This window comes from Anabrus simplex, chromosome 3, assembly GCF_040414725.1.
Source record: "Anabrus simplex isolate iqAnaSimp1 chromosome 3, ASM4041472v1, whole genome shotgun sequence".
Taxonomy (NCBI): Eukaryota; Metazoa; Arthropoda; class Insecta; order Orthoptera; family Tettigoniidae; genus Anabrus; species Anabrus simplex.
The window spans coordinates 434,429,813-434,573,991 of NC_090267.1; the positions used below are offsets into that span (position 1 = coordinate 434,429,813).

General features: G+C 39.2%; 2 protein-coding genes across 3 annotated transcripts; one reads left to right on the forward strand and one right to left on the reverse strand.

Annotated features, from left to right (window-relative positions):
* The first annotated feature begins 21,645 nt into the window (after positions 1-21,645).
* LOC136866472 (uncharacterized) lies at positions 21,646-91,610 on the forward strand. 2 transcript variants are annotated; one of them, XM_068226741.1, is made up of 6 exons: positions 21,646-21,746; positions 40,857-40,956; positions 51,234-51,363; positions 53,354-53,536; positions 57,093-58,515; positions 86,547-91,610. In XM_068226741.1, exons 2-6 carry the CDS (start codon positions 40,931-40,933, stop codon positions 86,648-86,650), a joined length of 1,866 nt encoding a protein of 621 aa, XP_068082842.1. In that variant the 5' UTR covers positions 21,646-21,746; positions 40,857-40,930; the 3' UTR covers positions 86,651-91,610. The 2 variants fall into 2 exon arrangements, with proteins under 2 accessions (XP_068082842.1, XP_066999565.2); XM_067143464.2 differs by lacking the exon at positions 21,646-21,746 and adding an exon at positions 21,747-21,876.
* A 37,143-nt stretch (positions 91,611-128,753) lies between these two features.
* On the reverse strand, positions 128,754-133,416 carry LOC136866473 (ribonuclease kappa-B). Its single transcript, XM_067143465.2, has one exon. It carries the CDS (start codon positions 133,326-133,328, stop codon positions 133,029-133,031), a length of 300 nt encoding a protein of 99 aa, XP_066999566.1. The 5' UTR covers positions 133,329-133,416; the 3' UTR covers positions 128,754-133,028.
* Between the last annotated feature and the right edge of the window lie 10,763 nt (positions 133,417-144,179).

Sequence of the window (144,179 nt, forward strand, 5' to 3'; positions counted from 1 at the left end):
TTCAGTAACATCTCTCTTAGTGTGTGAATATGTAGCAGGGGGCGGGAAGTGCCTCTTTCTTCAAGCAGCAGTTCATCTACAAGGTAATGGCCTGTTAACATCTTCATTTCTTGCTAGCTCAGCAGTTTAACTCTCGGGGAGGGTTCGAAACCTTTAGTATGTAACCTAGCTTTTTAAAATGTAAATTCTTTTCTGTATATCTATAAATTACAAATCTGTAAAGCGGGGATAGAGAGTGCTTCACCCTCTCGAACTCCCCTTCATTTTTGAAAAAGGAGGTGACTACGTTTTCATAACCGTTCTTCTCTTCTTTAATATAGTAAAGGTTTCTCAAACGTGTCACCTTCCTAGCTTGGGATTAGCCCCTGTATGATCGGCCTAGCGCCACATAGGTTTTAGACAAAACTTGGTGTAGGAGTGCAAGTTATCGCCTCCATTCATTTTGTATTTTGGGCCATTTTCTTAACCTGTTTTGTTTTCTTCATGCGAAGGCCCCGTAGGTTGGGTATTAATTACCCCTGTTTCCTTGTGTGCCTTAAGGGCAGATAGAAATGAAGTTTGTTGTAGCCTTTGATAGGCTTGTAAAATTGAGAGCGGGTCTGCTCTTTTCCTTAACATTGTAATTAGGAGCAAGTGCTCCTTGTACTTAGGTTTTTTTTGACCTTTTGCAATTGTGGTTGTGAGCTGAGAGCTCAGAAATTAGACTTGGGGCTCGAAGCCCAAATCTTGTAACTAACTGTAATTTGTTAATTTGTTGATCTGCTACTTGGTACCTGTTATACGTTGTTAATTGTTGATTTTGAAAAGAAAATATAACCTTTGTTAAAGTTTTAAATTAACTTTAATTTTGTAGTTGAGACCTATTCCAGCCCGCACCTTCTTTCACCTCTAATTACCACGGATATCTCCGTAACAAGTGGTAGCAGAGCGTTGTTGAATGGGTCTCAATTTAGCCCCTTTTGATGGCTAAACATTGTTTTCGATTCGAACTCTAACAATTTTCTCAGTTGCTGGAATTTCTTTTATTTTTATTTTTCTAAAATTTTTCTGTTATAATGTCCGGCCCTCGCGACGTCCTCCATCCCGGCTATTTGCGCAAGGAGGAATTGATCTATGAATTAACGATTATTAATGTTCAATCTGGAGGCACGGTTGCGATAGACACCAATAAGTTAAAAGATTCCCTCGATTTGTCTATTACCATCACGACTTTGGGAGAAAAAGAGATTGACGACGCTCTCTCCACGATCACTGATAATACTGCTGTGCTAGCATCTGTAGTTAGTTTTTTTGTGGAAAATGATCCTTCTCCAAATCAACTTAAACGTGTGCAAGCTAGATTGTTCCATTTTTACAATAGGGTCACTGATCTATTGTCTCTAAAGTTGAATGACATTCAAAAGAAGGAAGCTAGTGTCGTTCTCGAAAATCTTTCTGATTTGTCCAGTAAGGTTAGCCTTTTGTTAACTGGGGAAGCCCCCCCCCAAAACCGACCAACCCACTCTGGTAAACGTTGTCAGCGAGGAGAATTCTCCCCCGGGGGAGGAAAGTACAAAATCTGTAGAAGCCCAACAAACTTCTGTTCCATTATGAACGGAGTCCGTTCGTCGCACATCCATTCCACCCTTTGTGTTGACTAATGCACCCTCTGAAACAGCTTCTCCGCCCCTTATAACCTTACCTACTATGTCACCCGGGTTCAGTAGTTTGCCTCATCCGTTAGCAATGTTGCTCAAGGGTATTTCTAAGTTTTCTGTTAATTCCACCAGTGATGTTATTGCCTTTCTAAGATTTTTTTGTCTAATTTCAGGATCATGCTCTCGTTTTTTCTCTTTCTCCGAGTCAAATCCTTCAAATTATTTACCCTTATTCCATCGGTGTTCTATCTGACAAAATAGTAAGAGTAATAGTAATTGCTGACCAATCATCTATAGAAGACTTCCACGCCCATTTATTAGCGAACTTCATTCCGGTTAGGGCAAGGTCATCTCTAATTCAAAAGCACTACTACCGAGTACAACGGTTGGATGAAAATTTGGTAGACTTCATCCAAGATATTAAATTAAGGGTGTTTGCCCATCACTTTCCTGAAGATCAGATTGTACAGGCCATTGTGGAAGGCATTTCTCCATCATACCGATCATACTTGTGCTTTGCGTCGCGCCCGCAAACTTTTGCCGAGTTAGAGGCTATGGCTGTCTCAGCGGAAGGAGTTAGATACGCCGATACCTTGCGTGTCGCGAAAGAACCCCCTCCATCCTCTAGTAATTTTCGGCCTCAACCTCGCCGAACCGTCACTGCCCGTAAATGTTATGCATGTGGGTCGCCTGACCATCTTCGGAACAAGTGTCCATTAATTAAATCTAGTGGGACAAGGAATGGACCAGGGTCATCCCAAGGTTGTTTTAAATGCGGCGCGATTTCGCATATTGCCAAGAACTGCCCTAAATGCTAACCGGACTCCCTCCTGCTCAACTTCGGGTGCAATTTCCACCAACAATCAAAAATGACTAGTGGCTCCGGCTGAGTCGGTAGAGTCATCCTTTCAAGGCTCAGCACAAGTTAAATCTGACGAAAATTCAGGAAAAAGGCAGAACTATTCTACAGTCCCATTTGAATGTCCCAGAGAATGTCTTAGGATTGCGGCGGATTCACCCGCACCTGTTCCCTTCCTCAAAATTGAATTAAGTAATGAACCTGTAACAGCTCTATTAGATTCAGGCAGTGTTTGTTCCATTATTTCGGCTGAATGGTATTCCAAATTAAAATCTATTTGTAGACTTCCTGATTTTTGTTCGACTTCGGTACAATATGTTTCGGCAAATTCCTCTCCGTTAGAAATTTTAGGTTTTCTGTATGCCAAACTTCGTATATCTAAATTTACTTGGAAATTTAAACTGTTCGTGGCCAAGCACTTGTCTTACCCCATTATATTGGGAGCTGATTTCATGTCTCACACCGGTCTAGTTCTCGACCTTCAGAGCAAGTCGTGCACTTTCAAATTTGATAGTAATTCCAAAATCCCTTTGTTAAAATGTAGTTCTGTAACATGTTCATCTATTTCGCCTACCCAGGATGAGATGTTGTTAGATCTTAGACATCTACCTGAGGAGCAGGCTGATAGTATTCGTAAGTTGTGTCAGTCGTTTCCAGAGGTTTTCGCTGATACTCTTGGTGTCACTGACCTTATCGAATACAAGATCGAGTTTACGGATTCGATTCCTGTCCGTTTTCCACCTTATAGGCTATCTCAACCTAAAATGAAGGCATTGAAAGAAATCATGGATCAGATGCTAAAAGATTGCACTATTCGCCCCTCTAAGTCGGCGTATTCTTCGCCTCTTTTTCTAGTCCCGAAACCCCAAGGTGGCTTCAAGCCTGTGATTGATTATAGGGCTCTCAATCGGAAGGTGGTGTTACAATCCGTGCCCCTTCCAGACCTTCACTCTTGTTTTTCGTGGTTTCGTAAAGCTAAGTTCTTCACCATCTTTGATCTTAATCAGGCGTATAATCAGATACCGCTTGCAGAGGAATCTAAACACCTGACAGCGTTTGCCACGGAATGGAACTTGTATGAGTACAACCGCGTGCCTTTCGGGCTCCCCACGGGGCAGCCGTGCTTACTGGACTGCTAGACAGGGTCTTCTCCGACATCAAATTTGAATACTTGTATCATTATCTTGATGATGTCGTCGTGTTTTCTGAGACCTTTGAAGAACATCTTGATCATCTGAAAGAGGTCCTAAATCGTCTTCGTAAGGCAGGGTTAACAGTTAAGTTGTCCAAAGTCGCTTTTGCTAAGCTTTCTATGTCATTTCTAGGGCATATTGTGTCGCCCGATGGTGTCGCTGTAGATCATTCTAGAACACAGGCCATCCGTGATTTCAAACCTCCCAAAGACATCAAAGTTATTGCCAGGTTCATTGGTATGGTGAATTTCTTCAGGAAGTTTATTCCAAATTTCGCCAATAGAGCGGCGCCCTTGAACTTACTTCGTAGGAAAGGCGTCAAATTTGAGTGGGGACCTTCTCAACAAGCCGCTTTTGAAGATCTCAAATTAGCTCTGTGTAATACCCCTGTTCTTGCAATTCCGGATTTCTCGAAGAAATTCATCGTCCAAACCGACGCGTCGTCGTCGGCAGTGGCTGCCGTCCTTCTTAAAGAGACCGAACTAGGGAGGCGAACCATCGCATATGCATCTAGGACTCTTTCGGCTCAAGAAGCCAAGTATTCCATCTATGAACTTGAGGGTTTGGCTGTCTTGTTTGCGCTAGAAAAGTTCTGCCTTTATCTGGAACATGTCAAGTTCGACTTGGAGACTGATAACCAAGCCTTAAGTTGGGTCTTAGGTAGGCCGCGTCGTACTGGTCGTATAGCCCGGTGGGCCATCCGAATATCTGCCTTCCAATTTGACGTTAGGCATATAAGAGGTACTGAAAATGTTGTGGCAGACGGACTAAGCCGTATGTTTTCTAATGAGGTAGAGACCCCTGAACAGGTTGATCGTTCTTCACCTCCCGAGTCCATAATACCTGAGGTTAATGCCATTCTAACAGATGCTCCCATGCTCTTTAGGGATATTGAAAAATATCAACGTGAAGATCCGACGCTGGCTCCTATAATGGAAACCCTTTCTTCTGGGGAACACGTCGTCCCTTATGTATTGAGGAATGGTGTTTTATGTTGCCCGTCGAGGCATTATCAAAAGATGAAAGTCGTAGTTCCAGCTGTTCTTGTACCAATGATCTTCAAGTACTACCATGAGACCGCATTGGGGGGGTGCATTTAGGCATCTTCAAAACTCGAGAAAAGATTCGTGAAATGTTAATCTGGAAGGGTATGGACGGAGAAATCCGTGAATTGGTAAAATTTTGTAAATCATGTTGGCTTAGTAAACCCACCATGTCCACTAAGCAAGGGCTTTTGTCTTCTCATCAAGCGTCGCGCCCCATGGAACGACTCTATATCGACTACGTCGGACCCTTTCCCCAGTCAAAGGGGAATGCCAATAAATTCATCCTTGTGTGTGTAGACGGCTTCACTAGATTTTCTTGGTTATTTCCGACTAAGCTGGCTACCGCTCAGTCCACCATTTCTTGTTTAAATTCCATCTTCGCTCCTTTTTGGTCCGTGTCAAAATATTGTTTCAGATAATGCAAAGGCTTTCACATCTAATCTCTTTCGTAAACTCTGTTTTGATCTGTCCATCTCTCATGTGACTACTTCTGCTTACTATCCTCAACCATCTCTAGCCGAACGGGTAAATCGTAACTTGAGGTCGTCTCTTATTGCCTATCATCATGAAGATCATTCTAGGTGGGACACGTCCTTGCATTGGTTAGCTTTTGCTTTGAATTCGGCGGTTCATGAATCTCATAAGTTTACTCCAGCTTCGTTGATGTTCAAGTTTGTTCCCAACACGCCGCTCTCTAACCTTTGGTCTCTTAATGATATTCTACCCGAGACAATAGATCCAGATAATATTAGAGATCTTTGGAAGAAGGCCAAGGCCAATCTTAAAATTTCTCATGAAAAATTTAGGGAAAGATATGAGCGTGGACGGAGGATACCAACTTAAAGGTTGGAGACCAACTTATGGTCAAGAATTTTGTTCCCGCGGGCAAGCTTGCCCCCAGATTTCATGGGCCGTGCATCATTTTAGATTTCCTTACCCCGGTGACGTTGTTACTAAGCAATCCAGCCACCGAGAGGATATTTAGGGTTCACCTGTCGCAGGTTAACCCTGTATAATTTCCGTGCTAACCTTGCCTTTATAACTTTGTAAGAATCCTGAAGGTTATATTTTTAGTTTCATTTTAAGGCCTTCTGCCCCTTATAGTTTTACATTTGGTTGAATCTGCTTTGTATAAATTTTGTGAAACCTTCCTTGAAGTTACTCTGCTGTCCCCTCCATATGGCCATTACCACGCTCCCGTCTCCTGCTAAATCACACCAGTGGCATTAAAATAAAAGTAATGACGCCGCTGGTCCCTCAGCCTCAACCACAAAGACAGTCCCCTAAAACATTTCTGTCCAACAAGAATTCTGCCGCCGAGATCTTACTGTTTCAGTGCCCCCGCAGCCGTGCGGCGCCGTACCGCCACTGAGGTGGGGTACGGGCCCACTCCACTCCAGCGAGTGCAACCTGTGTACGGCGCGCCGGAGCCCTCCTTCCGGCCAAGGCTGATGTGCGGCGCACCACCCGCAAGCTACTTGTGGCCTGTAAACGAACGTCGCATCTGCGGCGTGCAGCACGACTACCCCTCTCATAGTGCGGGAGAGCGGTATCTCAGGATACTTAAGGGGTCCGAGCGGCCTCCTCTGGACACAGGTAGCGGCGGCAGGTCTTGTCGTCAAAATTAAGCGACAGATAATGTTTTTCTTCAGCTACATGGACACTCTATTTCTGCTATTAATACGGCTTTGCTTCAAATCAACATTTGGAGGACTTAGAAAAAAACAATTCTTTCAAGAATTAAAGTTGGTTTTTTTTTTTTTGGAATTCAACTACTGCAACCATAGAGACCTTTCATCAAAAGCTACTACAAAGAAATTCCAAAACTGGATTTTATTTAATCCCACTTATATCAAACAACTTCTGAGACCTTCGACTATTAAAAAGTTATATTTTTTCTCCTCTAAATTCTTCAACTCCTCAGGAAAAACTTGGACTTTTTTTAAAACAAATTTTTTGTTTTCTTCTGTGTCACCCCTTGGAAGGACTTTTGGGGGGGAGGTCTGTACCGGGCGGTACACCTCCACGCCGCAAATTCAAATATTGCGCCAGTTGAAACTTCTCTACAGCAGAAAGCCTGAACTTTAACAAACTGCATTAACTCAACGGTTTCTCGGAAGATGTCACTACTGTAAATTTGGTAATTTTGAAGTGTTCTGAACTGTGTCTATTTTGATTTGTGTTTGTTTGCTCCGTATCAAGAAGTTTGGACATTCTCTAACAGATGTCTCTACCAAAACTTTGATAACGCACTCTGGTGTAAAGGAATGACCTTTCATGAAGAAATTTAGCATTCATAAGTTTTGTTTTTACACAATTTTGTTTTGTGGTTTGGGGGTTGGCAACGGTTATCCTTTCTTTCCGCCTGTTTTGAATTTAACCAATAACTCATTTTTGTAATTAATTTCTGACCAATAGTGTCTTTCTTTCTCGATGTTGATGTGTAACTTTTAGCGACCCAATAAAAATGAGGGGTGTGTCTACTCATTATTGAAAGGTCTCGAATTCTCCACGAGTTTATATAAACTGCTGATCTTTTGTCTCGGTGCCACTTCAGTAACATCCCTCTTAGTGTGTGAATATGTAGCAGGGGGCGGGAAGCGCCTCTTTCTTCAAGCAGCAGTTCATCTACAAGGTAATGGCCTGTTAACATCTTCATTTCTTGCTAGCTCAGCAGTTTAACTCTCGGGGAGGGTTCGAAACCTTTAGTATGTAACCTACCTTTTTAAATGTAAATTCTTTTCTGTATATCTATAAAGTACAAATCTGTAAAGCGGGGATAGAGAGTACTTCACCCTCTCGAACTCCCCTTCATTTTTGAAAAAGGAGGTGACTACGTTTTCATAACCGTTCTTCTCTTCTTTAATATAGTAAAGGTTTCTCATACGTGTCACCTTCCTAGCTTGGGATTAGCCCCTGTATGATCGGCCTAGCGCCACTTAGGTTTTAGACAAAACTTGGTGTAGGAGTGCAAGTTATCGCCTCCATTCATTTTGTATTTTGGGCCATTTTCTTAACCTGTTTTGTTTTCTTCATGCGAAGGCCCCGTAGGTTGGGTATTAATTACCCCTGTTTCCTTGTGTGCCTTAAGGGCAGATAGAAATGAAGTTTGTTGTAGCCTTTGATAGGCTTGTAAAATTGAGAGTGGGTCTGCTCTTTTCCTTAACATTGTAATTAGGAGCAAGTGCTCCTTGTACTTAGGGGTTTTCTGCCCTTTTGTAATTGTGGTTGTGAGCTGAGAGCTCAGAAATTAGACTTGGGGCTCGAAGCCCAAATCTTGTAACTAACTGTAATTTGTTAATTTGTTGATCTGCTACTTGGTACCTGTTATACGTTGTTAATTGTTGATTTTGAAAAGAAAATATAACCTTTGTTAAAGTTTTAAATTAACTTTAAATTTGTAGTTGAGACCTATTCCAGCCCGCACCTTCTTTCACCTCTAACTACCACGGATATCTCCGTAACAACAACAACAATAATAATAATAATAATAATAATAATAATAATAATAACTTTGAAAACATCCCTTTCTGTGCAAGATATGTAGATGACACCATAGTAATTATGGATGAGGGTATCTTAGATCCTGCTACCACCAACATTAATCTAAATAACATTGGCCCGCATATAAAAATCACACTTGAATACGAAATTGAACGGAAATTAACTTTTTAGACTTAACTATTATCAGGACCCAAGCTATTTAAGATATACAGTATGTTTTCAAAATTTATCTTCGTTTCTCATCTATTTTCACCCGTCATGTCCCTTATTTCTCTTCACATTCTCTTTTAATTTTTTAAATATTATCTGGTTTGGTTTCCACTGCGCTATCTGCTGTTACTCTGGAATGCTTATTGGAGATCTTTTTTTTTACCACGGCCTCCATTCTCAATTTGGCGTTTAACTCGCTGCGTAATATTACTACCTACCGATTGAAATTACTCGGTGTCACCGATACTTTGTGATTTTCCTCGGCAGTAATATTATTATATAGGTATATATGCATATAACCCCCATTGACGGGTTACACATGGTAGCAGAGTACAAAGTCGCAGTTAATATATAACTTGTGCAGTTCACTACCACTCTAAATCTTCACCCTCTCACTGCCGTAGTTCTCTTCTTTCTTTCTTGTGAATCTTAGTGTTTCTCCTCGCTAGACTTTGCTTTTTTCTTTGTCATCTCTTTCAACATGGCTTATTTTTCTGACAATTTTTCTCCTTATACTTCGGACACTTCTGACATTTCGTTTGATCCCCATTTCAATTTTTCTGATCTAAATCCTTTTACTAATATGTCTTATAATCCTTTTGTTACTTGTAATTCTGATCTTACTTCCACGTCTAGTACTCTTACTACTACTGTTTCTTCTAGTTCAGCCTCTGAACCTTTACCACCCCCGCCTCAACCTAACTCCCCTCTCTATCCTGATCTTTCTCTTTTATCTGCTGAATCTAAACTTCCACTTAATCAGGCACCTCCGCCTTCTGACAATAAAACTCAGTCAGCACAGCATTACTCTCCCGATTTGCGAACTCCACCACCATCCCCTTCTCAGCAATATTTTTATGAATCTCCATATCATCACACCCCTTCTTCACATCAACCACTTAATTTCCATGTTTTGACTAAGTGTCTTGACCAGGTACCCCTCATTCAGTCGTCTGATCCTGATACTTTGACACAATGGCTTTTTTAGTTCGCAAATTTCTACAGACTGACTTGGCTCCATTTTCCCAATTGCTTTCGTTGCTTTACCCAAAAAACCTCTGGTCATCTTAGTAATTTTTGGCTATAATATATGAAGTTTTCTCATGATGGGGCTCATTTTCGCTCAGTTTTACACACTTATTTTCTGCCTTATGAAATTCGACAACAGCTGATTAAAAAATATATTAGACGTCATCAACGTCCAGATGAATCGGCTTATGATTATCTTGACTCTATTATCGGCTATTCTGATGTGTTAGCTATTGCTCAACATCCCCAGGAAATTATTTCTCTTATTCGATTTTATGCCTCTCCAGCTTTCCGTCAAATCATCAATCCCTTTACGCCACCCACTACTATTCCTCAGCTATACCACATTGCTCAACTAGATATTCTAAATACCCGTAGTAATTTTTCTGATTATTCTTCCACTCCACCTCCCCAGTTTAACACTTCAACAACTCGCACGCTTCCTACCACTCGTCCACCTTCTCAGAGTGATATCTCTCGTCTTCGCTGTTATCGGTGTCAGGCTATGGGGCACTTAGCACGAAATTGTACCAATTCTACCTTGGGAAACTTTAATTCCCGTCGTCAGTAGGCAGCTCACGACCTCTTGGGCAAAATCTGCCTTATGTTTCCTCAACATTCCCTTATGCTACTAAATCACAGTCGTATACTCTTGTACAGTTACATAACACTCCCTCCTTAGCCTTATTAGATTCAGGTTCTGCAATTTCTCTAATCAGTTTCTCCTTTTTTCAGCAACTTTTACATACGCATCCGCATCTTCAATTGCGCCCTTCTACCCTCAGACGTCTTTTCATATCTCAACACTCTCTTGAAATCGTGGGTCAACTAAAACTTAATGTTAAAATTTCCCAATTTTCTTGCCATTTGAATTTCAAGTGGTTAATAATTGCTTACTTCCTGTTATACTGGGGTATGATTTTTTTGCTCATACTGGCCTTATTTATAATACTGCCATGGCCTCTATCTCCTTTTTTCTCAGTCCACACGTTCAAATTCCTTTCGTAGACCCCCTCGATTTCCCTATGAACCACGTATTCAGTCATCAGCATATTTATACCACTGCTCCCCAACTAGATGCAATTGAGGCCTTGAAATCTGAATTTGCCGATGTTATCACAGATACTTTAGGCTCTGTTGTTAATTATCAGGCTCACATTGATTTACTTGATGAAACACCTGTTCGTTCGCCTCCTTACCATCTTAGCCCTCCTCGGATGGCCAAAATGGATGACATTATTCACAAAATGCTTCTGGATGGTACCATTGTCCCGTCTTCTTCCAATTACGCATCTCCGGCATTTTTAGTCGATAAGCCTGATGGTTCTTCGCGACTGGTCATTGATTATAGAAAATTGAACTCCAAAATACTCTATGATTCTTACCCCATTCCTAAAATGCAAAACGCCTTTCACTTTTTTCTAAAGCTAAATATTCTCCTCTCTTGCATCTTAATTCTGCTTACTACCAAATCCCCTTGGACTCTCGTAGTAGCAGGCTTACTGCATTTATCACTCCAAATGTCCTTTTTAGTTTACAAAAGTTCCTTTCGGATTAAACTTGGGCTCGCAAATTATGCAGAGATTAGTTGATTCTCTATTTTCAGATTTTAAGTATAAATTTCTCTATCCTTATATCGATGATCTTTTAATATTTAGCCCAGATTTTGAGTCCCACATGTCTCATCTACACCAAGTTCTTTCCAGATTACGTTCTATTGGTCTGACAGTTAACCCCTCTAAAATTTCCCTAGCTCAAACTTCTATAAAGTTCTTAGGTCACATTGTGTCATCTCAGGGAGTAGCTGTCGATCCCGAACGTACTTCTGCTATTTCTAACATTCCAACCCCCAAAAATCTCAAGCAAACGCGCACCTTTTTAGGCATGGTTTCTTTCTACCACCGGTTCATTCCTAACTTTTCTCACATTGCTGAGCCTCTCAATTATCTGAAACGCAAAAACGTTCCTTTCATTTGGACTCAATCTCAACAGGACGCCTTTCTTCAGCTTAAGTCTCTTTTGATGCATGCTCCCATTCTTCAATTTCCTGATTTCTTCCTACCTTTTGAAATACATACTGATGCTTCCAATCTTGCTGTTGCTGGTGTTCTAACTCAGGTTGTTAATGATGTTCCTCTACCTATCGCCTATTTCAGTGGACTTCTTTCTCCTACTGAGAGGAAATATTCTATCTTTGAGCGTGAAGCCCTGGCCTTATTAAATACCATTGAACGCTTTGCTGAATATTTGGAGCATAAAGAATTCCTTGTCAAGACAGATAATCAGGCTTTCTCATGGTTATTACATAATTCACCTAAGATTGGTAGAACTGGCCGATGGCTCATGCGATTGTCCAGATTCAAGTTTTCCCTTAAGTTCATTTCTAGCACTGAGAATTCTGTAGCTGACGTTCTTAGTCGCTTATTTGACACTTCCGCTCCTCAGTCAAGTACAACTAACGATTTACCCCCGGGTGTCTCTATGATACCTTCATCTTCCTCCATTAATGCTGTTTTTTCGCTAACAGACTTTCCTCTTTCATTTCAATCCTGTCAATCGCATCAGCTCACCGATCAGTTCTGCATCCAACTCAAACGATCCATCTCTAACCCCTCTTATCAGGGTCCCTTTACCATTTTTAAAGATCTCTTGGTCTACAAACCCACTAAGAAAGCTTCTCCTAAAGTGGTGCTTCCACAGGCTCTTCAACCCATGATCTTGCAATATTATCATTCCTCCCCTGTGGGCGGGCATCTAGGCATCACGAAAACGTACAACCGTATAAAGTCTGCTGGTCTTCATTCTGCCCTTCCACCCACTCACCCTGCCCAAACCTCTTTCATTGATCTAGTTGGATCCATAGCAACTTGTATATTTTTACCTTGTTGGATGCCTTCTCAAAATTTCTAGTCCTTCGACCCTTACGGAAAATTTCTACTAAGATCATCATTAATTTACTCATTGAACAAATCTTTCCTATTACCGGTTTGCCTGCTAATATTGTTTCTGATAATGCTTCTATTTTTACTTCAAGTGTTTTTTTAATATGTGCTTTTAACTGGTTATTAAACGTATTTTGACTTCTCCCTACCACCCTCAGTCCAACACCGTGGAAGGGTATCACCGCAATCTCAAAGTTGCTTTATCTATATTTCATAGTTCTTTCCAGAAAGACTGGGATTCTCATCTATCCTCTTTGACGTTAGCCTTTAATTCCATTATCAATAGTTCTACTGCTCAAACTCCGGCTAAGCTTTTTCTTGGTCGTGATCTTCAAACTCCTCTTTCCCTAACCTGGGATCTACACAACCTCCTTGAATCTTCTGATCAGCCATACTCTTCATCACTCTGGAAAGACGCCTTTGATCAATTGCTAAAAGCTCAACAGGTGCACAAAAAAGCTTATAATACTCGTCATAAGCCATCCAACTTTAAAATTGGCGATTTAGTCCTCGTTGCTAATCATCCACACAACTCGGCAATTAATGCCACCTCTGCTAAACTTGCTCCTCGATGGCTTGGACCATACCGTATTTTGTCTTTCCCTACTCCTGTCACTGTATATTTGCAATCTACTACTGATTTGTTTGACACTAAAAAACTTCATCTGAATCAGCTCAAGCGATTTCATCCTTAAAAACTTTCATATCTTGATTTTTTCTTTTGCCCTGTGTTTTCCTCTTCTTGTTATTACCTCCTCTTCTTTCTGATTTTTTCTCTCTCTTCTCCATCTGGTCTGGAAATGTCTATTGCTCCCGGTATTATTTACTTTTTGTTATTTTCCTTTTCTTTGTTGTTTGTCTACCTCATCCCACCTTTCTTTTCTCTCCCTTTATGGAATTTCTTTTTTTCCATTTTCTCCCTCCACACAGGTTTCTCCAGTCTCCCTCCCAGACCAATTGGCACAGGTTGTAATGGGAGTGTAAATATATCTTCCCAACCATTTTCTTTTTCTCTTTTGTAATTGTTCTTAGTTTTTATTGTCGTTTGTGATATATATATATATATATCTATGTTAATTTATAACTACCCTTCTCTCCTTACCTTTTCCCTTTGCTAACGCGTTAGCCCTTTTCTTTTTCCCTTTCTCCTCTACCTTTTTGTATTTTCTATTTCTCAATTTAGGCATGTTTTTTGTGTTTGGACATTTTTCTGCCGCCTTTTGTTTTGTTTTGTTTTGGACCCCCGCTCCAGCTCTTGGAAGGGCCCTCCATCGCTGTTCCTGGGGCCGCCTCGCCGTCGCCACTCAACTGTATCTTCCGTTTTTTGTCTCCTACCAGCAGTCTTCATTTAACACCAACTACTTCAACTACAACAACTACAGCAACGTCAAAAAAATCCTTTGGACTTTTTTGCTGGTGCCCGGCGGATAGTGTAACGGACTCCTCACTTCACCGGTAACTACTGTTATGAACTTCGCCACGCACATAACCTTTTCCTTCTATTAATATGGACTTACCCTCATCATGATATAAACCGCATTTTCCCTCCAACTGGATCTTACATACTTATGTGAATTTGAACACATCATACCTTGCATGAACGCTGCTCTATCCACCTTTACGATCTACGATAAACTAACTTCCTTTTCGCCGCCTGACGTCATGTGACATCACCTGGTTTGTCACGCATGCTCCACTAACCTCTGGAATATTCCAGACATATTTCTCATTATTCCACACTATAAATACCCGGCCTTCCTCTGAATGTACTGAGATGGACTTTGGCCTGTGTGGAGGGAGCAACATCCAACGTCAACTCCGTCCTTAGGGACATGTGCCCAGAAGTCTACATTTTCTGGCAGTTGGTGCAATTTGGTTCATGATGAGGTATGACAAACTGATTTCTTTACTGTAAATACCTTTAGTTGCATTGGGAGATACTTTCCTTGCAAATTCTGACTGGGAGCATGGCATTTCCAGACCGAAATTTCACTTGTCCTTTTTGTGTTTAAACTTTTCATTGACGAACCTAGTAACGACTTTCTTTCTAAATGTGCGTGTGGTGTATTGGCAACTGTGCGACGCCTGCTGTTCACACACTTCTACCCGTTCAGTGCTTCGCCATTTGAGTTTCTGAATGTTGTAAAACTGGTTCACTTGAAGTATATTGTGATTGTTCTCCAGTAGAACGACGTTACTTTGTGTCAATTGAGTGATAACGGAAGTGGTTGTGACTTGCATATAGCATTTAGATTTTGCTCAGAAGATTTCCTGCTGGCATACTCGAATTTGGTAACTGTAAACATCCCCTTTTTCTCGTTGTTCTGGGTTTCTCCTTTTACAGTTATATTTATCCTTTCCTTGTTCGTCCCTTTCCATTACTGCGCTATTCTCTCTCATTTACTTTCTTTCTCTTGGATATCTTATTTTACTATAATGAATTTGTATTTTGTATATGTGGTTGGGAAAATTTCATATTTGTACAGTTCTCCTTTCATGTAAATTGTTAGAGTTTTGATTTATTATTCTAATATACACTGACTGACAGAGCAAATGCAACACCAAGAAGGAGTGGTCAGAACTTTATGCCAATTGCAGGGTAGACTGACGTCACTGAGGTATGCTCATGATGTGAAATGCGCCTCTGTGCTGCGCACGTAGCGAACGATAAATGGGACACGGCGTTGGCGAATGGCCCACTTCGTACCGTGATTTCTCAGCCGACAGTCATTGTAGAACGTGTTGTCGTGTGTCACAGGACACGTGTATAGCTAAGAATGCCAGGCCGCCGTCAACGGAGGCATTTCCAGCAGACAGACGACTTTACGAGGGGTACGGTGATCGGGCTGAGAAGGGCAGGTTGGTCGCTTCGTCAAATCGCAGCCGATACCCATAGGGATGTGTCCACGGTGCAGCGCCTGTGGCGAAGATGGTTGGCGCAGGGACATGTGGCACGTGCGAGGGGTCCAAGCGCAGCCCGAGTGACGTCAGCACGCGAGGATCGGCGCATCCGCCGCCAAGCGGTGGCAGCTCCGCTCCCCACGTCAACCGCCATTCTTCAGCATGTGCAAGACACCCTGGCTGTTCCAATATCGACCAGAACAATTTCCCGTCGATTGGTTGAAGGAGGCCTGCACTCCCGGCGTCCGCTCAGAAGACTACCATTGACTCCACAGCATAGACGTGCACGCCTGGCATGGTGCCGGGCTAGAGCGACTTGGATGAGGGAATGGCGGAACGTCGTGTTCTCCGATGAGTCACGCTTCTGTTCTGTCAGTGATAGTCACCGCAGACGAGTGTGGCGTCGGCGTGGAGAAAGGTCAAATCCGGCAGTAACTGTGGAGCGCCCTACCACTAGACAACGCGGCATTATGGTTTGGGGCGCTATTGCGTATGATTCCACGTCACCTCTAGTGCATATTCAAGGCACGTTAAATGCCCACCGCTACGTGCAGCATGTGCTGCGGCCGGTGGCACTCCCGTACCTTCAGGGGCTGCCCAATGCTCTGTTTCAGCAGGATAATGCCCGCCCACACACTGCTCGCATCTCCCAACAGGCTCTACGAGGTGTACAGATGCTTCCGTGGCCAGCGTACTCTCCGGATCTCTCACCAATCGAACACGTGTGGGATCTCATTGGACGCCGTTTGCAAACTCTGCCCCAGCCTCGTACGGACGACCAACTGTGGCAAATGGTTGACAGAGAATGGAGAACCATCCCTCAGGACACCATCCGCACTCTTATTGACTCTGTACCTCGACGTGTTTCTGCGTGCATCGCCGCTCGCGGTGGTCCTACATCGTACTGAGTCGATGCCGTGCGCATTGTGTAACCTGCATATCGGTTTGAAATAAACATCAATTATTCGTCCGTGCCGTCTCTGTTTTTTCCCCAACTTTCATCCCTTTCGAACCACTCCTCCTTGGTGTTGCATTGTCACTGTAAGTCAGTGTATGTTTTCAAATTTTATCTTCGTTTCTCATCTATTCTCACCCGTCATGTCCCTTATTTCTCCTCACATTCTCTTTTAATTATTTAAATATTATCTGGCATGGTTTCCACTGCGCTATCTGCTGTTACTCTGGAATGCTTATTGGAGTTCTTTTTGTTTACCACGGCCTCCATTCTCAATTTGGCGTTTTACTCGCTGCGTAATATTACTACCTACCGATTGAAATTACTCGGTGTCACCGATACTTTTTGATTTCCTTCGGCAGTATTATTATTATATAGGTATATATGCATATAGCCCCCATCGACGGGTTACATACCCTAGGAATGGAATGAATTCCATCTGGCCCCTATTTTGAAACGTGGGAAAAATCCCTTACTTCCAGTTAGTTATAGGGGAATTTACCTTGGAATATGTTTTCGAATTTTTTTTTCAAAAATAATCCTATAGAGATTAAAATGTAATTTGGTATACTACAATTTGTTCCCTAAATACCAATTTGCGTTCATCCCTGGAAGATCCGCTACTGATGCCGTAACATTCTGATTACTGATATTACACTTGCACGTTGCTGAAACGAAGCATTAATCACTATCTTTCTCGATCTGAGAGGTGCATATGACAATGTCAATATTCACATTCTACTACAAAATCTTCTACTTGATCAGTTCCTGCCGCCGTTCATATCCCTTCTTTATAACATATTAGTTAAGCGGGTGGTCAAATTAAAATACTTCACCGACATTCAGGACAGCTCAACCTCGCGAGGTTTGCCGCAAGGTGACATTTTAAGTCCAATTCTTTTCACACTGTATTCACATTCGTTAGAGAGAATCATAACTAGGCAGGTACGATTTTTGCAATGTGTGAGCCACTCCTAAATTGATAGTATTTACACAGCCTTGAATTTTACTCTACAGGCTATGTCTGTTTGGTTCCAAGCACATGAGTTAGACGTGGCACATGAAAAATGCAAGGCAGTTTGTGTTTCTCGGGCCCATAGAAACTATTATCCACCGTTTACCTTTAGGCCCTAATGGTTTTTCCATTGCTGTTTAAGATTCCGCAAGATACTTAGGAATGCTCCTGGGTAAAAAACTTTTATGGCGACGCACGTCTGCGAATTGGAAGCCAAGATTTTTATTAAAAATCCTTATTTACTTCGCTTACTAGGAGAAATTGGGGTTCAGATCCCACAACTCTATTAGTTTTATATAGGAATACCATTCGATCCGTATTGGACTATGGATCCATGTTTTCAATATGGCTGCTCAGTCAATTTTATCCAAGCTAGATTCCATTCAGGCCCAATATATCAAAATTATCCTGGAAGCTTTACACTCTTCACCTAATAATACCATTCTCGTCGAAACCTCTGAATTCCCTTTACAGTTCAGAGGAATTTCATCGCGTCAAAATACCTTCTGAAAGTCTTTTCTATCACGTCACACCCTCTCTTATCTAAACTAAGCCTGCTTTTACGTTATTATACCCCCCTGAACATCGTTACCCTGCTCTCTTATGGGCATATAAAACCTTTTCGGACTTTCGTTTTTCCATAATTCAATCGATTTTTCATACTAATTATTCACATACCTTTCGGATAAATTTTTATGTGTCCCCCCTCATTCTTTCCCCTGTGGGTTCCAACAAAATATCAGCCTCTACGATTGCATCTCCCGTGTTTAAAACTATTCGCCTATCGTATTCTCAGGATGTCGATTTTCTCTCTCCTGTGTTCTATATCGACGGGTCAAAACATCTCAATTCAGTAGGTGTGGGAGCGGCTGTTTACGCGCCGTCTCTAAATATATCTATTAGTTATTTACTCTATCATCGGCGTCATCCTTTACGGCAGAGGTTTTTGCCATTCGACGGTCTCTGCTACTAATTAAGTATTCTCATGTTGATTTGGCTTATATCGCTTCGGATTCCCTTTGCTCGTTACGAGCTTTAGCAAAACCATCTGTCAGTCGTAACTGGTATATTAAAAACATAAGGAAGATCTGTTTTGATCTACAACCATCCGGTATTACGGTACCATTAATTTGGATTCCGGGACATTCGAACATAGCGGGTAACTGCCAGGCTGACGCGTTAGAAAAATTTGGCTGGTAATGGACGTGACCTCCCTCTTCAGTTAGCATTACCGCATATGGATTTTTGGGAGCATTGCAAATCACACATATGGCAGATGTGGTAAGCAGAATGGAGTACTGTAGATCTGCCAAGGACAATTGTAAATATCTGTTTAGGATACTACCGGAGATTCCTACTAAACCTATGTTTTCTCGGCATTCTTATACTCGCCGGCATATTACGAACCTCATTCGCATGTGGTTAAATCACATGTGTACCCCCTCTCGTTTATTTAGAATGAAGTTTGTAGGAGTAAAACTTGTGTCAATGCGGTACTCAAGTTGGGACAATTAACCATATTCTCTTCCAATGCCCCCTATTTGAACCGATCCACCAGCGTATATTTACTCCGCTTCTACAAAAACAGTTCCCATTGCCTACTCACTTACCATGCTTAATTCTATATCCGACTCTTCGTATTGCGGAAGTCCTCTCTTTATTTTAGACGGGCAGCAACTGGGGTGCAGATGCAAACACTCTTCGCACTGCTTCACTTTCTCTAGTATACTCGGCTGGTGAGTACTGCGCTCCTGTGTGGGAAAACAGACTACATTCGAGCAAGATTGACGCACAGCTGAATGAAACCATGAGAGTTGTTACTGGTACAGTGAGGTCCACTCCTACTCAGTGGCTGCCTGTTTTAGCAAACATTGCTCCTCCAGATCTGAGGAGAAAAGCAGCAAAAGTACAGTTGCTCAAGAAGACCTTTGCACACAGGAACTCACTTTTGTTCAATGCCTTACGAGATCCACCTGTGATGGGGTTAAAATCCAGGAATCCACTCTGGACTGATCTACACTCCTATGAAAAATTCAGTGTAACAGCAGACTGGAGACGGCGATGGGAACAATGTCCACCCACCAACGCCTTTCTGATTAAAGATCCAACGAAGAAAGTGCCAGGTTTCGATCTTCCTCGACATGAGTGGTCAAAACTCAACCGTTTCAGAACAGGCCACGGCAGGTGCCGATATATGATGAAAAAGTGGGGGTATTGTGAAAGTGCTGCGTGTGAATGTGGTGCTGAGAAGCAGACATTGCTTCATGTTGTTGAGAGCTGTCCACTGTCAGCATTTAAGGACGGTTTACGGACTCTGTATGAATTGACACCAAGTGCAGTGGACTGGTTGTCGAAGCTGGACATTCTAGTTTAATTACCTCTATATTTTAATTTGTATGTTAATTGTATATTTTTACAGATTATGCTTGTAAATGCCATACGATAATAATAATAATAATAATAATAATAATAATAATAATAATAATAATAATAATAATAATAATAATAATTTAATGTACGGTAACTTTCTCATCTCTAAATCCGGACTAAATTTTTACGGATTCCTTCTTTCATGGATTTGGAATTTTGGAATTTTGATCACTAGGATCAGTATCTCTACAAAACTTTTCGCATCGTCCTTCATAGATCGCGTATCCTTTATCACAACGAATAGTGGCTGTGTAAACCGCAATATGAAGCCCAATAAACAAAAGAGAAGAAGAAGAAGTCACGAATTCATTGCATTAATGTATCCGTAGTCAACATTACGTCTGTATATCATTCCACTTATGCACACTTTAGCGCCCCCTCTTGTATATACCATTCTTCTTCTTCTCTTCTAAATCAAACGAACTTTTGAAAATTTTCATTGTTGTAGCTGAGAAACTCCGACTCGTTTAACCTTAGTTTATAAATTGTCACCTGATCGTTGTCCACACTCCTCCGCCACCTTTGTTAGGACTGCACTCGTAAACCGGTGTTCAATACCTAAATTTCTGAACTTGCTTGCTCAAATGCTTTCATTCCCCACTCTGAAGGGATGGGGCGGGCCACCTGGAGGGTTACACCCTCTCTCTGGCCAAGAGATGCGGGCGGGTCGGGTAGAAGTGATGGAAGAAGGAGGTGGGTGATTCGAAGTGAGGAATGAGGAGGTGTGAGCGTGGATATTATTATTTAAGGGGATGTGTTCAAGAATTGAAAATGCAGCGGAAAGTACGAGAGAGAGGGTGGGCATTGAAAAGGTGAAGTGCAAAGTTGTGATAGAAGGACGAGAAGTTTAGAAGGGATGTGAGCAGTAAGCGATGAATGTCTGATGAGGGTGGAGGTGGAGAAAAGTAATTGGGTGAGGGTGGATGAAACCGCATATTGGGAGTAAGTGGAGGAGGAGGAGGAGGAGGGGAACTCCAGGGACGCCGACGTGGTGATGGAGGTTGAGGCAAAGGTTGGGGAGGTGAGCGGGAAGGTTCTACTCGATGGTGGCGACCGTGGAGATGGATTCCATGGGCGATGAGGCGTTGATTGTCTGCTGACGTCGGAAATTGGAGGTGCATGAGATATGTCGGTCCGTCGGCGTTATGGATTGTGAACGCTCTCCGCACGGGGATCCCTGCCAGGCGAAGTTCGTGGGCGATAACCTCAGTTGGGAGATTCGGATCCACGCCGCAAACAACAGAGCTGTAGATGATATGCTGGTCTGTCGGCGGTGATGTTGGAGGCGGTGGGCACGCTGTATTTTGAACGGTGGCAGGTTCCTCAGGAGGCTGCTGGTTTTTTGCATGTTGTTGAGTAATGGAGGGTCGGATTGGGAAAGGAGACGTAATAAGTGGGGAGGAATGGGACATAACGGTAGTAGTTCGAGTTTTAGTAGAGGAAGCATGGACTGAATTGTTGGTGGTAGTTGTGATGGTAGAAGTGGTGGTGGTGACAGGGGTTTCGTAGGAAGAGAGTGATGTCAGAGGAGTCGGGGGTCCTTGGGGTAGTATGGGTGCAGCGAGGGATTCAAAAGCGTCGTCAAAATATGATGGGCAACGCTTCACACGATGCGTAGAGGGGTCAAAGTACACACCGTCTTGGAGCAGTTCTTCTACGGCGTCTTCTGTTGGAACTTGAACGAGGATCCGATGAGTGGGGAGACAATTGTCCTGTACCCGAGATACGTTGGTGATCGGGTAGCTGTTCTTGCGGAAGTAGTCGAGAAGTTCTTCATCCGAGTAGGTGAGCTCGACATCGTGAAGGATACAGTTGGGCATGTTGCAGATGGGAAGGCCGACTTCCTACTTGACGTCAGCCGATATGCTTTTTTTGTCGCGGCTGGGTGCGTAAGTAAAGATGCGGCGTCACCCGGCCGGAAAAAAAAAAAAGGAAGTGGTGTTGGGTACGGAGTAATCCACGTTAGCGATGTGTGGTGCGATCAGCGATCGTTGCGAGAAGTGTGGATCTATTCTATCCTCTTTGGTATGGATCATGAATTTTCTGAACGTGTCCAAAGAGTAAAATAACATTCAGCGCTGAGTTTTAAAGTGCGGTTGAATTGTTTACTTCTTGGGTTCGTTTTTGATGCGCATTATTGATATAATGCTTTAATGTTAGTATATTACATTTTCAAACGCAGCTCTATAAAGCGTGAATTATGTGGAAAGTGTTAAGGCAGTTATGCAGAATGAAAGGGAAGGGTTGGCTACTCTTTGTTGTAGTTGATGCGCCTAACCTTTTCCCTGGGGAATGATTCGTGTGTTCGTTTGTTTACGTATATTTGTAAATATTATTGTGTATTTGAAGTTACTTACTCTGCTTAGTACGTGCGAATTATGTCACTCAATTACTGGACAGTATGTTGCTAAATCGTTGATTTCTATTCAGTTTATTTCAATATTTTGAGGTTATGGTGTTAATTTACCTGTTTTGATATTTTCTGTGAATTTTAATCATGATTGACATGCGCGCTGCCGCATTGGTATTTGATAGTTTTGAGAATGATTTTGCATTTGCGAGGCTAGTTAATTTTATTTCCTATCGTAACCTTCCATAAAAATAGGAAAAGAACAAGAATACCCCAAATTAATGCCTTTATTTTGAAACTTTCGATGTTAATTGAGGTTATTTAGTAAATTTAGCCCTAGAACTCTCCTATGACATCCATATAGCGATATCTGCAACTTTCACGGAATACCATCAACATCAATTTATACTGAAAATACTGGCTGGAGCATTTCTTTCAACACCCCGAGTGCAGTTATTATGTGAGAAGTGTCTGTACTGGTATTTTTACTTGTTATTCAGTGGGAATGGGATTGAAAAGGATTGGGTAGATCTGTGTTTGGATCGAGGTGAAATTGTTCCTAGATACCTAACGGGACTAAGCTACTTACATTCTTGATTGTTATCTTTAACTGAGTAAATCTCCTTCCAGTCTCTGAAAGTTTGTACAGAAATCCCTCACACTTACGCTTGGATCACATCGTAGTCAAATAATTGGATAGCTATGTTCCTTCACCTGTATTTTTGAGGCAGTTTCTTGAAAGGTGTAAGTGATCGATCTGACAACACTAACTTGTTATGATGTGGAATGAAATGCAATCATTTACCTTCTTTTAATTCTTATCTTTGACCGGGTGAGTTGGCCGTGCGGTTAGGAGCGTACAGCTGTGGGCTTGCATCCGGGAGATAGTGGATTCGAATCCCACTGTCTGCAGCCCTGAAGATGGTTTTCCATGGTTTCCCATTTTCACACCAGGCAAATGCTGGGGCTGTACCTTAAGGCCACGGCCGCTTCCTTCCCTTTCCTAGCTCTTTCCTATCCCATCATCGCCATAAGACTTATCTGCGTCAGTGCAACGTAAAGCAACTAGAATCCCACTGTCGGCAGCCCTGGAGATGGTTTTCCGTGGTTTCCCATTTTCACACCAGGCAAATGCTGAGGCTGTACCATAATTAAAGCCACGGCCGCTTCCTTCCCACTCTTAGCCCTTTCCTATCCCATCTTAAAAAATATATAGTCCATTGTTCCTTCCTTAACTGCATAGCCAACTCGCTCATTACAACATTTCCTTCTGCCCCTTATATTTCCTCCTTTCCCTTTTACATCCCACTCAACCCTGTGGTGTGCTCAGTCAGTTGTCATATCATGCAATACTTGCCATCCTCTCTAACTGAAGCAGAGACAATGCTGAGTTCCTTTCTATGTTTTTTGAGTTCTTGCTTGGGTCAATGCCTGGTCCTCTCTTTTCATCTTTTACCCTACAAATGGGGCATTACAGCTGAGTGACATTTGACATTGTCACTGGCTTTTCAACAGGTAGCTGTGGTTCAAATCCCAGCAAATGGTTGTAGGGCTTTTATGAAAATTTACATCCGTGTGTTTCAGATACCTCACAGAACTGGGGAGGACCTGGCTTTGATCAAATCAACTGTCACATAAAACAAATAGCTGCTTGACTTGGTTGCTCCCTTATTCACTCACTCACTTGGTCATTACTAGAACCCGGATTATATGTAATTACATATTCTATTCCCATATTTGTAGCAATAAGAAAAGCTAAAATGTCAGTGAATCACACTAAAGGAAGCATTATTCCTTTTTTGTCTCTAACATCAAAAAATAGTTTAATAAATTAGAGTGAAGTATTTTGTCAAAGAATCGCATCCCTTAGCTAAGTTGACGGTGCAAGTCTTGGGTGTCTCAAGCTGTGTCTATCAGTCTTCCCTTGCTCAAACTTTGCCACATTGTTCTCCTCTCAGATTTAGTGACTTTTCGTTTGTGATCCCTTCACCAGTTCTCGGTTTAATGCCATATGTCAAAGCGCCTTTTCTCTTTCTTTCTTTCTTCCTTCCTTCTTCGGTTATTGCCCATGCTTCACTCCACACAAAAGTCTTCAAAAACTTTTTCCTAATAAGCATATTTATGTTTGATGAGATCAAATTTCTTCTCACTTAATAAGGACCTCCTGTGCTTGAGCAAGTGTAGAGTTAAATATTTCATTGCCGGGCAATTTGAAATATGCGCCAGTGACTTCATGTGAAGTCAAAAGGTCTTTTTCTATATATAAGAACATCCTAACAGACAGAAGGCATTTGAAGACCGCAGAACATTTGGAAAACTACTTAGTTATTAATTGTGCCTCCAAATGAAATTTAGAGGTTGAATAACATCTGCACGTTTAACTTTTCTTGGTTTTGTTTCCTTTTCTGTGTACAAATAAAGCTTAGATATTAAGTTACATATTTATTATTTAATATATATTTAATTACATATTTATGTACATATTTCTCATGTTTATATTACATATAATCCAGGCTCTAAGTCATTACTCATGGAAGGAGATATTTTCTGCATAGATGTATTAAAATTAACAGATCGTCGAAATAAGACCTATCTGTGTCGGTGTGACGTAAAGCCCTTAGCAAAAAAAAAAAAAAATAACAGATAACACATTAACAGCTGCTTTACTTATGATTATATTTTGGAAATGGCGTGGATATCAACAGTGATTGAAAATCTCTCGTACATGATAAGTGTTAACTAAAAGTAAATTTGTAGAAACTATTATAAATTTATGCTTGGAATTACCTACCTTGGAGGTAGAGATACAACTGATAAAATCAGCAAATATCTTGAATGTTGTATATTTTAAAATGGTCTTTGGCAGATTGTGCCACTTGTCTGATTAGACTCTCGTGAGATTGAAGTTATGGTTCATGTTGGTAGCCACTTAAATGTTAGAAGCCTGGGTTGGCACTTATTAGCATTTTGAAAAACTCCTTTTAGGGAAATATTTGTCAACCTAGTATCTTTGAAGACCATTAGCTTTTTAAAAGGACATTATCATAATTGAAACCACCCCACCGCAGTCCATCCCCCTTTGTATTGAAATATGCTTAAATGAAATGATGCTGGTCAGATTTGTAGCACCTTAACTCTTGCTCTGATGCATTGTATTGGGAGACTAGAATTGATTACCATGTTTATGGTTTTCTACACATGAGCAAAATAGTGATATAGTGGTACCTTATAAAACTTAATCTTTTTCATGACTTAAAAAACCTAATCCAGTCTAGGATCAATAATTACACTTAGTTCGAATCAGTCACCACTGCAATTTAGGGCAGTGGCAGATTCCCTGTCTGTTGAATACATAGTCTTTTTCTCAAATAATTGCAAAGAATTTGGAAATTTATTGAACATCTCCCTTAGTAAATTATTCCAATACATATTACCAAAGATCACACAGTAACAGTTACTGGACAGTTAATGAATTTGCAAGTTCACAGATATTCCAAGCACCCAGACTGAATCAGCAACATAATGAAATTCCTGTTTTGAATATCTGGAGAAAACCTACGAAACAACCTATAGGCCTAAGTTGGTTGGATGTAAGAACAGCAAAAATAGAATCAGTTGTGCCATAGACTGTTCAAAGGAGTTTGATTCCCTGCACTTGACTAGCTTTTACACCAAACAGTAGCCATAGGATCCATAAAATTAGCCTCGAGCGAGCGTATACACTTAAAGCATACATAGGCGTACATACGTAAATACAGGTACATACATCTTCATTACAGACTGTTATACCTTTCAACATTTAGTCTGCAAGCCTCTGTGAACATACTAAACACCTCCACAATCCTCTGTTTCTAACTATCTCTATGGCCTCATATAGTTCCATAATACATAATTAAAAACTGAGTCTAATCATCGCCGTCTTGATCTCCCTCCACTTCTCTTACCCTCCAGAACTGATACCATTATTTTCCTTAGTAACCTGTCCTGCATTGCCTTACATGACCGCATCCCATACACACAACTTCATCCATCGAGTTGATTCCTAACCTAGCCTTTATCTCCTCATTCTGAGTACCTTCCTGCCATTGTTTCCACCTGTTTGTACCAGCAACCATTCTCGCTCCTTTCATGTCTGTTACTTCTAACTTATGAATAAGATATTCTGAGTCCATCCAGCTTTCACTACTGTACAGGAAAATTTGGCTTAAAACAGACCGGTGTAAAGATAGTTTCGTCTGGGAGCTGGCTTCTTTCTTACAGACTACTGTTGATTGCAATTGCAAGCTGACTGTATTAGCTATACTGCATGTTAATTCAGTCTTGCTTACTACTCTTATCATCCTGGGAGAATATACATCCTAAATACAGCGATGATCTACCTGTTCCAGTTTTGTATTCTCAACCTGACAATCAGTTTTCTTAATACACAAAAACATTTTTTTTTTAATGTGCAAATCATGGTAGCTGAGTAACATCCTCACTGATTGAGTGAGTGGCTCCATCGTTTGGGTCATGTATATGTCAGGTTGATTGTGGGAGATAGTGGCATGACAGATTTTTACCTGTTATTGTTCTGTATAAAACACAAGCATTGATGGCTGCCATATCCAAAACATTGAAAAAGATGTGCATGAGCCATCTCCTGCCGCCATAGGTCTACTTCATTGTATAGAACCTTGCCGTCTGATCTAAGATGTCCTTGCCACATTGATGAGCAGGAATTAAAAAAAAAAATTATTGCATCAACCAAAAATCCCCATATAGAGATCATTTTTCTACATAGTGTCCTGCCTTCGATACACATTTTCTCCTTCGGATTGGTAATTTTTTGATTCAGTCCTGATAGAAAGAAGAGGGACGTGTGCAGAGCCAGTTGTACACAAACTCTTGTGTATCATCATCAAATCGCTGCCCTCCTCGGTCTTGTTTGAGTGGTCCAAACAAATAGTAGTTGCAGGGCAATAAATTTGGACTGTACGGAGGGTGTTCCAGAGGTATCCAGTGAATTTCCTCCAGCTTTTCCCGCCATAAAGTGACAGTATGCAGCCTTGCATTGTCATGGAGAAGAATGACATTTTGGATTGGTTGCCTGTGTTGCTTATTGCGATACTCAGCTTTTGCTTCATTCAAAAGGCGACAGTAATAGGCTGCATTAATTGTCCTTTGTTTGTGAAAAAAATATCCACCAGCATAACACCCGCAGAGTCCCAGAAAATGGTTTCAAGCACCTTTCCAGCAGATGGGCATGTTTTGGCCTTGACTGGACCTGCTTCGTCTCTTTGCCACCACTCCATGCTTGCTTGCTTTAACTCTGGGGTGTAACGATGCACCCAAGTTTCATCACAAGTCACAATATGACGCAAGAAATCCTCTCCTTCCTCCTCATAGCGACGCAGGAGTCTCTGACAAACTTCCTGGTGTAAAGTTTTTTGTTCCTGGTTGAGAAGACGAGGAACCCTCCTAGTAGACAAGTTCATCTCAGATGATGGTTTGAACACTTCTGTGACTTATTCCTACGGCTAAAACAACTTACAAAATGTTTATTCGCCGATCTTCGCCAATAATGTCACGAATGACAACAACCGAGTGAGTTGGCCGTGCACTTAGGAGCGTGCAGCTGTCAGCACCCGTCAGCTGCTCTGAAGATGGTTTTCCTTGGTTCCCTATTTTCACACCGGGCAAATGCTGGAGCTGTACCTTAATTAATGTCATTGCTGTTTCCTTCCCATTCCTAATCTTTTCCTGTCCCATCATCGCCTCAAGACCTATCTGTGCCGGTGCAACGTAAAGCCAGTTGTAAAAAAAAAAAACTACTTTTGTAAGATATCAGAGTGCATCACCAAGTTAAGAAATCACAGTGTTGTATACGGGACCCTTGATGCTTTGGCCCATGCAAGCACCTCTCTGTAATTTATTTTTCAAGGTACAGTGATGCTTGTCTGCGGTCTCCTTTCATGAGGTTAATTTTCCACAGCTTCTCTTCCTGCCACAAACTTTTTAGTCCACTCATACACTCGAGTCTGCGAAAGTGTTTCTTTCCCAAACTGTGCGTGGAGCCATCTCAAAATTTCGGAAGGTTTGGTGCCCTCTTTTGCGAGAAATTTATGATGCGTTGTGCAACAGGTGTGTGCACCTTTTGCTCACTCATTGCGTACTGAAGCAGCCCAGCTCTCCACCATCATTTGCGCATGCAAACCCCTTCTCCAGACACCCCCACCAACATCCTGGCTAAGCCCCGTCTCAGAATTATTACTAACAGCCACGGTACATTCAAATTCCCGTTTATATTTTATCTACCTTCGTAGTTCCATTGTAGAATTTCACTTCATTTGGTAGCCTTTTAAGAGAAGATTCATCCACTTGTGCAATTTCTACTCAATATGAATACATTCTTTTTCACTTTAGCTTGGTTAACCGAGTGAGTTGGCCGTGCAGTTAGGAGCGTGCAGCTGTCAGCACCCGTCAGCTGCCCTGAAGATGGTTTTCCTTGGTTCCCTATTTTCACACCGGGCAAATGCTGGAGCTGTACCTTAATTAATGTCATGGCTGTTTCCTTCTTATTCCTAATCTTTTCCTGTCCCATCATCGCCTCAAGACCTATCTGTGCCGGTGCAACGTAAAGCCAGTTGTAAAAAAAAAACTACTTTTGTAAGATATCGGAGTGCATCACCAAGTTTAGAAATCACAGTGTTGTATACGGGACCCTTGATGCTTTGGCCCATGCAAGCACCTCTCTGTAATTTATTTTTCAAGGTATCAACAAGACTTGTTCTCTTGCCTTTTAGTCTATCCGCAAGTTTATTAGAAGTGAAGAAATTATTGCAGGTAACATTTCTTCCCCAGCTGCATATGGTTCCAGAAGTCTTTACCACATGCTCTGACAAGCAGAAGTCGATGGTTACTGAACTTAATCTATTAAAGAAACTATTTAAAATAGTTTATCTTAGGTCAACCTTGTCAATACACTTTAAATGATTGAAAATTACTTTATTAATTCATACATGTTTCTTTAACAGATTTAGACAAGTCAATACAGGATCAAATAAAATACTTAATATGATTAAGTTTATCAACAGTTACTGAACTTGTTGGGCTTGTTCGTCATATATTGTGTGAAAGGACAACAGGCCTTGCAATGATAGAACTGCTGTGATGTAATCACCAGTTTTGTAGCACAATCGACAATTGTGCACGAATGGTTTCCAAATTGGTGACTGCTGCAAAATGGCCCCTTTGTAGTCTTTCCTGGAACGTATTTCTATCATGAAGTCTAAGAAACCTCAATGTTTCAGTAAACATATTTATGCTTATGGTACGGGAGAAGAATGGTGGACCCCATATTTGAGACCACAGTGACTTCATTGGAAAGTTCTTCACTCCATATGCGCCCCTTGCATATAAAAGACCCATCATAGCTTCCAGCGTTTCCATATCCAGCACCCAATTATCATCCTGAAGGTCTTCTTGAGCACATCTCTCAGTGCATGATATGATGTTTCCAATCATATTATCACTTACAAGAATACGGTATTCTCTTGAAGAAGGGGTAAGACACCCTAGGAACGGAGGTAGAAAGGGGTGAAATATAAACACAACACAAAACAACCAATATTAATGTAGAATCCATAGTTTTCGGAGTCGCTGATATGAATAGTGACACTCCGGATGTCGTTTAAGTCGCAGTTCAGTCCCCACCGGCATAGGGGGTAAGAACGGGTCAAAAAGGGAGGAGAGTAGAATACAGGCAGTAGAGATGAAATTCCTAAGAGGTATTGAGGGCAAGACCAGAAAGGATAGAATGAGAAATGAAGAGATAAAGGAAAGGACAGGAATCTTGAGACTTCAAGACAGGATAGAAACAACAAAGCTAAAGTGATATGGGCATATGATGAGAATGGGAGAAGAGAAAATGCCAAAAAAAAAAAAAAGCTTTTTCAGAGAAGTTAACAGGAAAAGGAGAGACCACAAGGAAGACCCCAAAAGAGGTGGACAGATTCAGAGTGGGAGTGCATAGAGAAGAGGGGAGGAAAACCAGAAGATGTACTTAAAAAGGAGAAGAGTGGTGGAGAGACAGGCAGCGATGGAAGTCCTTGATTCACAACCCGACCCAGGAAGCTGGAAATGGGAAATGAAGCTTTTATCATTTGCATGTCCACTCTGTTAACTTGTTTTTTTCCTTAATGTGTTCCATACCAACTGTCTGGGTATGCTATCATAAGCCTTCCCAATGTCAATAAATGTCATCACTATGTCTTTTCCAAACTCCCATCTTTTCTCCATCATATGTCTTAATGTAAAGATCAGGTCAAACGTTGATCTGTCTATCATAAAACCATACTGTTCTACCATTTCTCCTTCTAGCTTCCTCCTCAGTCTTCCCTCCAATACTCTCTCAAATATCTTAGATACATTGGCAATAAGGGTGATGCCTTTGTAGTTATTGCATTCCTTATTATCACTTTTTTAAATATCGGGATCCACAAACCTACTACTCTGGCGTAGTAGGGGGAGAGGTGATATTCCCTCGTGGCGCATCCCAGGTGGCAAATAGGGGGGTCCTAACCGGCTTGCTGGCGCACTTGAGGGAAATAAAATACCTCTCGCGGACCAAACACGGCCCCCTATGGGTGGGGAACACAGATGAAGAATACACCCACGGTATCCCCTGCCTGTTGTAAGGGGCGACCAAGGGATGACCAAATTAGAACCATGAGACTACTTGTGATTAGTACCGTACGCAGGGAACACCATGGGTCGCTTTTACTTGCGCGTAGTACCACTATGTTAGGTACAAAATAGGTTTGTGATTAGTAGCGACAGAGTGGCTCAGGATGCATTTTACAGTACCTGTGATTCATACCCCTATATGAGCGACACCATGGTTCTGCCTTGCCTATGCTTAGTACCCACTATGTGAGGAACACCACGGGATAGTGCGGGTCCCTGTGGTTAGTCCACAAATTCTGGTCAATGGAGTATTATAGATTTTGAAATTGTCATAACATTTTGTCTCATTTCTTACCATTAGGGGCCGATTACCTAGATGTTGTCCAACTCGTTGGCTGAATGGTCAGCGTACTGACCTTCGGTTCAGAGGGTCCCGGGTTCGATTCCCGGCCGGGTCAGGGATGTTAACCTTCATTGGTTTATTCCAATGACCCGGGGGCTGGGTGTCTGTGCTCTACTCACACACCACACATAACACTATCCTCCACCACAATAACACGCAGTTACCTACACATGGCAGATGCCGCCCACCCTCATCGGAGGGTCTGCCTTAGAAGGGCTGCACTCGGTTAGAAATAGCCACACGAAATTATTATTACCTAGATGTTAGGCCCCTTTAAACAACAAGCATCATCATCATCAAATATCGGGATAATTAAACCTTTCCCCACCCTTCTGGGATCTCTTTCTTCCTCCAGATTATTCTAAATAATCTATACAGCTACTGTAGCCCTATTGGTCCAGCTGCTTTTATCATTTCTGTGGTTACCTCATCCACTCTTGTTGCTTTACCGCTCTTCATCTTTTGTATGGCTTCCTCTATTTCTAACATCAATATCTCCTTTTCTTGTTCTTCTTTCCCCATTGTTTCTTCTTGCTCCTTCTCATCTACCAGTTCACTGCATTTAATATTTAGCATTTCTGAGAAGTATTCTTCCCATCTTTTTAGTATGTCATCTTTTTGCATCAATATCTGCCCTGTTTCAGTTTTTACAAATTCTGTATCTTCCCTATTTCGTAAACTATTCTTCACCAAACCATACAAAAACCTTTTTACTTCCCTTTGTATCGTCTTGTAAAGTGTGTGTGAAACTTTCCCAGATCTTCCGTTTCTCTTCTTGTACTATTTTCTTACATACCTTTTTGGCTTCTTTATATTTCTGCTGATTCTCGGTACCATTACTGCCTATCCACTTCCTCAAAGCCATTTGTTTCTCTTTAACTGCTTCCTTTACCATGCTGTTCCACCAAGGAGTCTCCTTTTCCTTTTTCCTCCATTTCTGAAACGTCCATTCCTCTTCCACACTGTTCAAGTCATCTTTGGAAATTTCTTTCTTCAGATCCTCTTGAAACATTTCCTTTATTTCTCTTTTAACTTCCATCCCTTTATTTTTCTTTCCCTTTTTTCTATTAACTTCGTTATTTTACCAAGTCTTAATTTGGCTACCACCACTTTATGGTCACCTTCGAAATCTGCTTTTGACGTTGCTGTCACATCTTCCAGTTGTCTACGTTTCTCCTTCTCCACCAGAATAAGATCAATCATTGTCTTTGTCTTTCTATCTCCCCAGCCATATCTAGTTATTTTTTGTGAGTTCTTTTTTTATATGGTCGCTTTTACTTGTGCGTAGTACCACTATGTTAGGTACAAAATAGGTTTGTGATTAGTAGCGACAGTGTATGGCTCAGGATGCATTTTACAGTACCTGTGATTCGTATCCCTATATGAGCAACACTGTGGGATGAGCGACACCAGGGTTCTGCCTTGCCTATGCTTAGTACCCACTATCTGAGGAACACTGCGAGATAGTGCGAGTCCCTGTGGTTAGTCCACTTATGTGAGGAACGCCATAGGTTTGCGTTGCCTGTACTCTCATCTTTTCTCCATCATATGTCTTAATATAAAGATCAAGTCAAACATTGATCCGTCTATCATAAAACCATACTGTTCATCCATTTCTCCTTCTAGCTTCCTCCTCAGTCTTCCTTCCAATACTCTCTCAAATAGATACATTGGCAATAAGGATGATCCCTTTGTAGTTATTGCATTCCTTTTCATCACCTTTTTTAAATATCGGGATCCACGAACCTGCTATGCTGGTGTAGCAGGGGGAGAGGTGATACTCCCATGTGGCGCGTCCCATGACTTACTATCTGTAATATTACTGTGGGGGGTAACATACACTAAGTATCCCTAGGGGAGGGGTGATATATAAAAATAATTGAAAACGACTTCAGCCGCAGTGGAAATGGAGGTTGAGAAGGGGTGAAAATGAATGTAAAAATAACCAAGATTATGGACGTGGTTAATGAGGAAATAAGAAATTCCTACCCTCGCTAGGGGTGGGGATGGAAGGGGGTGACCTGTAAAAATAATGGAAAATAACCTATATTAATGTCAAATCCATTGTTTGTGTGTCACTGAGATGAATTGTGACGATTTAGATACCGTTTAAGTCCACGTTCTGCCTCCAGTGGAACGGGCTGAGATAGTGTCAGAAGTAAATAGTCTAAAATCACCAGGATTAGTGTTGGATCCACAGGTTTTTGGGTCGCAAATCTGGTTATCAATACAGCTAGTTATCAATAAAATTCTAATTTTTAAAATGTAGTAATCAACTGCAGACAGGCAGGGATGGAAAGGCAGTGAAATACAGTACAAAAATAATAGAACACAACCAATATTAATTAGAATCCACAGTTTCCGGGGTCACTGAGATGAATACTGGCAATCCCGTTGTCGTTTAAGTCAAACTCAGTCCCCATCGGCATGGGGGTTGAGAAGGGGTGAAAGAGAAAATATTCAAAATTACCGAGATTACAAATGTATGTGTGTTCCAGAATAGCTTTCAGTTAAACTTGGAACATACATGACTTACTATCTGAAACATTACTGTGGGGGGTAACATACACTAAGCACCCATAGGGGAGGGATGAAATATAAAAATAATCGAAAGCGACTGATATAAATGTTGAATCCATAGTTTTCAAGTTGAACTGTGACGCTCTGGATGCCGGATAACTCATACTTCAGTCGCAGTGGGAATGGAGATTGAGAAGGGGTGAAAATGAATGTAAAAATAACTGAGATTATGGATGTATTTGGGTATGTTCCGGTATACCTCTTTACCAAACTTGGTTACTAAGATAAGAAATTCCTACCCTCGCTAGGGGTGGGGATGGGAAGGGATGACAGGTAAAAATAATGGAAAATAACCTATATTAATGTCAAATCCATTGTTTATGTGTTGCTGAGATGAATTGTGACGCTTTAGATACCGTTTAAGTCCATGTTATGCCTCCATTGGGACAGGGGCTGAGATAGTGTCTAAAGTAAATATTTTAAAATCACCTAGATTAGTGTTGGATCCACAGGTTTTGGGTTGCAAGGCTGATCAGTGACAGTCTTAATGATAGTTGGAATCATATACACCATCTATAGCGTGGTGGGTAAATACATACATATTATTTTTTGAAAGGATCAAATATTTCCTGATCAGTTCGGGCTTCCACAAGAACAAAGTTTTACTCAAAAATAAAATCATCTAAAACTTGAATTCAAACACATATAGGCTAAATAACTCTAAAACTACATAATAGATAGTAAAATTGTCTCAATAAGGAACTCTACAAAAAATCACTTCACACATAATTAACAGACAATACAAATCATAGAGGTAAACATTAAAAAAACTATCCAGGCAAAGGTGGGTACGACAGCTAGTTATCAGTGAAATTCTAATTTTTAAAATGTAGTAATGAACTGCATAAAGGGATTCTGCATTACAGTCTATAACTGTTACCGACTCCGCACTAAACGGAACCTGAAGGGATGACTGGATAGTGTTGTAGAAAAGGCGTGCCTGTCTGTTCACAGAAATAATGGGACATAAAAAAAATTGGCTGAGCTTTTGTATTCACAAGGAGAGAAGTTAAGATGACTTTCCCCCATCCTCCTCAACTTATTTGCCCTCACCCGTGCTTACAGAATGGGTGACCGTATTGGTTTATAGCTTTTGTCAGACAGTGCCTCGCCTTCCAGGACTTTTTCCTTAAGCAATCCCCATCCATGTAGTTCCATCTGATGATGTCTCGGTTGTTCCAGAAACGGGTGACATGAACACAGTGTTTCTTAAGACAGGTCATCTTGTTGCTTGAGTCGTGGCTGATAGTACAATAGGCACAGACTGCCCTGCATCAGTTGATCATTGAATATTCTGAGTTTCAATATAACTGCAATCTGAAATTGCTGTCTCAAGAGGAATATTACCGGCAACAGTTGTATTACTCTCAGTTTCACCTAATTAATCTATTTCTGTAAAAGCCTTATCAACTACCCCTTCAGAATCACAGTTTGAAATGTTTCTTAGCAAATCAACTATGTCATGATCTGATAAACGTTTTTGACTGTATAGTCTGACTTGTTTGAAAGAATTGATGTTGAATTACAGGAAATGAGAATGAATAAAGAAACAAAATTGTTGATACTTTCTACAACGTGAATAACATACTGACATGCCAGAAACAAAAATGAATACAAGTAACACCGTGTCCATAGAATATCCCCCTGTGGGTGGGGGCGGTAGAATAACATCCATGGCATCCCCAGCCTGTCGTAAGAGGTGACTAAAAGGAGCCCCAGGGGCTCTGTACTTTGGAGTGTGGGATGGTGGCCACGGGGCCCTTAGCTGAGTCCTAGCATTGCTTCGCCTTACTTGTGGCAGGCTCCTCACTTTCATCGATCCTATCTGGCCTCCCTTGGTCAACTCTTGTTCTTTTCTGACCCCGACAGTATTACGTATGGAGGCCTAGGGAGTCTTTCATTTTCACGCCCTTCGTGGCCCTGATCTTCCTTTGGCCGATATTCTCATTTTTCGAAGTGTCGGATCACTTCCAGTTTTTCCCTCTGATTAGTGTTATATAGAGGATGGTTGCCTAGTTGTACTTCCTCTTAAAACAATAATAATCAATAAACAATAATCACCACCACCACCACTATTAATAATAATGTTATTGGTAATGAAAATGAAAATCCATAGCCTTCTTTCCAGTCATCATGCATAATGTATGTTAAAACAAAATATTATTGCTAGTAGGACCTTTCTTCTTGGTACATATTAAGTAACATTGAATAGTAAAGGATTGAAGATGACAGGAAGCAATTACCCTTATGCAATAATAAAATGACACTAACTTTTTTACTAGTTGCTTTACGTCGCACGACACAGATAGGTCTTATGGCGACGATGGGATAGAAAAGGGCTAGGAGTGGGAAGGAAGCGGCCATGGCCTTAATTAAGGTACAGCCCTAGCATTTGCCTGGTGTGAAAATGGGGAACCATGGAAAACCATCTTTAGGGCTGCTGACAGTGGGGTTTGAACCCGCTATCTCCCGGATGCAAGCTCACAGCTGCGCGGCCCTAACTCGCCCGGTTTTACAGTAACTTGAATGTATGAATGTTGTATGCATACACTGCCTGTGTAATACAGTATTGTCAAAGCTGTTTGTCATGTGAATCATTAGGGTCTGAAGCAATGATGTTGGAAATCATTCCAAAGGTTTTATATAGGATTCAGTCCAGGTATATAGAATCGTCAGTCGATTTCCATTAAGGCCAGAAACTATTTCTGCACAGATCATGTTTTATAGCATGATGAATTGTGATGCTGATGTAGACCATATTCATCACTAAGCTGATATTGTAGTGGGCCAAGTGAGTTGGCTACACGGTTTGGGTCGCATACAGTAGCTGTGAACTTGCATTTGGGAGAGAGTAGGTTTGAACCCCACTGTCAGCAGGCTTGAAGATTGTTTTCCATGGTTTCTCATTCTCACACCAGGCAGAGGCTGTACCGTAAATAAGGCCATGGTCACTATCCTTCCCTGTCTGTGTCAGTGCGACATAAAACAAATAGCAAAAAAGTAAAAAGAAATTCCAATCTAAGTGTCCAACCGCCCACTAGAGTCGCTTTTATTACTACTCAAGTATTTACAGGAAATGTGCAGTTGTGGGCAGCTGCTTTGTTGTTGAATTGCATTCCTTTTGACTTGATGCATAGTCCTAGTACCGACTTAACAATAGGTAGTATGGGTGAACTCAGTAGTTATTATACACTGATGACCTCTCTTGGATGGTAAGAGGGGATAAATTGGTCACAGTTCATAGATCTGTCATGAATTCATTGTTGGATAGCAACGAAGTATGAAGAGACGTAACATCCAGGACTATATCCTTGCAATGGGGCACAGAAGACACTCTCCCTCTTGGCTGCTTCTACTCACTGCATGTCCTGAGGTACAAAGACAGGCATGGCCGCTGGACTTTCAAAGTATGGAAAAAGGTCTCGTAGACAGATTAGTTGAGGCACAAGTTGGCTCGTGCCGGTGGCAGGTTTGGAGTTGGTCACCAAGTACATGAAGCCATCAGAGTACCGTTTAGGCTGGTGGTGGAGGTATCCTCACATGGGATGAAGTGAGACTCTTGGTACATCTGTTAACTTCCCTTTCCAGCAAATGATACAGGACCCTGCTGTCCGATCATGTCCACCCATTTTTTTATTCACATCCTGCACTCTGCAGGAGACCTGTACCTACAGCGAAACCATACACCAGCCCATCGTTCCTGAATTGTTGCCGATTGATTGGTTGAACACTCAATGAACATGAGGAAACTAGCCTGGCACCCAGGGTCAATCCACTTCAGTTCCATTGAGCACGTCTGGGATGCTGTCGAGAGGCTTGCCCTGGATTCTGCTCCGTGCAGTATGGGAGGCGGTGCAGCGGTCATGGACCAGTGTGGCTCCCCAGCGCTTCCGGTGTGTTGTGGAGTCCATGCTATGCCTCATCATTGCAGTCATCAGTGTGAAAGGAGGTGCTACATGTTACTGGCCAGGTGTATGTAATTCAGTTGCTCATCAGGGAATATGGGCTTCAGTTTACTTTTAATGAGCCATTTTCCAAACGCTTATGATCAGGTGTGAAAGTTTAATTACTACTCTCCAGGAAGATAGGATTGCAAAGGTAGCAGTTCCAGTAATTTTCATGGGTGAAAACGAGAAACCACAGAACACTGTCTTTAGGGTTCAAACCCACCATTCTCCCCTCTGTGGCTGGAAGAAGTATCCCCCTGTCTGTCATAAGAGTTGACTAGAAGGAGGCCCCCTAAGGGCTCTGAACATAGGGGCATGGGTTCTGTTAGTTGTGCTAGGCCACGAACCTGCTACGCTGACATAGCAGGGGTAGAGGTGATACTCCCGCGTGGCGCATCCCAGGTGGCGGATAGGGGCGTCCTAACCGGCTTGCCGGTGGACTTGAGGGAAATGAAATACCTCTCGCACACCAAACATACACCTCCCCCTGTGGGTGGGGGAGGCAGACAGAGAATTCACCCACGGTATCCCCTGCCTGTCAAAAGAGGCGACCAAGGGATGATCAAATTAGAACCATGAAGCTACTTGTGATAAGTACCACCACGTGGGGAATGCCATGGGTCGCTTTTACTTGTACGTAGTACCACTCTGTTGGGTACCAAATAGGTTTGTGATTAGTAGCAAACAAGGGCTCGATGGCTTTTACAGTACGTGTGATTAGTAGCACTATATGAGCGACACCATGGGATGAGGGAACCCATGGTTCTGGCTTGCCTATGATTAATATCCACTATATGAGGAATACCACGGGATAATACGAGTCCCTGTGGTTGGTACCCTCATGTGATGAACACCATCGGTTTGCGTTGCCTGTAAATGGCGCCACAATGTGCAAAACAGTGTAGGTCTGTAATACATGTGCAAATTTTATTACCTGTGAGTAGTACCATAATGTGTGGAATACTGCGAGTCAACGCTACTGTTGATTAGTACCGCAACATGACAAATACCATGGTTCTACTTTCCTAGCTATAAGTACCATTGTGAGGGGCCGCTGACTTGGATTTTGGACCCCTTTTGACTATAAGTATCATCGATTCAGTATTCTGCTATAGAAGCAGTCCCTTGGCCAGTACTACTATTGTTCTACTCCAGCTTCTGTGCATGTGAGGCACTGTGGGTCGGTTCCACTGATCGTTTTAAATTCATATCCATCCATTCATTCTTCATCCTCACGTTTTGAATTGTTGTCAGTGGATGTTTTGGGGCTTTTAATTTGTCATTTCATTTTGTCTCATTTCGTACCATTAAGGGCCGATGACTTTGATGTTAGACCCCTTTAAACAACAAGCATCATCATCATCAGTTGTGCTAGGCTCCTCACTCATCTTTCCTATCTCAACTCTTGCCTTCTTCTGACTTTGTATTGAGTTTGCGAGGCCTAGGGAGTCTCTCATATTCACGCATTTCATGACCCTTCCCTTTCCTTTACCAATACATTAATTGTTTGAATGGCGGATCTCATCCATTTTCCCTCTAATTAATGTTAATAGAGCATGCTTGCCTGGCCTCGCAGTTTGGAGGTAGTGACCTTGCCTCTTATCCAGTGGCCTAGGGTTCGATTCCTAGTCAGGAACCCTGATTTTTACTTTAATCTGAGGACTGATTCAAGGTCCAATCAGCCTACGTGATAATAGTTGAGGAGCTATCCGACAATGAGATAGCGGCCCATATCTAGAAGGTCAAGAGTAACGGCCGATAGAATAGCCAAGGCCCATCAGGGCTGTTGTATCATAAAGTTTGTTTTAGAGGATGCCTGCGTAGTTGTACAGCGAGTTTCTCTCATCGGTTGGCCAGCAGGCACGCCCAGCTTATATGTCTCCCATTGACTTATCATTCCCCGCTCGGCGACATAGCAACAAGGACAGCACTTCGCTCACTTTATCCATGCATGACATGAGATAACAATTAAAATTAAGAAAATAAGAATTAAGAAAATTAGTAATTAATAAGAAAATAAGCTCTTAACTTAAGACAGAAGATTTTGGAAATGTTCTCCTCCTGCATCCACACATTTCTGGCATCATTTTAGGAAACTGATTCGTAATTGAGGCTATTTCTCTCCGGATATGTTCTTTCAGTTCAATTTTAACATTCTCGCAGCCCACCATGCTGAGCTCTTTGAAACCCCGGCTTTTTATCCAAGTCGTCTTAGGGATTTTTTTACGCGTATGTACTAATCTTTCTGCAATTTCATTTACGTTTTCCTCGTTAAGTACACGTATTTTAACACTTCACTTCTTATCGAGTAAAGAACCAATTCCTCTCAATTTGTTTACGAGTTCCCGCATGGTCTCTTTATGTGGAGGGTGTACACCTGGAAATTGTGTTATAAATCGCCTAATGACTTCTCTGCAAGACTGTTTTCACATAATTGTCATAAGTAAATACTCTTTTCTTTACCGTGGACTCATGTGGAGGCATTATGAGAATTATTCCCCGAAGTATCACTTTACAACTTGAGAACAATTGGAGTGACAGATCAATAGACCTGAACTGCGAAGTGCGGGCATTCCCGTGCTGTCGCTGCACTGTGTAACGGGAAGTGATGAGTCAACAGGAGGCAGATAAGCTGGGCACGCCTGATGGCCAACTGATGAAACTCACTGTACTTTCTCTTAAACCACTACCATGAATAAGCCGCTGTTTTGCGAGTAATCATAATCAGTTGGTTTACCAATCTTCATAAGGAGATGGCATCCTAAGAAGAAAAAGAAGAAGAAGATGATGAAGCCACCACCTCCTGAAAGCAAGCTTACAGCTACATGACATGTACTAACATACTCATCTCGCACGATCGTAGAATACTTGCGTGGGTTTTATGCCTCTTCAAACTCCCTTTTTTGTCTGATTTCTGACTAAGGAAGCCACCTATGCATCTGGGGGTTTTTAAAATGAAAGTTGTGTCCCTGTGGTTTAGATTCCACATAAAACTGGAAATTATGATCATATTATCAGCAGTAACGTGAAACTACAACCTTGCATGCTTTCTTCCCTTTCCAACCACTAATGGTTTTTGAGAACCTAAGAGTATCAACTTCAGTAATGTAGAAGAATATATGTGTGTTAGTACCTAGTAATGGAATATACAGAAAGTAATTTAGTAAGTAATTACTTTCTTCTTACAGATATGTGTGTGATTCCTTGAAGAAGTCATCGTTCATTGTTCATTCTTACCGTCAGTATTAAGACTGTTAATGGGATGAGAGTAGGAGAAAGTTTTGAAAGGTGAGTGTTTTTTACAGACTTCTTAGTGGAATGCTGCAGATGAATTTATTATTTGAGTTCTAAACATAACAAAAACTGTAGTCATTTATTATTACTAGCTTTTGTAGCCGTTGTTGATGGGACAACCACTTAGCATGTGCATGATTACATTTTTGTCAACCAATTATTGAATGTTCTTCACAGAACGCAGTTAAATCAGATTACAACAAAAATAATCTATGACGCGTACAGTACTTCTCTAGAATTTATGATGGCTGCAGTAGTTAGCTTGTGATGTCTTGCAAGTGCCTAGTAATATTTCTGTCTGATGACTACAGAATGCTTCTCAACATTAAATCTACTGTGCGTGTTTAACGTCTTTCAGTAACAGTAGCAGCAATTGCAGGAGGCAGTTGCCCCCTCCCTCTTTTTTTTTTGAGAAAATGTTACATTTTTATTCCATTTTAGCTGGCTGAAACTAGGAATTATAAGCAAAAGCAATTTGTACAAGCCCTGTTGTCTTTTCATCTTATTTTCCCCATATTTTCTTGATAACAACATTATTAGTGGAAATACGTACAAAATGTTGTTCGTGCCGGCTAACCGTTTTGTATAGCGCCGCAGCATGCAGTGGAGACTGCATGTGCTGTGAGGAAGGGTAGCAGGGGTACATTTTTCTTTTTGTTGCCAAGGTCATGGGCACTGAGATATGATTCACCCCCTTGCCATGCGCATTCGTCAGTCTGGCAGTCTCTTTGGTGTCTGTAAGTTTCTTAGTGTGTAGTCAAATACTAAACGATTTTAAATGTATAATCATGCTGTGTTTCTTTTTCATTGTAATAAATGTGTAATGTTGATCCTTTGGTGAAAGTTTTATTGTATAGTATTGAATCAAAATCTCAACAAACTATCATTTCCGCACTTAAGTTGGTAAACTGTGAATCTTTACCTCTCTGTTGAAATTCGCTAAGAGAGCATACAGAAAACTTACCATTTTGTAACCTTTCCTTTTTAGTTTTGATGTATATCCCCCCACCTTCCCCACGTCTGCTATATCCCACACCCCCGGGTACTGTTTGTTGTCGGTATATTTTTTTGCCCCCACGCTTTTAATTCCCAATCGCCGCTACTGTTCAGTAATGTGTATGTGTCTGATTTTTTGGAGATTCAGCACCAAATATAATGTAATAAAGATATTGATGAATTTGGTTGTTTTTATGTTCGGGCCTTCATCCCTTCCCTCCTTCCCTTTGACACAGGTCGCAAAATTCCAGTATAAAATCAGGTATCTGTTTAATATTCAGTAAACACAGAAACATGTACAAAACCTAAAACGTTGCCGGGATGATCTCCATTGCAGCTCTCTGAACAGCTAGTTGTTGGTTCGTTTGTTTGACTGTGACTGATATGTTCTTTTGTTTTCACTGTATCAGGAAGAGGTATAGACCAAAAATGTTTGTAAATAGGATTCCAAATATATAAGGGTTAGTCAAATAAAAACCGAACAACCCCCATAATACACATTCCGCAGATGGCAACAATGTTGTTACATATCAATACTGCCATCGCTGTGATAGAAGAACTGCATAGTGACAACTCACAGGTGCACGCATTTGTTGGTGTGTGGACTGGCCTAGTGTGTTTGTCCAGCTGTAGAAATGGAGGCAAGCAGAGAAGTGTGGTTCGATTACTGTTGGCTGAGGGTGCTGGAGTACACGATACTCGTCGCATGGTGAACACCACATGTCCGTGACGAGTATGCTCGCGAGGCATAGATTCCGAGGAGTGCGCATCTCTGAAAAATTATACACGCCGAGGACAGGCCCATCGAGCCATTACTCCTGAAGTGATAGGGCGGATTGATGGCCTTCTCCGGAAAAAACGACGAATCACAGAGGAAGAAATTCATGTTCGGGTCGGCATTAGCCATGGCTCTTGTGCATGCCATTGGTTTCATTCGGACGAGGAAGTGCAAGAGTAGGTGCAGTTGTGGATCCGTCAGTAACCTGTCTCTTTCTACAGAACTGGAGTTGATTGTCACGTCTCCCAGTGGGATAAATATACTAACGCTTTTGGTAATTACTTTTGAATAAAATCATTCCCTCCAGGCGAGTTGGCCGTGCGGTTAGGGGTGCGCAGCTGTATACTTGCATCCGGGAGACAGTGGGTTCGAAGCCCACTGTCGGCAGCCCTGAAGATAGTTTTCCGTGGCATTTTCATACCAGGCATTAAGGCTGTACCTTAATTAAGGCCACGGCCGCTTCCTTCCCACTCCTAGGCCTTTCCTGTCCTATCATCGCCATAAGACCTATCTGTGTCGGTGCGACATAAAGCAACTAGGAAAAAAAAAACATTCTATGGTCATGTAGCGGGTATTCAGTTTTCATTTGCCTGCCCCTCATATTTTGTAATGAGCAATTTTCCTGTAAAGCCAAACTGTAAGAGAGATGCATAGAATTTTATATTTTAGGCGTCGTCTGAAGTTGAAGAAAATATAGTGAAGATCCTACTTGCCCTTGTCCTAAACTTAACAAGTTTCATGAAAAATCCACCTATTTATTTTCCCGTGGTGCTGTAACAGGCACACAAAAAATTAAACTGAACTCAACATAAGATATTATTTGCCCTATCCAGGATAAAAACCAAGTCTGTCTGTAAAGTCATCAGCCCAGAGGCTGGTTGAATCTTCAGATAGTACCATCTAAGGTTATGCAATTATGAGAAAGAAAAAAAAAAACAATGGCGGTGGTAAAACGAGGCATACCTAGCAAGGTGAGGGGTGGGGTAGTTCGTCATTGCATTCCTCAACAAGCCAGTCTGATTGACACTATGAGTAACACCTGTCATAACACTCGGACGCATAAGTCATGCTCCAAATGGCATTACTCTGTACCACCCATACCGTAGCAACTTCTATCCTGTTGCAGCCATAAATGATGATGATGACGATGATTGTTGTTTAAAGGGGCCTAACGGCTAGCTCATTGGCCCCTAACCATAAATGAGTTGAACTACAGTGGAAGCTGTATTACTCTAGCCAGTACTAAAAGACAGATGCAAAAGTACCACATCCATCAAAAAATGGCAACAGGGATAAAAGTAAAGTCTGCACAGCTGTGAGCTTGTATCTGGGAAATGGTGGGTTCGAACCCCACTGTCGGCAGCTCTGAAGATGGTTTTCTATGGTTTCCCATTTTCGCACCAGGCAAATGCTGGAGCTGTACCTTAAATTAAGGCCACAGCCGCTTCCTTCCCACTCCTAGACCTTTCCTATCCCATCATTGCCATAAGACCTATGTCGGTGTGACATAAAGCAAATTGAAAAGAAAACCACCATCTGAGGGTATTATTTTTTAAAAAGTACCAATTTTATATGTATATGGTTGTTGCTGCAAAAGCCGGCCCCATGGTGTAGGGGTAGTGTGCCTGCATCACACCCGGAGGCCCCGGGTTCGATTCCCGGCCAGGTCAGGGATTTTTACCTGGACCTGAGGGCTGGTTCGAGGTCCACTCAGCCTACGTGATTAGAATTGAGGAGCTATCTGATGGTGAGATAGCGGCCCCAGTCTAGAAAGCCAAGAATAACAACCGAGAGGATTCGTCGTGCTGACCACACGACACCGCGTAATCTGCAGGCCTTCGGGCTGAGCAGCGGTCACTTGGTAGACCAAGGCCCTTCAAGGGCTGTAGTGCCACAGGGTTTGGTTTGGTTTTGTTGCTGCAAAAACTGCTATGTGACAGTGTTGTCGGATTAATACCAACCTGCAGCTCATATGTAATGAAGAACGAGAATTTTTTCATATGACTCCTTGGATGGTCCTTAGATTACAGAACCTAACTAGCTAAAGTTACCACGCAGTGGTTTTCACAGGCGCAATGACAATATATTGATTAATACTATTATATTCAAAACTGTCATTTGATGTTACCTATGTGGTTTTGGAGTTGTGTATATAGAAATTTTTCCAGAAAAAGGCAGGAAAGGAAGAGAGTTATTCTTGCCAGCATTAGCCTGGCTTCTTGGCTGAATGGTCCACGAAGTGGCCTTCGGTTTAGAGGGCTGTTATTTTGATTCCAGTTAGGCCAGCGATTTTATCTGTGTACATTTAATTCCTCTGGCATGAGGACTGCGTGTTCGTGTTTGTCTTAATACACTTCTTATCTGTGTACAACATACCACACTACCAACCACCACAGAAACATGCAACAGTGAATATGTCCCTCCATATAGGGTTGATGTGAGGAAGGGCATCCAGCCATAAGACTGGACCAAATCCTTCAAAAGTGGCAACCCAAATAAATTCGGAAAAGAGGCCAGGAAAAGGGAAGATTCTTGGCAGCATTAAATTGCAGATCAATTGAGTCACTTGGGGTTGCTTTCTTTCCTCAGGAGAAACTTTGGCCATCCTGTTTCTAACTTACTTATTCTTAGCTGCCATCTAGAAATTAGTAGTAACAATTATTTTAAATATTGCTATCAGAAGCTGATGAGGGAATCTGTCAAAATCTGTATTTCACCTTTTCATCCTTTTCCGGTTAGGACAGTTAACTGCAAGAATTAAATTTGAGTAAACACTGTGGTCTGTGTAGTTTTATCTTTGTATAAACAAAAGGACCCAAAGTAAAATTCATTTCTAAAATCTGTAAACTAATACATGTTTCACCTTCCTTTAAATGATTTTGTGATCAGAAATCACAACGCAGGTAGAAGAACTTGGTTGTTCCAGGTTATTGATTTACAGTACACACAAACTCTGGTTATAGATGCCCAATGGCTATGGAAAGTTCTATTATTTATTTCCGGAAGGCCAAGCTCAAGTAGTTTAGTGTAATGCCACTCAAGAGATGGAAAAACATGCCAGAAATTGACTCAGACCACAAGAGTTAACTGAAAAATTGAAAAGCAAAACATTCCTGCGCACTGTCTATAGACAAGCATAGCACTGGTGGACCTGTCCATGTGCAGGTGGGCTTAACATCCATCTGGTTGCTGTGGAGATAAAGCAGCAATTCTTGGAAGAATGGTGGCGGCTTGTCAAAAAATATGCACAGCACTAGACCTGTTTTAGCATGTTTGTAATGTAATGAGATGACAAGCAGAAATCTGCAGTATGGCAGAGGATGAGCAATTTAAATAGTACTTTTAAGGTAATCAGCACAATACAACAGAATATATCATTACAGGAAATTCAAACTAAATTCTAGCAAATAACATTCCAGCTTAAAATTCAGTATTTGCAGCAAGTCTTATATCTCAATAATTGTGTATTTCTGGACCCATGTTTACATAACTTTTTGTCTCCTTTACATATGAGCAATCCAAACCTACAATTTCGATGTGTAGTTTTGAAACCTGTATAGACTTCACTTGGAAACAAACCTGTAACATCAGACTTACAAGAGTAGATCTCCATACCATCTGTTTAAACAGACTTGTTGCTGATAAAATGTTGGGATTATTTGTAATTTTAGAAATAGCTCTAGTCAATATTGTAATTAAATCTATACATTGTAGTACTGCCAATAAAAGAAGATCAAAATAAATAAACTTCCTTTCTTAGCCTAGAAGTCCAAGCAACCTGAAGAATACAAGCATCCTTCTATTGAATTATCGCTCCACAACTTAGAAAAGCACTCCTTATGTATTTTCTTGTTAATCGCCCAAATCCGTTGCGAACAAGTTAGCATGCTGGCCTTTCATCCAGAGGGTTCCAAGTTCAAGTCTCGGGTTGAGTTGGGGATCTTAACCTTCATTGCCTGTTGCCTCGGGGACTGGGTGTTTGTACCGTCTTCAGCATTAAATTTCATCCTAGGTAGAGCCCCATCCTCACAGATGCACAGGCCAATCATGGATGTAGAATTGAAAGACCTGCACCAGGCCTCTCCGGAGGCCACACGCCAATAAGGAATAGTTTTCCAGTGTGACTAGAAGGCCTAGCTGTTTTGGGACAGTATTTTTTAAAATGGAGACGTCAGCCAAACTTAGGTATAAATGAAATAGCATGTGTTTACCTCGGCTACAAGCTCACCAAGAAACGAAATATTCAGTTTGAGAACAGACCCCCAGTCCAAAATAAATAGTCTCCATATCTTTGGGTCACACTTGACCAAACACTGTAGTTAAGCTTAAATATGGCTTAATAAACTATGCTCATTAGAACAGGCACAGTGAAATCCACCCCAACTTTCAGGCTGCTAGGTGTGAGCCATATTCTTCCACTTCACCTTCAAAGGTAACCTGTCTATTTAGAGAGTATAAGTTGATTTCATAAAAACCATAACCTGCCTATCCATGAGAATATTACTGGCACTGTAATAAACAGGCTTCACTCTAGACAACCTAAAGTGAAAACAGCTCAGGACCTGGCAAATAATGGATGCTCAATGGCAGCGCGTGAAGTTTGGTGATGGGTGTTCACATATTTCATTTTTAAAGTGTGTAACATTAATATAGCATTTTTCCCATGGATATTAACTCATTTTGAGATAAACATAAAATCAGATCATAAGTATAAAACACTCATCTACAGTAAGCCAAAAATGTGGATTGTAGTGGTGCAGCTGCAATGTTTGTAGCAAAAATAAATTTGAGGCTTGAATACTCAACACATCTACAAAACAATTTACCTTAGATTGATCCTGAGAAATGTTCAAAATGTTTCCAAAGGCTTGGTTTCAAGGATGTTTTTTTCTAATGGAGGACTTGAAAAGGGAGTTCCCTGGCAAAACCTAGTACTGTTTTCTGCCATTATGAGACAAACATTTTAGGTTGTTAATGTAACAAGGAACATAAAACATATTAGCAATAACACCAGTTTGCATGAGTAAACAGAAATCTACACCCCCGGAAAGCATCCTTTTAATTACTAGGGAGAACATTTTTATTAGAAATACATCGGCCAATCCTCCCCCACAGTCTTTTAATATCTAAATACACATATCCATGGCACGTCAGTGCCTCTTCTGGTCAATTCCATAAAATTTCAATGTGTCTGATGAATATCTTTCTTTTTTTCTTTTTGCCGGTATCAGTACTGTATCCATTCTGTGATGTGTACCATCACCAATGATAATTTTGCTGTTTTACAGACATGTGTGTGGAGTTCATCTATGTTTGTCAACAAAAATGAATGACGAGTAAGTTGTTGAACCGGCTTGTAATTTTCCTTTTCTCTATGATTTATTGCAGCCAAAGTACGTGGATAGCAGTTTCAAATCTGAAATTTGGAATACAATAGGTAAAGAAATGAAATCAGATATAAATTATATTTTCATTTTGACATGAATGACCTTTCTGAACTCTATCGGCAACATGTTAAAAACAATATTCACACGTTCTGAAATATTTTAAAAAACTAATCTCTTCATCAATTAATTCACCATACAGGATAACGAATTCTACATCACATACTCTATTCTCCCATACCATGTGTACCCTCTTCCATTTTTTCACCTGATGCTATTTCTCTTCCTCTTCCTCCAGAATTACAGCAACCACTACCAATTCTATGTACGTAATCTGTGCCATCTCAAAAATTACTGACTTCCAACTACTGAGACAATACTGACAGCTGTGTATAACCAACACTGAGAAGTCACAAATGTCACCAAAACTTAACTGGCATGTCACAAATATGCAAATAGACCTTAAGCATTAATAGAAATGAACCCTGCTTTGTTCCACTGGTTCCAGGCAGGTTTGGAGAGAGGAGGATGGTGCAATTGTAAGAAAGAAGGATAGTGTGAGTGAAGAGAAGGGTAGTGTGGCAGAAAAGAGAACTATAGGAAATCTCTGCATTTGTTTTAAAGCATATTTTCCTTGTTCCTCTCAGCACTTGTTGCCTGCCTAGGGCTATTTTAGAAGCTTTTGCTGATCATTCAACAGAATGAATCACCCGGCTGGTCTGGCTGGAGCTCTTACGTCCTCTTAGGCTAGCCGCACACCGGAAGAGACGAGGCAGCTTCAGACAAGTCATTTTTGTCAAAGACTGACTCAAGGATGAAGTTAGCATGGTTTGTTATGGATCAGCCGTACACCGACCGAGGTGCTTGTCTCTGGCTCTCAGAGACTGTTTGAGACAAAATTGTGAAGAAACCTGGAATTACATATTATCTCGGGTGCTTGAGACATTTTGATTTATGCATGTGCAATGCAGGTATGTCAACTGCTGCAGTTTAGAAGGCTGAAATTGGCACCAGATATGGGTTACAAAATACATTGTAATGATTTGACCATCATATCTGAACAGTTTGGTGAGAGTACCTTCTATCATTGAAGTTAATTTCTTATCATCCGAAAACATAGTAATGTTCCGTTTTTTGTTAATGGGAAGTACCCAAAATGTGTGACAAACTGTCCTTTCCTCATCTAAACATAGGAGATAATAATATAAAATAAAAGCCACTTCTTCATTGCACGCCATATCAACTCTCAATGCCAGATAAAATCTAGGCACGTCACAGACCGTCAAAGACAGTCTGAAACAAATGATTTCATCCCCGGCAGTTTTGTCTCTTGACAGTTTCGTCTCTTGTGGTGTGCCCCCAGCCTTAGCGAAGAAAGCCAAATAACCACCAATATCCTGTGTGATTTTACCCTTATTAAAATAATAACCAGGAAATAAGAGGCTCATTAGTGACGGAGAGTTCAGTGAACCATTGAACCTAATGAGGAACCGCACCAGTGGTAACTTTAATATAAAATCCGGCCTGAATGAAGGGATGCATTAACTGCTCTTTACCACAGTTGTGTAGTCTTCTCAAAAGTATTGTTAAACCTGATGCTATCAGTATGCCTCAAAAACTTGGTCAATGCTGAATAGGATGAGAATAAACCTTGGTAGATATTTTGACCTACTGTACTACTAGGAAAAAAAAAACAGAGTCCAGATTGCAAATGTAAATTTCTCAACTACTGGACATAAGGACATAAAAGTTGAGGAATGTCTCCTGAATTCAGATACTGGGAATTCCTTAGATTTTTTTGGATTCTACTCCAGAGGCTATTGTTAAGTCATTTCCAACTCTCCGTGACCCCATGTACTAAAATTCGCCATTCTAGTCAAATTGTCCCACTTCCCGCAGCCTCTCAATGCTTGGATTACATACTTCCTTGACTCCATCAGTCCGTCTCATCCTCTGCTGTGCTCTTCTCCTTTTGGCATCGATCTTTCAAGCATCATAGCCTTATCTCGCTAGTAATGTTTCCTCATTATAATGTCCAAAGTACTTAAATTTCAGTTCAAGTGTTTGACTTCCCAAGGAGCAATCTGGATCGATTTCTTTTAATATCAGCTTGTTTGGATCTCTTAGCAGTCCATGGGACTCTCAGTAATCGTCTCCAGCACCATAATTTGAGTGCATCTATTGTTCGTCGTTCGTATTTCCTTAATGACCAGCTCTCGCAGTCATACACTACACCATAGCCCTCACCAGGCAGTTCTTAATTTTTATGGTGATGTATCTGCTTTTAAAAACACATCCAGGTTAGCGATAACCTTTCTGCCCATCTTTTATATATATGACAATTTATATATTTTCTCTGCTACAAAGTTATCAGTCCAGTTGTCATGATTTTGGTTTTCTTGAAGTTGAGCTTCAGTCCCAGAGGCTGTACAATTTGTAGATAATCGAGGTATGCATGTGCATTTCCAGGCCAGGTCTAATGAACCTACCCCGTACCCAGAGGCCCTGGGTCTGATTCCCGGCCAGGTCAGGAACTTTACCTGAATGTGAGGGCTCATTCGAGGTCCACTCAGCCTACATGAGAACAACTGAGTAGCTGTCTAATGGTGAGATAGCAGCGTTGGTCTGAAAAGTTGGCTTCACTGCTAATAAGCTCATCAGACAGATATTAGTCACGAGCCACTGCTTGCTGTGGTATGCACTAGAGAAGGATGTGGATATAAATATATTTATATATAAATGTACCTTGTAATTTACGGTAGTGTAAAGTACATACAAACTGTAATCAGTATTTATCTAACAATCAGCAACTGCCACTCCACTCATTGTATGTGTCTCCATCTAACAGTTCATTTTTTCTTCCTTATGTTATATGGTAGTAATGTATGTTGCGTGTAATGTCATATGCTAAATAATAATAAAGCTCTGTAGTCTTCCAAGTTTATCTAGTCATATTCCACTCATATTGTTTAAAGCTGTCACATATCCAACTTAGCAAGTCTGTAATTAATAAATTTGTGATCTTGATATTCTGTGGAATTTCTTGTAATTTTCTTGAATAAACCTGCTTTGTGTTTTGATGCTGATAACAACTTATCTATGATATGTTGTAGGGGCTTTGATTCCCCTGAAAAGTGGCAGTCCACTGGCTGCATGGGAATCCATACCCTGGATCCTTTATGGCAAGTAAGCTTAGAGGAAGAGGAGGAGGTTAACGGAGCAATTGTCAGGCTCAATGCTTTGGTAAGGTTTCTTCTGTCCATGGTAGAAATAATTTATGCAGTTTTGTACCATTTGTTCTCTTACTGTCATTACAATAAGAATGTGCACCAATAAACAAATCATTCCTTTCCAAAAGGGCCTCAGTCCAATTTTTTGATGAAACGAGTTATCCGCAGGAAACGACACTTCTGGGGTCGACATATTATTTACAGCAAAGGGGCGTCAGTACCTGAGATATTTATGTGTGAACTGCCGTGTGAAATGTCTCGTTCCATCTCAAAACAGCGTCAGTCGTGGACTCTAGCCTGTTTGAAATCAATGTTGGCAGCCTTTGTTGCTTGGACTGAAGCCTTTATGGAAACGAGCAATTCAAACATTCTAGTGGCAACTACTATATGCATTTTTCCAGTAGGTTTCACTGTTATTAAGCTGTCTAATGGTGAGATAGCAGCGTTGGTCTGAAAAGTTGGCTTCACTGCTAATAAGCTCATCAGACAGATATTAGTCAAGAGCCACTGCTTGCTGTGGTATGGACTAGACAAGGATGTGGATGTAGGAGATGACAATGCTCACCCACTCTTAATTGCATAGGTCAGCTAGATTGTATGGATGTTGTTCCTTGATGTTGGACACGTGTTTCAAGGTAGTCCTACAGATGTTCAATTGGGATCAAATAAGGGGATTTTATGGCCCAGTCGAGAAGTCTGATTGCTCCTGAATGTTCATCATGCCAATTAGTCACAATTGTAGCGCAGTAAACACAGAAATTGTCATCCTGGAAGACAAGGATGGGAATGTTATGTTCCTCTTTCAGATGAAGGACAGACAGCAAAATCTGATCGTCCAGTAGATCGACGTAGGCATTCTGATTCAAATTGTTTTGTCACCTCATCCAAAGTCTCCTATTCTGCACAGTGGAAACATCCCCAGGAGATCACAGAATGTTGTCCAGCTTGCATCACACGTTGGACACAGTCCTCCTTGAAGGCTTTGTGAGGACTTCAATGAACGTGATGCTGAGCATCATTCATATACTGATAGAAACGTGTTTCCATTCCTCCAAAGTCCACTGGTTGTATCTTTTCGCCCACTGCAACTGACCAATTTTTTGAGCTGACCGGAGCCTCTTTTGTGGCACTCAGCTAGAAATGTCTGCCTGTGCAGTATCCCACTAAATGTTCTTTCAGAAATGGATTTAGATGGGCTAATGTTGAAATCTCCTAGCAATTCCTGCCTCAAAACCCAATGAATTTCAGTCACAAACTGTGAAACTTGAGGTAGACCCAATCCATTAAGGTCATGTTTCCTCCAGCAATTTTGACAAGACCTTCCAGATGACTGAGATTTTTGTTACTGCTAATAGACCTATATGATCATATATGTCAATATACCTGAAATTCCACCTCGTATTACAAAATATGACCTTTGGCATTTCCAAAGGCAGTCATCCCGTTATTCCATTTTGCTGTTCCACTTGCAACTCATTTTACATATAGAATATGAAACAGGCACTGCATTATATCACTTCTTTGTAATCTGTGATGCCTGTCCCACACTCATCAGCTATTTATTTCCTGATTATCATGGAATGTCACATACAGACATCTATATTATGACCACCTTAAACATTTTTTGTCTGATAAGCTTACATCATTAGTTGACCAAAATCCAAATCCTGCTTACATACGTACATACATACATACATACATACATACATACATACATACATACATACATACATACTTACTGTTTGAAGGTTCTTTCTTGTTTCACTTGCTACAATTAAAATGTTTATCCATATTGCATATGAATATGTTATGGCTGTTGAGTATTTGATGATGACAAAAGTAAATGGTAAATTGAGTTACAGAAAATCAAAGATCCAAGCAGTTGTGATTAAGGTGATGGAAATAGAAGATCCTTAGTTCATTGTATTCCTGGCTGTGTATGACTGACAAAATTTGATGTGGTTGTCTAAGACAAGACTACATAACATATATCTGTTTTGAAGGTTCGTGGTTGCTATGTAAGTCATCTAGGGAGAGTGCTGGCGAAGAACTGTGAGCTGTGTTCATCTGGATCTGGTTATGTTTTCACTTCCCATGACATTGAAAAGTTCACTGCTCAGCTGGAAATGTTGGCTTTGCGAGCCTGTATGGTGTCCAGCCTTTACCAGAAGGCCATGACACAGATGGTAAGGATTGTTTCTCCTCCATTTTCATACACTCTATTTGTTATAACCATAGATAGAGAGTTGACACAAGATCCTCAGTATATTGTGGTTTTTAATGCAAAAAATTGACAAAAAAACACACACAAAGTTTCATTTTTATTAACTAACATAGCATTTTTTTTTTACACAATCCACTAAATAAGCACTGTATTTGCGTATAATTTATGCGCTTAAAATCTTTCAAAGTTTTACTTTGATAAAAGTATAAAAATATATATAAATGTTCAAAGAATTTTCAGTTTAAAATTTCTGCTTCATACAAATTATTTTGTTGCTTTTGGTCTTTTTCCCACATGTTAACTTGCTTTAACTAATTAATCTATCCTCAGAAACAGGTTTGTTAATCACTTCCTGTACCCGTTCAGACATGTTCCTGATGATGACTGCAATGTCTTAGGAAATGAGGTTCCATTCTTCCTCCAGTCTCACAATTATTCCAGTGTGTCTGGAACTGGTTGATGCACTCTTTTCCTTAAAATATCCCATATATGTTTGGTGGGATTCAAATCAGAGCTTCATGCCAACCAGTCCAGCCTTTTCTGACGGTGTTGAGGAAGTCTGTCACACATAGGGTCATCTGAGTTCGTAAGATTTCCATTCTCGATAGAGACGAACTCTGTACGAACAGCCAGAGTAGGCCTAATCCATATCCACACCAGTGCAGGATCCCCTTGGAAAGACAATTGTGAAGAAAAGTCCCAGGGAGAATATCACTCTCCTGGTCTCCTCCAAACTCTTTTTCTTCCATTCAGAGATCTCGGGGTAAAATGAGACTAATGTGAGAAGAGTACACATCCCGACTACTCCATTACTTAACTCCTGATATTGCTGTGAAAAACGAAGGTGTTCTCTCCGGTGCTGTCTTGTGAGTTGAAGGTCTGTGGCAGTTCTTTTTAAGGAGAGATTTGCTTCTTCTAACTGTCTCCTCACAGTGTGTTACGTATGTTCATTCACATTGCAGACTTGTTGGAGCCAGTTTCTCTCTTCAGCGGCAGTAGTACAGCAATCGTGGGAGATCTGAGAGGATCTGAGAGGTAATAAACTAATCATCTCTCGCAGAAGTTCTCCCGTTGCAACCTGGTCCAGGTCTCCTAGTGTAAGAACCAAGCTTCCTGGTCAACAAATAGTAGAAACTGTAGTTTCTAACACTTCCATACCATAACAGTAACTTCCTTCTTCAACCAGTGCTACTGTTCTCACAGCATCTTATGAACTTTGAGTCATCTTTGTGTCCAAATTGATTTGAAACTGTAAGAAGTCTTGATGAAACCTGTTTTTTTCACTGCACGATGTACAGGATGCTGATAAGCAAAAGATCAAGCGATCAACAGAAATAATAATGCAGACCACAACAATCTCCAAAAAGTCTCAATCTGTTTAATATGTCTAAACCATCTCATTCTATCAAACTTTTCTAACTTTATTTCTCTTTGTGTATATATATTTCTTACTCCCTTTTTCTCCTTCTGTATCGTTCTTCTTGTCTCATAAATTCCACTTCTGCTGTCTTTCTTTGCTTTTCATCCTTCTTTGCCACTAGCTAGATCTGAGATATGCAATATGTGTTTTATATTGAGTGGTAGCCTCATCATAATAATTGCTTGTAATGAAAATTAATGCATTTAATGGATCAGTGGTAAAGTGTTGTTGGCCTCTGAATTGCATTATGGATTTGAACCAAGTCAGTGGTAGTCAGATTTTTGAAGGGTGGCAGTAGTCCATTTGATACCCCACATCATACGATGTTGACATGTTAAAGACACATTTCATGTTAACATGACAAAATAATTAAAGCCCAGATATAGATCATCCAATAGAGAGATCTGTTTCTCTGCCCTCTGTTAGAGTAAAATGGAACCTCAAAATTGACATGCAAGCAGCCCGGATGGCATCAAATCAAGATGCCTGCACACAGTAGCTGAAACCGTAGAATTATCATCATCATTGTCATCTTAGAAATAAGGATGTTAAATCTTACTCTAGTATTGTTATTTAACTTATCTGCAATATTAGATCTATCTTCCTGCACATAATCTTTGTTTTCTTGCTGTCTGTGCATTTTAGCTGCTTTTGTAAGTGTGTGTTAATTCTGTACTGTTTTACTGTCCTTATTATACGACTTACATTGGCCATCTTTTGGTTGCTAAATCATCACTGGCTTTTGATGTATAGCAATTCAATCTCTCTTGTCTTTGAACGAATTGTGGCAAACAATTGGGTTCATGTAGCTATTGTCAGTCATAGACTGATTTGAGACAGGTCTCCTTACCACCTTACCTGATATTTCTCTCAAGAAATGCATTTTTTTCTCTCAAGATATCATAAACATACAATACATTTTTATTGAAGGTGTGGTCCTGACATATCCTCTATAGTCAACTGCACTGGTTTTCTTCCAGTTTACTTACCATCCTCTTCTAAAATTCCTTTGTAAATCTTACTGGATATAATGATCAAAGAGTTGTTGCTGCAATTCCTCCTGTTCCCCTTGCTTACAGATAGATGCAATTACTGGTTTCGTCCAGTCAGAAAGTACTAAAAAAATAAAAGTATGTTTGGTTTCTTTTTTTCTTTCCTAGTGTTACTTGGACATGCATACACACAGAATTGAACCAGTGATCTCTAAGGTCTTTATACAGTATTCAAAATTTGTTTTTGCCTATTTTGGTTTAGTGCACTTTTATCTTGCTATGCGTTTGCACATACTTTATTCATTACGAAGGTTATGTACAAAGAAAAATAGCATGCAGTCAGCTATGAAAAAACAATAGAAATATAACAATAGCACAAATTGGTAATGTGGGATTTTGAACACAAAATTATCATTCATTGTGGGGCAGATCAGTACCATCTATAGCTATCTGAGGACCAAAGAGCCCAGCTTGTTTTGGTGCAATTATCCTACTATTGGGTAACAGTGTCAGTCAGTTACTGCATGTTATGTTAGCAGGAGGAGGATTAGGATGGTGGCCAATTGCTCTCTTCTTTTCACACACTTCATTTTGAACAGTTCATGTCTGCAGAATTTGTCAGCCGTACTATTTGATGCATGCCATGCATCTCAAGGAACTGATTGACCACTCGGGCTGATGAGCATGAGAATTATCATCCACTAGTGTAAAGCCCTCACCCACAGTGGCAGCAAATCCTACAGGTTGGAGGATGTTGTCTCTGTTTATTAGACCAGCCATGTTGCCCTGGATAGGAATTAGAGGCAAGCATGATCCCACCCCAATCGTGGCAGAAGCCCATTGCTGCCCATGGCGCTCCAGGACGAAGGGGCCATGGATCATCTCCAGACTCTAATGCTTCTCTTGTATGGGTGTAAAACATTTTTTTACCATTGTATTACACAGAATATTTTCTTAGTCAAACAATATTATCAGTTTCATAATTTACAGACAAGATATAAATTTTCTTTATAGAGTTATAGAGATACTTTATTTTTGTTTTTAATTTCTGTCTGGTGCTTGTGAAAAATGTTTAACTAAAAATGTTCTGACTTTTTATTTTACAGACTACTGATATAAAAAGAAATACTGAAGAGTTGAAATTATATGAGAAGTTGAAAGAATTTGTCCAACAGGAGTGTACCTGTTCAAGGAAGGAAAATAAGGAAACACAGACTGATTCTATTAACGAAACACTGCCAGATGTTTCGAATATTAAAACTGAACCAGACATTGAAAATGATGTTGAAGCGCCAATTCAAGCACCAAATCCTGTTGTGTTTCCTGAAACTCCTAACCCAGAACCTGTGAACAATGAGTCTCAGGCAATGCCCATTCCTGTATATGTATCAGGCATGACTGTTACTCCGAATAATTTGAATGTTATACCCACCGTAGACACTCAGGACCATGAAAACTTTTTTAATAGTGATACATCACATCTGTGGTTTGGAAGTAGCACATCTCATTTATTTGGAAGTAAAAAAGTTGGTGATAAAGCAGCTAATAGTCCAAAAAATGGTTTATGTTCCTTGAAAAATAGTACAGAAACTAGTGAAGTGTTGTTCAAACAGCAGGAAAAGCTGAACAATTCTGTGAGTGTTCCACAAAAGATTTCCAAATGTGTCAGAATTTTGCGTAGTGATGACATTGCAAGAAATGCGGTTGAAAAGTTGAGTGACACAGGGAGTAGGCGTGTTGATAGTTCATGTGGTAGAGTGGTTAAAAGGTTAAGACTTAATGGTGAAAATAACAAAGTGAACACTATCACCAGTGATGCAAAGATTATTCGTCATTTTGCTTCTGTTGGAGGCAAGGTGCCAGAGACCACAGAAGAAGAAAGAAGTATCCTGGGTATAAGAAGATTAGAGAGTTCTGAGAAAGTAATATGTGAGGATGGTATTGGTAAAGAATCGGATGCCAGAAAAGGATTGAAATTACCTGTCCCATGTGAAAACGAATCTAGTGAGTCCAATGATAGTGGAACACAGCATTTGCTTAGAATATTGGAGTCTGAAGGAGAGGAATGTGGAGACAGTGACGTTACAGCTGATGTGCAGAATGTCCTACACTCCTCAAGATCAGACCAAAGATCAAAATCTATAGAACATCGAAGCCGGAAATCTTTGCCCTCTGGTTTTGATCTTGGTAGTGGTACAGTTCCTGATAACAGTGAACCAAATATATGGACAATGCAGAAGTTCATCCAACAGAGATTGTTGCACGATAAGATTGCCAGAACCTGTTGTTATCCTGAGAAAAAATTGGAAGTATTATCGAGGTTTAATGAACTTTTTGGTTTTGATAGTGATGAAGATGAAGTGTGGTGTTCTGAACACCAGATCACTAAGTACAGGAGGAGGATTGCTTCATGGGTTGTAGAAAGACTTCTCCCTTACTACAGGGAGAAAAGACTGCTTTCTCGGGTGATCTTCAAGGCTGTTGCTCGTGAAATTACAAATAAACTTATTTCTATTAATCATCTCCCAAGTAAGTATGCATTTGATTTTGTATTGTTAAGTAAACTGTACGTATGTTTTTAAAATCTTAACACAAACTTCAGAATTTTTTAAAATCCTGTCTCTTATCAATTTGAAAGTGCTGTGAATCACAGAAGACAGTAATAATTCGTGTTATAAGAGTCGGTAATTACCTAAGTGTTGTTTACATATATTTTTCCTATCTACTCTTTGAACAGTAAATTATTGATAAAGAAAGGGGGGGAAAAACATTTCCCAGTGACAGTCTGCTTGTAAGCGAAAATAAAAATCTTAACGTATCAAGTTCATGTCATAGGAGGAAATAACCATATTTTGTATAACCAAGTGCCCTATCCTAATCTGGAGGATGGCAACCTAGTCATTGCCCCCCCAGCTAGGCCTGAGGCCACTAATCAGACATCCTAATCCAGAATTTACATACAGTACAGTGGCCAGTTCCTTTAGCCAACTGCATATGGCTACCCATCCTGATGGTGACTATGCCCATTGTTGCTTAACTTCAGAGTTCTCATGGCATCCAGGGTTTCAACATGACTTTCTTATTGGCACTCTCATGTAAGACCTTCCTTTATTTAAGTCAAAAACTTGGGGAGGGTCATATTGTACCCATCACGGGCAAATCAGGGCAACGATTACATAATTCGGCTTCACAAACAAATATATAAATGGAATTCTTGGATGAGAACCTTCGGAAATCACTTCCCTGGGTTAGAAGTCCCATCCTCCCTACTTTCATTATGTCAACGACTAAAACTCAGAAGCAAACGGGTAATGGAATATTCGTAAAAGAAAAATGGGCGCTACATAAAATATAACGAAAGTAGGGTTCTCTATAATGTAAGAGGAATACATTAATATTATTAAATGAAAAGAATCTTTGTTAAGAATGTTTACTAAACATTTTATTAAACCGATAGAAACACACGATAAATACATGGGATAATGCCATATTATTACACGTAAACAAAAAGAAATAATCAATTGTAAATCAATCATTTGTATACAGTATGCCTTAACATCTTTTTCAGTTTGTTCACTGTTGTGGTTATCGCTTGGCATACTTTAAATCAGTTTATTAACGCGCACTGATACTATATACATATTTCACGTACGCAAATTTATTTATCTCTAAGCAATGATACTCGATGGTATCTATTATCTGAATGGACTGACCAGAAGTCAGGATGGCATTCTCTCATTAAATCATATTAGTTAACTGCCATGGTTGTGGAATTTATGCGTATTGATTAATACATTTTTTACGCACGAGATTGCTTCGCCGTATATCAAACACATGGTCTATTTGACCACATCAAGTACATGTTATACTGAACACATACACGTTTCCTGGGTTTACCTAACCCTATTATATTCGAAGCAAACCAACCAACACTGGTATCCTACCATCACCATAAACACTTGGGAATAATGAAATACATAAATACAGGTAGACCTCGTTATACACGATAGTTATGTTCTGCGGCATTGCCGCACATATCGAATTCGCGTAAATCGAGAGTCATTTTATATGTAAAATATAGGATTAGGTTTTCGTTTACTCACGTATTAAGTTTAAAATAGCAGAGATTCTTAGTATTTTTACAAAAATAGCCATTATCGTGTTTCTGAAACGTATTTTAATGCAAACTTTATACAGTTAAAAATGTAACACTGAAACACACAATAGTTTACTAAACTCTGCCTATAAGCTCTTGGCTTTAGCTTGAATAGCAGCTCGAGGGAGAGGCATGTGTTGTTAGTTGTGATGCTCAATCCGATCCTTTCCTTCCCTCGCTTCCAAGCGAGATTTGGTCACTCTAGTCACACTTAAGTTAGTAGAAGATTGAGCAGTTTTTCGAATTGATTCCGCATTGTCACATATAGTTCTCACAGTATATTCACTAAGTCCCAAAGCACGCTAAATGTCAACAGTACTCTCACCTTTCTCACAGCGATCCAAAATTTCTTTGTTTCTAACAAACATGACTTTGGTACACGCTTCTTTCCTTCGACAGGCACACTTTACTTCCTTTTACCCGGCGTTTTAAATACGAAACCTGTCAAGTGCAACTTCACAGCTCTACTGACCGAAACTGACGATTCACATCTCGACAAACACGACAGAAGATGCGCTCGCCCCGTTTAACCTTGGCGCGCGCGACGTAGTGTACGTTACAGATTTCGGCAATCGTGTCAGTATCCGCTTCCATGTACTGTTAACAGATGGCAGCACTAGACGTAAAACCAAAATCGCGTATATGTGAAATCGCGGATAACGAATCCGCGTATAACGGGGTTTACCTGTACATTACATAGAACAAATATCAAATACATAGGAAACAATACATCTTGAAGATATGGCCTGGTCAAGCCATATAGTATCGGGTTAAATCCATAGTTCCGACGCGGGTCGAACCCACGTTCTTCAGTTTCCGAGGTACAAAATCTGAAACTCCTATCACGAGCTAATTTGATACATAAAAATGGGGAGGAATACGTCCTTCGCAGAATCATAAAATTATCAGTGCTACTCATAATGTGATATAGATGTTGATTCCCATGGGGAACATGAAATATTTGTCCTGGAGACAACACAGTCCCCCTCGGACCAGATAAATCCTTACATCGTAAATCTGTCTTTCTCTGGTAATGGCCAGTGTCCTGCCTGCGGCAGCAAAGACACTTTCTATTTCTTTCTTTCTTCTCATTTTGGCTCGTTTCCAAGTACACATTTATCTAAGGGCCACCAATTCTTATTTCATGTTCCCTATGGGAATCAACATCTATATCATCTGATGGCTAGGCAGGCATCGATTTTTTTTTTTTGCTACGGGCTTTACGTCGCACTGACACAGATAGGTCTTATGGCGACGATGGGATAGGAAAGGCCTAGGAGTTGGAAGGAAGCGGCCGTGGCCTTAATTAAGGTACAGCCCCAGCAGTTGCCTGGTGTGAAAATGGGAAACCACGGAAAACCATTTTCAGGGCTGCCGATAGTGGGATTTGAACCTATTATCTCCCGGATGCAAGCTCACAGCCGCGCGCCTCTACGCGCATGGCCAACTCGCCCAGTAGGCATCAATTTTTGGAAGTGAGACATAGTCTCTCATAGTGCATTGGCACTGCTGGTGGCTTCAAGTAGCCTATGCAGTGGCTTCCACGGTTTGCACCAGCCTTGCGTCTTGGTAGGTGTGCTAAGTACCAACTGATGAACCCAACTTAGCACACAAGGGCAAAACGCAGGCAACCAAGAATAAGTTAGCTGGAAAATTTATAATGTCCAATAATGGACCATACTCATACTATACTCATAATGTGTCATTAGCATGGGATTGATATTGCATTGGTGAATGAAAGAAAACTTACAAGGCAAATGTTTAAGACTCTTGGAGACAACACAGTCCCCCTCGGACCAGACAAATCCTTACATCGTAAATCTGTCTTTCTCTGGTAATGGCCAGTGTCCTGCCTTGCAGCAGCAAAGACGCTTTCTATTTCTTTCTCTCTTTTTCTTTCTTTTCATTTTGGCTCTTTCCAAGTACACATTTATCTAAGGGCCACCAATTCTTATTTCTTATTATTCCGGCCATATATACAGCCTTATTCAGTACATCACGACAGCCATCATTATTATAATTCTTTGTCATTCCAGCATCTCAAATATTTCACAAGCCTCATCCTTCCCATATCACGCCACTGCATCCTTTTTTTTTTTTTTACGTCGCACCGACACAGATATGTCTTATGGCGACGAAGGGAGAGGAAAGGCCTAGGAAGTGGAAGGAAGCGACCGTGGCCTTAATTAAGGTACAGCCCCGGCATTTGCCTGGTGTGAAAATGGGAAACCACGGAAAACCATCTTCAGGGCTGCCGACAGTGGGGCTCGAATCCACTATCTCCCGATTACTGGATACTGGCCGCACTTAAGCGACTGCAGCTATCGAGCTTGGTCATCTCAAATCCATTTTATTCATTTATGTAGAAGACTCTATTCTCACAAGTCATATAACAATTCAATTTCACTCTCGTATCTATATAATTCACAAATTACACCTCGGTTTGAACATCTTCAATGATCATATATTTATTATATGGGATACCTGAATCACCCTGTGAAGCGAACACATAATCTATATTCAAATTACTATGAAGATCCTTACCAGTTAGTAACATTAAGAAGAAATTATAAATTTAGCTAAAGTGCCATTCTCCTCAAAATATGTGCTTTACACACACTAAAAATTTATGGGATCTATGTAGGCCTGCTAATTCATGCAAATAAGCCCACTGAAATATTAGTGATTATCCTTAAATCACAGAAGAAATCCTAATCAAATTAATAAAATAATCTTTCCCAGTCACGTGCATATAGAGTTCCCTACATTTAATATTATTAATTACAACATTTTTATTTACAAATAAAAGTTGATACTAGCATGCAAATCTCGTGGTTTAATATATTTTTAAAAAATGTACTCGTCAGATACTGCATGTGGCTTGCTGCCATCTCGAGGGTACATCTGGGATTTTAGACCTTCATGATGACAGCTCTACTCTTAGATAGTCCTTGGTTCCTCTTCTTCCTTATATCGTCCATGTCCTGAATTGTGGTCTTGTGTTGTTGGAATCTCTAGACGTTCCCTGAAGAGATGAATGCAGGCACTTAGGCGCGATTCTCGTTGATTCTAATTCTTGGGTTCGATGATCACTCATGAACATACAGGCAAAAATGGGAAATTTAGTTAATAAACACTGTTCATGTGTTTTCACAAAACCTACTGGTGATTAGATCCACTTATAAATTTGAATGGATTAACCCAAATAGTGGTAAGTTTGTATAAGTCACTATTCATTTCCCCTTTAATCACACAGTCTGACTAACTGTTACCACGAGTGTCCATGGAGTATGCAAATGTTTTTCTTATCACGAACACCGTTCTTTTAATTTTACTGAGTGTCACTCGCTGTTTAAATGCCTTTAAATCGTCCACCATTAATTACTGTATGTAATTGGCTGTCACATTACTTCTAAACAACCTGATCCGTTTACCCGTTCTCTGATTATTGCATCATAAGCCGTCACTGACTGTCATCGATATTTAAAGGATTAAATGTTGAAATAACACTTCTATTAATCACCACTGTACTTTATACCATACAACACAGCTTATTTCGCGATATTTACTCCACGCTGATATGTTTTTCCTTGACACAGCACTTCATACACTGATATCCATAGTTCATTACTGACACATAAGTACTGTGGCTGCACATATTACAATGGGATATTGCATCTAGGTCCAGGTTTTATTTATAGTATCTGGACTGAGAAGTTGGGGAGGTGGCAAACCACGCCCCTGATCGAGATTGAACTCCGGTAAACGGAATCTTTCAGCGACGTGAAAGCAATCAAATTATAGCTCGTGACCCCTGTTTTATACTGATCCAATTTTAAATCAATACGATCAGCGGGTCATTCACAATCTCAGAAGCGTCCTTTTATAAATTCACGCGTCATGGTTCATCTCACAAGACCTCCCACTTTTTTCCTCATGTTGCCAGATCTGAGCAGTCATTTCAGTCTGCGCACCACTATATGACATGCGTCATTACTAATCCACTATTAAAGTATTGCATTTATATGCATCAACTATTGCCATTAAATACGTCGGTTCGAATGAGACCTGACTTATAAATTTCCATAGATTATCTCAGACAAAGGTGTTCCTTTTCTTCTTCTTTTTAGTTAATTATGGTGAATTGGCACCAATGAATGTGATGTTGAATCAGTAAGGATTTTTATTTCTTGGGGGTTAACACACCTTAATTCACCCCACTCTCTGACAACCTACATCTCCTCTCTCGCACCAAGTGAGAGCGTGATTTCAACGTTCCGCGGTAATACGCTATCCTTTTCTTGATACAGCGCGGGAAACTGCTCCTTTCGGGCCTGCGTATCGCAACTCGCATCCCGGTTTGGAACGTAAACCACTAATTACGACATTATATGTCGCAGAATGTTGCGGAAAATGGCACATGTGATTGAATAAATCTCCTGACATGTCTATGGCATAATGATGAACGATTACATCATGTGCACTTATTTTAAAAATCGATACAAAATTACAGTAGCAAATAGTCCATAAACTCATACTTCATAATACATTACATGAATATTAATTTATTATTCAAGTTAAAAAATGCTATTACATATTGTTTCAAGTTATGGATCTACTTCATGACGTACTGTACGGTAATTTGATGCAATGGTTGGTGCCTGCAATAGATAAAATCTTGAGTTAGACATTTTACTTTTTTTTTTAATTAGCCTACTTACTATACTTCACTTGAATAAACTATGTTAGTCTATTGTTACAATTCATTCATCAACATTGTTGTCACTTCTGTCTCCATCATCACATCCAGCACTTCATCGTTGCCTGTTGAACTACTGTTTTCCCACGTATCATCATCTGATTCATCTAATGCACGTTATATTCCAGTTTTTTTTTTTTTTTTTTTTTTTTTTTTTAAGCTCCAACTCAAGGGCATTCAATTTAAGAAATTCCTGTAGAGTGTTCATGTTTACCCAAACTTACAATAGTGCACAGATTTCACTGGTAGCCACTTTATAAAATGTTTACTACTAAATTACAAAACTATAATTACCCTATGTTGACAAAGATTGCAGTGGAGAGACTTGAGCCACCCTTACGAATCAAGCTTAAGGGCGTGGAAGAGCTAGTTGGTGTTAGAGCTCACCTGGGAAGTTATTGCACTTGCAGACGGGCTTAGTTTTGGTCTGTGGACTGGACTTCTCCGTCACAATCCCTGTGAGGGGTGTCAGTTCAATATGTAAAACGTTGCTCAGCTGATAACATCACTGTAGAATGTTGAGTTTCCTGTCTCACTCTCTCCATCAACACTCTGGTGTACCCCCTCTCTTTTCTGCCCTGCTAGCTTAGTTCACTCGGCACACATTTTAGTGCCACGATATTTCGACCAGGCTCTACCCTCTAACATTGTCTTTCTCCAGATGGCCTAAAGCATTCCTCACTGCCAGTGGAGTAGCAGTATATCTGTGCAATATTTCATTTAGAATGATCTATTATGCAAGCCCTTTTCTAATTTTTCCTTCAAAAAATTAAGGGGGTTCCTATATGCAAGATGTTCCCTTCTATCATCTTCACACAAAAAATATCCCTTTGATTGGTACTATATTGCCTATGATTTATTGCAGTCACTTAGATAAAACATATACTTCGTCTAAAGTGACAATAAATGTCCTCTTTTCACCAGGTAGTGTTCATACAGCTTTCTGCTGTTAGTAGCACATCCAAGCAATGTGCTGGGACAGTGTGAACATAGCATTTATGCTGCTTTTATAGGTTGAAATCCCAGTTGATAAAGGTTTTCACAGTTGTGATTCCCAATTCCAGCTAAATTACTTCTGTATTGCACAGTTTAGGCCATGGACAAGAAACTTAAGATTGGTTCTACCACCTTCTGGTAAAGTAATGGGTAACTTATCTTCATGTAAAAGGTTACTACCGAGCTCAATAGCTGCAGTTGCTTAAGTGCAGCCAGTCCAGTATTCGGGAGATGGTGGATTCGGTAGCCCTGAAGATGGTTTTCCGTGGTTTCCCATTTTCACACCAGGCAGATGCTGGGGCTGTACCTTAATTAAGGCCACAGCCACTTCCTTCCCACTCCTAGCCCCTTCCTCTCCCATCATCGCCATAAGACCTATCTGTGTCGGTGCAACATAAAGCAACTTGGGAAAAAGAAGAAAAAAGTTTCTTTTGTTCAACACTCCCTGGTAGCATTACTGGCAGCATAAGTCTTAGTTACCTGATGGATAAGTTGGATAAGTTATCTGTCAGTTCAAGTATTAGATAAAATTTTACTTGCCTGGCAAGTCTTGAGAGCTGGACATTATTAGCTGTATTTTATGTTACATACGACTTAAATTAGCTAAACACATGGTACTGCAACAGTGAAGGTATTGTATTGCAGGGTTTTAATTATGAATGTTTCTGTTGATATATTATTAATACTAGCAAGATACCCGTGCTTCACTACGGTATTATTCTGAAATTTAGAATTGAATGCTTATTGTTTTATATATAATCCGCCGAAATTCGCCATCTGACTCTTTTTCTGAGAGAATCCGCCAAAATTCACGATCTGACTCATTTTCTAATAGATTACGGCAAGTTTCCTCCTATTTTTCAATCTTTCTTTCCAGCAATCAATTTCGTACTTCCTGGGCTAGGTCCAGGTATTCCACCCAGTCAGTTGGGTCCCTAAATCTTTGCCATCTTTTCCTATAAGCATTTTTAATATGGATCAAATCCTTCAGGAGATCCAGCGTGGTGTCGTCGTGGGTGCCGTGGCGATACTGAACCCGCGGCTGGACTGCATTCTTAGTCATTACCCGTCCAGGATCCGTTTCCAGCGCGGTCTGTACATTTGACGACGGTCCAGAATATTATTATTATTATAGATGTACTGGACCCCACAGCAAGATGCAAGACCGCTACTTGGCGGTAAATTACATCTGCTGCCATTGTCATTGTTGAGAATGTGACCAGCACCATTGTCGCGCGTAGGCAAGTGTGCGGGATTTCTAGCTATACGAATGACATACTTCCGTGCATTATTGACCTTATTATAGAGGTGAACAGTTGGACGGTCAATCTCAATCCTATCGTTTATTTCAAATGTGTATAAATTTTTATATATATGCCAAGAGAATCTACTGTAATCTAAGAACGTTCTCTGAAGGAAAAGCTGGCTCTTGAAAACGAACCCAGGAAAGATAAAAAATGATCGGTGTATGATGTTGCACTCCTTTGGGGCAATGATTAATGAATGACAGATGAAATGAAATTATATTAAACAGTGTTGTTTGAATGAATGATGACAGGGAAAACCGGAGTATCCGGAGAAAAACCTATCCCGCCTCCATTTAGTCCAGCACGAATGTCACATGGAGAGACCGGGATTTGAATCACGGAATCCAGCTGTGAGAGGCCAGCGTGCTGCCACCTGAGCAACGGAGGCTCCTTATAAATACATTATGAACAGTAAAATCAATTGGTCTCACCTCCTTTTACACCCTACCGCCGTTAAGTTTATTTACCCCCCCCCCCCCCCCCAAAAAAAAAACTAAAAGAAGGTGTGTTTCTTTATATTTAACAGAGATTCCAAACACCAATGTTCACGTCTGTTACCTTTAGTTTTGAGATAAAAATAATTCACTTTATTTTCACTTTCACACCCCTCTCCCCTAAATGAAGTTTCCGGCAAAAAATTCTTGTTTCTTTAATAGTAAAGGATCTTCTAAATACCAATTATCACGACTCTAACTTCTTCAGTTTTTGATTTATGTGTCCTCGTGAAAGGAATTCAACCCCTTTTCACTCCCGCCCCCCTAAATGGTTTCCCCCCCAAAACACGTTTTTGTTTGTTTTTAAAGGAGATCCAAATACCAATTTTCATGTCTGTAACAACTTCACTTTTTATTAGATGTATGTATTCTCATACAATGAATCCAATTAATTTTTCAATTCATTCACCCCCCCTTCATTGGATTCCTAATATCAAATTTCATGTCTGTAACATCTACATTTTTGAGATATCAGTAGCCTAATTAAAAGAATTCAACAACATTTTCAGTCACTTTTACTCCCCCCCACCCCCCCACTTCCGCCCAAGTGGTATTTCCGAAAACTAAAATATAAGTTTCTTAATTTTTAATAGAGATAAAAAAAAACATTTTTCACTTCTGTAACATGTTAAGTTTTCTTGTGGTATACTGTAGAAATTCTCATTTTAAAATTTTACCCCTTTTTAGTTCCCCTTAAGTGAAGTTTCCGAAACAAATCACCTATGTTTCTTTACATTTACAGGAGATTCCAAATACCCACTTTTTACGTCTGTAACATTTTACGTTTCTCAGATATTCTGTAGATATAGTCTTTCATAAAATTCACCCCAATTTGTCACTCCTGTTTAACTGCCATTAATTGGATTTTTCCAAAACAAAAACAATACGTGTGTTTCTTTTTTTTTTTAAAGGAGATCCCACGTACAAATTTTCAGTCCTGTAATATCTTCAGTTTCTGAGATATATGAATCCTCATTAAAGGCATTCAACCCATTATTCACCCTTTTAAAACCCTCCTATTGGGATTTACAGAAAACAAAAAGATACGTGTTCCTTTTATTTTTAAAGGAGATTCTAAATACCAATGTTTACATCTGTAAACTTTTAAAGTTTTAAGATGTAGACAACTCATTTTAAAAATTCACCCCCCATTTCACCCCCAATTATTTAGATTTTCCAAAAGCAAAACAAAAGAACCTGTTTCTTTTTTTAAAAGTAGATCCCAAATACCAATTTTCAGATCTGTAATATCTTCAGGTTCTGAGATATAAGAATCCTCATTAAAGACATTCAACCACTTTTTAACCGCTTTTCACCCCTCCTATTGGGATTTTCCGAAAACAAAATATGTGTTTCTTTATTCGTAATGAAGAATCTAAATACCAATTTTTAAATCTGTAAACTTTAAAAGTTTTGAGATATAGATGCACTCATTTTAAAAATTCACCCACCTTTTTACCCTCCCATTAATTGGATTTTCCAAAAACAAAAAAATATGTGTTTCTTTATTTTTAAAAGAGATCAAACGTACTAATTTTCAGGTCTGTAACATCTTCAGTTTCTGAGATATAAGCACCAGTATCATGCTTAACGGCATTCAACCCCTTTTTCACCCTTTTTTACCCCTCCTATTGGGATTTTCTGAAAACAAAAAAATACGTGTTTCCTTATTTTTAAAGAAGATTCCAAATACCAATTTTTGCATCCCTAAACTTTTAAAGTTTTGAGATATAGATACACTCATCTTAAAATCCCACCTTTTCACCCCCTTAGCAATTGAATATCCAAAAATCCTCTCTTAGCGAGCACCTACGTCTTAATATGAATGTATCCAGTAGTTTTGGCTCGGCGATGATGAATCAGTCAGTCAGGACAAGTTATTTTATATATATATCGATTATTGACATGTTTCAGAAATTTTTGTTATTACCTTGTGCCTAGATATCTCAGATTACCATAAAAAGGTATGCTGCAAAACAAACAACACTGAAATTATTGTTCATCTGCTGCCCACATCTTCCCTAGCAGTGATGTAAAAATTTATTGTATATTATAGTTCAAAAGGGGACGAAATTGAAAAACATGAAAAAGTACTGGGAAGACCTCAAGACTCGAATTGCCCCTTAGAAGAGACTTGGATAATGGACTGGCTAAAGTAATCCTATGTGGTCATAAAATTGAAAGAAAGAAGAATAATTTGACATGTTGTGAACATTTTTGCCATTACAGTTCACAGCAAAGGAGAACATTATGGAACATTATTTCCAGTAATATGGAGCGGTACATCAGAATGGGCTGAGTTTACTTCACATTAAAGAACGCTGTGAGGAGTAATTTAATAAGGAGGCACCAAATGTGAGGCAGAAAGCTGTTGAAAGGGACTTCTTGTCGAAAATGTATGTTACAAGAAGTAAGTATAAATAACCACCTAATCGATACTTTATTAATGCCTCAGGCAAAATTGAATAAAATTAAAACTTACAGGACATGTTTCGACCACTTAGTGGTCCTCTTCAGCTGTATAAATAAAGAACTGAAAAGAAAAACATTGACAATAAGCACAAATAAAAGTTCTTTGGAGACTCCTTTGATAAAAATGGAGGTCGTCAGAATAGGTCATCTTGCCTTTCGTTCTTGTTTGGAAAAGATGTTTATTCTGCGCTGTCTAGAGGGTCTGTCTTTGAGCGCGACCTGGTGAAGTAACGATGTGAAACAGTTTGACAGTTCATGGAAAGCTCTGGAGAGAAGGGAAGTAGAGTTTCATCGTCATCTAAAATAACATGTGAGGGAGGAGGGAGATTGGGCTGTGCTTCTGCGATGTCGTGTTTGATTATATCTCTTGTTCGTCTAGTCTGTTTCATGTCTACCCATTCTAAGTATTTGCTAATATTCTCATATAAGATGTTTTTATGCTCGTTGTTTTCATTGAGATTCTCTTCACCGTTTTCCAATTTATCAAGAACAATGTGGATGTTTTCCAGGTTGTTCATAAGATTACCTTTATTAATCATACAGATAATTTGAAGGTCCTGTTTTATATTGGTGAATTTGTGGTTGGACTCTTTCATATGGGATCCCATGGCAGAGAATCTTTTGTATCTTTCAGCATTGACGTGTTCTTGATATCTAATTGAAAAGTTCCTTCCAGATTGTCCCACGTAAGTTTTTTTACATTGAGCACAAGTCAGCTTATAAATACCCGATTCCTGGAATTCGTCATCTTTAAGTTTATTAGCTTTATTATGACTAAAGAACCTATGTTTCGTGTTGTTGTTTGTAGAGAAGGCTACCTTGGTATTGTGTTTCTTGAATAAGTTGGTGATTTCGTAAATCTTCGGGTTATTAAAGGTGAATTTTACATATCCTTTTTCTTTTTCTGAATGCTGTTTAAGTTTAATTTGTTGTTGGTATTTGCATTTAGTGATGATTTTATTGATGAATTTCAAACTGAAACCATTATGTAGAGCCTGTTGACGAATGAAAGAAAGTTCCTTTTTTCTGTCTGTTTCCGTTAGTGGAATTTCAAAGGCTCTGTTGACGAAACTATAATAAGCTGATTTCTTTTGCGAGATGGGATGTAAAGAATCACTTTTGATTGTAGTCGGGGTAAAAGTGGGTTTCCTGTATATTTTAAATTGGAAATGGTTGTCTTTACGAATTGTTTGGATATCCAGAAAATTGAGTATGCCTTTCTCTTCTTCTTCAGCTGTAAATTTTATGTTTGGGTCTAAATTATTCAAAGTATTAAGGATACTGTGACTATCATTTATTTCCTTGTTAATTATGGCATAGGTATCATCAACATATCGAAGCCAGAGATCGAGTCCTTTAATGTGACCTACTATCTGAGTGTGTTCCAAAAAGTCGAGGTAAATGTTAGCTAAAATTCCAGAAGCCGGCGCTCCCATTGGAAGTCCATCTTGCTGATATATTTTATTATTAAAAGAGAAGAAATTGTGGTTCAAAACGAATTCCAAGATAGTAATGAAGTTTTCTATTTCAGGTATACTGATACGTTTGTGAAATAATAAATTCGTCTTTATAATCTCAATGGTGTTCTTAATAGGAATGTTCGTGTACATGTCCTTGATGTCGAAGGAACTTGTTACATGAGATGAAGTTAACTTGAAATCTTTTTGGAACACACTCAGATAGTAGGTCACATTAAAGGACTCGATCTCTGGCTTCGATATGTTGATGATACCTATGCCATAATTAACAAGGAAATAAATGATAGTTACAGTATCCTTAATACTTTGAATAATTTAGACCCAAACATAAAATTTACAGCTGAAGAAGAAGAGAAAGGCATACTCAATTTTCTGGATATCCAAACAATTCGTAAAGACAACCATTTCCAATTTAAAATATACAGGAAACCCACTTTTACCCCGACTACAATCAAAAGTGATTCTTTACATCCCATCTCGCAAAAGAAATCAGCTTATTATAGTTTCGTCAACAGAGCCTTTGAAATTCCGCTAACGGAAACAGACAGAAAAAAGGAACTTTCTTTCATTCGTCAACAGGCTCTACATAATGGTTTCAGTTTGAAATTCATCAGTAAAATCATCACTAAATGCAAATACCAACAACAAATTAAACTTAAACAGCATTCAGAAAAAGAAAAAGGATATGTAAAATTCACCTTTAATAACCCGAAGACTTACGAAATCACCAACTTATTCAAGAAACACAATACCAAGGTAGCCTTCTCTACAAACAACAACACGAAACATAGGTTCTTTAGTCATAATAAAGCTAATAAACTTAAAGATGACGAATTCCAGGAATCGGGTATTTATAAGCTGACTTGTGCTCAATGTAAAAAAACTTACGTGGGACAATCTGGAAGGAACTTTTCAATTAGATATCAAGAACACGTCAATGCTGAAAGATACAAAAGATTCTCTGCCATGGGATCCCATATGAAAGAGTCCAACCACAAATTCACCAATATAAAACAGGACCTTCAAATTATCTGTATGATTAATAAAGGTAATCTTATGAACAACCTGGAAAACATCCACATTGTTCTTGATAAATTGGAAAACGGTGAAGAGAATCTCAACGAAAACAACGAGCATAAAAACATCTTATATGAGAATATTAGCAAATACTTAGAATGGGTAGACATGAAACAGACTAGACGAACAAGAGATATAATCAAACACGACATCGCAGAAGCACAGCCCAATCTCCCTCCTCCCTCACATGTTATTTTAGATGACGATGAAACTCTACTTCCCTTCTCTCCAGAGCTTTCCATGAACTGTCAAACTGTTTCACATCGTTACTTCACCAGGTCGCGCTCAAAGACAGACCCTCTAGACAGCGCAGAATAAACATCTTTTCCAAACAAGAACGAAAGGCAAGATGACCTATTCTGACGACCTCCATTTTTATCAAAGGAGTCTCCAAAGAACTTTTATTTGTGCTTATTGTCAATGTTTTTCTTTTCAGTTCTTTATTTATACAGCTGAAGAGGACCATTAAGTGGTCGAAACATGTCCTGTAAGTTTTAATTTTATTCAATTTTGCCTGAGGCATTAATAAAGTATCGATTAGGTGGTTATTTATACTTACTTCTTGATTAAACATCGATACGGTCATGAAATGGACAACTTGTAATAATGTATGTTACATTCAAATTCACCAGTAAGTTAAATGCTGAAAAATTTGATACGGTACCAAACGTAGATTTTTATCGCAAAAATTGAGTGAGCTATGGCAGTTACAGTATTTTTGATGGAAGTGAGGTATTTTGAGCAATCAAGCTTTAAAATTTTACAGTGTGTCACCATCATTAATTTTTTTTGGTTCCAAAAACTTTTACATTGATAAGAGCATTAGCAAGAGGGTGCAACAGGGCAATGCATTCCACCTGAATGTAAGAAACCTTGTCTGGAATAAGGAAGTGTAAAGAGATAATGTACAAAATGTATTATGCATCCATATTGACCTTTGCGGCTAAGACCTGGACAGTGCCAAGTAGGGAGGAGAGTAGAATTCAAGCCAGTGAAATTCTGATATACCTTAGAAGTATGATAGGAAAGACAGATTGAGAAACAAAGATGTGAGAAAGGAGGTTGCAATGGAAAGCTTAAATGAGAGAATTGATAGCTGCAGAACAGTGTACTACTGGAACTTAAAGGGATATCCTTCACATCATCCATACGGATGGACATGACTTAATTTCTTAACATCAGGATATCTTTCAATCTAATACAGCAATATCACTTTTGAGAGGATTGAACCAAACACTTAAATTTCATGTGCAGCACATTTTATGTTCTCATTAGTGGATTATAAAGTAAAAAATTCCATTACTAGCCTAACATCTAGACTCTCTTTGATTTTAATGCAGCAGTATAGTGTTCATAGAGAATCATATCTATAATATCCTCAGTTTTTATGTGCATTTTTAAGTTTTATTCTGACATGTATTCAACGGACAATAAGATAGTGTCATTTTTCACACGAACAACTGTTCATCAAGACCAAGTATCTATAATATCGACTACACTGAACGATCTTAATCGTCTATCGAGAACAGGTGGCTTTGGTTGAAAAAGTTATCCTTTTCATTCCTGACAGAGCGTTCCCCTGGAGATCTTCCAAATAACACATATTGAGAGGTTTGTGGAGTGGTTTTCTGATTTGTTATTGTGTTTTTAAAATTGGATGGTGTTATCTCCAGGGCCTGTGATTTTGTTTTCAAGATTCTTACACTGTAGATGAAGTTTATATTGTGTCCTATGTGCTGGCCATTTTGTTTTTGTATTGTTTATACCTTTTCTATTTGGTGGTCATCAGAGAGAAAAAGTTTGTGTCAAACAATGACACCTCGGCAGCGCTCGTATCAACTATGATATTTCAGCCCGTTTCCTTTTTCTACATATACAGCGTGATTCAGCTGCCCCTTTCAATGTAGTTTTATGCAACCCACAATATTCATTCCGTCCTGAAAACATCTGCCCTGCCGGTATGCTCAGACAACACAACCGGATATCATGGTATTTACCGCCTCACCATGATAGGACGCTGTAATATCATACTCGCATTAAACACTGGAAGACATGCATGTGCCTTCTCGATAATATAAACCTAACACGCTGGTGAAACACTAAATTGATATTGTGACCACAGTAAACCTAATACTTCTTTAAGCTGCCCAGTGTGCCGTATGGAACCGCAGTGTAGTTGGTAAAGGCGTGGCAGAGCGGGCTTGCATGTCAGGTCAGGTGGGAGGTTCGAGTCTTGCGCGCTGAAGCATTCCAGGTATAAATGCTTGGCATGTGTCCGTGATGAGTTGCCGGAGCTGGTCGGGGTTTTCTGGCGCTTGAGTTTAAACGACATTCTTCAAATGTCCCCACAAGAAGAAGTCTAACGGCATTATATCCGGTAATCTGGCTTGCCAAGAAGCAGGGCCTCCTCGTCCTATCCATTTCCCTGGCAGTTCCTCGTTCAGATGATGATCACAAACTGGCAAAGTCAAATGTCGTGCAGCTCCATCCTGTTGCAACCACATCGTCAAACGATTGTGCAAGGGCACATCCTACAGTAGCAATCAGTAGCAATGGGACCCGTCCAATGGTCCTCAAAGAAATAAGGTCCAGTCAGGCGATCCTCCAAGATTCCACACCAAACATTCACTCCCCATCATACTTGATGGGCCGCTTGTCGCACCCATTGAGGATTGTCTGGACTCCAATAGTGCATGTTGTAGCAATTAACATTCCCATTATTGTGGAAGCGCGATTTGTCCGGGAACAAGATATGTGATACGAATGCTGCATCATTGTCCGGCCTGCCTAATAGCCACCGACAGAACTCTATTTGAGCTTCGAAATCCCGCCCATGGAGCTCTTGGTGTAGCTCAAGATGGTATGGGTGAAATTTGTGTTCATGCATTATTCGCCAGACAGATGGCTGACTGGTGTTCACCTGGAAATTCTAAGTTCCCATGGAGGGAAGTAGATATTTTTCCACCAATAGAGCATATCAAAATCAGATCAAAAATTAGAAGTATGGCTTTTCAGGCGTTTGCTCTATTAACCAGCATTTCGTCGTGTCTTTCAACACGGCGGATTGTCATAGCAGCCAGGTGTCACCAGTCGGGATATCGTTGCTGGTACAGACGTTGTGTCTCGCACGCGTTTTATCTTGCTTCCCCATGAATGAGGAGCATGTCAACTTATTCCTCTGTGGAAAACATGACGAATGACAGCAGAGATTACAGCATTAAAAACTTCATATCTGGTCCATATTGAAAGGAGATAACATACAATAGAGGGTAGTTTGATTGATCCACCTTTTTCAATACATACCAAACCAAACCGCATGGCACTACAGCCCTTGAAGGGCCTTGGCCTACCAAGCGACCGCTGCTCAGCCCGGAGGCCTGCAGATTACGAGGTGTCGTGTGGTCAGCACGACGAATCCTCTCGGTCGTTTTTTTTTTTTTCAATACATAATATGTTGTTAATATGATCACAGCATTTTTTATTCAGTACCAGTTTCAGTAGAGCAAACGCCTGAAAAGCCATACTTCTAATTTTTTATCTGATTTTGATATGCTCTATTGGTGGAAAAATATCTAATTCCCTCCATGGGAACTTAGAATTTCCATTTGGAATTGCTAGGCGGGCATTAATTCCATTGTGGAGTCTTACCTCCCGTATACAGTTATCAGACTGTGCCTAATAAAAGGCTTCTGATAAGTTCACCTGCGTACACCCCAGCATCAGTGGGTAGGGTCTGACACATCCTACTCTGAAGAGTCTAGTGTCAGACCTAAGACGAAATGCTGGTTAATAGAGCAAACGCCTGAAAAGCCATACTTCTAATTTTTGATCTGATGGTGTTCACTTGTCGTGCAGTCGCCCTTCTATTGATGTGTAGATTATTACGAGCTGCCTCTAGAACGGCCTCTTCTGTTTCACCTGATGTAACAGGCCTATCGCGGACTTGTGGTTGCTTGGAAATCACGCCTGTTGTCCTTAGGTGTCTTTCAACACGGCGGATTGTCATAGCAGTCAGGTGTCACCTGTCGGGATATCGTTGCTGGTACAGACGTTGTGTCTCGCACGCATTTTATCTTGCTTCCCCATGAATGAGGAGCATGTTAACTTATTCCTCTGTGGAAAACATGACGAATGACAGCAGAGATTACAGCATTAAAAACTTCATATCTGGTCCATATTGAAAGGAGATAACATACAATAGAGGGTAGTTTGATTGATCCACCTTTTTCAATACATAATAAGTTGTTAATATGATCACAACATTTTTTATTCAGTACCAGTTTCAAGTTATGAAGGCATTATTGGTCCATATGGATTTGGTAATAGAAATGAGGAGGGTGAACTTCTGCTTGATCTATGTACACGAAACCAACTTCTGGTGAAGAACTCGTGGTTTCAGAAACGGGATAGCCACAAGATAACGAGATACAGCTAGGATGGTCAGTATAGATCAGTGATAGACCTTATCATCACAGATAGGTCAAGTGGAGAAAAGGTGCATGATGTAAAAGAGATACCTAGTGAGAGCCTTGATAGTGACCATAGACTCTTCATTGCAGACCTATTATTAAAGTAAACAAGAAGAAAAAACCACGAATTAAAGGCTGGAAATTGAAAGATGTGGAAGTCAAACAGCAGTTTCAAGAGGAAATCAAAGCTAAAATACCAATAACAGACACAAAGAAAGGTAATAAAGAATGGAATGATTTTAAGGCAAGTCTGGTTGGTAGTGCAGATAAAATATGTGGAAGAACAAGCAGAAGAGTGAGAGAGAAAAGAACATCTTGGTGGAATGATAAGGTGAAAAGAGCCGTAATGAAAAGGAATAAAGCCAAAAAAGTTCTTGATGTGGCTAAGTCTGACAGAAGAATCAACAGCGACTGAATAGACAACAATAAATTGGAAGAGATGGCAAAGGAATATAGATACAGAAAGTTGGAAGTCAAGAGAATTGTACGGGAAGAAAAAAGAGAAAAATTGGAAAGAATTTACAACTAAACTGGAAGAAGACAGTAAAGGGAATATGAAAATGATATATGGAATAGTAAAAAGTAAAAGATCAGATAAAGAAGCAATTACAGCTCTGGAGACGGCAGATGGGAATATAGTTCGCAATATAAAATATATCACGGATACAATGGGGCAGTATTTTGACAAGCTCCTAAATGGCCCTAAGGAGATCTCTGTTGAGGATGTAGGACAGAAAACAATAGAGGAAGATATCCCAATTACATGGACAGATGTAGAGCAAGCTCTCCACAGGATGAGAAGTGGTAAGTCAGCAGGAGCTGATGAAATTACAGCTGACATGATTAAAGCTGCTGGTCTGCCAGGAATACAGTGGCTGTATAGAGTTCTCAGAACAATATGGAAGGATAACAAAATACCTGAAGATTGGACAAAAGGGGTGATGGATCCTATCTTTAAGAAAGGGAGTAGAAGGAAAAGTGAAAATTACAGAGGCATTACCCTCTTATCACACGGCCTTAAAACTATGGAGAAGATCATTGAAGCCAAAGTAAGGGATATACTAGAGCCTATCTTAGAAGAGGAACAACATGGGTTTAGGACTGGAAGAAGCATAACAGATCTGATATTTGCTTTGAGGATGTTGGCAGAGAAACACTGGGAAAGAGGAAAAGACCTAATTATTGTGTTTATGGACCTTGAAAAGGCGTATGATAATGTTCCTAGATCAACTATTTGGAAAAGTCTTAGAAAACTTGGTGTACCGGAGTACCTTATTAGGAAGATCCAAATGCTATATACTAATTGTAAAAGCTGTGTCAGAATTGGAGATGATCACTCTGAATGGTTCAATACAACCAAAGGAGTACAACAGGGAAGTGCCTTATCACCTCTTCTATTCATAGCAGTTATGGATACCATTTTAAAGGAACTAAAAGGAAAAGGTAATAAAGTTCTTCAGGCTCTGGTGTATGCAGACGATGTGGCAATATGGGATGAAACAGAGAAGGGAGTGCAAAATAATCTGAATGCATAGTGTAATTAGTTTGATGATTACGGAATGAAATTGAAACCATCAAAAACAGTAGCATTGAAAATCAGCAGACATAATACAGATTGCAACATTAAAATACAGGACCACCAAGTTGAAGTAGTACACCAATTCAGTTATTTAGGAAGCGTAATGGCTAGTAATAACAGAGCTGAGATAGAAATAACAAACAGAGTAACCAAAGGCTCTAACTTTTACAGTAATGTTAGACACCTACTATGGGATAAGAAGGTCCCACAAAGAACAAAAATGACCCTGTACAAGTCATATTTCATTCCCATCCTTTACATATACTCTGGAAACCTGCACACTAACATCAAAGGATTGTAGTAGGATTCAAGCCTGTGAAATGAAATTTCTTAGAACTGCCCTCCAAAAGACCCGACTTGATCATGTGAAAAATTATGAGATCCGATCTAACCTAGGTCTAAATGAATCGATGGAGGAAAGACTTAGGTCATCTAGGCTTAAATGGTTTGGGCATGTTAACCCCTCAGTGTCGCAGCCATTTAAATAGCTTCCTACCCCGCGGCCGGATGAGATTTCAACTACGCGCGACTGAAATACATCGATTCACTTAAAGCGTTACTACAAGTATAAGAGTAGCCCGATTTTCACGAAATTTGGAATTCCTTATGACAGAACTATGTACATGCAGATAATAATATAATTGTTTCTCATTTCCTTAGTAATTTAGTTCTGTGTGATAGAGTTCGAAGCACTCTTTGAGACAGGGACTCAAGTCACACTCCTGGCAGCAGTACACTGACGTCTTCTTTCCGCCGTGTTTTGAACACAGGATACAATGTCTCTGAGGTTTGGATTTCCAACTCTTGGGTGCTAATTTCCTGATAAAATGTTTTTCCTGCAATCTTGGAACTGTATTATCTGATGCGCGCCGGCCTTGAATATTTCGTTCCCCTCCCTCCCGAGCGTATTTTGTAAACAAACCTTTCACCAGCTGAACCCGATAAGGTAATTGCTCAATATTTGTCTCTGTGACCTGTGTGAGTATTATTAGAGAATTTAGCAATCAGAATTCACCGTTGAAAACTTCTCTTTGACCTGTATAATTATCTATAGTCTCTTACACGAAATTTCCAAGTACTGTTTCCTCCTCATCGTCACTCTCATCATTTACCACTGCTACATCATCTATTTCATTATCACTGCTGCTTATACTATCACTACTACTTCCGACTAAACTTTCATCTGAATTATACAATATTTGAAGCACGTTACTGTCAGTCATACTACGGCTGAGCGCGGTGCGTGACACGGACTGATGAAGCTGCAGCGAGACCGAAAGCAACAGGACGAAACTGAATGAGGGGAATAACATTTATGACGAAACAAACCAACTCGATACATATTTCAGATAAAAGGTCGAGACAGCGTCTTTCAAACGAGATATATACCATGAACAACTGGTTCTCGTATCGTATGACAGAAAGCAGCACTAACTGATGCCTACACAGAACGCTCGTGGAGAGTTACGAAAATATTACAAGCTGAGAAATAAAGACAAATATAATAAATAAACCGCACTCCCAATGTACAAACAGAGCAAAGAACATCACACGAAAAGACAAACTTCTCAGATCATCATTTCTTTATTTGATTCTGTGGGAAAGAATGAAGCAAACAGACTTTAAAGAAAGCAAGAGATTAGTGCTCAGACTTATCTAACAAATAATTATCCTTGCAAAAACAACTACATTATAACGAATTTTCAATTCTTATTTACAACACTGATAAACCCGAAACTGTCTTCTTGGAAACAAAACAATTTGCATATCAGTAACTCCAAAACTTTTCGCGCTACAGGCGTAAATGTGAAACTATGTATGGGTCTATACCACGTATAGAGGTCGGCGGCTACGGAAGAAAAGAGGGTCTATACCACGTATAGAGGTCGGCGCTGAGGGGTTAAATGAATGAATAGCACAAGGTTACCCTGTGCTTATTTGGAAAAGTGCATAATAGGTAGAAGACCAGCTGGAAGACCAAGAAGAAGATGGATGGACCAACTGAGGGAAGAGGATGGAATTGGGAATCTGTCTTGGACAATGAAATGTTTTTGAATAGGCAACTTTGGAAGACGTTCGTTTTCAAACACCCTACCCGGCTCACTGGAAGGGCAAACCGATGATGATGATGACCGGTTTCGGTGTCTATGGACACCATCATCAGCTGAAACAGGTCGTATGTACAAAGATATACAAGTATGTAGTACATATAATAGACCCTTAGTAATAAGTGGCATTAATAGGATGAGGTAAAAATACAATGCTTAAAAGAATATAAACAAGTTATGTGCTTGTTGGTCAAAGTATAAAATGAAAGTGAAGATATTAACAAATGTTTAAAAACTTGATCACTTTGGAATGGTTAAAAAGTCTCAAGCGTAGCACTGCTAAACACTGAGTGAAAGTAAAACATGGATATCCAAAAACTGACAGTATGCAGTCCTTCCACAGAGTATTGATAATAATGTAACATAAGTAAGTTTGATGGTGGCTTGTAATATGAACTCATACAAAAAAAGTCAATTCTTATAAATGCACTTCAATACGGAACAAAAATGGAATTTATAGCTATAAATACACATATAAGTTGGGCTCATCCAGTGACATACAGACAAAGTATTGCATCCAGACAGCCGGATGGATATCAGTCATGTTCTGCAACCCTCCACCAGAAGTATAGAATGTGAACATATACCAGAGAGAGAACTGCAAGATTTAGACCCAATGAATGAACACAGTCCTGTGCATCAGTACAAAGAAGGCCTTACACAGTGGAATATATGCTTTTATAATGGGATTACATTTGATGATTTCGACACAGCCGTAATTGGGTTTGCCGAATTCTTGTCCAAATCAATTAACCTTCTCCCAGGTCCAAAACACCCTGCCACAAAATACTTTGAAGCTAGGAAAGTTAAAATGATGCTCTAATTCAAAGATCTTACAAGAAACAATCTAACCCAGAATGCACGACCAAAAGGGACCGAGAGAAGAGGCTCAATAAATACAGGTACGAAGAAATGCAGTTTCTCTACTACAATCAAAGGAGAAAAGCTATAAGGCAAGTTCTCAACCAACAAATGCCGACTTGTAATTTAAGTGTTCAAGATGTTGATGATGATTTCTCCTCTTATCTTTTCTAATCCCAATAATTGTGTACGGGAGGAATATCCGGACTGCAAGAATGAAGCACAGCGGATAGCACTCAATGAATCTTATGAGACAACAATAACCAAGGAAGAGGTAATTCATGTGACAAGTAAAATGGCAGTTGATACAGCCCCCGGTCTTGACAATGTTATAGTCTGAGCAGTCAAGGACAACCTAGTATCTAACGTAATTGCAAAAATCGCTACAATAATGTTAAATACTGGGTTCTTTCCCACACTTTTCCATCAAGCTCGTACAGTCTTGCTGTTCAAAGGAGGAGACAAGCTAAATCCGTCAAATTGGAGACCTATAACTATATGTTCTGTATTACAATGTATTATTAAGAGGGTTTTTGAGGCTTTTTTTGCAATTCAGTGAGCATCAGAGAGGTTTCACTTGGTCACCCGGTTGTTTCATTAACACTGCCATTCTGAGATCCATCCTTGTACACGCTAAACTTGGAAAGCATGATGTAACCATGATTTTCCTTGACATAAGTAAAGCCTTTGACAATGTCGGCCACTTACATGTAAGACATACTCTTGTTTCTTCTGAATGCCTTTCTCAGTTAACAAGAATAATTTGTAATCTGCAAGAAAATAATTCCACCTGTTTCCAGGTCAATCTGAGAAGGACTAAACCTACCATTTTGCGTCATGGTGTAATGCAAGGGTCCCCATTGTCATCTATCTTATACAATATCGCTACTGACCACATATTTAGAGAACTCAGTGAAAACAATATATCTATACCGAATATGGATACACTATGGTGATGGGTTAACTCCACTGACAGTTTTGGGCTTTGCTGATGATACTGTAATAATTGGGAAAAACAAGCAATCAGCTCTCGAAATCACTAACTTAGCAACTGAGATATTTCAGTAATTAGGGTTGAAAATAAACGCAAACAAATCAATAGTTACGACATTAATAAAGGAAAAATCAGCAGTGGGGAACCTATGCATATCAAACGGAACAACTATACAGTGCATTTCCGGATCTGAATGCATTAAATACCTGGGAGTTAACTTCGCTGATGCTATTGTATTTCTTCCTAAGCAATCTATCACATTACTGCAAGAGGAACTAAACGCCCAGGCAACTTCTCCTTGGTTAAATCCTGATTTTAAAATTCATCCTTGTGCAATGATTTATTCTGCCGAAGCGGTTAAAGGTCTGGGTCTTTTTCGTGCAAGGTGGGAAGCAACTCTACAACAGATCAATAGCTGTAACATCCTCCAGAAAGCTGGCAATAAGAACATTGAAGCAACGAGAACCCTCAAAGTTGAAACTGCTCATTGCGTGTCCACCCTTAACATCAAATGTCTCACCGAAAATGCTGCTAAAATGCAGGTGCGTGATGGCCTGTTGGACACCATGAAACTCAGGAAATCTCTTAGAGACCAGAAATATAAAAAATGGTGCCTATTAAACCAGAAAGGCAAAGGTGTATGCGTATATCAAGAGTTTATTCCAGCCAGCTGGTAGATAAGAAAACAGGACGGACTCACAAGCACCGAGTGGAAAGATGCTCTCAAAATGACAGCGAATGTAGCTCCTGTGCGCACTAAATCAGACAGATCTAAAGACGGTAACCACTGCAGACGATGCAGTGGAATTGAAACTTTGGCAACATGTCTTAGGATATTGCCCATTCGGCAAATGCCTACAGAACACCAGACACCATCACATGCGGTCTTCCTTGGCCGATACGCTACATGGTAAAGGGTATCTAGTACATGAAGAGGTCCATGGCCACGCAGTTGACGGTGAGACAAGACGAATCAACATGATCGCCTTCAAACCCGAGGGGAAAAAATATCATTCTCGAACCGACTGTCAGATTTGAAGCAGATGCACAACAGCCCATTGAAGTTGATGAAGAAATAAAAGAGGATATATTCACCAACCATTCCATATTACTTCAATAAGTACAACCTTGAGAACATCGAGGTCGTAGGGCTCATGCTGGATGCAAGGGGCACCATTTCTAAACTACTGATCACCTGTTTACGACGCTTTGGTGTACCGAATGAGACCATCGTGAGCTGCGGCATACAAACATTGAAAGCCTTGATAGCGATCTTGAGGCATCACCTTTACGCTCCATTCACTTAATTAAATCAATTAAAGTAATTTATCTGCTGCTTCTTTGTTTTCTGTACATTATCAGTAGAATGATGGTTTTTTTACTCTGTACTAAATTGATATTGTATGATATTCTTTGTCAGTTTGGCAACCTCAGTCATTTGAGGAAGAATAATATTATTATTATGTGTGTGTTTCCTTTCAATTAATTCATTTGTCATAGTTTTAAGATTACGGTCCTAGTTGACTTTCAGTTCAAATTTTTAGACGCTATGTTCTATCTTAGACTATCTTTCTAAGAATAGCTGAAGATGATCGCTCTTATCGGTCAAAACTAGTCTTAGTTACAAATATTGTACTGATTAGGTTGTTAATAAAAAAGAACCTTCTTTAAGAAAGAAATTATACTCATCAATATGGACTCTTGACAATGAAATTCATTGCTTATAAATGTATCCTATTCCATCAGAGTAAGCTGTTTGAGAAACATTATGTTCCATCGGAGACCTTAATACAAAAGTAATTGTCTCATTGAAACCAAGGGAAGAGTGGGGAGTTTGTGATTGGCTGACGGATATTAGGAAGTACAACAGTTCCCATTAAGCACGCACTCCTGCACGGTGCAAATGATAATTTTGTAACAGTTTAGAGGCCGTACTGATATTCCCCCTTTATTGCTGGCCGATTACAGATATTCTTCAGTTATTTGAAGTGCTTTTTATTGGGCTCACTGATGGTAATACGCGCAGAAGCGTAGTTCTTCAAAACAGTCCCGCGTGGTCTTCCCACTTTGCATCTTGTGTTTCACGCTGTGTTGTGGACAGTGAGCAAAAGAACCAACACATTACAAGAAGGTACCCAATAATAATAATAATAATAATAATAATAATAATAAAATATAATTTTAAAAATTTCTACCAGTTCATGTAGTTATGGCTACTCAAATAAACTTTTATCTCTATATTCCAACTATCTTTCCCTTTAGAGATTCCGAAGATGGTCATCAACTGGTGCTCAGGTGTAGGAAAGCGCCCAGCTTTAACATTACATACCCACTCATTTTTTCCATTCTCTTGTCTCACCTATCTCCATGCCTTTACGTCATGATAGTGTGTACTTGTCAATAAAGGTCACTACAGTTCTTTTTCTATCCTTCACTGACAAAAGCTGCAGCAAAAAATTTTGAACTTGTGTGTTTATTTTACAAGGTACCTAGACTATTATAAGGCCAATTCAGGGGATAATTCACCCGCACTTCCTTCTGTGCTGTGACATCATGAGGCAGACAGCCGAGGCCCAAGCAGACTTACAAGTGAGTGCTTGCGTGTGGTATAAGCAATAAATTTCATGGATATGACTTACTTTTTTACAAAAACTTTAGTTTATTATCCATCTAATCAGTACATAGTTTACTCTCAAACAGTACTAGTTTTGACCATAGATAGCGATCATCATCAGCTATTAATCATAAAATTACATCATAAACGAAAAAAGGTGAGGCGGGGGGGGTTAAACCTCCTGAGTTAAGACTACAAATACAAACACATAAAATACACTAATGTACACATTTAAAAGTCCAAACATTTGACATTTGAAAATGGTCAAATGGATTTGAAATAAAAACTAGATCACAAGATTAATGGCACTTAAAATGATTTCAAGACTGTACTTGTATCTAACAAAAGATGACGTTAAAAAACATTGTCTATTAGTCCCATCATGGATCACAGTAAAAAATGCATTACAAGAGAATATCACAATATTGACACAAATAAAATTGGTTAATTGTTGATGTGCCAACAAAAGAGTAGTGTTTAAAAAAATGTTGCAAAGTTTGTGCTGGGAAGACTTGGGAGAAAGGAGACGAGCTACTCGACTACGTGGTATGTACAATTTACGAACTTCATCGTATAGATCTGTATTGATACAGTTAAAACTAAGAAACAATGTTAGGTTTTGGTCCACCCAAATAATACACATTACAAGTGAAAATATTTTATATATTTTATGTTTTTTAATTAAATAGTTTTTCACTTGTAAAGCGATGTATATTGATTGGGTGGACCAAAACCTAACATCGTTTCTTAGTTTTAGGTCGTATGTTCCGAGCTGTCAGTGGAGAGATGGCGTGGAATGACATTAGTAGACGAATAAGTTTGCGTGGTGTCTTTAAAAGTAGGAAAGATCACAATATGAAGATACAGTTGGAATTCAAGAGGACAAATTGGAGCAAATATTCATATGTAGGAAAAGGAGTTAGGGATTGGAATAACTTACCAAGGAAGATGTTCAATAAATTTCCAATTTCTTTGCAATCATTTAAGAAAAGGCTAGGAAAACAACAAGTAGGGAATCTGCCACCTGGATGACTGCCCTAAATGCAGATCAGTAGTGATTGATTGATTGATTGATTGATTGATTGATTGATTGATTGATTGATTGATTGATTGATTGATTGATTGATCAGGTCCTGAAAGCTTTTTTCTTAAATATCTAATTGTTACATTGTTCATGTATTGTGTTTGTTTTTCAGGTGAGGATGATGTAGAGAAGGGTGTGCTACTGTTCTTCAGCTACCATGGTATCATCGCATCCGAGTCGGACATATGGGATGGGTGGGGAAAGACTTTAAAATGAGCCTGTCATGTTTAGTTGTAAAATGGTCTCATTGTGCAATAGCAAAACAGTAATGTAGATATTTTACATTGTTTTCTTCCACCTTCAAGTTGATTAATTGATTTCTTTATGTATTTCACTACTCTCGTCTGTTCATCTAACATTAGGAACCCCAGAGTTGCCCTTTAAAATGTCATCCAGTTCAGAGATCATATTTGAGATATATTTCAGTGGTATCCAAAGATATGTACAGTCACTCAAAAAAAAACAAAAAAAACAAAATGGGTGCATGGTAATTTAGAAGAGTCTTGCAGATACACTTTTCTTGGAAACAATTGAACCTATAGATATGTTTGCTGTGGGTATCCACAGGGTTTGTATCTACTTCTTTTTCTACCGCTTTTCCCACACCTGTGGGGCCATGGGTGCGAACTGTGTTGCACATGTAGATTTGGCCCTGTTTTACTGCCGGATGCCCTTCCTGATGCCAACATTATAAGGGGGGATGTAATCACTGTTGTGTGTTTCTGTGGTGGTTGGTAGTGTAGTGTGTTGTGTGAATATGAAGAGGAAAGTGTTGGGACAAACACAAACACCCAGTCCCCGGGCCAGAATAATTAATCAGAGGCAATTAAAATCCCCGACCCAGCTAGAGATACCTGGCTAGTTGCATTTAGCACCCCCTTTTACCCTGATGATGATGGTTGTGCATCTTGACAGCAACTCAATAAGATATCGGAAGCATGGGAAGTCGTACAGCTCCGTGACCAATGCACAGCATCCCGTAATTAACAGAGATTGTCCAGAGGAGGGTCAGCGGTTCACACCTCTCTCTCGACAGCATCCCAGATGTGCTCAGTAGGATTGAGGTCGGGTGACATTAGGTACCAGGCAAGCATCCTCATGTCCATGTGGTATTCATCGAACCAGTCAATGACAATTCGGGGGCGACTGGGTGGTAATACTGTACATACAGGTCCCCTTTTGCATGCTGGAGGTGAACAAAAAAAAAATTCCTTTGCCACCTTCATTCTGGGCCCTCACTTTCAAATTTAAACTCATGCCTTGCGTCCGCCAACTTTGACTACTTTAATCACAACCTGAATTTTTTATATTCAAGAAATAGCGCACTGTGCATACACGTTTTCATTTGTTTCCGGTATTGCGCTTTTTACCATTTTTTCTATTCACTATTGTTTTTTCACGTCAACTGTTCTAAAAATCTTCAAGATCATAATTACGTATTCAATTATATTGAATCGTATTATAAGTATATATATATAGGTACATTTTCATGAACTAAGCAAATACTTGATCATTAATCTATCCTTCAATCTCCGTCAGCGCATGAAACTACAGCACTTGACGTTGTAAACACCGCGCCGATCTTCTGGAGCTTGCAAGTTACTTCGGTTGAGTTGCTCATCTTCGGCTTCTTCATGACTTTAGATCTTCATATTTGGATTGTGTTGTGACTTTGTGCCTGACGGTGTATGCAGTCTGGCTCATTTAACTGTTCTCTGCTTTTCGTAAACATTGTGAGACAGTGCCAAACATTGCGTATGCCGTGCTGATGCTCGGAAAATTACGCATTACTTCTTTTAAGTGACTTACATTCCACTTTGTCTGAATTTTACAGTGCCTACCCCTGTCATACCGCCTCTTCAACTGATATTGTGTGGACTTGACCGTTAACTTCTTTCTTACTTATGCATTGTTTTTCGAGTTATAATCGGCTGATGATGACCCAGACTGGGGTCGAAACCGGTACCATTTCCACTTTTAATTAAATAAGAATGTAATCTCTACATCTCTTATTTACTTGTATTGAATAGGTTGAACTACCATATTTATTATTTCAATTTTCCTGTGTTCGTCGGTGAAAGACTTTGTCAGATGTACTGTACCATGTGAATAGTCCCCATTCATACGATAATACAACCACCTCCTCCGGCCTGAACTGTACCCTGCTGAGAAGAGAATCCATGACTCGAGTGCTTGGTTACACACTTATACAGTGCCATCGGCGTGTACAAACTGGTATCACAACTCATTTCTCCAGGCAATCTTTCTCTATGCTTTGAGATCTGAGTGATAGTGTTCCTGTACCAATGTCATTCTTTGTACCTTGTGACATGCTGTAATTAGTGGTACCCAGAGTGGAATGGTGGTCGTGAATGGTATGGTTGCTCATACGACGTTATGCAGCATTGAACTGTCCAGCTCCTTGACTGAATGGTCAGCATAGTCGCCTTTGGTTCAACAGGCCCTGTGTTCAATTCCTGCCTGGGTCAGAGATTTTAACCTTAACCTTTTCCCATGGAATATCTTTGACTCAGTGTCAGGCGAAACCTAGAGTAATAATTTGCTTGTCAGGTATAGTTGTGGAGTACCTTCACTAAATAATTTTTTCTGTAAAAACCACTTAAGATATCACTTTCAAATTTTGTAACAATGGAAAATACACAATCGTTATTCTAAAATGATACAATGAGATCACCTAATTACACGCAAGACCCCCCCCCCCCTGTTCAGAATGATACATCAGGAAGAATCCAATATGGTGCATAATGTTAAATTGCTTGTTGTTGAAGTCAGTCTAAATTGCTGGACATGATGGGGCTCTTATCTTCTTGGAAATGCAGAGAACGCAAGAATATCCCAATTTATTTCATTTTCGGGATCAGTCGGATGAAGATATTATTCGATAGCAAATTGTGCTTCCTCTCGGACATACAAACTATAAGCAATTTTTGACTGAATGGGATTGGAAGATAAACTGACATTAGTTGGAATAGGCTATTATGTAATTAAGTAGAGGCTCATAGTCTGAAACATAATTAACTGAAGAATTAAAACTGACAGTTATGTTTTTTTACAAGTAGGCCTAATATTTTAAAACTAGACGGTACCTGAATGAACATTTCCTGTCCTGTGCCGTATTTCGATTTCTTTCAGATTCATATCCTGTCCCAAATGCTTCCCATACTATTTTTATTATCTTACCTACAACTTCAAACTCACTACCATTGCATTTGTCAACATATTGATCTAATTTATAACAAATATCCTCCGTATTCAAGTGGTTATGAGCAGCCATGTTGCTGCAATGTGTTTACATTCAGTCAGCTGTCTGTTCTATCTAAGAAAACGTATAAAAGAACACTTTATTTTAGGATTCCGTGCATGCTAGCAGTATCTAGGAAGCTTAGGGAATTCACTGGTTCCAAAAAGTTATATGTTTAGCAGACAGATGGCAGAGGAAGTCAGTTTGAAAGTCGAGTACGCTTTACTACGCAATCCGCGGGAAAGAGTTAAATTGTTCATTCCCCTGGCTTGGGGACTAGGTGTTTGTACTGTCCCCAACATCCCTCCAACTCATCCTCAACCGAGCTCGATAGCTGCAGTCGCTTAAGTGCGGCCAGTATCCAGTATTTGGGAGATAGTAGGTTCGAACCCCACTGTAGGCAGCCCTGAAGATGGTTTTCCGTGGTTTCCCATTTTCACACCAGGCAAATGCTGGGGCTGTACCTTAATTAAGGCCATGGCCGCTTCCTTCCCACTCCTAGCCCTTTCCTGTCCCATCGTCGCCATAAGACCTATCTGTGTCAGTGCGACGTAAAACAAGTAGCAAAAAAAGAAAACTCATCCTCACAGAACACAATCCTCCACTACAATGACATCCAGTTTCCCATACATGGCAGATGCCGCTCACCCTCATTGGAGGGTCTACCTTACAAGGGCTGCACCAAGCTAGCAATAGCCATATAAAATTATTATTGTTATTATTATTATTTACCATTCAATTTGTGAGTAATCTGTTACACTGTGATCCGCCTATCTGCTCTTACCATCCAAGTCAGTCATTGGTGACCTCTGTCAACAATACGTTGTACTCCATAGCAGGGGCCCTGGCGACAGTTTTGTCTGAATCTACATACTAGTGGTATGCTCTGGAAACATTGACCCATGGAAGGCCCATTGCCTGCACAACTTCAGAGATGGAATAGCTCATAGGTATGGCACCAACAAGCTGGGCATGATCAGACGCACTGAGATCTTACATCTTACCCATCTTGTACTCTCTTTGTCGTTCACATGGCCAGTACAAGGTCTGATGACATCACAATAGTGTTTCATGCCAGATTGTTACATTCGCCGGACCGACCACAGCCAAAATGGTAGCTGTCTCTAATTCAGTTGTTCCTCAGTGTACAATGGCATGGGCTCATTCTTCTTTTGAGTGACTGTACTTATTTTAGATAGCATCTGTTGAGCATTTTGCAAAGTGTATTTGCAAACTCTTAGCAATTGACACTGGGGCTGTGCCTTAATTAAGGCTATGGCCGCTTCCTTCCCATTCCTAGGCCTTTCCTCTCCCATCGTCGCCATAAGACCTATCTGTGTCGGTGTGACATAAAGAAAATAGCAAAAAAAAATAGCAGTTGACAGCCTGAATACCTTGCTCTCAATTCTCAAAGAAAACATCACATATTCATTTGTATTCAATATTGAACATGCAGCATTAATGGGTTGATCTAAAGAAGAGGGTCAATCACTCTAGATAAACTGCAAATTGTTACATGATTCTAACATTTATTTTAAAGAACAGTAAGAATAAAAGTTCAAATTTATAAAGTAAGTTTGGTAATATATTGGGAATAATTAAATGAAAAGCCAGTTGGTATTTCTCGTTGATTTCTTAGCTGTTTTTAATCATTAATTTACATGTGATGAGAGTGATGATTGACTTTCTGCTGTATTCAAGTATTTCATGGATATTTTAATTTGGTATTTTTTATTCCTTAACATTAGGAGGACTGCAATTAGAAGCATGCCTAGATGAACCATTACCTGTCTTTTTGACAGGCGTGAAAGATGTTAAGTGTTAATAAAATAATTTTCTATATCACAGATCAAATATACACAATTATATAATGTAATGTAATATGATTAAGAGTATACAGTGTAAGAAAAACAAGTTTCTCATATCCATTATCTATCTTTCCTCTGCAACCTCAATTGTCATTCACATTTTATACAGTTGGCATGCTGAACGCTGCTGGAACAGTCCATCTGCAACATGAATCATCATCGCACTTTACACAAATGTGGAGCAAGGTCTGCACACATACTTGCTACACTTGAAATGGTGCATGCATTTATTGTGGTAATATCTAACATATTGAAAAATACATGTATGAGCCACCTGCAACATCCATATTTAGTTGTATATAGACAGGATATCCATTTTAAAATGTCTATGTTTGGAAGCTTCCTTTTTGCTTTGTTCATCGATTGTTACTGACGTGTGCAATGTAGTGAGTAAGAAAACCTTCTTGTTAACCTTGCCTTGATAGGATGTCTCAATGTAGTGTAAGCAGATTTATAAATTGTAATGCTGTCCAAAGTCCCTGTAATAGGCTTGGCAGATGGTAGCACTTCTCACCATATTTATTCAGAGGCTGTGACTCATCCTTTTCCCAAATATGGATAGCTATTCAACGTGTATCTGGTTTTCAAGCCAAAATATAATTCCAGATTTATCTGGCTTCGTACAATGAGATTTACAGATAAATAATTGTTTATCTACCGTAATATTCTCTGTTGGCTTAAAGCAGAAAGTGCAGTTCTCTACAAAAGGTTTACAGGTCAGTGGTGCTGCTGGAGGTGCTGCGAACATGCTACTTTCTCATCAAAACAAATGAAGCGCGTGATTTTTATATACTTGCTCCTGGCCATTGTCCTGGCGCAAAAGGGTGGATGCCAAGATTTTGATTACATTGTGTTGATAGGAAAGTTTTTGGGCCAAACACTCAACGAACATCCATTAGTACAGAGAAGCGAACGTTTTTAGTGGAGTGGGTTTTCAAGGAAGGTGATAAATACATAAATGCAGTGAGGATATTATTTTTCAAATACTTTCTGATTCAGTTTCTACTGCATCTTGATACTGTGCAAGATTTAATAAGTAAATTTCTTAGCTGTGGTGCCATATTTAATGCTCCGAAGAACAGTAGACTGCAAGTTTTAACGGAAGAGAAACTTTAATTTTCAACAGGCTCCATAATAAAAGTCCCTGTAAATCCATACAGCAAATGGCACAGCAGACTGGCGTATCTGTCTTCACAGTGCGTAGGGTAGCAAGAAAGTAGCTAAATCTCTATATCTTTAAATTTGCTGTCGTTCAGGGGTTGAAGTTGGCAGCCGCAGATAAGAGGATTTTTCATTGCGAGTAGTTTCAGTGGTTTCTATGATCCTGGAAAGGAAGGGTTAGACAGAATATTTTTTACCAATGAAGCTTGGTTTCATTTAACTTGTTCCATAAACAGTCAAAATACGTGACTCTGAACATCTGAAAATCCATATGCAATTTGTGAAACACAACTTTTTCTTTTTTTTTGCTAGTGGTTTAATGTCACTCTAACAAAACATCGAAGGTTTTCAGCGACTCAAGTATAGGAAAGGGCTAGGGCTTGGAACGAAGTGGCCATGGCCTTAATTATGGTACAGCCCCCCAGAATTTATGTGGTGTGAAAATGAGAAAGCACAAAAATTTGTCTTCAGGGCTGCCGATGGGGTTCAAACCCACCATCTCGCAACTGCAAGCTCACAGCTGCACGATCCTAACCACACAGCCAATTTGCTTGGTCAAGTTCATTCTCAAAAGATGGGGGCATGGATTGCAATCTCACATTCACAAATTATTTAACAGCACGGTAGATTCAGATGTTTACTTAATGAAATCTTGAACCCGTTCATTGTGGAACTGAACGAAACCAAATTTATAGGCTCATTCTTCCAAACAAGACGGTGCCACAGATCTAATTTGTACAGATGCGTGTCCACATACTTGTGATCAGGCATTGTATGTGTAAGTAGTAAGTATAAAAAGTTTATGTTAAAGCATGAAACTACGAAGGAGGGTAGGAAAATACACAAATGATAAGTAGAATACAAGATCAGTATAGATAAAAGGAGAGACAAGAAGAGGCAAGAACATTCAGAGACAAGGGATATAAAATTTTATATTATTTAAATGCTTGTAGCTCTAAATGTTAATATTAAACTATGTATATATATATACATTATCATTATAGACTGTTTTGCCTTTCAGCGTTCAGTCTGCAAGCCTCTATGAATTTACTAAATGTCGCCACAATTCTCTATTTGCAACTAGTGTTGTGGCCTCATTTAGTTCTATACCTCTTATCTTTAAATCGTTAGAAACCGAGTCTAACCATCGTCGTCTTGGTCTACCTCTACTTCTCTTACCCTCCATAACAGAGTTCATTATTCTCCTAGGTAACCTATCTTCCTCCATTCGCCTCACATGACCCCACCACCGAAGCCGGTTTATGCGTACAACTTCATCCATCGAGTTCATTCCTAAATTAGCCTTTATCTCCTCATTCTGAGTACCCTCCTGCCATTGTTCCCACCTGTTTGTACCAGCAATCATTCTTGCTACTTTCATGTCTGTTACTTCTAACTTATGAATAAGATATCCTGACTCCACCCAGCTTTTGCTCCCGTAAAGCAAAGTTGGTCTGAAAACAGACCAATGTAAAGATAGTTTCATCTGGGAGCTGACTTCCTTCTTACAGAATACTGTTGATTGCAACTGCGAGCTCACTGCATTAGCTTTACGACACCTTGATTCGATCTCTTTCACCGTATTACCATCCTGGGAGAACACACAACCTAAATACTTGAAATTATCAACCTCTTCTAGCTTTGTATCACCAATCTGCCATTCAGTTGTGTTGAATTTCTTACCTACTGACATCAGTTTAGTCTTCAAGAGGCTAATTTACATACCATACTCATTGCACCTCTTTTCAAGTTCCAAGATATTAGACTGCAGGCTTTCGGCACAATCTGCCATTAAGACCAAGTCGTCAGCATAGGCCAGACTGGTTACTACATTTCCACCTAACTGAATCCCTCCCTGCCATTTTATACCTTTCAGCAGATGATCCATGTAAACTAAGAACAGCAAAGGTGAAAGATTGCAGCCTTGTCTAACCCCTGTAAGTACCCTGAACCAAGAACTCATTCTACCATCAATTCTCACTGAAGCCCAATTGTCAACATAAATGCCTTTGATTGATTTTAATAATCTACCTTTAATTCCATAGTCCCCCAGTATAGCGAACATCTTTTCCCTCGGTACCCTGTCATATGCTTTCTCTAGCTACGAAACATAAAGACAACTTCCTTCCTGTTCCCTTGCTTATAGATAGGTGCAATTACTGCTTTTGTCCAATCTGAAGGTACCTTACCAACACTCCATGCTAATTTTACTACTCTATGAAGCCATTTCATCCCTGCCTTCCCACTATACTTCACCATTTCAGGTCTGATTTCATCTATTCCTGCTGCTTTATGGCAATGGAGTTTATTTACCATCCTTTCCACTTCCTCAAGCGTAATTTCACCAACATCATTTTCCTCCTCCCCATGAGCTCGGCTGTTCGCAACACCACCAGGATGATTTCCTTTTACATTGAGAAGATGTTCAAAATATTCCCTCCACCTCTCCAGTGATCTATTATGAGTTCACCTGAATTACTCAATACACTGTTCATTTCCTTTTTCCCTCCCTTCCTAAGATTCTTTATTACTGTCCAGAAAGGTTTCCCTGCTGCTTGACCTAGCCTTTCCAGATTATTACCAAAAACTATGTAAAATAAATTAAAATTCAATTTATGAACATTAGGCATGTTATTAAAACTAATTATAATTAAATACTATATCACTGCTGGTGCTTACCAATACTAGTATGAAAGCTACAAAACTACAAAATACTTACTAGCAACTCATTAAGATAATGATTAAACTTTTAATTTGTGTAAATTCATTTAAAACATAATTTCATCCAACTTTTACAGAAACAAATCAAACTACTTGATCTACAAATTTTCATTGTTGTCCATAATCCTCTCTACAATAAACTAATATGTCTTTCCTAAATTTTATCAAATACAGTAGAGACAATACGCGACACTTCCGGATTTAGCCTTGCTAAATTGGGAGACAAGTCGCTAGTGGCGTGACCTGAAAATTCACGCTAAATTCAAATATTAATGGAAATGTATATACAGAAATGGATAAATAAATTACGTCTAGAAAGAAAGTGTTACTAAGATATTAACTTCAAAGTTGCTAAAGCAATTCTAAATAAATGAATGAATTACTTAACAGGTTATTATTTAAAGACTGAAATTAGACATATAATGAAGATGCGAAATGGACTGCTGTGAAAGGGCTTGATCTTTCATTTATGCATTTTTTTTTTTAGCTTTAGCATTCCTGCCTGAACGTTCATGGCTAGATTAGTCATTTTTCTCATTTAAAATCATTGTATCATCATATTAAAACATTTGTCAACAAAAATATCGGTATATTCCTTACACACATGATTCAATGAATTTACGTTTAAGAGCTGGACAATTTTCCTTTTAACTTGAAGCCTACTAACAGAAAGAAAATCTATAAATTTAGCCTCAAAAACATTCAAACTTTCCCTATAAGCAAAACTTGCCATAATGCCATTACATTGGGGTAAAGCAAATTTATATCATCATATTGTTTCAACGAAATAGCCTATGTACATTTCTTAAATTACCCATATTTTCTTCAGTGCTTGACAACGCATTACGGCATTTCAAATGGGGTAACTTGAAACACAACCAGCCACACACATATGCATTTGTATTTTCCGGAATTAAATCAAACCCACAGATCACACCTACAACAACACATCAGTATTGAAGGTTAACTACTGCACTATACAATAAAATAAGCTTATTATATTTTAAGCCAGTTATAATGTGGGTTGCGCAGATCTGTTTGTAACTGGAAGAATATATATGTAAACACAATATTTACTTGCATTTTCTTGTCACGAGGGAAACTGAAGAAAGGCCGCGAATCCTTCTGCACTTCATAGTTATTGCAGCCAAACATAGCACATATCTTTCCACTCATATTGAGAGGAGATATATAGGAATGACACACGCTACTATTTACTTATGTCAACTTTATGCAAACGCATAAATAATACCAAAAACTCCACAAACAAATACACGTGCTCTTATGACAGAATCCGTAACACTCAGGTCACTCCGCTAGATAGAGTTGTAATCGCTGTCCCTCGATATCTCGCAGAGTGTCGTGTATTGTCTCTACTGTATTTTATTTTATATTGGAAAACAATGCTTTCAGTCAACACTCAAGTATACACTCTTGAAATGTGCTCCACATCCACCAAATAAGAAGTTCTTTTATGAATGCAGTCGTTGCTGCAGCTACAGGAACTAAAACATATCTGTAATTGCTGTGATAATTTATAAATGAAATAATGGATACATACATGCATCTTTATTATAGACTAATACCTTTCAATGTTCAGTCTGCAAGTCTCTGTGAATTTATTAAATGCCTCCAAAATCCTCTATTTCTAACTAGCTCTGTGGGCTTGTTTAGTTCACACACCTCTTTTTCAAATCATTAGAAACTGAGTCGGACCATTGTCGTCTTGGTCTTCCTCTACTTCTCTTACACTCCATGACAGAGTCCATCACTCTCCTAGGTAATGTATCCTCATCCATTCACCTCACATGACTCCACCACTGCTTTAACCTATGCATACTGCTTCATCTATCAAGTTCATTCCTAACTTAGCCTCTTTCTCCTCGTTCCAAGTACCCTCGTGCCATTGTTGCCAGCAATCATTCTCACTATTTTCATGTCTGTTACTTCTAACTTATGAATAAGATATCCTGAGTCTACCCAGCTTTCACTCCCATAAAGCAAAAGTTTGTCTGAAAACAGACCGGTGTAAAGATAGTGTCATCTGGGAGCTGAATTCTTTCTTACAGAATACTAATGGCAACTACAAGTTCACTTCATTAGCTTTGCTGCATCTTAATTCAATCTCACTCTTACTATACTACCATCCTGAGAGAATACACATTCTAAATACTTGAAAAGATCTACGGTACCTTTTCCAGTTTTGTACTCTCAATCTGACATTCAATTCTCTTAGGTTTCTTCCCTACTGAAAATGCTTATTTCCGTATCGTACTCACTGCTCATATTATCTAGTTCCAAACTAATATATTTCAGGCTTTCAGCAATCTGTCATTAAGACAGAGTCATTAGCATAGGCTAACTAGCTTTCTACATTCCACTTATCTGAATCCCTCCTTGCCACTTTATCCATGTAAATTATAAACAACAAAGGTGAAAGATTACAGCCATGTGTAACCCCTTTAATTACCTTGAACAAAGAACTCATTCTAACATCAGTTCTTACTGTAGCTTAATTGTTAACATAAATTCCTTAGATTGCTTTTAAGAATTACCTTTAATCCCATAATTCCTTTGTACGGTTAATGGTTTTCCCTCAGTACTGTGTCATGGACCGTCTCTAGATTTACAAACCATAAACGTAACTGTCTACTCCTCTCGTAGCATTTATCAGTTATTCATAAGTTAAAAGTAACAGACATGAAAGTAGCGAGAATGATTGCTGGTACAAACAGGTGGGAACAGTGGCAGGAGAATCTGATGTTGTCAGGCCCTTTGTGGTCTGAAACCACACTGGTTTTCATCCTACTTACTCTCAACTATTGATCGCACCCTCCCTTTCAAAAGGAAAGTGAACACTTAGCTTGGTATACTGATCAATCAAATACCTCAGTAGTTGTTGGAATCATTCCTGTTCCCCTGCTTATACATATATAGGTGCAATTACTGCTTTCATCCCATCAGAAAGTATCGTATTAATATTCCTTGCTTATCTTATTATTCTGTAAAGCCATTTTGATCCATCCTTTTCACTACTCTTCACCATTTCAGGTCTAATTTCATCTATTCCTGATAATGGAGTTTATTTACGATCCTTTCCTGACATCATTGTCTTCCTCCCCACGAGCTTTGTTGTTCGTAACATCAACAGAAAGATTTCCTTTTACGTGTAGAAGGTTTTCAAAATACCTTCCATTGTCCAGCGGTTCCCTGAATCTACTGTAATTTTGCTTAATTTACCCAAAACATTATTCATTTCATTTTCCCTCCCTTTCTGAGATTCTTTATTGCTGTCCAGAAAAGATTCCCTACCTCTTGATCAAGCCTCTCTAGGTTGTTACCAAAATCTTCCCACAACTTCTTGGATTCAACATTGACTTGTTTGGCTCTGTTTCATTCTCCTATGTACAACTCCCTGTCTGTTTGGAGCCATTTCTGATATGCCTTTTTATGTTTACAAGCTGCCTGAACTCTCATCATTCCACCAAGATGCCTGCTTTTTCCCATCTTTAGACACAGTCTTTCCTAGGTATTCCCTTGCTGTTTTTACTACAGCATCCCTGTATGTCATCCATTCTCTTTCTATATACTGAACCTTCATACTGTCTATTGATTGTAACTTTTCACTAATCATATCCATGTACTTTTGTCTAATTTCCTCTCCTGGAGATTTCTACCCTTTATCATATGCAGACAGAGATGTCATTTTCTGTATTCTAGGCCTAGCTAGAGATACTTAGTTCACTACAGATCAGATAGTGGTCTGTGTTGTAAAAAAATCCCTGGAATACCCGCACATTTCTAACAGATTTTATGAATTCAAAGTCGGCCATGATATAATCTGTTATGGATTATATTGCATACTAGCACAGAAGTTCAGTAAACACTTCCATTCCTATTAGCTTCCGTATCTTCCCCACATTTACCCAATCACCTTAAATTCAATTAAATTTAATTTTACATTTAGGAGTAAATTGAATACACAAAACAAGTAAATATACAACATTCTGTAATTCCTACTTGTGCTTGTCCTGTACTCTGTATAATTTGCTTCACAATAAACTATTAATATCTGTTCTAAATTTTCTATTTAAAAAAAATACCATGTCCACTGAAGTAACGGGAGCATATTTTAGTTTAAGGACCAGATTGATGGGAATATCACACTGAAAAATTGTGGCCACACACAGTACACAGGTTCTTCAGTCCCGTATTTCTCTAGAGAAATTTCTCCAGTTTATCCCGTACTTTTTCTTCAACTAGACAACAAAGAGTTTTGATCCTGTCTTGCATTTCATTGAATGTTTCTATCTGTTCGTACAGTGGTTTTCCCCGATGCTTCCAGTGATTTGATAATATGCACAAGGAAGTTGTCATGAGTCTTCATATACTGTATGCTAGATGCCTCTATGTGTCAGAATCTACAATGAGTTCCTTTGTGGAAATGACATGAGATGATGCTGTGTTAAGTCAAGAAGATGACCTTGCAAAATTTTCACGTCACTGAAGTAATTATTGTAATATTTAGCAGCTTTTAACCACTTTTCCCCTGAGTAAGCACGGATTCTTGTGGCAGAGCAACATTGGGTAAACTCCATCTAAAATTGTGAATTCTTCTTGGTGCCCTGACAAACATTTTCTTGACTATAGAAGTCATTTTAATAGATCTTTGGAAACTCTAAACTGATTTGCTCTGACACGGTTAATGCCATGGGCAATGCAAGTATTGTGGGTGACAAAAGGGTAGATAACTTTCAATAACTGCACTGCAGTTATATATGGTGCTGTATTAGTATAGACAAGTAATATTTTATTCTCATCTAGACTGTTGGAAAAACCGAGCGAGTTGGCCGTGCGGTTAGGGGTGTGCAGCTGTGAGCTTGCATTTGGGAAATAGTGGGTTCAAACCGCACTGTCGGCAACTCTGAAGATGGTTTTCCATTTTCACACCAGGCAAATGCTGGGGCTGAACCGTAAGGCTAAGGCCGTTTCCTATCCCATCATCGCCATAAGACCTATCTGTTTTCGTGCAACGTAAAGTTTTTTTAAAAAGTCACGAAACAGTACTTCCAGGCTATCATTGATGAATTTTATTACTGTCTCAGATTATGTTCTGGACAGTTATGTACTACGAATCAAATATCCTTTACCTTTTCAAGTCAACTTCCCAGCAGTTAGAGCATATGTAGCACACCATGCTGTCTGTAGTCTCCGAGAGCCAAATATGGGAATCAACAATATCCAAACTAATTCTGCAAAGAGCCTTGTTGTTCATGGTATTAACATAATTCTTCCTTACTGTGGACTCCGATGGAATAATTCTGTGGCAGTTGTGAAGCCTTTAAAATGAGGATTCTCTAGGATGGTAAATGGAACATTTGCTGTGATCAAGGCTTGGCATAGATCAGCATGAAATTCATTTTTATTTGAAAAATTATTCAATGTCTCGGATAGCAGAGGCTGTTTAAGTTTTCTTTCTTGCTCTTTGATCTCCTGGTGTGTAGCTCCCTGCATGTGTTAAGTGTGAACTTTTGGTCACTGGTTACCTACACAACGTCCGACTCGTTGGCTGAATGGTCAGCGTACTGGCCTTCGGTTCAGAGGGTCCCGGGTTCGATTCCCGGCCGAGTCGGGGATTTTAACCTTCATTGGTTAATTCCAATGGCTCGGGGGCTGGGTGTTTGTGATGTCCCCAACATCCCTGCAACTCACACACACAACACTATCCTCCACCACAATAACACGCAGTTACCTACACATGGCAGATGCCGCCCACCCTCATCGGAGGATCTGCCTTACAAGGGCTGCACTCGGCTAGAAATAGCCACACGAAATTATTTTACCTACACAACGAAAATGAGACTATGAACAGCCTGGGTAAAGAGCTTAATTTTAAAAATAATTTTACATAAATTTAAAAATTGTTGTATTTATTTTAAAATTCAGAATTCCAATAAGATATTAGAAATGCAAAGTTAATTCTCAAGAAACACTGCTGCCTGACCAGTATGCTTTCCCGTTGTGAAACTAGTTAAAAACTTAAACTTTACCATGCGAGTTGGCCATGTGGTTACGGGTGCGCAGGTGTGAGCTTGCATCCAGGAGATAGTGGGTTTGAACCCCACTGTTGGCAGCTGTTAAGATGGTTTTCCATGGTTTCCCATTTTCACACCAGGCAAATCCTGGGGCTGTACCTTAATTAAGGCCACAGCTGCTTCCTTCTCACTCCTAGGCCTTTCCAATCCCATCATTGCCATAAGACCCATCTGTGTCGGTGTGACGTAAAACAAATTATTTAAAAAATTTAAACTTTAGCCCAGTAAAGGATAAAAAGTCAGTTGGTGTATTTTTCCATGTCTAAATTGTAAACAGACTTTTAATGGCAAAAATTAACCTTGATTTCAGTGCACTCACGTGTTTGCTACGTACTTGGCAATACATTGTCTGTCCGTCCGTCGTGCTGTTTTGAAATTCCTGCAGCCATTGACATATCAGAGAAGCCTTTGAAGACTTAATTTTTGACATTCTACAATAAACTTCTTGCACGCCACACTCCAGACTTTGAAAACTCTTTATAGAATGCACAATTTCTTTGCAAGGTTTCAGTAGATAAAAAGGAATAACACACCAGAGAGGTAGTTCAATGAACTTTCCTCTTTTTCCAAGAACGCAGTTGATGGCCCTTGTTAGTATGTGTCGCTGCAACTTGAATGCTGTAAAGTTGTAAAGTAACCCTAGACTAGACTGTCAGATGTGGTATGTAGAGTCCTAGTTGAAATGTGATAGGAACAAGAAAAGAAATCTGTAATTTGGATGATATATTTTACAGAAAAAATTTAACCTTTGGCCTTTCAATGACAAAACGTGTTAAAGATGCAACATTAGGCTCTATTGTCATAATAGGCATTTTTAGGTCTTATAAAAATGCCCATTTTAGGCTAAGTTTTTATTCATTCATCACTTAAGGATGTAAAAAGGTGTTAACTTAAAATCTGAAGTCTACTCATGACCATCTCCTTTTTAAAACACTTGGAGCTTTAAAAATTGTAGTAGGGTGAAAGCAACTGCATTTTTTGAAAGAGGAAGAATTGTTTAAGCCCAGGATTGTAAAATTGATATTTTGAACAGAAATGACCAAAATTTCAGTTATGACTCCCCTGACTTCATATACTTAAACATTACTGAGACAAACATTTTTTTTCTTTTTTGCCAGTAGTTCAAAGCTGCCCTAACACACAGGTTTTTGGCGATACCAGAATGGGAAAAGGCTGGGACTGGGATCTTAGCAGTAGGTACAGTGATGCGAAAAGAGGAAACCATAGACAATCATCTTCTGTGCTACTGTTAGTGGAATTTGAACCCACTCTCTCCTGAATGCCAGCCTACATCTGCATGACCTGTACAACATAGTTGACTCGCTCTTTGAGAGGTCTGTTCTCAAATGTTAACCTTTTACTGTTCTGATATACGAGTCCTTTTGAATAGTTTTCACTCCCAAGTTTTCAGTTAAAGCCATGTTCTTACATTGACTAGCTTAGCATTTTGTTTCATATAATTATTTTTTGAGCTTTTCTCATACTAAATTTTTAGATAACTTTGTTGAACAGTTTTATTAACTAGGCAATTCTACAGGTATTTTAATGTGATTCATGTAGTCAATATGGAATAATTACAAATGTGTGATTCATAAATGGTATCCTGTGTTGCAATTGATTTTCATTTGAAATACAAGTTCTGATAAATGCAACAGATGTGAAACATAGTACCAATTATTTTAAAACCTGAATAAGTCAGCTAGTTGCATGAATATAGGAACTGCAGTAAAATATTTTGGCATACAGCATGAGTTAATATAGAATGATCTTTTAGCTATGTAACCAGTTTGCCAGCAGTTTCCGTGTGTGTTCATCACTTTGTCAAGAACCCCAACTCCAGCAAGTGTGCAGTTTATGATTGTGGGCTTTTAAAAGTCATCTTGATTTTAAATATCAGTCATCTGTAGAGGATATTTCTTTTTGATGTAGTATATCATAACATTGTACCTCTGTGAACTGATTGCTGTATGTATACCCTTGCTCCTCTCATGCCCTTCATCTAATTTTTTTTTTTTTTTTAAGTGTAATCTCTGCTATTCATTTACTTTACGATTAACATCTAAAGAATGAAGTTTGGTTACAGATTCTTTAAGTAAGGTAGGATATTCTTTTTTCATGATAAGTAACAAATGATCCTTATGAATTAGATATAGTTTTTAAAATGTACACAACACATTTAGCCTTGCTGAGCAATAACTATCATGAAGCTAGTACAAATAATTTCTTTGATTTGTGGGAAATACAGTAATGTAATTAGCTGTTGTACAAAGTATGCAGGACATACAAACTGCTTTTCAACATTTTGTTTTCTGTTATCTTATTACTGACTTTCCCACATCTTCAGATATGCTCTGTGTTATGCTGTGCTCTTTTCAATGTTCCTTCAGTAAGATTATTTATAATCTGTAAATTACTTTATTGTTAAAATAAATTAGCATTGAGTACTAATAATACCATGACCAGTACTTTCTCCTGTTGATTACACATGAAGAAGAGAAACACTATCACCTCCTCCTCCTCATGAAAATTTGAACAATCTCTGTTTGTGATTAATGTTACATTCTTTCTTTTATCAACTTTCATCAGTCTGTTGTGTTTTTTTCTCCTTACAATGTATTCACATCCTGCTACCATAAGCAGTGGTAGGCGGTACTACCTACGACTGTCTGACCGAGGTTTGTGCAGCCATTACCAAATCCCGTAGGATCATAGGATATAAACTTCATGGTTTTGATCCATATTGAATTGTGAACAACATAATAATAATTATTATTAAATGAATGTCGTATGGTCCACCTTTTTTCAATACTATATTATGCAATATTATTGAATTACATTACTAAACTAGGGACTAGTTACAGCCTTAATGTAATACATCTAATAACTAAACAAATGTAAAAACACAGAGTTGACATGAAAACTAATGTACAAACACACAATTAACATTAAAATCTGGGATGAACTAAGTGTAAAATCTGAAAAATAAATTAGGCTCTAAATTCTTAGCATCTGGAGTATGCTCATCATCCAGACTCTTTCTTGTATTGATATTCATAGAATTGTTACTTCCATCACTGCTAATCATTACAATTTCAATTGCAAAATGGGAACCAGTAAATGTTGATTCTGTAGTCAGATCATCAATCACCAAATCTACTTGAGTGGTGTTAGCAGTATGCAAGCCACTGGATGCCATTGTAAATAACCACCAGCTGACGCAGAACTGCTAGATGGTGTTTCCACATCTAAATAAAATGAATTGTTGCTGTATTGTTTGTTAAAATCATGCTGAAATGCTGTTGGACATTGTCAGCACGGCACATGAAGATATGGTTAAAACTGACACATTCTTAATTTGTGGCTGGTATAAAATTCGCAATTCATTGCGGTGTCCATGAAGTTAACCTCTCGTTGCAGCATGTGGTGCGTGGTGTATTGTTACCAAACCTGACAGGCTAAAAGAGAACCTCCTTCCTTTCCTTTCCTTTGTAAAGTTAAAGAGAACCAACAGCTATTGGCAGAGGATTTCATCATTAGGGGGCTTGTTGAAGCCTTTGTGAAGGAAATTGTATGTACATTCGGCAGGAAGCTGCTGCCTTGTAGATGTGGCAGGGTGATTGTTAAAGTCTAAGGGAGATAACATGGCAGAAAATCTTCGCAAACATTATGCCTAGAAAGTCAGCTGGAGAGTAACTGCAGTCACCCTCAAAACTCATTTGAGCCTTGGATGCAAACAGAGGAAGAGCTAGTGGACATCATGGAGGGAAGGAAAATATCAATCCTAGGACTGAGTGAAACTAAATGGAAAGTTAAAGGGAAGGAGTAGTTGAGGAAGAACTATACCCTCTACTGGAATGCTAACAACAAACAGATGAGAAATGTAGTGAGAAAGGCTGCACCCAGGATTTTTTCATGGGCAGGGTAGGATTTTTTTGGGATTTCCTAAATGACTAAAGAAGCAAATAAAAAACTGTGGATGGGGATGGTGGAATACACCCACGGTATCCGCTGCCTGTCGTACGAGAGGCAACTAAAATGGGAACCCGAGGCTGTCAGTTCGGAAGCGTGGATTGGCAACCACGGTTCCCCTAGCTGAGTCTGGCATTGCTTCCACTTGTGTCAATGTCTTCACTTTTATCTTTCCTATCTGACTACCATTGTTCTTTTTTGATCCCAAAATTATTAGGTTTGCAAGGCTTAGGGAGACTTTAATTTTTGACCCTTCATGGCATTTTCCTTTAATGGTGTATTGCCTTTGGAGAGGCCTGGTGCTGGTCTTTTGAGATGATGCCCTATAGGACACCTGCATGTCTGAGAGGATGGCACCCTACCTAAGATGAATTTTAATACTGAAGATGACGGGCACCTGGCCCCCAAATCAGAAGAATTAAAAGGTTAAAACTTCCATCACAGCCAGGAATAGAACCCGGAACACCTTGGATCAAAGGACAGCATTCTAACTATTTAGCCATGGAGCTGGACAAAACTCATGTCGTCTTCCCAATGTGGTGCAGCTCTTTTCAGATGCTCCCCCAATGAAGGGGAGCTGCATATCTCATTTTAACATTGTACCAGCCCTCCTGAAATTCTTAAATCTCTGGCAGTACCGATAATCGAACCCAGGGTCTAATAACTCTTAAGTTACGCTATGAAGGCAAACTTTGGGTAGTTGTATTTGCTCTTAACGCAACAGTCACCATAATCAGCAAATTGAAATGCTATATTTTTAGTTATGAAATAGATTTAATTGAATAAAAATGTTCAGGTATTTTTAGAGCATTATCATTTACAAATCAACATGCTAGTGGAGAGGTAAAAAAGTAACCTAGCATAGCGGGCAGCGCATGCTATATTGCGAGTGTGCAGCGCAAGATGAAGGGGTCTGTCTTTTGTTTAAAAATGGAGGAAACCAATTTTTTTCACTATAATTATTATAAAAGATATTGACAAGTTTGACACATTTTTGAAATAATCTTATTTTGAATTTGCAAAGTTACCTATAGGAAAAATATATTTCATTTACTATTACAGTATTTATTGTTGAATTTTGGTGAAATGGGGGCCACTTGACATATTTTGACTCATTTATACTATAATTTTCAGTTAATTCTTTTTAAGTCCATACTAATTAATTTTTCAAACAATGAGATGAGGGCATTTCCTTTTTTTCCTTCTCCCCTCCCTCCCCACCTTTTCCTTTGTAAGTATGAAACGTTGTATTTTGACTTAATGTAAGCAATACTTTATTCGTACCAATTTTGAGATATAAGTATACATATATTCACTAATATATTTTTTCATGGAAAATATTATACTTCCTCTTCATACAGAAGAAACTTTGGTGAAAAAGTTCAATTATTTCATCAACCGTGTACAAAAATAAATGTATGAATATTATTACACAACAAAAATAATCATTTCCCAACGTCTACTTACATACAGTTTGTATACCGTTGCATACAATCAATTCCCACACTCCAATAAACTACAGTATAACATTTCATGCAAATCAATATAAACTATAATAATTTTTACTATAGCAATTTCTATAGTTTAAAATACATTTCTATAAAACTTGCAGGTGTATTTTAATGTTAGAATGAGTAACTTGTGAGATCACAGTAATTTTATTACTGTTAACAATTAAGTGAACTGGCAATCAGAACAGTTAGACTTGTAATGTCCAAATACGATTTTAGACTAACTTCTCCCATTTAATTACCAAAAAAGATTACCTTTAAGGTGGGGATAACAAAATAACTAAAATGTGTGTGTTAGGAAATAGATCCCTCACATCTGTTGTGTTCTTCTTCCAGTTTCTGTGGCTCTGTGTACATCTGTTGGGTTGCATTTATTTTCGTGCTTCTGAGTCAAGGATAGGCCTTTTGTTAATTGACTGCCTTAAGTAGAAGCAGAATCAACGCTACCTGGATGAAGTGGCGCCAAGTCACAGGAGTCCTTTTTGATTGGAGGGTGCCAATGTATCTGAAATCCAAAATCTATAGAACCATCATTAGACCAGTGGCACTGTATGGAACCGAGTGTTGGCCAGTTACTAGGAGACATGAACAACAGCTGCATGTCATGGAGATGAAAATGCTTCGTTGGTCAGTGGAACTCACTAGACTGGATCACATCAGAAATGAGGATGTTCGGATGGCATTTGATGTGGCCCCAATCCCTGAGAAAATGCAAGAGAATCATTTGTGATGGTATAGCCACGTGCTACGCAGAAACGGTTCTTCAGTTGCAAGAAGGGCATTACACTTGAATCCTGCAGGCCGCAGACCATGAGGGCAACCCAAGAAGTGCTAGCTCGACACTCTGTGGGAGGACAGGCATTTGGCAAAAGTCTCTCCTCAAGTTGAACAAGACTACATCAAGTGGAAAAGAAAGTGCACAACAGCAGACTCTGCAATTAAGCGGGATAAATGCTTAGAAGAAGAAGGTAACGGTTTTACGAACTGAATTATTCTAAGGGTAATTAACTTTTTATTGTACACTATGAACTGTTTAAAAAATATACACTCATGTCCATAAGTTACGGGCTCTTAGAGATCCACGGGAAAAACATGAAGAACAGTTATAATGTGTGCAGTAAAAAGTGAGAGACATCGCGAAATGGTAAACAAGGTACTCCTACAGGAAAAGATTGAAAAATCAAGGCTGCAGTGGTGTGGACATGTTAAGAGAATGGGAAAAGAAAGAAGAAATGGAGTTGAAGGGAAGGAGACCTAGAGGAAGACCGAGGGACAGATAGCTGAAAGGTGTAAAGAAGAGCATCGAGGCAAGAGGAGGGAACTGGACGAGAGTGCGAGAAGAGAAGTGGTGGATGGACAGAAATATGATGGAGAGGATTATGTTCCAAACAGACCCATCCTGTGGTTGGTAACTGCTCCAGATGATGATGATGATGACAGTGTTACTGATACCAGGTATACAGCAAAATCAAACATAGCTAGTGGGTGGCACTAACCATGCGTGGTGTCTCCCAGATGCAAAACAGCTCCCCGTACTCTGGATTAGGCTGTACAGGATGGCTTGCGGTAACGCATCCCATTGCTGGACAAGCGCCCTTGGAGATCACCAATGGTCCGTGATGGCAGTGTTATGGTTGTAATCCTTTGGCCTAGTATGTCCCATGCATGTTCAGTCGGATTTAAGTCCAGGGAGCATGTTGGCCACTATAGACGTTTGATGTCCTTGTGTTGCAGGTACTCGTTCGCTAAGCCAGCCCTATGTCGGTGGGCATTATCGTCCATTAGGTGGAATGCAGATCCATATGCACCACAAAAAAGCTGCACATACTGTTGTTGGATGACATCCCTATAGACAGCACCCATCACAGTACCCCTAGGAAACACATGCAGTGGAATATGTGCCCCTAACATGATGGTGCCGCTAACAAGAACACTGGCGCTGCCATATTGGTCCCTTTCCTCAGTATTGGCAGGGCTGTCACATGTCCCAGGGGCGAACCAGATGAACAGTCAGTGAGAGTCACTTTCCAGGCTAAACTGTGACTCACCTGTGAGCAGGACACTACTCCCCTCTTCTCGAGTCCAATCACAATGAGCAAGACACCACATTCCATGATCAACGCTATATCTTTTTGTGAAGGAAATGCAACTGGTGGGTCATCAAGCATATACAGGAACCTCTCAAAGCCAATGATAAACAGTCTGATGGGAAATTACTGACATAGATGCTGCTTCGATGTCTAGCTGGTCCTGTGCTGGTTGGATGGATGTCTTGAGGCAACGTAATGACCCTGACGCTGGGTTATAGCACATGTTCGACCTTGCCTGTACTGCCGTTGAATGTTTTCGCCATTCTGAAATTTTCTCCACAGCTGTGAAATGACGCTATGGGCGACATTCATCTTGTGGCCTACCTGGCGCTCACTGTGGCCAGCCTCTGATCTGCTGATGATCCAACCATGTAATGCCATCCTGCTTCCCTAAGACTCAAAATACTGTGAACCAAATGCACAGAACTCACAGCGAGAACTGCTATTCGCAAGACTTCTCCCCCCATGGACAGTTTTTGGTACACTAATCTGTCTCGTAATGAGCTGCCAGGTTTATCACGTTTTCATATCGTCCAGTCACAGATTAGTCTGCACATCATTGCCACAACATAATGATTTCCCATGTACTGCAGAGATCCCTTAACTTATCGACATGAGTGTATATATTTACAAACCTGAATCGGTAGTAACTAATGGAGACAAAGTCTTGTAGGACTATGAAAAATTTGAGGCTATAGACTGAATATTGTATTAACAAAAACGAATCGGTTACTGTATTTGAATTCTTTGCTATAAAGTAAAAACCGGGCAAGTTGGCCATGCACTTAGGGGCGCGCAGCTTTAAGCTTGCATCTGGGAGATATTGGGTTCAAACCCCACTGTCAGCAACCCTGAAGATGGTTTTCCGTGGTTTCCCATTTTCACACCAAGCAACTGCTGGGATTGTACCTTAATTAAGGCCACAGCCGCTTCCTTCCCACTCCTAGGCTTTACCTATCCCACCATCGCTACACGACCTATATGTGTTGGTGCGACGTAAAGCAAATTGTAAAAAAAAAAAGGAAGTATAGAAAATTATCTTAAGAATATTTATTTCCGGCTACTAAGTATATCTGAAAATCGGCTTGGGCCGGGGATGTTAACCTTGTTTGGTTAATTCTTCTAGCTGAGTCTTCACATACACACACCACATCACACTACTAATCTTGCCGGGCTGAGTGGCTCGGACGGTTGAGGCGCTGGCCTTCTGACCCCAACTTGGCAGGTTCGATCCTGGCTCAGTCCAGTGGTATTTGAAGGTGCTCAAATACGTCAGCCTCGTGTCGGTAGAATTACTGGCACGTAAAAGAACTCCTGCAGGACAAAATTCCGGCACCTCGGCATCTCCGAAAGCTGTAAAAGTAGTTAGTGGGACATAAAACAAATAACATTATTACACTACTAATCCTCACAGAAGCATGCAATAGTGAATACATCCCCTCCCCCACATTGGGTTGGTGTCAGGAAGGGCCTCCAACATCTGTAAAACTGGAATTAATCTACATTAGTGCTGATCCCAGATAAGTAGGGGGAAAAGCCTAGGAAAGTAGAAGTATCTCTTCAGTATATCTGTAAAATGACTCATATGCACTAGTAACAAATGGGTCAGAATCTGGAAACATGTATCATAAATAGGGCCCAGATTTTTAGGTTTTAACCTATTTTTTTCCTTGCTATTTAATTCACAAATTTCAATATATTTGTTCGTTATACACTTCCTGGAGCAGAATATGTGAATTTCATTGCACCTAAAAGAACCTAAATGAGGGGTTGACACCTAAAATAACCTAAATAGCTGTTTTTCCTTCTTCATATAACGAATGTTATTTCCCTGCATTGTAAAATTATTTCCACCGCGATTACAAGCAGTAGGACGGAGATAGTTCAGGTTTCTACCATTAAATGCAGCACGTCCCATGCTTCCCACTACACATGTGACATTTAATGGCTCCTTGATGCATATGATAGAAGGTCAGGAGGAACGTAAACAGTTTCGCCTCCAGTGGTCCACAGAGAGTACAGCCGGCAGAGTGTGTGGCGAATGGTTCCTGCAGTATTTTCTAACCGTAATTGTTGTATAGCAAAACAATGCCTAAATCGCACTTATTGAGAAAATGGATTGCTACAGTTGGACACTTCACTACAGGTGGTCGAGTAGTCTTCTGTCGGGCATGCTCCAAAGAAGTAAGATTCCCATAAGTGATCTAAAATCCGCATTGCAATACCCTAGCTCGCTTACTGAAGAGTACTTAGGATTTGGATTCTTCATTTCAGGTTAAATGTGAGCAGAAATTCCATCTTGAGCAGCATAAATCTGCAGCTGCTCACATGGCTAGCATAGCGAGGAGAAAGTCCAGCAGCAACAGTAAGCAAACGTTTATTTCTTCCACAGTTGGCAGGCCTGAAGATAACTTTAACTTTTGCCTATGTCAGGCGTTGGTGTCTGCAAACGTCCCATGGAACGTGCTAAGTAACCTGACCATGAAAACATTCTTAGGAGATATTAGCGGCCGCAGTATACCTAATGAATCCACTTTAAGGAAGAATTATTTGCATCCTCTTTACCAGAAGACATTAGATGAAATAAGAGAAGATATAGGCGATCACTATATATGGTGTTCTGTCGATGAAACATCTGACAGTTGCGGTCGCTTCATTGTGAATGTGGTAGTAGGTAAGCTGGATCAAAATGAACCAGGTAACCCTCATCTAATTCTTTGTAAAGAAATAGAACAAACTAACAGCAGCACAATAGCCTGTGCAGTGAAGGATGCTTTACGCATATTGTGGCTATCAGAGAATCAAGATAGTAAGTTCCTTTTGTTAATGACTGACAGTGCTGCCTACATGTTGAAGGCAGGGCAGGTTCTACAGTCCTTCTACCCGAGCATGCTACACGTTACATGCTTGGCGCACAGCCTGCACTACCCTGCGGAGGAGATTAGAAGCAACTTCAGTGACGTGAACAGCGTGGTTTCTTCATTCAAGAAAGTTTTCTTGACAGCCCCAACACGTATACAGTTGTTCAAAGAGAAACTACCAACAACACTTTTTCCACCTGAGCCGATACTTACCCGCTGGGGAACTTGGCTGTCTGCTGCTATTTACTATGCTGAGCACCTAGAAGGAATTAAAAATCTCATCAATGACTTGGATGAAACAGAAGCTTCCTGCATCGCTAAGGCCAAGAAATCGCTCAAGTGCCCGACCCTCGTTGCTTCCCTAGCATATATTAAGACATATTTTTGTTTTATACCAGACGCTATTCTCCTGTTGGAAAGTGCAATCTTGCCACTCAGAGATTTCCTGGATATCATTGGCAATGTTTCCAGAAGAGAAATACCTGGGCCATTGGGAGTGGCTGCAGAAAATTCTTCAACGCAATCCTGCTTTTGAAGATATGAAAGTCATCAATTCAGTATTACAGGGAGAAAAGTATTCAGGAAAATTACTCCTACAACCTGCTGCATTAGCATCTATGTACTATGCTCCAATGACGTCATGTTCCATTGAAAGAACTTTTTCGTCATATAAAAATGTGTTAAGTGACAACAGGAAATCATTTACATCAGACAATTTGGGTATATACGTTGTTATTTACTGCAATGTTTTTATGAATATGAATATGACAATGTAAACTTTTGTGAAATAAATACATAAATAAATTTTACAGAACTACAAAAACAGAAAATTATTGCTGCCTGTATTGATCCTGGAGGCAAAACCTGAAATAACCTATTTTAAGAATACAAGAAACCTAAAGTGAAGGTTTATGCCACCTAAAAATCTGGGCCCTAATCATAAGTTTCTAGGTTTATAACCATTAAAATATATAGGTATTTAACACTTATGATATTAAGACAATATACTTTATGTTTTCCACTTTCTGTATTTATACATTGCTAATAAAATCCCAAGAAAAACATTTTACACAAGAATAACTTTGTCTGGAGTGTAAATAATTGAATGATAATGCAAAATCTATTTCAATAATTGAAAACAAACATCTCACCAAATTAAAATTTTCATATTCAGCAAATTTGTTTGAAAAACATATAAAGACAGCATAGTTTTATATTTTAATTTGTTTTATTTTCCAAATTCTTGATTTCATAATAGTTTGATTTTATGGGTTGAATGTTCAAAAACCTGTATATGCTCTTTAAATTTGTACACCTTGAGAGTGGCAAAAGACTTAGATAGTACTACAGAGATCAAGTACATCGATGGGAGGATTATAAAGGCAACAGTTCACATAGGAAATGGGAAGCCAACACTGGTGCAGGTGTATATCCACCAGATTGGTTGAAGTCAAGATGAAAAGAACAAGTTTAAGGAAGACCTAGAAGAGACCAGCAGTGAAGAGGGGTTAATCATCATAGGGAACCTCAATGCACAGCTTGAGACAGACAGGAATGGCTGTGAGGTTATGGGAGAAGGAATTCAGAAGAGGAACATCTCTTAGATTTCTGCATAAGAAACTATTTGCTAGTAAAAAAAACATTTGGTTCACCATGAGTCAGTCACAAGATAACCCGATACAGCCGGGATGGACAGAGCAAAGACGGTCATTGACTATGTCATTACAGATAAAGAAAGAAGTAGACTTGAAGATGATTCCAAGTGAGGACCTCAATAGCGACCACTGGTTATTAGTAGCAGATTTGAAAGACATTAATGTACCAAAGATAACAACTAGGAAATGACCTAAGATGAAAGTGTGAGAATTACAACAGATTGGAAAAAGGAGCAACTATCAGGACCGTATAAGAGGACGATTGTTTACAGAAGTGGAGAGTGGTGAGGTAGATTGAAACAGATTTAAAAACACCTTGATAAAGGAAGCAATTGAAGTTTGCAGGAAGACAAGAGTAAGAGAAAAAGAGACACCCTGGTGGAATGAAAGAGTAAGATCTTCAATAAAGGAAAGGAACACTGCACAAAAAGAACAAGATAGAAAAATCCAAACCAGAACAGATAAGAGTGGAGAGGAAGATCAGAGACCTAGAGCAAGTTTACCAGAACAAGAAACTGAGATCTAAAATAGTGGTAGTAGTAGTAGTGGTGGTGGCAAGTATTCCATATAGGATGTGAGGACCATCCTACACTCCACAATTTATCTGTATTGAATAGGTGAATATCGAAATGGCATTGAATAGGTGGACCCTTTTCTACCCTTTGATAGTCATTTCTAGAGGGCGGCCTACACCATCATTACCCAACTTGATTCAGTTTCGTAAAACAGGTGGCAAAACAGTGATACTTAAATTCTATTTTCTAAGTACCGGTATACAGAAATGCCATGGTTAAGTGGGTGTAGACATTAAATAAACTGTTCTGTTGGCCATGTTTATCGTTTTACAACCAGAAAAGTACATAGAACAATGAAGGTGTGACTGATTTAAATCATTTAGGAAATATTCTCCATAAACGTCATTAACAAACAAAGGAACATATTGGTGCTTCAGTTTCACTAAAAGAATTTGAAAAATTGGAGGAAAGAATAGAATATTGCCTGAGCAAAGCTTATCAAGCTAATGTAGGAAAAACACAATGCCAAAGTGAAAAGTAACTGAGAGTTTCTGAAGTTTTAAATTGATGCTGCATGTTTTTTAGCTCTTCAAATAAAAGAAATTATAAGGAGTTTTTTAATTTTATTGCAGAGAGAGACCCCCATTTGCAAAGTCATAAATAATAGTACTGTCTTTTCCGGACAAACATAAATTATACAGAATGACTTATTAAAGCATGTGTGAAACATTTAATGCAGAAAATTCAACAGGAAATCCTGGCAGCTCAATTTGTTGCAGTTATTGTGGATGAAACCACAGATGTTTCTAACAAATCTCAGTTGTGTGTAGTGAGTAGGCATGTTGTCTTTAAAGGAGAAATCCAAGAATGGTTCATTCAATTTATTGACGTGATGATTGTACAGCCGAACAGAATTCACAGATATGTTTCAGCATTTAGAAGAATCCAATTCAGACAATAATTTAATTGCTCAAAAGTATGATGGTGCAGCCGTCAATATTGGACAGCATGACCTCGCAGCCAAAGGTAAATAAAAATACCTGCAAGCATTATTAACAAATTGTTATGCCCATAAGTTAAACTTAGTTTTGCAGGACTCTGTGAAGAACATGAAGACTTGTAAGGCATTTTTTATGACAGTTTCTGTATTTACATCATTCTTTTCAAATTCCTCCAAATAAAATCATGGTTTTAATGAAATGGTCAAAGCCTGCTTTCCTTCTGTTGAGCCAACAATCGGCTTATAGAAATGATTTACAATCACAAAGACAAATTAATGCAGTTTTTTTGTAAAAAACCTGCTAGATTTTGAATTTAATTTCATGTTGTAAATTTTCCACATTGTCCTGCAAAAGACTGAAATACTCTTTTAAATTGATACAGAAAAAGGAATGTGACATAGTTTTCTGTATGTGGAAAGTAAAGGAATTTAAAGAGTTCCTTTGTCAACTACATTGTGAGTTTCATATTTTTTGGAGTAAGATTAACCCGGCATTACTCACTAGGTCTCTACGAGCGCCGTTACTCGCTAGTGAGCGCAGCGCTCACCTTCATTTTAAAAGGCCAAAATGTGCCCATATAAAGATGGAGGTATTTTTAAAACATCAAATTGAGTCCAACCTCACTTCTCAAAACCATTTCACCTCTGTCTAATAATAATAATAATAATAATAATAATAATCATCATAAAAATAAGGATCGAACCTGCCAAGTTGGGGTCGGAGCGCCAGTTCCTGAACCGTCTGAGCACAGCGCTAGGAACATGAATACTTGAATTTGAACAAACAGTTATTTATTTAGAAACCCTAATAATTAAATTAAACAAATTTGACGTAGGAGGATTATGCTAGTACAAAATAAATTATTCAAACATATAAATCAACATAACAGGAAACAAATATTTTACACACTTCGTCATCATTTCACATTTTACATTCGAACTACACTCACTCATCACTTTCGTTGATCTCAGCACCATTTTTGGAACACTGTTTGCACATTATTACAGTATGTTCTTTGCAAATGGCTGCAGCACACTGCACACATCGAGCGGTCGTTTTTCTGTTCTTCTTGCGTGGACAATACATGCACTTTTCACATTCTACCCCATGAGGACCCTGCTGTTGCTGCTGTTCCACTTCAGGCAAACCAGCTTCTCTTCTTATCTGCATTTTCAAAATTGTATCCAGATTTACAACTGATGATCGTGTAACCAAGTGTGATTTTACCAGCTCTCTGCTCAAACATTTCAGATACTTGCGCCGTGACTCGGTATGATCTGTGTTGCTGCGATAAATGATTTGGCTATTTATAGCAGCAATATTCAACAGTGAAAAGAAAATAGTGAGGAGCCACCTACAACTTACTCGAGCTACTGAATATAGACTCTTCATTTCATCGACAACATCAACTGCGCCTTTAGTAAGGTTGTAAAAAGTTATCACCTCCGATTTCTCCATATCTTCAATATCTGGATCAATTTTGTCACTATCGTGCATTGTAGAAAGAGTGAGAATATTTTTGTTTCTTTTTGAAACATACGACACCAAGAGACACTTTTCTCCATACCCAAACATGCTGCTATAAACTGGTCTCCCTCTGACATCAAGAAACGAAGGGGGAATCTCACGTTTATTCTTCCTGAGTGTGCCGACAATCGTCGTACGGTGATATTCCAAAAAATCGATGGCTAATGGCACAGAGGTAAACCAATTGTCTGTTGTAATATTACGCCCTGTGCTGGCAATTGGCTCAATTAGTCGTTTCACCACGCTCCTTGCGCTATTATCCATTTTATATGGGCCATCAGGTTGCTGTCCTGCATAAATTTCCAGTTTCAGGGTATAGAATACCCTGGAATCCACCAAAACAAATATCTTAATTCCATATTTATTAGGTTTTCTAGGCATAAATTGCCGGAAGCTACATCGCCCTCGAAAGCCCTCCAACATTTCATTTACAGTGCAATATTCACCAGCTTGGTACACATCTGAACAGCGGAAGACAAAATCATCAAACACCTTCCGGATGGGAGCAAGTTTGTCAGTTCTTTTTCTTTCTTCTCTATCATAGATACTGTCGAATCGCAGAGCACGAAGCAGTGTGCAAAACTGGTTCTTGGACATCACAGTGCGAAAGAATAATGGAGCAGTTGAATCATTTACCCAGAGATCGTTCAGGTTGACATGGGACGATTTCAACACACCAGCCATATACAGTAAGCCTATCAAAGCCCTAATTTCGTCAATATTTGTATCCGGGACATCCCTAGGTCTAGCATAATTTACCCTCATTTTAGCTAAATATGCATTCGTATATGTGACAATATTCTGCAGAGTTTCCGTAGGAAAAAACAATTGCCACGATTCAATAGGTGTTTTTTTGACACATTGGGCTTTCCTTTTCATTCCAGGTAACCAAATTACGTCTCCGTGTTCGAATATTTGTAGGGGGTGCATGGAGGCCCCACTTGGTAATTCCATCCCTTCCGAGAACGAATGGAATGTGGCCTTCAATCAACGAAACTGCTTCATCTTCCTCAGAACATGCAGACACTTTGTTTCAGAGTTATGATCACTTTCGTAAACATCATCTGTTTCATTACCATCACTTTCATTGTTCAAGTCCACTTCCTCCTCCGTTTCACTCAACCACGAAAGTATCTGATCAGTGGACGCCATTATAGCTTGTATAAATTCACCAACAACAGTTACAGTATAAATATTTCACACTAACACAAGCTTAAGACAAAACTCGACTTACTACAATGCGAAAAATTTGAGTAACACTGTTACTCGCTACTGAGCGCTCCGCTCACCAGACATGCACTGTCGCATCTAATAATGGGCTGAGGGTCTTTGTTTACATATATAACTGAAATAACTGGCACCTTCACTTCCTAACAGACTGTTTGAAAGGTATAGGGAGTTTCAAAAGAAAAGGTCGTGCATCATTCCAACAACAAGCAATATACTACGGAGGTGAGCGCTGCGCTCACCTAGCGAGTAACCGCGGGTTAACCATGTCTCTGCATCAGACTCTGTCCCAGAATGTTCCAGCAAGAGGCAACAATTGGAAAGTGTTGGAAATGATCCTGAAACCCCATTTTTGTGGCTGTTTTATGAAGTACTGAATAATAATAATAATAATTTCGTGTGGCCATTTCTAGCCAAGTGCAGCCCTTGTAAGGCAGACCCTCCGAAGAGGGTGGGCGGCATTTGCCATGTGTAGGTAACTGCGTGTTATTGTGGTGTAGGATAGTGTTATGTGTGAGTTGCAGGGATGTTGGGGACAGCACAAACACCCAGCCCCCGAGCCATTGGAATTAACCAATGAAGGTTAAAATCCCCGACCCAGCCGAGAATCGAACCCGGGACCCTCTGAACCGAAGGCCAGAAGGCTGACCATTCAGCCAACGAGTCGGACGAAGTACTGGATAATTTTGTACTTCATATTAAAGAAAGAATTTCTGATCTACACCAGTTGCAATGTTTTGCCTTCTTAGATTTGCTGAAGTTTGAAGAGTACTCTTCCCATTTCCCAAAACTTCATCTTCAGACTCTCATTAAATCACAGTATAGACATTTCTTTGATGGTGCAGGTCTTAATGCCGAACTCTCTTACATCTATAGTTCACTTTCATTCAAATTACAGTCAATCTCAGAACTGAATGATTTTTTTTAGTAAAAAAAAATGACCTTATTGAAACTTTCCCACCGAGCTCAATAGCTGCAGCCACTTAAGTGTGGCCAGTATCCAGTAATCGGGAGATAGTGGGTTCAAGCCCCACTGTCGGCAGCCCTGAAGATGGTTTTCCGTGGTTTCCCATTTTCAAACCAGGCAAATGCCGGGGCTGTACCTTAATTTTTTTTTTTTGCTATTGGCTTTACGTCGCACCGACACAGATAGGTCTTATGGCGACGATAGGGCAGGAAAGGGCTATGAGTGGGAAGTGGCCATGGCCTTAATTAAGGCCAGCATTTGCCTGGTGTAAAAATGGGAAACCACGGAAATCCATCTTCAGGGCTGCCGATAGTGGGGTTCGAACCTACTATCTCCCGAATACTGGATACTGGCCGCACTTAAGCGACTGCAGCTATCGAGCTCGGTGTACCTTAATTAAGGCCACGGCCACTTCCTTCCACTTCCTAGGCATTTCCTATCCCATCGTCGCCATAAGACATATCTGTGTCGGTGCGACGTAAAACAAATAACAGAAACTTTCCCATAACTGTCAACACTCATCAAATTAATTATGATGACACCAGCTTTAAGTGCCATTGCAGAAAGAGGTCTCTCTCTCTACTCTGAAATGCATCAAGACCTACTGCCGGAATTCAAGAGCTTCAAGATCGCCTCCACGGATTGTCCTTAATACCCATAGGAAAGACCTTATTTAGAGAACATAAAAAAGCTGCCATAATTTTTGTCATGTAGTTATAGAAATTTTTGCTACCAAGGACAGGAGGATTGAACTGAACTACAGGTAAAAATATGTAAGTTGATATTATTATTGCTCACCCTACCTATTTTTTTTGTATGTCTAACTACTAATGTTTCATCCTACACACCTAAAAACCAGGAAGGCTTTTTTTTTTTTTTTTTTACAAGTTGCTTTATGTTTCATGGACACAGATAGGTTTTATGGTGACGATGGGATAGAAAAGGGCTAGGAGTGGGAAAGAACCAATTTAAATCTCCAGCAATGATTACATTTTTCTAATTTCTAGTTCGTTCAATAACCTTAACCATGGAAAACCATCTTCAGGGCTGTCGACAGTGGAGTTTGAACCTACTATCTCCCGAATACAAGCTCAAAGCTGCGTGATCCTAACCGCACAGCCAACTCGATCAGTAAACCAGAAATTGCTACTGAGTAGTAGAATAGAAGATAAAGTGCTGGGAGAACTTGACTCAAAAACAAAACCATCAAGGCAACTGAGGATCTCAATGGAGACCTGACCAGGAAAGGAGAGGACATCAGAGAAGTTCTGAGGAATAATTTTGATCACCTATTGAACAGGACAGAAGCAGATCAGAGAAAGAAACAACTAGCTGTTCAAACTTAGACAGAGGGACATCCCATTACATGGACAGAATCAGAAGCAGCCCTCAAGAAAATTCCACAAGAGAAATCCCCAGGAATTGAAGAATTCTACATGGACATGATTAAAGCAGCAGGAGTTCAGAATTTACGGTAGCTACACAGGGTGCTTGATGCAGTGTGGAAGGATGATAAGATACCTGCTGATTGGAGCAGGGTGTCATTATCCCCTTGTTTAAGAAAGGAAATCACTGAAAATCTCCAACTACTGGGGAATAATGCTTCTTTTTTATGGATTTAAGATTCCAGAAAAATATCTTAGAGAGCAGACCGCAAGTCATCTTAGAGCCACAGTTAGAAGAGGAACAATATGGCTTCAGGCCTAATAGGTCCACAACAGACCTAATCTTCAGAGTCCATATGTTAATGAAGAAATATTGGGAGAAAGGCAAAGATCTGTTAATATTGTTCCTGGATGTTGAGAAGGCATATGAAAGCAAGCATTGCAAGAGAGAAGATATGGGAATGCCTAAGAAAGAGGAATGGTGAGGAAAGTTCAGATGCTCTATTAACACTGCACAAGCTGTGTGCTATTTGGTGACTGTCATTCATCATGATTCCAGGCCAAACATGGAGTCCAGCAATGTAGTGCACTATCCCTATTATTGTTTATCACCATCATGGATGGCATAATGAAGAACATCAAGAAAATCTATGGTGAACTTAATGCAATGGCTTTCGCTGATGATGTCATGATCTGGGAAGAAACTGAGAAACAAGTACAGTTGAGACTCAATGAATGCAAGGTTAAGTTCCAGAAATTCAGTCTTAAGGTAAGCAAAGCCAAAACAGTAGTGAAGGCAATAAACAGAGAGGGATGACCAGCGAACATCATGCTAGGAAACCATCCAATGGAAAGTGCAGAAAACTCTGCTCACCGGTACCTCGGCAGTATATTTTCTCAAGACATATTAGCCACAAAGGAGGTGGCAAAGAGTGTGCAGAAGAGATCTCACTTTTACCAACAAGTAAAAAACATTCCTCTAGGACCCAAAGTACCAACACAACAAAACTGGTGATGTTCAGTCAATACTTCAAACCGATCTTAACCTATGGTATTGAAACATGCATCCTTACTAATGACTCATCGAGGTTACAGCATCTGAGATCAAGTTCCCAAGGACTGCAATTCAAAAAACGAAAATGGACAAGTCAAGGAATGACATAGTGAGGAAAGGAAGCTGGCATTGAGACATCATTGTTAGATCGGGTCAGCATATCCAGATTGAGTTGGTTCAGGTATGTAATGAGGATGGCGACAACAGGGACAGCTTATGGTTAACTTGGTGAGGCATGTGGCAGAAAACTGGATGGTGAGAAGACCAAGAACCCACTGGATGGACCTTGAAGATTGGGGAAGGGCACTAGACACGTCATTAACAACAGTACGTATGATATAAATGTTGATTCCCATAGGGAATCTGAAATATTTGTCCCGAATGAGTAAATGTATAATACCAATATAAATGGTCTGTTATTGGACATTATAAATTTTCCAGCTAACTCATTCCTGGTTGCCAGCGTTTCGTCCGTATGCTAGCCAGTCTTGGTGGGTGTGCTAGGTACCAACTGATGAGCCCAACCTAGCACATGGGGGCGAAACGCTGGCAACCAGGAATAAGTTAGCTGGAAAATTTATAATGTCCAATAACGGACCGTTTATATTGGTATTATAACAGTACGTATCCCAATAAATCAGATTGGAAGAGGCTCGTCAACAGTACCCGGGAAACTGGAACTGTAAAATGATGACAGTGTATTCACTTGTACTGAAACCCTTAGGCAGTTAATATTATTTCCTTCAAATATCTTTGCCCTGTAAGTCTTCCTTCCCCTTCCTCCTGTTTCTGGCAAGAAGTAATGTAATGGAAAGGAACAAGTGACCAATCAAGTAATATTATAACTAGTCTAAAATCTTCCTCTTCTAGGGTTTCCATGATTTTGTCTGTGTTAGTGTTTGTTGATTCAGCAGTTTAAATATCCAGCAATGATTACATTTTTCACATTTCTAGTTCATTCAATAACCTAAAATAGCGCATTATTATGACTTCCGTGGGTACTCCTGGAGGAATGAAGGTACCTTTCAACATGACCGAGTCGGTTCTGATAATTATCGTATTTTCCTCCTTGAGAACTGCCTCAAAATCTCCCAGTATTCCTCTCAGGAAGCAAGTGACTCCTCCTGCAGGTCTTTCTTCCGTCGATCTGGCATAGAATCCCTGCAGCTCCAGGGTTCCATGAGAAATGTTTCAGTAAGAAGTATTGCATCGGTGTCTTTTAAAGTCTCTTATGATACATATAGCACTGCGTTTGGATGAAGCAAATACTGTGTTATAAATTTCTATGTAGTGTATGGCGGATCGTATTCATACGCTTCTAGTTCCATTGGGGTGATTCATCACATTTGTGGAGTATTCAGTGAGAGTATAGTGGAATACAGTAGTGTGTGTCCCTTTCAAAGATGCGTTTTTTCATGGATTGAAGTGTTCATTTGTACCAGTGTTATTCAGCAAGTAAGGGATTATAGACTGGGTGAAATATCTTCGATAAAAGCCCAAAAAGCATCACCAACAACAACACTGCGTTTCTTATTCCTGCAATGTTCCACAACATGACTTTAATGGTCTTACACGAGATATCCTCCATCTTCTTGTCCTCTTTGGGAATAACCTCTCCAAAAAGAAATCTCCTCATAATTACTCCCTTTGGCCAGAACTCCCAAGTTCTCTGTGATATGAAGTTCCCCTTAAAAGCTTCCAGAGAGAGCATCCGTGATGGAGTTCAGGGACTCAGTGCGGATCCTTGATGAAGACCAACTCATCTCCATCAGCCCTACACTGCTTCTTACCCATGTACTAGCTCTTTTGTACATGTCCTCAACAATGCACAAAAAATTTACCTGTGCTCCCCAGTACCTCATGCATCTCCATACTTTCTGATAGGGTACACTATTGTAAGCCATTTATAGGTCAATGAATGTTGTATTTCTTTTCTCTTCTCCCTGTGTTAAGTACAAAATTAGAATATATAGTTGCATACACATAAATCCAAACAGCTTCTCTCCAATCTTCTCCTGAAGCCTCTGTGCAAAAAATGTTTCCCAAATCTTTATGTTGTATGCTTAGATGTCTAACCTGGTGATTTTTTATGTCCAAGTAATAAAAATTTTAGTTATAATAACTTTAGTATATATTAGATAGCATTAGTTTAAAAGTAGGAAATGCACCAATTTTTGTCTTGCACAAGCTTAAAAGACTGAATTTTAAACATTGTTACCTTTCATCCATACATATTAAAATAAAAACAGACATGCAATGAAAACAAACCCTCTTCATCACAACAATTATGATTTGAAATGGAAAGCCTTCTTTGAACACTTAATACATCACACCATTTCACAATGTGTCAAAGTGATCCCTAGTCAAACACCAAAATGGCTACATGATAATTAAGCATCTTAATATGGAGTTTTGCCACCCATTGCATGGATAGCAGCTTCACAATGCCTTCCCATGTTTCTGACAAAGCGTCGCACATTCGAGGCAGATGTCCTCACACTTCCAGGACATATGCAAGAGCTTGTGGTGTTTGGGGTGGTGGATTTCTTGCTTGAATGTGTTGCTCCAATTAGTCCCCGACTTGATCGATTCAAGTCAAGACTTCAGGATGGCCACTTCATTCATTGCACTAATGATTAAAATGGTTTAGTGTAAGAGAAGGCCTAATGGCCTTAACTATGCCAACAAAGACATTTATCTATCTACCTATCTATCTTGCAAGAATCTCCAAACAATTTTGGCATCATATGCTCTAGCAGTAACATGTCGCGTGTGATTAATTTCATTTTTCCGTATTTATGGTTTACAACTCATAATTACAGAGTTTTCTGACATTCCCACCTAATCAACAATATATATGTTGTAAAATGTATTTATTTATTTATTTATTTATTTATTTATTTATTTATTTATTTACAATTAAATTTCAATACTAGTTTTGATCCATGGATCATCCTTAGTTGATTACACTAACAATTAACATAGTATGTCACATTCATTAGAAAGCACTTTCTTTGGGTTTGTCATATATTACAGTCATAAAATCTAATAACTGTCCATGTTTCATTTCACTAGCATATCGCTATTCGTTGAATTAAAACACCCTTCTCTTACTTTTACAAATTCACTGTCGTAAAATCTAGTAACTAGTTTGTTTAAATAATGATCAAAATGGTTCACAATTATTAGAAACCATTTTCCAATAATTCAAAGAAGATTGGACTTCATGTCAAGATTATGAGATTATGCCTGCCCACAACATGACAGATCCTCCATAAGCAATGGTAAGTTGTACAGCCACCAGATGAAATTGCTCAGCACGGGACACCAGTGTCTTACCTGCCAGTGCATATGATCTCCAGCAAACTGCAGTCTCCTATCACGTCATCTGTCTAGTGCAGGTACTTGAGTTGGTTGTCGGAATCTTAAATTACCCTCTGGAAGCCTGTTTCTGACCGAATGATCACTAACTCCCCCTATCACATATCGCAGTCCCAAACATCCAAATGAGAGTTGAGCCCTCTGTTATGCAAACAGGACAAGTTACTGTCATAATATTCTAATTCCCATTCCAGTATGCATTCATATACAGTAATATAGTTAGGAAAATTTAAAGACTTGACCAAATTTCTTTTTTTGAGCAGTGTAGTATTGGGGGGAAGTGACGTAAACAATGACGATATGCAAGGCCCTTCAAAGGGCATTCACACTATCACGCAAAGGGAAGAGTGTGACTGAACAGGACAACTGACAAAGACCCCCTTATTTACACATTTATGGAGTATAGTGGAGGAAAATAATGAAAGCAGAATTCAAGCAGCCAAGATGAAATTCCTAAGAGGAATAATTGGAAAGACACGAAGAGAGAGACGACTTCATTAAGATAAGTTCCAAATTTCAATATTTAAGGATTTTAACAGAAATAAACATATTTTTTAATATTTTTAGTGTGATTTGATAGAATCTGATGATGATCTTTCAAGAACGAAATGTGTCATTCTATTTTAATTATTAAGTTGTTTCTTCTTCATGTATGATTCTATTGCCATATGTTTTCCTTTTCAGGTAGCTTGTAAATTTATTTATTCAAAATTAGTTTCCGGAGACTGAAGAACCTAACAGTTATAAATTTATTAGTAAAGTCATAAGGATGATTCTCAACAGTAATTAAATGAGGTGGATAATTTGACCGATTTCCAAATTATAGATTAAATTCATTAATATTTTATTTTGAATTTGAGAAGTAAACATTACAAAATCACAAATATCTCATGTATACACAATAGCCATAAAAGTCTGTTAGCCCTATGTAAGTATTTATATGTATATTATGTTTCTGAACATAAGCACTACATGATAGTCGATACTTCCAACTACACCATTAAAGAACTTGTCCACCTGGAGGTCATAATCATTAAGGTGCGAAGTCTTTATGCACCAACTCCGTGGTTAGCCAGTTCAAGTCCCATTGGTGGAGGAAAAACGTGTGTGTGTGTGTGTGTGTGTGTATATATATATATATATTCGCCATCAGAATGTTATTACATGTTACAAACTTAAATTGATCAGAATGTTAGCCGGCAGGTTAGGAGAAATGGTGGTAAACAGTTTCTAATCAACAAATTGCAAGCCAAAAGAAAATTGCCAAAGGTTAATAAAGGTATTGATTAGGTGGTTATATAATACATTCTTTAATTCTTAGACATACCCACTTAGTCGAGCAGCTCATCTCCTTAGTACTGAATCTTTCCAACCCAAAGTTTGCAATACTTTCCTAAAACTACTTGTTTTTTTTTTTTTAAATCAGAAATCACCCTATACAAGTAATGCTGTTTTTCTTTGGATCTTTTCCTGTTCTCAAATCAAGTAAACCTGGTGAGGGTCCCATATACTGGAACCATACTCTCAGTGACTTACACGCCCTCTCCTTCATCATCATCATCATCATCATCATCATCATCTATTCCCTTTTCCAGATTCTCTCTGGGTAGGGTAGTGTACCAAAGCCCTTCACCTTACTCGATCTTTCCACCATCCCTCTTCTAGTACTTTACTGCCATCGACTCCTCTATTTGCAATAGAGTCCACAACAGAGCTCCTCCATCTCATTCTAGGACTTCCCCTAGGCCTCTTTCCAGTCTCTGTATCCATGAATGTTCTCTTTGGTATTCTCTCTCTTGGCATTCTCATGTGTCCACACCATCCCTAAATACCTCATAACCATATAGAGAGATCTGTAACCATTATTTATATTCCCATTAATGTCAATATGCCAATGAAGATCTTTCCTTATTATTAATGCCTAGATACTTACAGTGATCCCCATGAGGTATTTCTGGCTGCGTATTTATTGCAGAATGGATAGTCCCTATAATAATTTTAGCTTGGCATGAGCAGAGCAGGCACATTACTTGGATGTTCAACATAAGACCCTTGTTCTACTATCGTCAAAGCACATTTCGCTTCCAACTTTTACCGTATGCATAGTGATCTCGCCTATCATTGTAAGTTAAAACTAAGTGGATAGATAGATAAGATATCATAGACCATTATTTTACAAATAACTCAGTTTTATAAAAATATAACAGACAGAAAACAGACCGCTTTTCAGTTAATAAAAAATATTTATAACAAAATATATCTACTGAAACTGCAAAATCCAAAACTATAGAACAGAAATTAAACCTGAAGCTCTCTGTGTGTCTGAGACACTTATCCTCCAACACAACACACTAAAAAGGCAAACAAGAACCAAAGACGGAGTACACTATCCAAAGCCTAATGCAGAAATATATAAAAACATTTCCAAAATCACCAGACACAATGTGCATGCGAAGAATCCAATTCATGGGACACTTAGAAAAAATGGGCTCTAACAGACTAATTTGCAAAATCCACACATTTTTACTGAATAAGACTATCCGGCAGAATTGTACCAATGGACAGAAAGAGATCTGAAAGGACTGTATGTTTAGTCCTCAGTCCGAAGGCTGGTTGGATCCTCAACAGTTCCGCCATCAGCTGTCATAGATGGCCTAGGCATCACTGAAGAGGCGTACTAGGGAAATGAGGAGTGAGGTAGTTTCCCGTTGCTTTCCTCACGAGCCAGAAGTTGCTATTACATATCAGTCTGCCAAGCCCACTGAAATGCATGCACCAACTGACCCTATGAGCAATATTTTCACACCATTCATAGCAGGGACTGGCTGCAGAAGGAATGGCATTACTAGCATCACTCATACCTCAGTCACTTTCATTTTGTCAAAGCCAAGGATAAAGTTGAGACAGATCAATGAAAGTAACAAAATTGTTCTAGCCCATACCAGAAGACATAGTGCACTGTAAACACTAGGTCCCGCCAGCAAAGGCACCTGAAAGGACTAGGATCACCATATCTACATGACAAAAATGAAATCGGAAAGAATACTCACATGCGGGGTTTCGAGGAAGAAGAGAGGAAGATTCACCAATATAAATGGTCAGTGCATCGAAAACATACTCATTTGTTGCTTATGAAGGAATATTGGGCTAAAAGAAAGGCTAGAAAAATGTTGATTCCGCGTGGTCATAAGTGACCCATTCACGAAGAAAATGAAACATAGACCCTTGTTCGCGGTGGCATGCATGGTGTAATTTGTAACTAATTGCAATTTATTTATTTAAGAAATATTATATTATTCTGAAAATTGTTTGCAAAGAATCCAACATGTATCTACCTGAGCTCACCAAAAGAAATTAGTTAATTGAGGAAGATGGGTTCTTCTTTAATTATGATAATTAGCTATTATTTAAGCCAATTTAACTTTCAGTCTACGTGAAGGATCATTCCTAATTTGGCTTCAGTAGGTAGTCTTTGAATGCCATTTCCTGGAGGTCTGGAGGACAATTAGTGGAAAATGATGTCTATCATATTCGATACGTGTTTGTTTACTCACTGTTAGATAAAATACACAATACTAATAGCACCACCACACTGCACTACTAACCACCTCAAAGGCTGCAAGCCAACCATCACCAGGATTCGTAATACAAGGCCTAACTGCTCCAGTTATTTTGTACATGCACATACAGATGAAATGAGTATGAATTCTGATTACTTGCAGAACAATTTCAACACCTTGTTAAAACTAAACAAAAACAAAGCTGTGTCGCTGTTGATGGACAATGCTTTAAATGAATCACAGTGTTCAGAAAGAATTACTTACAATTCAATTGCAAAAGGAATTATTCAGTTTTCATTCAATTAAAATACTGTACAGAAATTAACAGTGATTGTTGTGGTTCTGCAAACTTGCAATTACATCAGGAACTGCTACAACTCTAATACAATTATTATGCTGACATGGCCTATTCCTGGAGAAGTCTTATAAAGGAACACTGATTTCATAAGCCAATGAATGAAAAACCTGTTAAGCAAAACTTTAAAATCGAAACTTATTTTTAATTGTTAAGATTTGTTTTTCAAAATGTGCACTAGTACTGTATGTCTGAAGGGAATCATTACTGTCAGTAACTTGTTAATATAAAAAGCAAGTAACTTTCTAGAAGTACTTGACTGTTGATACCATGTTCATGATCAGAAAATCTCCAGTTATATATAGATCTCAACGAAAGGGATAAGACTTTTTCATTCCAAAAATACCATATGCATTGGTCAGATTTGAACGGCAGCTGCCTAGTTGAGAATCCAGTGACGATGTCATTCAACTATACCAATTTAAAATAGGAGCTGATAATCACAGTACTTCACCCCAATCACCACCATCAATCTGTTCATGTATGTTAAATTGACTTCATTAAAATTTTTCTTTCTATTACTTTGTAGAAACTGTTCGTCGAAATTTATGAGAGAAAAAAGATGCAAAGGATTAGTGGTAACTTAAAGACATGTTTGCAGAATAAAGGTGGAACAAATGTCTTGAGGAAAATTACTTTAGAGGAATATTTTATTTTCCTTAGATAAGTAGTCTTCAATACATTCACCTTCACGACTGTCTCTACACATTCAATATTATCCATAAACAATACAATTGAAGGTGAAATACTACCTGGAAATTTAAAATATTTGAATGGTAACTACAATGTTATAGATGAGGTCAGGAATTTTGGACTTAAAAGGGTGGTTACCAATATTTACTTTCTCATATATACTTTCACTGTAGCATATATATCCATCTATACTTAAATCCATATATACATACAAATAATTGAAATATTAAATACCAATACAGAGAGAAAAGTCTTAAAACACAAACATAATATTTACAGGTACAATGGAGAGGAAAAACAAAACCACAAGTGACAGTCATTTTTCAATATGACTTTGACTTACAGGTAATTAAGTTAATTATTGTACTGCATTTGAAATTTGTATACCAGTATCTTGGATTTTAGATTCCATAAAAGAAAATAATGGAATTGGCTCTGAATATGTTTAGGACAAGTATTGTACTATAATAGCTAGTTACTGTTGCATCACAGTGACACTTCAATAAACTAATGGACGTAAATCACTATTTTTAAATTACAAATTAGAGAGATCATAGTAATAAAATACTGACTTGGTGTAGTGTGAAAGAAAAGACAAAATACAATCACAGCTTCAAAAGAAAATAAAAAAAGAATAGAGAAAAAAAGGGACATGGCGAGACTGTACACAAGATAAAATGTACATGAAGTTCATTCAGCTTGTACAGGTATATGAAACCTTTTGTACCAATTTGTTACAAATCTCAAGCTAAGGTTTACTAACAACTATTTGTAATTGCTAGATACTGAAGATGGTAGATTCTTTGTAATAATTCAACAATCAATATATAATATGGTGAGAGTATTTCACACAGATAGTATATACTCCATCACAATTTGAGACTGCTTAACAAGCTTAACATATATGACACGTACTATGAAAAATACCTTACAAGTCAGGTGAGATTCTGTATGACTATCAGGTTCCTAGTCTCAAGACTTAGAATGTAGCAGCCAAAGATATAATAGAAAATATTGTAAACTATCAATGAATTTGTTACGAAGGAGAATTAATGTTGGTTTTAGACATAGAACGGGAAAGTAGATTATAAGCATTCCTAGAATAAGTATTACTTAGACATGGCCATGTGAAACAAGACATACCTCCACATAGCACTCCACGCTCAGGAATAGCACCTCTGGCCATACAAGCATATGTATACTAGTGAAAATTTAAATTAGTTGCTTTATAGGAGAGTGCCATAAAGCTTTTCTTAATCATACATTGCTTCATGCTATCAATACTTTACACTGCTTGATCATGCTAGACCTAAATAATGCTTTTTGCAATATATTTTCCTCTCATTTGGCTGATAAAAAATGAAAACCGTTTGCATTATAGAATTAATTTCTCTCATTTTCAGATGCAATATTGTACAAAGGGATAGTCAATATATCAAAATATTTAACAATGTTCTTTACCTTTTAGGATAACTGCTTGTCAATGAAAGAAGTTTTATTATGACACTAAACCTTTAATGCAAGTAAATCTACTGATTACAACTACGTACTTTTAAACTCACTTAAAATTGTGCTAGAATTTCACTTTCAACCTTTATTCAAAGAATAAGCAGACAACTAGCTGTACTACACAGCCAGCTAATTGCCAAGTACAGATGTCAGCACTATTCAATTTAAATTTCCTATCAGATGTTATTAAACAGATTATTGAATTTTTGCAGCCATACCAACTCAAAATAGATTTTCAGGTATTACATATATTAGTACACACAGGGTGCATATCATTATAGTCTGCGTCGAATGGGAAACAAGTGGTTGTTATGCTGTCAAGTTATCCCATACACACAATGGATTGCACTCTGTCAAAAAAAAAATCACTGCATTAAATATCACTTCAGCCAGGCCAAAATATTTTTACTTCATAAAAACAACTGCAAGTGAAACAGCTTCCCAATTTAACACAGATTATAGATAACAGCAATAGAACCAGCTTTTGGGTGGTTAGGCTGTGTGCGTTTGCTAAGTTTTACCCAGATGTGCCATTGGAACTCGTCAGTTGGATTGGCATGCCCCTCCATGATTCTACTTAACAGTGGCAGACCGAATGCGCGGTCCAGTCACGTTAGCAAATAGGGATCTGTAACCTGTTACAGTGGAAGTAAATTCTCCGTTTCCAAAAAATGTGCACTCCATTGCTGTGATTTTTAGAACATATGTTTAGAACAATGCTAAATTTGTCTTGTGCTATTTCTTCTTAACTTTGTATGTCATGTACAGTACTTAAATTTAGACTACCAGATCAAATAGATGAAAACACAAATCGAGTGAGATATTATTTGTTTATCCAGCCATGATCTGTTCACTAGTCCCCTTGTCTGTGTATCTTATTTGCTGGGATGATGATAAAACTTGGCGAGAGCAAGCTAACTAGGAGTTTAAGCAACTGCTCATTTTGTGTCCATAATGTACAAGACTCACAGTCTTGTACAAAATACCAGGACATAGGCATCCATTTTTAAATCTAGCATGCATCAACCAGGATTCAAACTCCAAGCACCTTGGTAACACATTACCAACAACGTCACTAAACTATCCTATCATTTTGTAACACAGTCCACACATGCTTGATCAGGTATTGCAGTGGCTTAGCTACTGGATTTCTGCCCAGGCAGCCGAGGTTCAAATTCTGATTGATCCTGGATTGAACTTTTCACCTAAAAATCACAAGCCGTCAGGAAGGGCATCTGACCTCAAACACCCCGGGCTTGGGCGGCTCCAGCGACTCTAGAAATGTCTGGGATAAGCTTAAGAAAGTTCAGTAACCCAATCATATAGTCAATGTACTGATAGTAAATTTAAAGCTTCCAGAGACCTTCAAGATCACAAAAATTATAGTACGCACTAACTAGTCAGCCTACAAGCAATATACTATCAAGAAGAGAAGTTATAATAATTGGCTTCAAGATAAATATTTGTTTCAAATATACCAGTAATTTTTCATAATAAGCAGTACAGTCACAAACTTACAAAGAAGAAGTGTTCATTAGCATGTGATGGATTTATAGTAATTCCTAATGAAACATTTGTTCAATTTTTGAAGGTATTATATAAACAGGACTACTGTTTATTTCAGCGTAACAAGAATAAGTTGCTATATCAAGTATGCAAAATAGGAAAAGGAGCACAAAACTACAAAACATTATTTTGGATGAAATAATTCTTTGATCAATACAAACCAAACCTAACTGGATAAACTTTCCCAGAAATGAGCAAATTACTACTTAGGCCTATATCAACATTACATAAACCAATCTGTTTTAATTTAAAGCCTAAAATTAAGTAGACTTTATATGTTAAGATAATATTTAATTATTATAAATTATGATAAGAACACAAGAGAAAAGTAAGTACTTGTGAATGAAAACCATCTATATACAAGAGGCTCTAAACTTAAATAGGTGTCCAAATTCTACCGAAGTATTAAGAGTAAAAAGAGCAGAAAAAACAACGTAATTCACACGATACAGCTTTTTTTGGCATCAAGACGGATCTAATATTAATCCAAACTTCAAGACAAGGTCTCTTCTGAAAACACACAGGGCCCAATTTTCATGTATAAGTATATTGAAGGAATCCTGCTGGAATTTTTTTAAGGTCATTATTTTTTAATATTAACTATGAGTGATAACCACTAATCCACGCACATATCTTTCCTTACATTACGACAGCCGGTAATTTACACGCTTAAAGATGAACGGCTGTTCACATAAAACTGGTGCCCAGACACCAGTAATGTTAAGATGTACAAACAGGCTGCAATCCAACAGTTATACGCATTTTGAGTGTATCCAAGATCGGCTCTGTTATAAAAACTTTTCGTCGTATTGAATTTTGCATTTTCTCCTAATCCTGGAAGATCTTCGGCCAGAGCAACACTCCTTTGGAAGTAAAATATGCCCATTAATACCAGCTGAAGGATACCCCAAACACTGACTACTAATCCACACAAGGATAACTTCGGGCCACAAAATCTCATTTTAAAAATCCTGTATTGACGTATAAAATAGTTTTGCTGTTAATGAAAGTTTCCAAAGGATCAGTTTTAACCAAACTCGTATGTGTGACAGATGTCACATGACAGTTCAGATCGATCATATGACAGAAAAAATGAACGTCGAAATTGTCAGTAATGCCACACACCCGTACCTGATAAAAAGAAAAATCCCTGAAGAGTTATTTTATGAATTTAACATTTATCCCAAACACATTGGATGAAAGGTAAATGTGTATTCTGCCCGAAGCTGGGATTGATAAGGTTTCGAGAAATACAGTATACCAAACAAAGACAATGGGTTGGGATATAGTACGATGTCTGGAGTACTTATTTGATGATTGTTCCCATGAAGGAGCTATACCAAATGAATGGAGAGTAGATATAGTAGCCCCTGTGTATAAAATAAAGGGTGATAGACATAAAGCTGAAAATTACAGGTCAGTCAGTTTGACATGCATTGGGAAAGCATTCTGTCTGATTATTACACATGATTGCGAAATTAATAACTGGTTTGATAGAAGGCAGTTTGGGTTTAGGAAAGGTTATTCCACTGAAGCTCAACTTGTAGGATTCCAGCAAGATGTAGCAGATATCCCGAATATCCTACGATATCCTACGATCGAAGAAGGCTGACATCTGGGAAGATTTCTACTGTATCGATGCCATGCTAAATCGTGAGTGGGTTCAAGGTGGATATGAACTGCGACGCCTGCTGACAAGGTTCTCCGTTCATGGGTTCCATTATAAACTGTGTAATATAAAGCGTTATCATGAACCAGGTTTGAACTGTGTATGTTTAAGATGTGGTGCACACTGTACTAGGTACCATGTTTTAAATTGTAAACAGCGATCAGAATCACTGGTGAAATTTTGCAACGAAGACTAATGTTTTATACAGTAATTCTTTGCACATTGTGCGCGTTAAATAAATTATTATATCCCGAATTCAGGAGGTCAAATGGACTGTATCGCAATTGATCTATCTAAGGCATTTGATAGGGTAGATCATGGGAGACTACTGGCAAAAATTAGTGCAATTGGACTTGACAAACGAGTGATTGAACGGGTGGCTATTTTTCTAGAAAATAGAACTCAGAGAATTTGAGTAGGCGAAGCTTTATCTGACCCTGTAATAATTAAGAGGGGAATTCTTCAAGGTAGTATTATTGGACCTTTATGCTTTCTTATATATATCAATGATATGTGTAAAAAAGTGGAATCAGAGATAAGGCTTTTTGCAGATGATGTTATCCTGTACAGAGTAATAAATAAGTTACAAGAAAGTGAGCAACTGCAAAATGACCTCGATCATGTTGTGAGATGGACAGTAGGTAATGGTATGATGATAAACGGGGTTAAAAGCCAGGTTGTGAGTTTCACAAGTAGGAAAAGTCCTCTCAGTTTTAATTACTGAGTTGTTGGGAGAAAATTTTGGGGTCATTGTAAGTACCTAGGTGTTAATATAAGGAAAGATCTTCATTGGGGTGCGGTAATCACGTAAATATGATTGTAAATAAAGGGTACAGGTCTCTGCACATGAGGGTATTAGGGGTTGTAGTAAGGATGTAAAGGAGGGGACATATAAGCCTCTGGTAAGACCCCAACTAGAGTATGGTTCTAGTGTATGGGACTCTCACCAGGATTACTTGATTCAAGAACTGGAAAAAATCCGAAGAAAATCAGCTCGACTTGTTCTGTGTGATTTCCGACAAAAGAGTAGTGCTATAAGAATGTTACAAAGTTTGGACTGGGAAGACTTGAGAGAAAGGAGACGATCTGCTCGAGTAAGTGGTATGTTCCGAGCCATCAGTAGAGGGATGGCGTGGAATGACATCAATAGACGAATACGTTTGAGTGGTCTTTAAAAGTAGGAAAGATCACAATATGAAGATAAAGTTGGAATTCGAGAGTACGAATTTGGACAAATATTCGTTTACAGGGAGGGGAGTTAGGGAAGGGAGATGTTCAATAAATTTCCAATTTCTTTGCAACCATTTAAGAAAAGGCTAGGAAAACAACAGATAGGGAATCTGCCACTTGGGCGACTGACCTAAATGCAGATCAGTAGTGATTGTGTGTATATTCAAGATGACACATCCCAGGATACGGATTACCACACAGAAGGCTGTGGGCATCCTCTTCAGACCCGGTAAGTTAACAACAACGCAATTAGTGGCTTGTTGCGGTCGTGTGTATTCAGCTTATAAAAAAATTGCATACAAGAACATTTGTGGAAAATTGTCCGGCTCCATGGCTAAATGGTTAGCGTACTGGCCTTTGGTCACAGGGGTCCCGGGTTCGATTCCCGGTAGGGTCGGTAATTTTAACCATCATTGGTTAATTTGCTGGCACGAGGGCTGGGTGTATGTGTCGTCTTCATTATCATTTCATCTTCATCACGACGCGCAGGTCGCCTACGGGAGTCAAATCAAAAGACCTGCACCTGGCGAGCTGAACATGTCCTCGGACACTCCCGCCATTTCATTGTGGAAAATTGTTATTAATCTGAAAATTTTCCTAAATCAATACAATATACTTTGAATTTGGGTTAAGATATACTCATTCTTCTGCCTGGAACTCTATACTATTTCAAATATTGCAGGTCTACTGAAATGTAATCAGTTTTAAAACTGAATGTGGCTTGTTATTGTCTTGCCATTAACCTGTTTAATTTCAAGAACACCGATCTAGATAGCTGCAGTCGCTTAAGTGCGGCCAGTATCCAGTAATCGGGAGATAGTGGGTTCGAGTCCCACCGTCAGCAGCCTTGAAGATGGTTTTCCGTGGTTTCCCATTTTCACACCAGGCAAATGCCGGGGCTGTACCTTAATTGAGGCCACGGCCGCTTCCTTCCACTTCCTAGGCCTTTCCTATCCCTTCGTCGCCATAGGACCTATCTGTGTCGGTGGGACGTAAAGCAAATAGAAAAACAAATTATTCAAGAACAGAATGTTGCAAGCAAATTATTAAGTATTAGTATCTTAATTAGAAGCTGTTTGTAATGTGCTTATTTTTTCCTATTAATAGGGATTAAGTGTAATATTACCAGTTAAATTATTTTATTTGCTCTATTTCAGGAAGACTATCATGTTCTCAAGTCACGAACTCCAGAGTAATCACATCAAAAGATGCCCTGGCAACGATGGAGAAAAAGAAGTCCCAAATCTCATATAAAATCTAACAGATAAAGGCGGGGGAATGAAGGCAGAGAGTATTATAGTGAGTATGCTGGGAAAAAGGTAGGTGTTCGGGTTTTAGGCCCTCCTTGCACCTGCTGTGAAAAATGCCGATCTAAGTTTGCGGGTATAGAAACAGATATTTTTGAGAGCTTTTGGGCCCTGGGTTCTTTTGATATCCAAAATAGCTACTTATATGCTTGCATTAAAACCCAGCCAAAAAAGGTCTTATCCCAAGACACGAAGAAGCAAGAATCCAGCCGAAATTTTAATGCAGAATATAAAGTAAAAGTTATTGACGAATATGTGAAAGTTTGTAAAATTGAATTTACCAATGTGCATGGCCTTAAGAACTCAAAAGGCAGACTGAGTAATATAGTTTCCCACATTGCAAGTGGAGCACTAACCCCTAAAACCGACCGAAGGGACAAGTATCATGTAGCGGTATAATTATGGGGACTACGTAGAATTACCGCTACACCGGAAATCAGTTCTTGTGGAATTTTAAAGGAAAAAGAGAAAAGAAACTATTGGTAAACTTTGCTCAATGTAATGCAACTCTGGGATAACTAATTGTTGTACATTTAAGGTTCTTATTGGTGTAAACTGGCATATAACGGTGGGCTGAGCCCTCACCATTGGATATTCCGTGGAGTTTTGTTCTTATGAAACTGGTATTGGCACTTGACTGGTGACTGTTTCCCACAGCACGCTCTGGCGTAAGCGGCTAGTCCCGTGTTGTTGTGGGCTGCTTCGCTTAAGCAAAAATGTCTTGGGTGCGGACTCCTGTTACAATGGCCTGCAAGCCGTCTGTGTGTGTGTTCAAACCGCCCTAATATGTGTTTTCGTCGCAAGTTGAATTATCATGAGTGGTGGGTGGTTGATACCAAATTTTTTGTGAGCTGTTCTTATTTTATAGGTTTAATGTGACCGTTCCTTTCACCATCGAAGCATGCCGTAATGGACGGATATAACGTCGCCACGGTTGTAAGTGATATTTTATTTACATTGTGGAAAGGCCTCAGTACCGTAGGTAAGTCCAACCTTGTATACCATATAAAATATATTTAGGCCAGATTGTTCCGCGACACTTCGTCTGTTTGCTGCTATAAGCAATCCAACATGTCTGCTCGACCCGTGACATTAATTTTTTCTTCGGGTGGACTGGTGATCCATGTGCCTTTACGACCATGTTAAGGATAGGAACTGAAGTTTTTTGTGGTTAACATTGTTAAATTCCGCCAATTTAAATATGCCCAACCTGTTATGCTATATTTGGGCAGGTGAGAAATTTTAAATTGAAAGGACATACTTCTACGTCACGAGAACCGGTGGTTTGAAACGAGCTGCTCTTTTAACAGAAGCTATGACAAGTAAAATTTTGTATAGTCTGTTGTATCATTAGCCTCATAAAGGCGACTGAATATTTAAAATTAATGTAACGTTTGCCGATTTTAAACCCAAGTGAATACTAAACCGTGCTTCGAGTTGAATTTAATTTTATTCCACATTCTTTTTAAATTCATTTTCTTCTTCTCCTTTTATTATTATTATTATTATTATTATTATTATTATTATTATTATTAGTCATTTTAAATTTTTATTTCTTTATATTTTGGTTTATGGCTACTGTTTCTGAAGCTACACTCCATTTTATTGCATTGTTGCGGTATGCTTCCGTCTTTTGTTTTTTGATTACGGTTTGATTAGCTTGCATTGTCGCGGCGTAAGTCAGTGTATTGTAACAATAGTTTAGATGTCCTGACGCTCGTTCTTATGTGGTTTACTTATGCCGTTGGTTTGATGAACTGGGTCACGAGATGAGTTTTAATTGCTTCAATATAATTGTGTTACCATATAATTGTTTTTTCAATCATTTATTGTTTTTCATTTTATGTTGGGTCTTTCTTAATTTAATTTTAGCCTACCCTTATGTTACTTGAGGACATTATCGTTCTGTTGGGAAACTAGGATAGATGTTTCCATTTGAAACGCTTCCGTGTTCACTGAGGTATCTCAAACCATGTAATTACGTATATATTCTATTAATGCCTGCTGGCTTTTAATTGTTTAGTAAGAATTTGGAAGGCTTTAAATTGAAAGAGGCGCGCGTACCCAGAAAAGTGCACATAAGGTATAAATGACATGAAAAATCATTATATCTTCTTTTAAAAGAAAAGGGGTTCGAGCTCGAACAGTAATTTGTTACGAATGTCAAGGTCAAATTCAAGTGAATTTCTTCTTTAAAATATTACTGAACCTTTTAAAATGGTTGATATTGAAGGTATTCTAGCTTGGTGATCACGCTTGGTGGTAATTCTTGAAAATGAGCCTTGTCAATAGTTTTTATTTTAAAATTTAATTTATTCATTTGTTTTATATATTTAAATTGCACCAGCCACCCGACTTATGGTTTTTCTTATATTGTATTAAATTTTTGTCCTTAAGTGTGACGGTGAGTGTTATTATAGTGAATTGCTCTATCATTTTAACTCCTTCCACCCTCTGTTACGGTCGTTGACCTATTGGTTTTGCCCAGATTCCATCGTTCCCTATCCTGTGTTTTATCGTGGCCCTTCCCTCAGTAGCTGGCGTGATTCCGCGCTAGGAGGCGCCTCTTATCTCTTTAGTGGTAGTGCTGACGGTCGAAGACTAGGACTGCGGTATTGCGACTTCAGTTATTTGGTTGCCCGCTTCTTCGATTGTTGGTGTGCCACAATCACAATAGACCCAATAGCATACCTGAAGATAGCCTGGAGCCAGTAAGAGACCGCATTAAGAGCATACCAAATCACCAAAGTCACTACAGTAGGTCAGTCAATTATGGAAAACAGTTTTTTGACTGCGATCTTTCTATATCCTGACTGTACGAGATTATTTATTATCTGCCGTGGTGTGCTGAAAATACGTTGAAAACCCGGTGACTCATGCGATATATAGAAGTGTATTATGTACCGATTTCAACGTTGGATTTAAGTTACCGCGATCAGAGACATGCAATACCTGTGATGAAAAAAAATAATATGTAAACTTTACAGTTACAGAGCAGAGCTAAAGAAGCCAAAGTTGCGGAAACTCAGTTACTAATTCATCAAACAAGAGCAAAGGCTATACAGAACCTCCTTAAAACAGAATCCGAAGAATGTGATCCCGAAACACTGGTAATAACGTTTGATCTCCAACAAGCCTTTACCGGTACTACAAATGACAACTGGACCAGAATTTTACTGCAGAAAATTATGCTTATACAACTTTGGAGTGCATTACTGTGTACCTGGAAAAGGCTATATGTTTATATGCGGTAAGGAGACAGGGCGTAGAGGCAGTGACGAATTATGCAGTGCTGTCATAAAGTTTCTAGAAACTAAAAATCAAAGACAAAACCTAGTTACTTTCACGGACAACTGCCCTGGGCAAAATAAAAACTGGGTTATGGTGGCCCTTGGGTTGCAGTATGTGAGAGAGAAACATTTTAGATCATCACTCGTTATTTCCTCATATCTGGGCACACCCATTTACCCTCCGACAGAGATTTTGCACTGATTAAGAAGGCTCAGAAAAAAATCAACAAATGTATGATCATCATGATTGAGTGAACATCATTGCAAAAGCCAACAAGAAGATTCTTTTTCTTGTAACACAAATCTCGAAGAAAGATATTTTGAGTGTTAGTACCCTACTGTGAAACTTAACAAACCCCGAAAAAAACAAAATGTGGAGAACAAGTTGATTTCCCTTCCGCATGAGTTTTCAAGTTCACAATGGAAACTCCCACAAGTTTTTTCATCAAGCTAGCAATTCACAGACATTTTAAAAGTGGTGCAGTTCTTTAGGGTAGGTCGACCAGCTTACATCACACTTAGGAGCCCCAAGCCAAAGTATGGAGTATCCATTAAGATCAACAAGAATAAACTTTTGAAAGTGAAAAGTCTTTTGACATTTGTGCCTCCAGTGTATCACTAATTTTAAAATAGACTGATCCCGAATGACGAATTTTGATGACGATGTGGAATTGGTGTAAAAGAAAAGAAAGTTACGTTGTTCCAATTGAAAAAAAGTCAGTATTGTGTTGTTATAGTATGTAAATTATATTTTTATTTCTTTCAATAAACATTTTAAAATGGAAAGAATGGCTTCATTTCTAACAGACGGAAGATTTGTTTAAAAAATCAGGCAAAATAACGAGAAGCCACAGAAGAGTATGTTCCTCAATGAAAAAATAAATAGTAAAATATATAGGTGGACTGAAGTGGCTTCCAACTGATGGAAACGATGCATAACATAAACTAGTTTATGATAGTATACCTTCCTGGACACTGAAAAGTCTATTATTAATTAAGGACTTTTTAAAACCGAAAAATGGCTCTTCTGTAAAATTTGATGAGTGAGGCTTGTCACTATGTTGCTCCAAGCCCTTCCATTGAAGCATGAATAATATATTCAATGGCGAATCTAGAAACATCATACATCATACTCTGACACATCATTATACATATAATGATAAAATCAAGTGATTTAAACAGTAAAACTAGAGACATCAACACAAAGATTTTATAAATAAATGAATTTATACCTGAGGATTCTATAGTTCCATTAATTATACTGTGCCATTCTACTTCGTGTGTCCCACAGTCAACTACCACTGATCCTAGAAGTTTAACTTATGGTTATCTTCTGCACGTAAATTTTTGCAAAGTCGCTTATCTCCATTTTCCCAACTTCTTACCTTATTGCACTCTAAGATTTCTACATATTTAGGCAAATTCTGGTTAGAGAATATGCACCGTCTTCAATTCTGGGAAGATTTGAAAGATTCCCTTCACAGACACTTCCTTCCTTATGAAATACGACAGAGAGTGAGTCTGGAATTTATTCGTAGGCATCAGCGTTCTCATGAGTCTACTTACGATTATCTAGATAGTATAAGGTACTTGCTTTTATGGATATATCGGCAATTGCTAATCATCCATCTGAACCAATTTCTATTATACAATTTTATGCCTCTCCCTCCTTCCGCCAAATAATTAACCCCTTTGCCCCGCCTATCTCTACTGCGCACATGTACAACATTGCCCAAGCTGACGCACGAAAGTCTTACAGTAAAATCTCCTATTATTCCAGTCCCCCCACCATCTTTGCCTATTCCTCCACCCACTTGCCCTTGACATCTAACGTACAGTTGCCTCCCCCGGGAAAGCAATATATTCTAACCGCAGGCAACTTCTTACGTATTTCCGGTGTGGAGGACGAGGACACATTTCTACATCTTGTTCTACTCCTCGTTCGGGAAATGGGTTCTATCGCGCTAATCGGCAGTAAGCATATCCCAGGTCCTAATCTGCCGCAACATCACCATGTTATTCCCAACACCTCCTTGATTATCTTATTACTGCAGAATGTTCCCACTGTCGGATTACTAAATACTGGAGCCAACATATCATTCATAAGTTACACCTTTTTTCAAAAGTTAAATAAATTTTACACTGAACTTCAAGTTTCTTCTTCCATGGCTCGTTGTGCTTCTGCTTCCAACCATCTCTAAATTTACTGGGCATTGTGGAACTTAGTCTAAAATTTCAACATCTCGCTTGGCCCTATCGATTCCATATCGTTAAAAATTTCCCGTTCAAGTAATTTTGGGATACGGCATTTTTCTCACACAGGGTTAATTTATGATACTGTTAACGATATTTTTCATTTCGAACGCACCATTAAGATTCCTTTAGTGAACCACATTCATTACCCATGCTCTAACGTTTCTTATTTCAATATCTGCTTGTTGTGTTCTACTACTGAAATTGAACTACTTAATCAGCTACTAAAGGAATTTCAGGATGTTATATGCCCTACCTTGGGAACTGTTCATAATTATGAGGCCCATATCGACCTTTCCGAATATATTCTAGTTCGTTCGGTACGCCATCAATTGAGTCCCCCGCGTACAACACGACTTAACCAGATACTCGACAAAATGTTAGCTGAAGGTACCATCGTTCCGTCTTCGTCTAATTATGGCTCCCCTGCATTTTAGTGGATAAAGCTGATGGCTCTTCACGCTGGGTTGTTGATTACAGAAAATATTCAAGATATCCTTGGGATCATAGTACAGGTATATGACGCTTAGACTACCCCAAAATTTCATACGGCATTTCAATATTTTTCTAATTCTAAATATTTCTACAATTTTGACCTAATTCCGCTTTTCATCAAAACCTCCTTGATCTTGCTGGTCGCAGATGTACCGCCTTTATACCTCCTAACGGGTTGTTTGAATTCACTATACTCCCCTTCGGTTTAGACTTAGGTTCTCAAATTATGCAAAGATTAGTAGATTCATTATTTTCGGATATTAAATATAAATTCATTTACCCATACATTGACGTCCTGCTTATTTTTAGCCCTGATATTTCTCACCATATACAACACTTGACTGAAGTATTCTCACGATTAAGGGCAGCAATTATTACTGTCAATCCTGCAAAAATATTTCTGGCACGTACTTCCATTAAATTTCTTGGACACATCTTGTCCAGCCAAGGTATCTCCGTCGACCCTGAGCGTGTTGCAGCTATTAATCGTATTCCTCTCCCTAAAAATATTAGACAGCTTCGTGCCTTTCTTGGCATGACTGCATTTTATAAAAAGTTTACCCCCTCTTATTCCTAAATCACTGAACCGCTCAATTATTTGAAACGTAAAGGGTTAAATCTGCTGTTGATCACTGAAAATCACTCCTTGTGCAAATTCCTATTTTATAATTTGCTGACTTTACATTACCCTTTGAAATTCATAGTGATGCTTCAAACATCGCCATTGGAGGTGCCCTACATCAAGTTAAACACGGTAATATTTTAATAATATATTTATTGCAGCTAATTGCCATATACAAAGAATAAACAAAACCATTCAATGCAGAACTTAATTAGAGGAATTTTTCTTCGTTCACACCTTAGTACGTGATAGCGATCACACTGCTTCCCGCACAAAGCACACATCCATCCCTCATTTGGCGAATGATACTTCGTCGTGGAGCATAGTTTGAAGTGAAAACCATGCACAGCAAGCCTTGTTGATACATGCCGTAACTCGTAGTTGGCTTCCTTCCATTTGTCATTCATCATCGCTTCCGTACTGTAGAAGTCCAACCAGATTTCCGATTTCTTTCTCTGATCTTCGCGAAATAAACTTTGGTACGCTGGGGTTGATGGGAGAGAGAATTGGTCCCGTATTTCCTCCAAAAACATCACTTCCCTAGTTAGCTCATACACCAGTCTCGAAGAGCTGAATTTCGATTAACATAGGGCTCTCTTTAAAAATGATGCTTTTACCTTCTCCACATCCTTTAAGTAATATTTTACCCATAGCTTTTTCAGTCATCTTCTCTCTCTCCTACTGAGCGACAATATTCCACTTATGAGCGTGAAGCCCTAGCCTTAATTTTAACTCTAGAACATTTATCTCATTTCTTAGAGCATAAAGAGTTCGTAGTGAAGACCGATAATCAAGGTCTTACCTGGTTTTTGAATCACCCCCAAAATTGGACGTACCGGTCGCTGGCTTCTGCGCCTTTCCAGATTTAAATTTTCATTACAGTTTATTGCTGATAATGATAATCCCATTGCTCTTACTCGCATTTTTGACTCGCACTCTCATGATC

Bases quoted from the DNA above. Each gene is read 5' to 3' on its own strand.
- LOC136866472 (XM_068226741.1), top strand. From the start codon at position 40,931: ATGAGAGTAGGAGAAAGTTTTGAAAG. The intron at 51,364-53,353 runs GTAAGGTTTCTT...TCTGTTTTGAAG, and splicing joins TTGTCAGGCTCAATGCTTTG to GTTCGTGGTTGCTATGTAAG. The intron at 58,516-86,546 runs GTAAGTATGCAT...TTTGTTTTTCAG, and splicing joins TTCTATTAATCATCTCCCAA to GTGAGGATGATGTAGAGAAG.
- LOC136866473 (XM_067143465.2), bottom strand. From the start codon at position 133,328: ATGAGATTTTGTGGCCCGAAGTTATCCTTGTGTGGATTAGTAGTCAGT.